The sequence below is a fragment of the Patiria miniata genome, unplaced genomic scaffold, assembly GCF_015706575.1.
Source record: "Patiria miniata isolate m_02_andy unplaced genomic scaffold, ASM1570657v1 HiC_scaffold_5, whole genome shotgun sequence".
NCBI lineage: Eukaryota > Metazoa > Echinodermata > Asteroidea > Valvatida > Asterinidae > Patiria > Patiria miniata.
Genome location: NW_024037072.1, coordinates 33072622 through 33197501, shown reverse-complemented (window position 1 = coordinate 33197501; position 124880 = coordinate 33072622). Strand labels below are relative to the sequence as shown.

The 124880-nt window shown below is 41.4% G+C and overlaps 4 protein-coding genes, 1 non-coding gene and 1 pseudogene across 8 annotated transcripts; 4 read left to right on the top strand and 2 right to left on the bottom strand.

Moving 5' to 3' along the window:
- Window positions 1-1736: 1736 nt before the first annotated feature.
- Window positions 1737-20069, top strand: LOC119741014 (ESF1 homolog). The gene is made up of 11 exons (XM_038216574.1): window positions 1737-1890; window positions 3670-4143; window positions 4767-5137; window positions 5761-5918; window positions 6876-6989; window positions 8684-8931; window positions 9812-10000; window positions 11707-11834; window positions 13957-14077; window positions 17251-17333; window positions 18316-20069. Exons 2-11 carry the CDS (start codon window positions 3690-3692, stop codon window positions 18784-18786), a joined length of 2337 nt encoding a protein of 778 aa, XP_038072502.1. The 5' UTR covers window positions 1737-1890; window positions 3670-3689; the 3' UTR covers window positions 18787-20069.
- A 17145-nt stretch (window positions 20070-37214) lies between these two features.
- Window positions 37215-46876, top strand: LOC119741012. 3 transcript variants are annotated; one of them, XM_038216571.1, is made up of 4 exons: window positions 37215-37349; window positions 44186-44379; window positions 45077-45209; window positions 46017-46876. In XM_038216571.1, exons 2-4 carry the CDS (start codon window positions 44209-44211, stop codon window positions 46100-46102), a joined length of 390 nt encoding a protein of 129 aa, XP_038072499.1. In that variant the 5' UTR covers window positions 37215-37349; window positions 44186-44208; the 3' UTR covers window positions 46103-46876. The 3 variants fall into 3 exon arrangements, with proteins under 3 accessions (XP_038072499.1, XP_038072500.1, XP_038072501.1); XM_038216572.1 differs by having other exon boundaries at window positions 37215-37373; XM_038216573.1 differs by lacking the exon at window positions 37215-37349 and adding an exon at window positions 43895-43957.
- A 662-nt stretch (window positions 46877-47538) lies between these two features.
- Window positions 47539-94709, bottom strand: LOC119740793 (N-terminal kinase-like protein). The gene is made up of 17 exons (XM_038216219.1): window positions 94486-94709; window positions 88075-88215; window positions 85967-86077; window positions 66556-66782; window positions 63990-64080; window positions 63367-63522; window positions 63060-63218; window positions 62778-62885; window positions 62092-62205; window positions 60096-60251; window positions 59430-59694; window positions 58522-58680; window positions 57021-57196; window positions 54439-55014; window positions 52325-52483; window positions 51182-51356; window positions 47539-50575 (listed from the first exon to the last, which is right to left on the bottom strand). The coding sequence occupies exons 1-17, from the start codon at window positions 94597-94599 to the stop codon at window positions 50442-50444; spliced, it is 3021 nt and encodes a 1006-aa protein (XP_038072147.1). The 5' UTR covers window positions 94600-94709; the 3' UTR covers window positions 47539-50441.
- Trnai-aau lies at window positions 54056-54129 on the top strand. Its single transcript has one exon. It is a non-coding gene; the product is annotated as a tRNA-Ile (tRNA).
- A 91-nt stretch (window positions 94710-94800) lies between the features above and the next one.
- Window positions 94801-103357, top strand: LOC119741388 (annotated as a pseudogene).
- Window positions 103358-106534: 3177 nt separating this feature from the next.
- On the bottom strand, window positions 106535-115886 carry LOC119741947 (39S ribosomal protein L11, mitochondrial-like). Of its 2 annotated transcripts, none has more exons than XM_038217913.1 (5): window positions 115833-115886; window positions 113187-113348; window positions 110810-110905; window positions 109712-109805; window positions 106535-106946 (listed from the first exon to the last, which is right to left on the bottom strand). In XM_038217913.1, the coding sequence occupies exons 2-5, from the start codon at window positions 113319-113321 to the stop codon at window positions 106699-106701; spliced, it is 573 nt and encodes a 190-aa protein (XP_038073841.1). In that variant the 5' UTR covers window positions 113322-113348; window positions 115833-115886; the 3' UTR covers window positions 106535-106698. The 2 variants fall into 2 exon arrangements, with proteins under 2 accessions (XP_038073841.1, XP_038073840.1); XM_038217912.1 differs by having other exon boundaries at window positions 115789-115836.
- Between the last annotated feature and the right edge of the window lie 8994 nt (window positions 115887-124880).

Genomic DNA, 124880 nt, shown 5'->3' with positions numbered 1-124880 from the left:
CGTGGCACGTATATGATACATGCAGGGACTTGTAACTTGTCTAGCCTAAACAAAGCACTTCCCAGACTAGTTCCCAGTCCTCCGTTATTACAAAACTTCCCATAGTGGGCAGAAAAAAAGCAATAATAACAGGTTTAATTTGATTCAAATTATCGTAGTTATACGAGTACAGAAGCATAGCACATTTTCTTTCCTCTTTATATGAATTGTTTCCCTTTTAACCGCTATACAATTCATTTAACATAATTATGTCGTGCAATGTTTGTTAAGATTGGGCAAAATTCATAAATTGTGCACGTGATATTCCCACCCAATCTTAAGAATGAGCGCTCATTCTTAAGAACGCGTGCTCGTTCTTAAGAATGGGCGCTCATTCTTTAGAATGCGCGCCCATTCTCGAGAATGTGCATGCCCATTCTCGAGAATGCGTGATTTTCAAGAATGGGCACAACATTACCATTACTTGTTTAATAAGATTAATAAGATGTTTTCAGTGAAAAGAACGTCAGTCATCCCGTCTTTGCGTGTTCTTGCAAAAGCATCTCAAAGAGGATGAGAATATAGAGGCACATTTTTGTCACTGAAAAAAACTCTATAGGAGTATCGATGACAATCGTGAGGATTTTCATAAGGGCGGAGCAGAAAGTCTTGGGATGGGAATGCTACTTCATTTGATCTTCCATCGCCTGTTTTTAGCGCAGTGATTCGGCACCAGCGAAGCCGAAGCAGCAGTCTTGTTTTCGTTAAGATTGTTTTCCAAAGTGGGATGCTGGGGGTGTTGTGAAGTGGAGTCAGATGTTTCAAGCGGTGGGTACCGGGTGGTGCGGAGGTCGGGGATCTTATGAACCAAACTTTTTCAATGCTGATGATGACGTTATTCAGGGGAGTTAAGGAGCTTAGAGATTTTCCCTATTTAACTAGTATGTAAGTAATAATTGGGGCTGTATCAGTCCGACGCCTCAAAGTCGGACGCCTCATAAGTCTGAAATTTCCATAGAGCTATATTAAATTTCGGACTAGTATGAGCTGAGGCGTCAGATTTAGAGGCGTCGGACTTATGGACAGAAATGAAAGTAGATTTAATTGTCGGACCTACGAGGCGTCGGAGCTATGAGGTGTCGGACTTATGAGCGGACCCCGTAATTATTATTGATCGGTCGGTGGAGGGTGTTTGGTGGAGAGGTGAGGGTTAGCCACCACCGTGTTGAACCACCCCCTTGGGGAAGTGCTAATGTATTTTAGGATCGATATTCTCGCGCACATTCCTGCACTGAACCCTCGGTTTGGATACTAGGCCTTTGAAAGCTAGAGTTGAGGTTATGTTTGGCTCAAAAAGTTATGTGACAGCGCAATTGCCTTTTTTTTTTTCATCTTAAGCACTCGGGGCGGGACTGAAGTCACCATAATGCTTGCGTGTATTCTTCGCAAAATGTTCTCATCCCATTCATCAGTCCCCTCCCCCCCCCCCGGACTTCATCTTATTTCTTATTATTGGCAAGAATTAGTGGGGTCTATGGTTTATTCACATGTATGAATTATCGTTTACTTCATAAAAAGGAACAAAAGTTATTATTTAAAATCATAACTACAACTGGATGATGATGCCTAGCGGCGATATCCAGTCAAGTTTCTGAGATTCTGAGAACGTATAAGTTAGAAAACAAAGTTTCAATCCTCATCCACACCGAAGTCCTCTTCCACGTCTTCCTTGGCATATTGAGGGCGCCCTATAAAGGTTAAATCTCCAGATTGCTCGCGTGCACGTGTGTAATCGGACGTCTGGACGTGTCCTGTAAATTTCTGTTAATGAGGGCAGATTTGGAAAACAACGTTAACAGAATTAAATAATTTGATGATGATGGTATTGAAAGAGTTTGAACTTTCTGATTGGTAAGTTGTCAAGCTCGAGCCTCGAGTCGAGGAATCTGGAATATTGCGGAAGCGTTGTGCATGAGTAGACGTTTATTTCCGACACACCCTGACACATTTGGTTTGAAAAGTGAACAGGTCCAAATTGAATGTGCAAAATATTATAGGCCCTAGTGGCATGCGGGAAAGAATGTAGGGACAAAATGTTGCAACCTGATGCCACTTTTGGCTATTGACTATTCGCTGTTGTGAACAACTGGTGAACACGAAAATTAATCACGATGGCGAACACTGCGATGTACCGTGAACGAGCAAGGTGTGCTGCCACAAATGGTAAATCGCGCATGAAAACCGTAATTTCTACCCCAAGAAACTGTTCAAAATTACAAAAAAAGGGGGTCATTAGAATAAGCCATTTGCGAGTTAAATTTGAATAAAATCTGGAACGCTGACTTAATCCAATGCTTTGCACATTTTAACTTTGCATTCTCCCAACTAAAGAGACTGTTACTATATCACGTGATTCGGGGCAACCCCCAGCTCCGGCATGGTCTGGTGTCTTTGTGCCATTCTCACCCATTGTGAACAATGTATTGGTGCTGAGCGTCTCTTACGTAACTATGCAAGAGCTTGCCCCGAATCATGTATCTGTATCTGTGTCTGTATGGCTACGTTGCAGAAACCTATTCAGGCATTATCGCAACGGAGTACTGAGGTACTCAAGGTACTGGGAGTTATGTCTATTATTAGATGAATGAAGTACATGAGAGATATGAGACCCATTATGTGGCACCACGGTTTACAAGGTGCTGCGGCCACTGCCAGAAACACCGGGGCGAACCCCTTCTCTTAGCGACAAGTGTTACTGGGTTCTTTAACGTGCATTACACAACACACGGGACCTACGGCTTTGCGTCCCATCCGAAGGACGAAGCAATAGTGGTAAAGTGCCTTGCTCAAGAGCACAAGCACCATGTTCCCACGGTCAGGATTCGAACCCGTGTACCACGGGTTCGAATCCTGACCGTGGGAACACTGTGATTAGCAACAGTGTCTTTGGTCTGGAGAATTCAAAGTTAAAATGTGCCAAGCATTCTGAGCAAGTGAAGTCAGGGTACCAGATGTTTTTCAAATTTAAATCTGAAAGGGTATGCATGTAGGTCACTCGCAAATGGCTTATTGAGAGAAGTGTGCTTTAGGTTTAAAAGGCCATTTTTTAATGATAAAAAAACCCCATTCTTTACTCGAAATTAAAGAGGGGCACGTAACTACATGATTGCCATTTCCTGGACTACATCCGTCCAGTAAATTTGCCACATTTTGCCACATTTATGGGGCTACAATGTTCATGCATCGGCCACACCAGCTTTCTGTTTGTGAATATTAGGAAAAGAATGTAGTATCCAGACACCACTTTAGCGATTGTGTATAAAGTCTATAGAGAGTCTTCCTAACAAATTTAGAAATGTTTCTCAGTCTCAGATTCATGTTTTTTTTTCAACATTTTTGCAATGACTGACCTTTTGAGATGGTATTTGAAGAAAAAAGTGGCGTCAGGTTGCAACATTCTTTCCAACGTTAGTTTGCCGGTAGACATCTTCGATTCCTCTTGCAATATGGTGATATGGCGTATTAATTATCATAATCAGTCAGAGAAATTCTCAGTGAAAATAGCTTATCCACTGCCTACAAAGATCATGGGAGTCATGATTGTGTAAACTAATGGCATGTATGTTGACAAATGAAGACAGGCCTTGGCCTTTATTTAGTTTTTCTTTTCATTTATCATCTTTCTTTCAGGAAAACTCTTCAGTGACAAGATGGAGGCAGAAGATGACAATCGATTTGCCATCATCAGCCATGACCCCCGCTTCCGGAAAATCTCCCAGCGGGCGCGCAAGGTCAAAATTGACAAGCGCTTCCACGGAATGTTCAAGGATGACAACTTCAAGCTGAAATACACCGTGGACAAGAGAGGGCGCCCCATTAACCTGACATCCAACGAGAACCTGCGGAAGTTTTACGAGTTGTCCAGCTCAGAGGACGATGAGAGCAGTGAAGAAGGTGAAGTTGCCCAGTCTGCTTCTGGTGAGGATGTCGGTAAAGAGGCCTCATCCAAAATAAGGAGACTTTCAGGGAAAGAAAAACTCAAGGATCAACTGAGGAGAAGAAAGGAGAGAAGAGTCGAGAAGCCGAAGACGCTGGCACCAAAAAGTAAAGTTGATGGAGCTGACGAACACCAGAAAAGGCCTGTGCAAGGCACTACCGATGAAGGTATTTTTATATAAGTCACAAAACTCTGTTTTTTTTCCATTACTCGAGCAGCCTGAAACCTGATCTATGTATGTATTGGTTGATCACCAATGAGGCAATCAATTAAGTGAAAACAAAGAGCTGTTTTTGCATTAGATAAATTTTTACACCTGTTTGCAATCAAAAAAAGAAGGTAAAAACTCTCATAGAAATGAAGGCAGACAGTCTTCCAGAATATCTAAGAATAACACGAAAAAATGCCTTAATAGTAAAACCCTAACCCTCCAGGGTATTTTGGGTAGCCAAAAGCAGCAACATGCAACACTTGACTAAGTGACAAGCCTGCCCAGTGTAGCAAGATCCATCAGGTCAAAAGTCTCAAGGCCAAACTGCCTCAGAGTCTGTGGTCACTGAATGCAGCAGGATACAACTGTGGCATTTAATGGGATAAGTTCTCAATTGGCCATTTATGCACTGGTGTTGATAGCTGAATCAAAGTGCACCAGACTTTTCTGCCCAATGCACTGTGTTGCGTCTGGCAGGGTTAGGGTTTGATATACACCAAGATACACTCACTAATATACACCAAGATACACAAAGTGATTGGTAGTAAAACACAAAATGCATTTACCGCAACTTTGCAGATGACACTGATGATGATTCTGATCGGGATTCTGGTGATTCCAAGGACCACAGACCCTCCAGATCCAAACGGGCTGACCTCCCGGCAAAACAGTCCTTACCCCTCAGGGTGGATCTGGCCCGGGGCCAGGGGAACATGGAGAGTTCCTCGGACTCCGACTCCGACTCGGACTCTGATTACGGGAGCAGCGATCGGGAGGAAGCAGGGCCGGAACTCCAGTGGGGGGAGCTGGACCGCGACGCCCCCCGCAGTGGGGACCAGTCGGCCAGGCTGGCACTGTGTAACATGGACTGGGACAGGGTGACAGGAAATGATCTGCTGGTGTTATTCAACTCATTCAAACCAACTGGTGGTGTGATACACTCAGTCAAGGTACGTGTACTCCTGAATCAAAATACCCATGAATCACTGGAGCGACTGTATTGCCAGTGTAGTGTTCTCAGTGACCATGGGTGTGTTCAAGACCGTGTTCTCAAGTGACCCGCAAACTGTGTTTTTGGGTTGCCGATTACGAACGCCCAAGTGCGTGTGGAGTGCAGCTGGGCAAAAATTCAATATGGCAGCCGCCGTGTCAAAATGCCAATTGAAAAGAAGGGGCAATTAATGGATTAATACGAAAATAATCGAAATCCTGAAATGGCTATACAAATTGGCAAAGACAAGGCTGACAAGCCCACACTATAACCACGTACAATGTTATTTTTATCGTTACTGCTCCTGCACTGAATGAATGCTTCAATTTATACACCATTATTAACACAAGTACCGGTAGGGGCCTAAGTCCGCCATCTTGGTAGATGACGTTCTTCATCTACTCCGCCAATAAGTTGGGAGTGAGAATCTTGTTCGGTAATCTGTCTCAGTATGGTGGTCATGATAAGTGCACAATTTCTGTGGTTAGCTGAGCATGAGCCTCGGTTGTGACATTGTTGCAATTTGATCCAGTTTGTGTCGGGACTTTGTCACGCTTAACCCCCATTTCCACCTTTTGGTAGATTTATCCCTCAGAGTACGGTCTGGAGAAGATGCGAGAGGAGGATGCAAGAGGGCCAGCGGAACTCGTGGAGGACGGAGGCAAGAGTGAGGAGATAGGGGACGATCGTCATGACGACAACCTCTTGCAAGAGAAACTCAGGAAGTACCAGCTGCAGAGGTCAGTCAGACGTTTCAGTCTGTTTCAAGTGGTGCTTCTTTGAAAGCACAGTTTCAGTAATTTCTTTGTCAGTGTACCTTCTTAGGGCAGATCCATATTTCACACACATGCAAAACGAATTTGACGTTGAAAAGTGCTCAACTTTTGCAAAGTTGGCAGCAGGAATTTCTTCTACATAACTGCAAGCCAGACCAAATAATGTCACAGGGTGTTTAATACCAATACTTTCTTTAACCCTAACTCCCTAGGCATTTATGCTAGGATGCAACCTCAATCCTGCAAAATCCTCCAACTGCCTCCATGTAAAAATTACATACAGCCTCAAAATCCTCCATTATTTTTTGAATGTGGTCCGTGGAGGGGTGGCCACTGCCTCAATGCCGCAAAATCCTCCAGCAATCACTGTCGGTATGTTCAGGCAGAGCCAGTGACATCCTGGAGCAGTGCAGAGGATTTCAAGTGTAATCAAGGCTTAAATTTATGTACGGCTGAGCATAAACAACACAAGGTCCGGCCCAAGGCCTTAACGCAGTGCATCTTCCAAATTTGCCGCACCTTTTTGCCATATAGCCTTAAATCTTGCAAAATCCTCCATTTTGCAAGGAGGATTTTGGAAGGATGGGGTTAATCTAAGTAAGCTTTTTGAATAAGGTTACTTTTTTGAACAATTGGTCCTCTATAATGCCCTACGTTTGCTGCATGTTCAGTAGTATAGAAAAAAAATGAACAGCCACACACCCCAAGGATCAATTCCAATCTAATCTCCTGATAAACAAATCGTTCCTTTCTTGAGTCGTTGCTGATGGGGACTGTATTGTTCAGTGCACTCTGTGTGAAGAGCATTGAATTTGCTGGCTGAATAGCATATATTACACTTAAGAAAACGGGTTGAAAAAACGCTGAAATATAGCCCAAAAGGGAGAACTGAAATGCTCTGTAAATACTCATCTCTTTCAGGTTGAAATATTACTATGCAGTTGTGGACTGTGACAGCGTTGGCACAGCTGCTGCATTGTATGACCACTGCGATGGCATGGAGTATCAGAGCAGTTCCACTAAACTGGACCTCAGGTAAGACAAAAAAACAAACTCCCCAAAACGGTGGTTCTTGGACTGGGAAATTAGTGATTGTAGAAGGCCATCTTTGGATATGATCACTGTGTCCAAGTTTGACCACGAATTGTTTTAGTAGCATGTCAGTGGCCAACCTCTGCTAACCAAAGAATTGTGCATTTCTGATCACAAGTTTGTGCTGACAATACTAGTACAGATATTCTGTGATTAGCCAGTTAGCACAGAATCCTTAGTCGTGGATTTTTACATGTGCAAACAAGTAAAAAAATTACTAAGACCGGAAAACATTATAGGGCACTAACTACCAACAAGATGACCTGCAATAGTAAGGGCTTGTCTCAATTCATATCAGAGATGAAGTCCAAGTTGTGGGTAGAATCATTCACTTTGTCCGGAAGAAGCTCTGCATTTGTCTCAAACATGTTTAGGGAACTTTTCATTAGCAACTGCTTGACTCAGCAATACTGATAACTTCATTGCGGGAAGATTGCAGGGAAGTTGTTTAGAATCCTGCAACTTATACCCGATACAATGTCAGCAACTTGTCTGGAACTCATCCTGGATATGAATTGAGACCTAAGCAAAGATTCACTCATTACTGATTGTGTAATTCAGTTTTGGGTGTTTCAGTTTCATATTTGCATTGGTTTGAAATACAAATGCAGATATGCAATATCCATACATAATGGCGGGGGACATTTTCTGGCTGCCCATTGGTTTGTGTGCATCAAGGAATCGTCCAGCAGGACTCCGTACACAAGTGCCCCCTCAACGGTTACAAAGGGAGAGTTGGGAGAGACCACTGAGAGGGACATTCAAATGCATTGCTAATGACGCCTGAGGCTCACGCGAAGACAATATGGCGTTGTGCACATTCAGAATAAAATTACCTGTGCGTACTTCACGCTGTGCGCACACAAACCAGTGTGCGCACACAATGTGGTCCGTCCTCAATGGTTAAAAATGGTCATCTGCTGTTCTTGCACAGCATCCAATCAGCTCTATGATTGCAGCTGATATGATCGTGGTAATGGTTACTTTTAGGACACCTATACTTTTTTCTTCCGCACAATTGTGCAACTTCTTTACAGAATGTGTATTTGTTTTCGAAAGTAGGGTTTGCAGCCTTGAGAAACTTCATATTTTACTTTGGCACTGGATTTTTTTATCATTTTGTAACAGACATGGGGAGAACATGTAAAATTCTCACCAGTTTTGGCAGTTTTTTGCACTGTCGCCATCTTGGTTGTCGAGAGTGTTTTCTGGCTGTCGTCGTCTTTTTTAACCCCATAATTTCCCTCATAAATCAAAGCCCTGCCCTGTTTCCACAAAATCAAATCTGCTGAAAGTCAGAAAGTGTCATTACAAGCTGTTCAGATGTGTCAAGAAATATCCGAATGCCACTTTTGAGTGTCATTTAGTCAGCTGTTTTGGCGAGTTTTGGTAACATTATATAGCAGGGGTGTGAAATCTCGGCTTTTTAGCTGATTTCAGCTTTTTTTGTTTTGGATTTCAGCTTTTTCTCCTCACTTGCTGTGTACAAAAGTATAGGAGATTTCCAAAATTCAGCTTTTTTACACCTTTTTCAGCTGTTTTCAGCTATTTTTATCAGTGGTCACTCACACCCCTGTATAGGAATGGAGTCCTAAAGATAACGATTATCCTGATTTCTGCACTGGCCCCCTTGTCAGGTTCATCCCCGACGATGTCGCGTTTGATAATGAGCCCAAGGAAGTGGCGACGGAGCTACCGGACACCTCTCTCTACAAACCCGTGGAGTTCCGCACCTCCGCGCTGCATCAGTCACGCGTGGAGCTGACTTGGGACGAGACAAGCCACCAGCGAGCCATCAAGACCGCCGAGGCCTTCAAGAAGAAGAACGTGGAGGACATGGACGTCAGTGCTTTCCTGGCTTCTTCCAGCGATGAGGACGGTGAAGGTACCGACGGAAACTTTTCTGAATCTGTGGCTATAACAAAGTACTATTGTATCTATGCTATGTCCGAGTTTCACAAGGAAAAATACATTTTGTTTTTCAATTGTTTTTTTTCTAGAAATATAAAAGTTATGCGCTTTTGAATGAGATGTTGGCCGATATATCTACTCACTGCAAAGGGTTAAGGCACACACTTCGTCACCGACACCACGAACTGACACTCAGTTGTTCGTGAGTGCCTGGTGCACCTATTTTACATAACCACTTTATTTCGTTTTCACGAACTGACACCTGTCACTGCATGCGCGCACTCGGTACATTTTATGAACTGAAACTGATCTTAATTTCACCAGTAAAAAGGTTTTTAATTAAATTTTGTGTAAGCCCATACAGGTAAGTATACAGATGGATTAAATTCGTGTCAAATCTTTTGAAGCGTTTTTTTTTCTTCTCTGAATTGTATTCCGGCACTTGCTTGCGTTTCACTTCAGGAAAACCAAAATCATTATATCTTTCGTCAGTGTCAGGTGTGAGTGCTACACGTGCACCATTATTACATGTACAGCGGGGCATACATGTGCAGTGTGTTGGTGCAGTCACACTGTGTGACTGTCAGTGCGTGCTGCATTACACAAGCACTATTTACGGACTGTGTAGTCGTTTCTGACTTACAGTGCAGCAGGATACGACAACTAAGTCACTGGGCAACCACTAGTCGCGGCACAGCGGAGTGACTAGTAACGGCATAACGACTAGTCGTGGCATAATGACTAGTCGACTTTTTAGAAATTGATAGTCTTGACCACCATTGCAATTAAGCATTGGCGATTAGTCGGCACACGCCTATGTCTCATGATATTTTTTTCTCTCATTTTTTTGAAAGAACGATGGGAGCTTGATTTTGACGACAAGGCAGGCGGGAGACGAAAGGAAGAGGAGGCCCAGGAACACAGCGCATCACTGAGCGAGGACCAACAGATTGCCAAGTACCGGGCACTCCTGAGGGAAGCGGACACCGACCGTCAGACAGAGAACGATAAACAGATGGAGATGGAGATCACATGGGAACCAGGTAGGTCATTTGCATATTCAAAACAAAACACGGGGAAAAACCATTTGCATATGCTGACCGTGTTAAAGCCCTATCTTAACTATGCATAGCCGGAGCAGTAAACTATGAAAAAACATATTAATAATGATGTGGCGCCTTATACCAAAGGTCTCAAAGCACAGTGCTTGCTTGAAAATATGCAAAGCTGCCAACTATTAAAAAAATTTCGTAATTATTACAATTTTTTTGTTAAATTATGAAAATACGAATTGCCACTAAAATATTACAAATTTCCCATTTTCTACCTAACAAAAAAATACTTGTTAAGTATTGTTTTTGCCCAAAAACGTCTAGCGAAATGTAGGCCCTAACTTATGATAATGGGTGGACTGGTGACAAGTCTAATAAGCAATGGGGTCAAGCACCTAATAGACATCAATGCGGTGTGCGCAGTGGAGTACTTGAGGACCAGACTAAAAATATTTTTCAATGGTGTACGTGTGTGTGTGTGTGCACCTCGTTTGTGTGGGTGAGCTTGTCTTACATACGCAGTGTGGACTTCAGAACAAAAGACGTCCACATAATGTAGGTAGCAGCGACGAAGTGTGGACTTGCCCACGTCCACACAGTGTTTCCCCATTTCTGGAAAACAGGTTTAGAGGCATTTTTGGGTTAGGTTTATCCGTAGCAGAATGAAGAGAAACACTAAAGGGAATCATTGAAAAAAAATTGGGTTGTAAGAGTTTTCACAGTTTGAGAAAAATGAGTTTTTCCACTGGTGTTCCTTAACTACACGAAAAGAAAGGAAAGTCCACACTAGGTATGTGAAACAAGTCTGGGTGTGTGTACTGAGTACTTTTCAGTGACGATTGCCGGGATGAGACCCATCAGTGCGAGATGTTGATCATGGAAGAGTGTGGTTGGAAGAATTGGTAATAGAGTTGAGTTTTTCACAACGTCCTGAAAAGATAAATCAGCATGCGTTTGCAAGGTATGTTGGCGGGATATTTCTATCGCATACGGTGGCCCTAAATGTGTGTAAAAACATACGAACTTGAAACTCAACATCGATAGCAAAAAATCAGCATGCATCTCAGAAAAATATGCGCACATGTTATTATTGTTATTATTTATTTGACTTTAACAAACATATGCAGACAGTAAAACAAACTTAATTAAAAAAAATAAGAATGTTTTTTTTTTAGGCCCAAAAAAATAAAATATTCGGTCTCTGGTCAGACCAAAGTTCCGTAATTGACACGGCGACGAGGCTTTTTTTTTTTTTTTGCTTTTTTTTTTTTTTCTTCAAGCTTGGATTGTACAGACAAGGTGGGGTACTATTTTGCTTGTTTGGTGTCCTCATGTACATTGGTGTCCTCCATAATTTGCCTTGGTGCTCTTGATCATTTGCCTTGGTGCAATTTCCCATTCCTTGGTGCTCTTTGGTAAAAAAAAATTGAGGAGGTGCGTCAACAGAGGGCGCTGTTGGAGCTACCGCGGAACATTTTGGGAAAAAAAAGAGATTGACGCGCATGATTAAAATCGACGCGCGCGCTGACCAGAGACCGACTTATTATTTTGTTTGGCCTTAAATTAATTATTTAAAAAAAAAATAATTCCATGGCCTACAGTACATGATTAATCACAACAAGATGCATGTATGTGTACGTGTTAATTAATAAGGAGGGCTAATTAATATTGATTACTATTTGTTTGCAACCCAACAGGTTTAAAAGACACAGCAGAGGAACTCGTGAAGAAAAAGTCAGAGAGAACGGCAGAGGCCACACCTTGGGAAAAATTCCTAGAAAAGAAGAAGGAGAAGAAGAAGAAACAAAAAGGAAAGAAGACAGAGGTAAAGAAAACATTTGAAAAGTTCCTGGTAGAAGAACAAATGTACTGCGAAATTAGACAATTTGCATTGGAACAACAATGATTTGTGTGAAACCCTAACTCCTTAGCATTTTTACTAGGAGTCGTACCCATCCTGGCAAATTCCAACGCCCACATGGGAAATTGTACACACACACTGTTGGACTTAGTTTCTGAGGGTAGGCCAAACCTAATGTAAAAGACCATCAGTTTAGGGGTACTGTGTACCCATCCTAACAGATTTCAAGAAAACCTGCTGTTGGGCTTTGATGGGTTGAGTTCAGTTAGGGTGAAGAAACGCAGTGCCTTTAAGCCGCCCACAGGTCCACTTGTGATGGTGATCTCGGCATCAAGCACAAAAGTCATGCTCAGGTCACAAAACTGAGAAATCATGTCATTTTCTTAGAACAAGCATCATCTGGGTACAGAATAATCACAACCATGCTCACGTTACCCGGGACGCGACGACGATTCACAGTATAAGTAGATGAAGCATGACGTTCTAACTGAACACAGGCCAACTGCGATTGGTTCCTTCCCGACTGCCTGTTTGGAAAGCATTCCGTCGCATTGCAGAAGTTGAAATATATCTACTCTTGCGACTGTTGGGTTTTTTTTAGCGCCAACTGATGCCGATCATCTTAATATTGTCACAGTTTCACTCAGGTCGCAAAAAAATCAGCGACTGATTTGTTCCCGACGGTCGTAGCTCAGGCGCAGATCCTGAAAAGCCAGTCGCAGACTGTTCCATTGGGGCAATTCCACGGTTACTCACGTTACATTTTTGATGTACTTTTGAGTTTCCTTGGGCTGTAATTACCTTACTGAAAAGGTCTAATAACTGTTATCCCCATGGTAGATAGAGTAGACCTAGACCTACCTAAGCACCAAAGATGACATCCAGAAAAATGTGTTATGTATGATCAACAAGACGCACAAAATCGGTTACTCATGTTACGAAAATGTAATGTGAGTAACCGTGGAATTGCCCATGTCGTCGCAAGGTCGATCTTAGGGCAGCTTTATATGTCAGAAGATGCTGTTTGCTTGATATGTATACAGTTTTCTTTTTTCCCAAGTGTGGGTCAAAGCAAACCTATATTATCTTTCAAATTGTTTTTTTTTTTTTTTAATTACAGAGAAATGTTTCATAAACCAGAACATTGAGCCTTCATTTTCTTGTATGGCACTCAGTTGCAGTACTTAGTGTTGTAGCCGAGTCCATCACAAGTCCAGTCACAAGTAAATCAAGGGTGGATGAACAATAACAACGGAATGCCTTTGTCAAAGTTCAGTTGAATAGCCTGAGACTTGACTTGGGACTGGAGGACTTGTGATGGACTTGTTAGGACTTGGGGCGCTGTGGTCCAATGGTTACGGTGTTCGACTCGTGTGCCGTGGTACATGGGTTCAAATCCTGACCGTGGGAACATGGTGCTTGTGCTCTTGAGCAAGGCACTTTACCATTATTGCTTCGTCCTTTGGATGGGACGTAAAGCCGTAGGTCCCGTGTGTTGCGTAATGCACGTTAAAGAACCCAGTAACATTTATCGCTAAGAGAAAGGGTTTGCCCTGGTGTTTCTGGCATGGTGGCTGCAATATGCGCCGCAGCACCTTGTCAACCCTTATAAGGTGCTACATAATGGGTCTCATATATCTCATGAACTTTATTTACCTTTCTTTAATAATAGACATACCGGTATCTCCAGCGCCTTGAGTACCTAATAATTGGTAGAAATGTGCGCTATATAAGACTCCGATATTATTATTATTATTATTGTTAAGACTTCTAGGGGCTTGTGATGGATTCGACTGCAACACTGGTACATCAATACATTTGTTGGAAAGAGTTAGAAACCTATTTTAGTGCGATGCCACATGTAGTATGGTCAGTGAACTGACAACTGGCTCTAAAGAACCAGGTACCATTCCCTTGTTCCCTTGTTGGATTGACGCACACTTAAGTACCAGCCCTATGCATTACTGTAAGTATCCGTGTGTAAATATTTGGATGTGTAAATGGTCTCCATTTATGCTTTTATCCCGAAGAAAAACCTTACTTTTCAAACTGAATGCCATTGGCTGTTTTTTCTTTTTCTTTCTAGGAACAGATGGAGGGAACCAATCAGAACACTGATCTCGCCTTCAGTGATGATGAACTTCCCGATGGTGTCGATTTGAACGATCCTTTCTTCAAAGACGCACTGAAGGAGGATGGGGTCAAAGGTCAGATTATATTGTAATTTGCCAATTTGCTTGGGCTGTGTCTGAATTACTTGGCTACAGTGGGAGATAAAACACGGGTCTTTTTTACATTTCTTTTCCACTACGGCCTGTGCCCAGTTCTGTCTCATTTTGCCAGAACGCCTTACAAATGACTAAACCATTTCCTAAATCCTGATTCAAATTTCACACATATATGCAAAATATGCTTTAGTGTGAACGCAAATACAGGGTGAGAAAAAAAAAGCGGAACCCAAACCCCAAAAACTATATTTCCTATTTTAAAAAATATGTAGCACCAAAAATAATAATGAACGGAAGGCCAATTTCATAAGGTACTTTTAGATGAAAAAATGACTGAAATTGGTCAATCCGTTCAGAAAATATCACAGTTTAAACACAATGACCCCCAAACCTGTTTCGTCCAAAAATTTCAAGAATCGTCGTCGCAATTGTCTTCAAACATCACCAGCGATAAAATCTCAGTTTAAACGTTAAAAATATTCAACCGAATCCCTTTGAAGGCCCGTCCTTTAAAAAAGTAGATTTTATAAATCATATTGTTTCACTAATCAGGGTTGTTAATAAATATATGGTGTACTACTGTTGGTGACAGATGTTGAAACAAGTATTCTGTGTCATTTTCTTGTTGTTCCAAACAGTCAAAACACACAATAAATTGCTTTTTATGGACGAGACAGGTTTTAGGGTCAATGTTTCTAAATGGTGATATTCTTTGAACGGATTGAGTAATTTCAGTGGGTTTTTTTTCATCTAAAAGTAGCTTATGAAATTGGCCTTCCAGTCATTATTATTTTTGGTGCTATATATTTTTTTAAATCTGAAATATATTTTATGGGGTTTGGGTTCAGCTTTTTTTGACTCGCCCTGTACTAGTGCTGCGAAGATGATCAGATTGAAAACCTGTCAAAATTTCATTGCATTCCGATTGGCACACAGTATGACTACAATTCATTTTTTTCTGCTTTAGTGGTAACATCAAACCAGCTCACATTCTGAATCTTGTATATTTCGGTAGTTTTTGAGACTCAACTTGGTGGCTAAAACTAACCAGAGGGCTCAGCACTGATGACAATTTTTTTTTTTGGGGGGGGGGGGGAAGGGGGCACCGGGGCAGGGGGTGAGAGGAGATTATATAAAATGCAACTAGATTCTTTTGCACAACAACCATTTAAAATCTTTAAGGAAGTTTTTGGAGGAAGGTGCTGTTGGTCTAGTTTGTCATCTGACTCAATTTTTTAAGCTAGGGTTGCGCTTATGCAAGTCTAGTAAGCCGTTTTGCGGATACCGCCATCTTTGAAATTTGGGGGCATTACAATGAAAATACGTCCCATCATGCAACTTTCATCATCATCATCATCAAGCGGTCACAACCGAGATCTCGTTTACAACGCCACGCCAGGTGTATTTATCCCTCATTATGTACGGAAGGTCTTCCATTTCACATTGGGTGTCTCTACCAATCACATCAATGTAGTTGAAAGGTCTTGGTCCTCTATTAGGGCATGGAAGTCTCCAACATAATACATGAGATATGACCTGGTTTACAGCACGGTAGCAGTGGCCAGCAAAGCGAACTCGTCGTTGAGAAACAATAGCAGAGATAGGTGGAACGTCTCCGTAAATCTGTTCTTTGGTCCTGTGCTCACGCCATGAGATGTTCTGACCCTCATTAAGAACATGGTGTACATGTATGTGCCATGCTCCTTCTTCATGGTCCAGGTGTCGGCTCCATAGAGAAGAATGCTCTCCACACAGGCTCTGAAGAAGGCCAGCTTTGTTGATTGTGCTATACTTGATTGCCGGATGTTATGAAGCTTGTTACAGGCACTCCAAGCTATTTCTTTGCAAGTGAAGAAGTCCTTCTTACTGTCGGCAGCATAGGACCTAAGGTACCTGCAACTGTAGCTGAGCACAGAGTTGTAACGAGTCACTGATTTTTGTGACTCGAGTCGAGTCGAGTCATTTTAAAGAAGTGACTCGAGTCGAGTCGAGTCATTAGGTCAACAAGGTCGAGTCGAGTCGAGTCGAGTCACAGAGTGTGGTCGAGTCGAGTCGAGTCGAGTCGAGTCAAGTATTTAGATCGAGTCAATTCGAGTCACAAATATTTGAACACTAAATTACAATAAAAAGCAACAACACAAGAGAGAAAGAATACAAGGCACCAGTCTATTACGGAAATCCAAAGACATAAAGTATGCTGTATGGTACCCAACCAACAGTTTCCATTGCTAGCTCACGTCACAGAAAAGAAGATGTGAAACTTCGGTCTTATAACTGGTTTGGCTTCGGGTCTAGATTTTGTTGTTCGCTGATCGCTGACAACGTTAAAACCTAATTGCATTATACACAACTGTTTCTGATTATTTAAAGGTGGGCCCGTCCGTATCCATTTTTTTGTGTGAAATCGGGACATGAATTTAGCCAGCGTTCCACCAAGAACTTCAAAATCGCCCGAAACCAATGATGAAACCACGGATTGAGAAATGCGTTTTAAGTCTGGTTCCGGGTTTAGCATTACATGCTATAGAACCACAAGGAGGGAGTCCGCGACACGGTGTATGTTTGTTGTTTCATTATGGAGGAAGGAAACAGACTGCCGCTGTATATAAACGTACATTATTCGCGAACATTAACGTGACGTGAACAAAAACTGGCAACGCGAACGGCGCAGCGTAAGTCATTGCAAATATTTTTCGCAAGTAAGTTTTGCTTTTATTTTGGGACTCGAGTCTTATTAGCCTTCCTCGAGTCGAGTCGAGTCATTCTGATGAGGGACTCGAGTCGAGTCGAGTCATTTGCTCGCAGTGACTCGAGTCGAGTCGAGTCATTTACCCGTCGGGACTCGAGTCGAGTCGAGTCGCCAAAAAACGTGACTCGAGTCGGACTCAAGTCGAGTCATTGACTCGAGTCATTACAACTCTGGCTGAGCATGATGGGATGTCTTTTCATTGTAATGTCCCCCAAATTTCAAAGATGGCGGTATCCGTGAAAAGGCTTATTCACAAGTGACAGTCAGTCGGTCAGTCAGTCTAGTCTGAAGAAGATTGTAGGCGGGATCCAGTCACAGAATGTGCCATAGGATTTCTCCATAGTAGCGCATTTTTAGCAACACGGTATCAAGGGAATCAAATACCTATGTTTTTTCTTCACAGGTTCCAAGAAGAAAAAGAAGACAAAAGGTAGAAAAGAGGAAACTGTCGGGGAGGAAGACAAAGACAAAGTCCAGCAGAACAAGGTAAATAAGATGCAACTTGTAGCTCCCCTTATGTCAGTGAAACAGTGGTAGGAGAGAGGGAAAAGCCGTTTCATTAATATTGTTCTTTTATTACATTTTACTCCAAACACCATTGGGCCTTATTCACGAGTCGGCCATATTGAATTGAAAGTTAGGTAAAATCTTAATTTTTGGATCTTGCGAAGAGAAATGAAAGCAACTTAATTTATAATAAATTCCAGTCTGCTTCAATGAATAATTTAAAATGTGTAATTAAACATTCACTAATGTTTAAAGATAGATTAAAAAAAAATGACAGTAAAATAAGGCTGCATTGTGCCTGCATGAATAGTCTGGCGCCATCCTATTCAACAGTTAACAATTAATGAAATGTATTCAGGGAACTCGACAAAAATGGCCAACTTGTGAATAAGGCCCATGGGCTTCTTTTTGTGAGGAATTAACATGGCTCCTGGTCTTGGTCCTAGACTCCAATTTTGTTTTCCTACTGTAGCTGGTCCCAATCCTTTGCAAATGCGGTCAAGGTGCCGTGGTGGTCAGAGGGCGCTGTCAATACTATGAATCGGACCCAGGACATTCCAAGCATGCCTCATGCGCACTGCATTGAGGTATGCTCAGACTTTCTTGGGTCACCCTGCCAACGTTCCCTAGCCTGGATTGGATTTATGTTGTTGATAGTGCCCACTTCCACCATGGCAGCTTGATAGCACATATCACAATCCAATTTTGGACCAACACTACACGGCACCGAAAGAATTTTGGCCCAAGGGAATTTTTTTGTTTGTTCCCTTCTCTCTTTTTTTTTTGGAAAGAGGTGGGTGGTTGCTGGTCATATCTTTAAGGCTCTGTAGTTACCTGTATTCCATCAATTTAAATAACATTGAATTTACTTGCTTCACTTTAAGTTTTTACTACTCATTTGCAGTACGGTAAAAACCAGCTGAACTATTTTGAAAGTTTCTTTGTATTTTAATCATCACAGTCTGAGCTTGAGTTGCTGTTCATGGACGAGGACAGCGACGGCAAGAAACACTTCAATCTCAAGCAGATCATGGAGAATGAGAAGACCCTGAGCAAGAAGGCCAAGCGAAAGAAGAGGCGACAACAGCAGCAGGAGGAGGCCACAAAATACGAGGATGATTTCCAGATTGACGTGGGCGACAATCGCTTCCAGGCGATGTTCACCTCTCATCTGTACGCCGTGGACCCGTCGGACCCGCACTTCAAGAAGACCAAGGCCACCGAGGCCCTGCTCGCTGAACGACAGAAAAGGAGACTGAAGGAAGAGGAGAGACAGGGCGTGGTGACCACACCCAGAGCCACACCCGAGACCACACCCAAAGCCTCAAAGTTGGTCAAGCGAGATGCCGAACTGTCGATGCTCATCAAATCCGTCAAGAACAAGACAGACCAGTTCAAGGAACGGAAGTTAAAACGGCAGAAAGTGAAATAATCCAAAACTTCATTTTTGTGGATTCAGCCGTGTGTGGAATAATTATTGTACTATTTTTAAAGTTTCCATTAAACAATTGTTGACTGCCGTGATGTGGGATATGGCGTTTTTAACACCCGAGGGTCCCATTGCACCCGAGGCGAATCTTGAGTGCAAAAGCCACAAGATAAGTTTTGTTCCTCTAGAATGTGCATGATGTCAACAACGCGAACTATGCGTGTCACTGCAGATGTGCAAACATTATATTCTAATCAAACACAGAAGCATTAGAATCTTCAATCACTATGCTTCGGGTGTCAAAACAGAAGTAAAAATCCTGCCTTTACGAAAATCACATTTTAGTTATATTGTAACTTCTTAACCAGTTCGCGCCGGATGTTGTTGTGTATACCTGCAATTGTTTTGCGGTATCCGTAACGGATGTTATATAAACACGCAGGGGGCGACCCGCTCACAGCGAGTGAGCGAGGCCTGAAATATGGGTGTGCTGCCCGAGGGTGATAGCTTCAAGGGATGACGGATAACTACACAGGGAGCGAGGCTGGAAATATCTGTCAGCGACCCGCTCGCAGTGAGCGAGGCTAGAAATATCAGTGTGCTGCCTCAGGGTGATGGCTTCAACCCGCCTGGCATTGAGGTCAAGTGAAAAATAATCACGGGCCTCGTTCTATTTTTGTCAAAAAAATCCTGGCGTGAACTGGTTAAAAACTCAAAAATGTTTTGATAAAAAATACAATCATGGTATAACAAAGTAATTGTCGTCTGTTGTGATATGGCCCACTGCACCCTTAAAGGCTTTATGTGATGTTTTTTTTTCTAGGAACACATTTTGTGCAGCTTTCTACTCTTTAATGTATGAAAACTATTGGACATATATTTTGGTTGATTTTATTGAAAAGTGCATTCTTTAAACATTTATAAATTGTCCATGGTTTTGTGGACAACTGAGGGAGCTGTTGGTGTGATGTCATTTCAGGAAGACACTGTTCAGTTTAGGGGTTTTCTGTTCATATTGTGAACCCATAATTTGCTCACTGAATGATTTGTGAGAAAAGTTTGCACTTAAAAACATACATCACAGCAGACAAAAATTGTGTAATGTACGCATACAGAGGAATGCATATGGACACAACTTAACTGTCTTTGTGTGTACTCTTAGATTATATTGAAATATGAACTATGAATGTATTTTATGCCATAAGGTCGAGCCTAGTGATTTATGTCAATAATCAGTAATTGGTCTTATTTTACAAAATTGGTCTTACATACAAACAACATGTAAGAAATCTTTAAATTAATGTGGCCTGACGTTGCGAACTTAGCAAGTTCTTCTTCAGAGGCTAAAACAGAAATGACAGAGGTACATACATTAACATGGGGGTGCACACAAAGATGCAGGGCTGAAAGAAGAAACACAAAAGGAGGATTAGGTGTGAAAGGTGTGGAAAGATGCAGGGGAGGGTGGATGAGAGAACAAAGAAACAAAGGGAGATGCCAAACCACAAGGGGTCTTGTGTAAACAGGGGAGGGACCAGAAAGGGGAAGGATCAAAGGTCACAGGGAGTGGGAACGGACAAAAGAGTGTAAGAAAGGTAGACTCATTATTAATTATCTTGAAAAAAAGTAAAACTGCTGCAAACTGCTTACTGACTGGATGGACCTGAAATATATAAATCTAAAATTAATGTGGCCTGACGTTGCGAACTTAGCAAGTTCTTCTTCAGAGGCTAAAACAGAAATGACAGAGATACATACATTCACATGGGGGTGCACACAAACATGCAGGGCTGAAAGAAGAAACACAAAAGGAGGATTAGGAGGGAAAGGTGTGGAAAGATGCAGGGGAGGGTGGATGAGAGAACAAAGAAACAAAGGGAGATGGCAAACCACAAGGGGTCTGGTGTAAACAGGGGAGGGACCAGAAAGGGGAAGGATCAAAGGTCACAGGGAGTGGGAACGGACAAAAGAGTGTGAGAGTGAAGGGATGATGCGGGGGGGGGGGGGGGGGACAGTATTGAGGTGGAAAGGGATGAAAGATGGCGGGAGATGTGTAAACACAAACAAGGAAGACCAGATGGATTATCTGTAACAGAGGACAATGGAGGAAGAAAAGGATTAATCATTTCCAAGTTGGATGTTGAGACCATGTGGTTGAATAGTTCGAAGACGATTCATCCACACCTTCTCTCTGCTGAGGCGAACTGACTCTTTGCGATGGCCAAGAGATTCAATGCCCTGCAAAATCATATCAGAAATGGAGTGGTTAGGCAGGTTGAAGTGATGACCAACAGGGGTGTCTAGTTTCTTGGTGTTGACCGTTGACCGATGGGCATAGAAACGCTTCTTGAGCGTATTCTTAGTCTCACCTACATACTGCACTCCACAGACCCTGCAAGAAATGAGATATATGACATTAGAGGTGTTACAAGTGATGTTACCAATGGTTCTGTGGGTAGTGACAGAAGAGTGGCCAGAAAAGGAGTCAGACTCCTGGATATGAATCTGGCAGACAACACATCTGGAACTGCACTTGAAAGTACCATGCTGGGTGGGAGGGGATGCATCTAAGGATGGGACTTCAGCTCGAACAATCAAGTCCCGTAGATTTCGAGGACGCCTGTAAGCCAATGTGGGGCCGTTGGGGATGGCGCGGGCAAGGCGATCTGAAGTATGGAGGATATGATGATTGTCATTAGTGATTTTGCGGAGGGGAGGGAGATTGGGGTGAAACGTGGTAACCAAGGGAATCATGGGTTTGGCCATGGCATCAGGGGCCTTTCCCGTGAGAGCTTGATTTCTGGGGATAGATTTAGTAGTAAGGGAGGCGGGGGTGCTGGACTTTGTCATAGGTCTGTGGGTAGTACAGGGCCATTAATGAGAAGTCTGGGTACCAGACTTTGTCATAGGTCTGTGGGTAGTACAGGGCCAATGGGAAATCCCCCGATCTCAAGAAAAAAAAAAAAAATAAAAAAAATAAATCTAACGGAGAGAGAGTGAGAGAAAGAAAAAAATTAGCTCCTTACCCTGTAAAAGGTGAGGAGCTGTTTTTTAATATAAAAATGGAGAGTAATATGTTTAGACCGACGAGTATTTGAAAAATGAATAAAAAATAATATCGGTTTTTATTAAATAGATGGAATACTTTGTGACGTCACAACTTGGAGATCAGTGCGATCATCATATAATCATCGAGAATGGTTTTTTAATTTGTGAAACGTGCGGTGAAATAGTTTCACGTTATTTTGATTTTTCGGCAGAAAATGTGCAAGAAGATCGTATCAATTGGTCAACTTTAAAGAGAAACAAAAGAAAAACTGTGGAGAAACTTATTTTGTCTGTTTGTCCAGAGCAAGACTCAGAAGATGTCCAAGAAACAATCAATAAATATAACGAGCTCGTTAATTACAAAACATTGAGGGGAAATGGTTGCGTCAAACGGTCATTAATAGCGGCGTGTTATCATCACGTCGTTGGATTAGACAAAGAACGAGTTAGAGATTTATTTAAAGTGACTCAAAATCAATTTAATAAAGCACTAAAAATATACGATGACCACTACAATAAAGGCGGGGCCGAGGGCGTAGCCCTAAGAGGTGAAATAGAGGTATAACTCGGTGGTTCGCTTTCATAATGTTTATTTACCGAGAATTTGAACTTGTAAGTTTTTCGATAAGAGATTTTTTTTCTTTTGCCAGCCGTTCGTCTACCCGTTTTTTAACTTCTTTTTCAAAGTCTGTATCGTTTTTAATTTTTTGAAGCTTTGTGCTGGTTTTTGTTCTAATTTTCTGCTTAAGCTCGTTAAATTTGGCGAGCTCTCTCGTAATCAATAAGAACTCTTCGTGTGATATATCTCCGTCGTTGATGGCTTGAGACACGTATTCTTCAATCGTGTTAAGTTTGGAGTCTGCTAATATTTTAATCTGGTCGTGCTTTTTCAGCTTGGCGGATAATCGCCTAGACGCGATTCTAAGCAAAATATCTACACCAAAAGCGCCTATAAACGTTCCTTCTAACACCAATCCAACGGGGGTTGATATAACACCCAAGAGAGCGGGAATACCGACAGCCCCCGCTATAGCCCCCAATCCTTCTAATCCTATCTCTACGTAATTAATAGTGTCGATCACTCTCTTTATTTTTTTATAAGTGTGCTCTCGGTGGTCTCTCTCTTTTAAGATTAAAGATCGAATCTCTTCAATCTTTTTAAGTCTGTACACTTTTGTTTCTTCGTTACTATTTAATCGGAGTACATCTCCAGAAATATCAGGGTATAACGCCTTACCATCTACACTCATGTTTTTAATATAAAAAGATTTTAAAATTAAAAGATCTCCAACTCGATCATGATACTCACACCCTTGTTGTTGATGATCTGTCCTTTTTCACCTATGATTGAAAATGTCAGTTTGTCGATTATACCGTTTTTAAGTTTCTTGAAATCCTCGACTCTATCAGGCTCGGGTTTGCGCGTACCCACGGGTACGATTTTTAAGATGTCAGACGGACGGCCATCAAAAAAGTTTTCACTCGTACTTAATTGCGGGCAGCGAATAAACAAAAATTTAAACGGATTAACGTCGTAAGACCCCGTATATACCACTTTGGGTATCAGTCTTCCCTTGGGTAAATTGAGTAATCGAGAGACTTCTCTGTTTAAGCGCAATTTGAGATTGACGTCGGTTACCACCAACGTCACCTTTTTAGATTCTCTAAATATTCGAAAACTTACCCCGGGTATATAATTTAAAATGAAATCGAACCAATCGACGTCGTACCACCCTGGTGGTATGGTGACCGAACCGGTGACTCCAGCTGGTAACGGCGCTAAAAGACTCGGAGAAATAAAATCTAAATTATCACCAGACACGACAAGACTCCCACGTATTGTCACACCAGTTTGTCTAATAATTCTTACCCTAGGTTCGCTTATTATACCTTGGATATATTCTAGCGCTATCTTTTTACCTTCAAAGATGAAGCCTCTTCTTTCTGCTATAAGTGTTATTAAAAATTTAAGCGTATTGCTTTGTTCTTCGGTTAGTGTTTTGTCTTGTCTTTTAAAGCTTAACATTCTTATACCACCTACAATTTGATCCATTTCTTCTCGGATCGATTCTAAAGCAGAGTCTAGTCTATCTTCTTCGTACGCTTCTATAAGATCGTTTATAACTCTATTGAAAGTATTTTCGTCGTTAATTAAAAAGTCGTAGGGGTACTCGGGTACCAATTGCACAATAAAATCTCTATCTGTTCTTACTTCTACATCTGGGTTAACCAGTTCGGGTCTTATACCATCATCAGGTCTTTCAGCGGGTCTCCCATCTATTTGCGTATACCAATCAATCTCCGTGGCGCTGGAAATATTAAAATATCCGGGGTTAAACATCACCCTTTTTACGCGTACAGATTTTTGACCGTTTAAATTATCTACGACGTCTTCTAATTTAAACGTCTGCTCATTTTGAAACAAGTGAAACGAATGCATTTATTTTAAAGTCTTTTTATATTAAAACTGAAACTAAAATAATGGCTGCTTTTATGTTGTTAAAAAAGCAGATACAATCGATAGCTGATCAGGTAGCGAAACAAGTAAATCAAAATGTAGCCAAGGCAACCGAGCCAAAGCATCAAGCTGCGTCCCAAGCAAAGTTTTTAAACAGCACTAAACCCAGTGAACTGGAAGTTATAGTTAATAATACCAACGGGTTTTTAAGCTCGTTTCCCGACTTAACCTCAGACTATAAATTGCCTCACGTTGAGACGGATGAGGATGTAGATCGTTGGAAATCACACCCCATGTCGTTTTATCAAAATCAGTTAAATTTTGCGATCTATTGCGCTACTACGGGCTGCGGTGTTGGATTTGATCTTTTAAACGCGAGCAACCGTTACGTTTGGGCCATCTTTAACTTTCATTTATATTTTACGGTTAGAAAGATCCTGTATGACCTTGCCGCTCCTTTACCGGGAGATGACACATTTAACGTTCTAGACAACAGTTATAATCATAGAGCATTTAACGATATCTGTTTGTTGTTTGGCATAGATCAAAACAAGTCTTTTAAACAGACGAGAGACACAATATCTAACGGTTTGGGTAACTCGTATAGCTTTAATAAGGGCAAGTTTTTGGCGGTTGGCGATTATTATAGAGCACTACCCAACAGCCCCAAGGTTCTTTACGGCAGCGGCGGCTACGGGGGTCTAGATAGTCCTAAAAAGAGAGGAAACAGTTACCTTCCTTACACGATTATTTATATCGAACAAAATGAATCGGTACAAAATGCTTGGTTAGATTTTATACCCGCCAAGAGTTCGTTTACCCCCGCGGGAATCATAAAGATCAACGAATCAATCAGATCTTACGTGTACGCTTTACTCGGTGCGCAGGCTCAAACAAAAACGAGCGTATTATCACCGGGCACCGGATTAGACGCTCAGAGACAATTTAACGTCATCGTTGAAGATATCATCAATGCAGCAGACGACATGGAAACGAGTATCAATCAATTTCAAGACTCGCTGCAGTATGCCAGAACACCTCTAAATTTTGTCGTGAAACCGGGGTTGTATCTGATCCCATCGGATATGAACTTGAGGGTTGGAACACACGACGGTTATAACAACAATCTTCAAATCGCTACCCAGATTATGAAAACTGGGTTGGTGCCAGATTTAAACGCACAACCTCAGCCGGACGACTCTTTTGATGACACCGATGACGTCGCGCCACCAACACCCCTAGAGCCTATGACCGATGTTGTATCACCAGCACCAACACCAACACCAACACCAACACCAACACTAACACCAACACCAGCACCTACACCAACACCAGCACCAACAGTTTTAACCCAACCCACAAAACTACAAACTCACCAAGACGAAAAATTATCGTTGACGGTAGGAATATTAGCTATCGTTGGCATGGGTATTTTAGCTTACGAGGCAACGCGATAAGTCACACTCTAATCTCACCAAAAAAAAATAGCCTTACCAACTTTGTGCTGGTAAGGCTTTTTTTTTTGTTTAAACTTGATTACAACTAGGTACACAATACCGTCGGCGCCAGAGGCGCCTTTACTACCATCGTTTTTGCAGGTACGCAAACACCAAGGCTCCCACACCCAAAAACAAAGCCCACACGTGTTCGGCCAACCACGATACGGACTTACTCAGCGCGTTAAATAGCCAACTTAGTATGCTACCTATGATGCCCGGCAGAGCACCCAACGCGCTCACTCCGATTTTTTGAAGAGCAGATGCAAAATTAGCGAGTTGTTTTGAAATCCACTCTTTAATACCGCCTTTTGGTGGTGTTGGTGTTGGTGTTGGCGTGGGTGGGGCACCCGCGCCTCTCACGCTAGCGACGATGCTACTCACTATCGTGCTGATGGCTAAACTCAAAGCGGCTAAAATGCTCACTACAGTCACACCTTGTTCTCTAAACAGAGTTCTAATCTTTTCTCCTAGAGTCGTGTCTTTATCTAATATTTTATTAATCGTTTCTTTGATTCTATTGATCTGACTTTTAAGTCCCTCTGAGTCGGTTTTTGCGGCTTCTAATCTGGCAGATCTTTCATCATCTAGCTCTCTTAATTTAATCCTTAAATCTAGTCGTTCTTCTTCGCTTATCCTAGGATCATCCAATTCATGTTCGGCATCAAATATCTCTTGGTCTACCTCTGCGAGACGCGCCACATTAAGTTCTAGGCTACCTCTCAACGTCTGAAGACTTTTGTCTAAACCCTGGAGTTCTCTGTAATTTAACCCCTCCGTTTGAGCGCCGGTGTCGCGTTGTAAATCGTCTATAATCTCGGTTACCTCATCGGTGGCTCTGGGTAGTTCTGTCAAGGGGATACTCTCGGGTTGTACTTTTTCGAGTTTATCTTTTAGTTTGGCAAGTAGTGTTGGTTTATAGTCAGCGATTTTGAGGGTGTCGCGAATAAATGCGGTACCATATTTATTTTGTAAGGTACTTAATTTGTAATATATTCTTTGACCACCTCGTCTATAAGATAATGGTTCTCGACCTTTATATGTTTTAACGTATAGATTTCTGTCTTTACCAATTTCAAAATCGTTGGGGTCGATAAACGCGGGGTCTATATTATTTTGTTTGTAAAATGAATCAACATCTTCTTTTATTACTTTTATAGATAATCTGCTTATTGTTCCCGTGCCGAAGACGCTTTCTGTGTCTACCGGTGGTGTAGTAGTATCAAAGTCGTCATCTACATTGGTCTCTGCTACATCATCATCGTCATAATCATCATCGTCGTAATCATCTGTTCTTTCGTAGTCTGGATCATAAAATCCTCCCTCATCCATTTATTTAATAAACCTATTTAAATTATGCCGTTTTCATTATACTGCCCGGTAGTATACCCTGGGTCACCAACCAATTTTGCGTGGCCAGAGCTCCACTTATAATGCCCGTCAATTTACCCGCATCTTCCACGCTTAGTTTGCTTAAATCCGGCGCTTTCATTTTGAGTAGTTTATTTCCTACCATGGCGTATCCCATCACCAGACCCGATATGACGGCTCCGTGATAAATCGTATTAGCTATTCCGTTGGTGTCAAAGTTACTCATCGTTTTTAATATAACAAATTTTAAATTGCTGGTTTAGCTACAGACCTAAAAGGTCCGATCTATTCCATGTCTAGCGTTTTGGGGGCGATGGGTGTAGTGGGTTGCGTGACTACCGGCACTGGCTGTACTACCGGCGCAGTTGCCTTTCTTGTTAGTACCAGCAACCCCACTCCTATTATAGACGCTATAGCCCCCCACATCGCCCAAGAGTTGTAGTCCGGTGAGCTCGTATTATCGTCCGATGTTACGTTCATTTTTGCTAATTTTAATTTCATCTGTCTATTGTGCTCGGCTAAAGCTTTACCCTGCTGTATTCGTTTAGGATTTTTAGTCTTGGTCACTCTCGTTACCGTCGGTGACGACGTTGTTTTTATCGGTTGGGGCGTCTCTGTCTCTGCTGGTTGAGCTGTGATCGGTGCTGTCGTTGCTTGTTGATCTTCCATTTATTATATTAGGTTTATTAAATTTCAAATGTTTTGTTGTGATTATCGTAGCAACAAGGGGTGATATTAAAGTTCCGTACTTGTAACAAACGTCGCTCAACATACCAGCCATACTCGCGCTTATAATAGGATCGGAACTCAAGTCGTTGGTGAGTTCTTCTTCAGAATCTATAGTGACGTTATAGCCTAAAACTTGTACGGGTGTAACCACAGCTAACACTCTCGAAAATAGACTTAAAGTGTATTTACCAACAGTTTGAACAATTTCATTTCCAAATTTAGTTTCGTACAGATGATATAATTTGTCGAGTTCTTTACTGTCAAGAGCTTCGATATGTTTAACGGTGTATTCCTTTCCCAAGTACTTTCTAGAGTTTCCGGCTGCTACGACACCACACAAACGATCTTTATGTTCTGCGTTGTGATCTTGTTCGTTCGTTAAAGTCAGTTTTAGGTCCTCCATTTAATTAGAAACGAATTTAATTTTGTTGTAGCTGTTGCAACTTTGTTACAAAGGCAAAGGTACTCGTAGGTGTAAAACGATAAATTAATCGATATGACGATAATAGCCAAAAACTGCAAATACTCGAATATTGCTATCATTTACTAACAGCAAAATATAATTTTGTTGATGTTTGTTGATCAGCAAATTGTAATGCTTGTGTAGCTTGTTGAGTAGGTTGTTACTCACCTAGTTATTAATTGTTACTCACCTAGTTATTAATTGTTACTCACCTAGTTATTAATTGTTACTCACCTAGTTATTAATTGTTACTCACCTAGTTATTAATTGTTACTCACCTAGTTATTAATTGTTACTCACCTAGCTACTCAAGTAGCTCGTAACTAACCGGAGGTTCGGTGTACACGACCAATTTACTATATTTCACATCTCTCAAACGTCGTTTTATATAATCTCGTTCTTCAATGGGTACGACGTCGTTTTCATCTAACGCTTGATCAAACGATGTTTTATCTTTACAGTAAAATAACGCTAACCATGCCGTGTTTTCTCTATAATCTTTTAAAACGCTGTTGTACTTTTGGGTCAGTAACCAACAGCTGTGATTTACGTGTCTTCCGCTAAACGCCATCTTGCTTAGCGCGCACGTCTTTTTACGATATTTAATCTCTTGATCCGAAGAGCAATCGTCCACGATAAACAGCGTGGCAACACCTTCGAATATTTTACTGTAAAAATCGATCGCTTCGTTGAGCGTCATCTTGTACAATTCCGGATCGCAGAGGTATACCTCGGGATCTGCTTGAATCCACTTTCTTTCGATGTACGTTTTGTTTTTAAATATGGTAGGGCAAATGATGACTATCGCTTCAAATGTATTTTTATAGTCTGACTCTAACAGATCCAAAATCCATTTGGTTTTACCCGAATTTGTTTTGCCGACGATTAAAGCGCAATGCGGTTGTGTCATTTTAACTTAACAGAGATTTAAAATTCCCGTCTTCCAAGTTCAATTGAGCATCCATGACTAAAAAGACGTACATCGTGAGGTCACCTTGACTTTCGGCTTCTCTGTTAAATTGAATGTTGATGCCTCCTCCGTCTCCGAGTTTCCTACCGGATCCGTGAGCGGAGTTGTCGTCGTTACTTCTAAAATCGAGCCACAGACCGTACTTGTCTTTTAGGTAGTCTCCGAGGTCAAAACCCGTCAAATTTAAGTCTTTAGCTACTCCGCGCCCGCTTTCGGTATCGCTGTCTCCAAAGAACTTGCTAATTTCGTTCCAGTGTTGATACTGAAACATGCCTTGACTGTAGAGTTGATTGGGTTTACCTTCTACGGTCACCGATGTTTTGGTTAGTTTTGGATTGTAAAATCGCTGCGGATTTTTGACCGCGGGATCTTTAAACAAAAACAAAATACCCTTGAGACTCCTGATGGGTTGATTGACGCTGACGTTCCAAAGCGTGTCCGATTTGTTGACGGATCTAACTTCTAGCGAGTGGATTTTATCAAACAGATATTGCATTAACCCCTTGTGTTTATTCCTGATGGTGATAGCTAGGTCTCTGTTGGTCACCACTTCGTATTCGAGAGACAAGTCTGAGATAGAATACATCGCCGCCGTATCTGAACTGTTGACTACTTTTTCGTGATCGTTAAACTTTATCTCATACGTCAGAGGTTGTTTTAAACCGCTGGGGTAAAAAGGGTGATGCGAAGTCAGTATGTCAATGTCTAGGGGAATACAATATCTGTTACCATAGGCATCCGCGATAGCCTGATCTTTACCGCTGTTGGCGCCCGCGTTAGCATCTCCAGCCCCAATTCTTAGTTTAGACACGTTTTCTTTTTCTATGCCCGAGTACGCCATGTTTCGAGTTGCCGAGCTGTTGATCCAATTGTCTTTAAAGTTGTGATACACGTCGGCGTTACGATAACTTATAATTTCGTGACCTTGAAGCCTGACGCTGATTTCACTGACTAAATTTCTGGCTAAATTGCCAAAAATGGTTCTATTGTCGTCGCTTCCACCGTCGAGTTCTAAACTAAAAGCTAATTTACAAGTGCCGGGTACGATCACGTCGTCTACGCCCAATTGAGGAAACTTGACCCTCAGCGTTTGTCCCGCCGATATACTACTAGGATTGTGGGTAATGACCACCTCTTTTCTCTCACCCTTGATAGATCTGGGTATTTTTAATAGCCTGCTGGGATTGAGCTTTTTTCCATACGCATTCATTTTATTTATACGAGTTTTAAATTTAAAGATATCTGTAAGCCAATAGGCCCACTAATAGCGTTCCCCCCGCGATAAACACCAGTTCTTTTTCTATTTGTTGGTCGCTAGGCTCGTAAAAATCTTCGAGTTTGGGTTCGCGTTGCAGTCCTACGGGTAGTTCGGTAGATTGTCCACTCACCTCGTTGTAGTAACGCAACGCTCGGTCTACGTTGGAAAATGTTTCTTTAGAGGCATTTTGTTTTCTGATACGTTCGTTGAGAAAATCTAGATATTTCGTTCGTTCTCGTTGCCACTTATCTTTGGCGGCTGCGAGTTGTTCTGTCGCTAAATCGTGTCTCTTACGCTCTTCGCTGCCACCACTTAGACTTGAAAATAAATAGTTTGAACCCGAAAAAGCTAAGGCGTTGACGACCGCACCTCCAACCATCATAAACAAAGCTGACGCCATCTATTTAATGTATAAAGCCTTTTAAATTATTATTATAATAAATGATGGATAAACTTCAAAAACTGTATTATAGCCCGAGCGGTTATTGGAAAGGTGAAAGCGCCGTCGACCATTTACACGATAAAACCAAATTCGATAAAAAGGTAATCAGGGATTGGCTTAAAAAACAAGCGATCTGGCAAATTTATCTGCCGGGTCCTGCGTATGTACCCAGGCCTACGAGTACTTCGCGAGAGTTTGAAACACCAAACGACTTTCACCAAATGGATGTGCTATACCTACCCTGGGATAAAGTAAAACGCAAGACTTATAAATACGCTTTGACGGTTGTCGACGTAGCGAGTCGATACCACGAAGCAGAACCTTTGGTTTCTAAAACGGCAGATTCCACCCAGGATGCTATCGTCAAGATTTACGCGAGATCTCCTTTGAGTTACCCTAAAACGTTGAGAGTAGATGCCGGTACCGAATTTAAAGGTGCATTTAAAAAATGGATGGCTTCAAAAAACGTCGAGATTATCGTAGGCAAACCCGGAAACCACCGGTCGCAGGGTATCGTAGAAAGATTTAATCGAACGCTAGCCGAGAGACTGTTTGGTCATCAGTACGCTCAAGAAATGTTAAATCCCGAGAGTAGAAACACGCAATGGGTCGAGCGATTACCCAGCGTGATCAAAGCTATAAACGATGAAACGACGAGATTAATAGCTAAAGCACCGTCAGAGGCGGTTAAACTTGAACAGGTCCGGCAATCGCCGGCTAACCCCGTTAAAACAAAAGAGCAACAATTACCGCAAGATGCCATGGTTAGATATTTATATTACCCGGGCGAGCAAGAGGGCGGAACCTCGAGAAGAGCCACGGATCCCATTTGGAGCGTAGACATTTTTAACGTGGAAAAAAGAACGAGTCAATTTAAAATGATTAACGGTAAAAAAGTCACGACGGGTCCTACTCTTTATTACCTTCAAAACGGTCCAAAAAGGAGTTTTGTGAGACAAGAGCTTCAAGTCGTACCCGAGGACACGCAATTACCGCCTAATTAATATCTAGATTACGGTGACCATAAGCGAGCGTGTGTATTCCATCCGGTAAAATGTACCTCTTGGTATCCAACGGACTCAACGATAGTTTATTTTGAGATATTGTGTAAAGGATGTGATTTTCCGACCTAATGTGAGTCATCGTTTCTGTTTTAGATTTATTGTTAAAGATGCAGTCGTAGTAGTGCCGGTGTTTTAATTGTTTGTCAGTGACCGATTTTGTGACCCCCTTGGCTTTTTTAAGAGTGATGTTGTTGTCATCCGCTAAAATCGAATACATCTTAGGTCTTACGCAAACTGCTTCTTGAATGACCTTACCTCCAAATTCGTCTTTAAATTTACCAATCACTTTCTTATTGGTTGGATTGTACAAAGGATGATCTGTTGGGTAATTTGAAAAGTCGTAGTGTTGCCCGTGAGATTGTATGTCTTCGTATATGTCATCCGTGTAAACGACAATCAACAGACTGTCCGTATCAGTATACATCAACCTGATTTGATCTCCGTACTTGTCTTTCAATCGGTTGTAATAAAAATCGTACATCAGCGTCTTTGAGAGATCTAAGATGCTCACTCCGCAGTAGATTGGTTTGTTTAACAAGGTTTTAGTCTTGTACGTTTCGACAAACGACAGGTCACATTCTGGAAACGGCGTTGTTGTTTTATAGCTCGGTTTTTGAATTATTTTTTTGTATTTTTCTTGATCGCTCTCGTTATTATCTCTCAGTAGGTAACCATCTATTCGGTTTCTAACGTTTTCCATCGTCTTACCAAACACGCTGTTATTCATCAGTTTAAAAAAGTCTTTCTCAAAATCAGAGGACGCTTTGGTTCGGAGTTGCGTGTTTTTGTCGATGTAAGATTTCATCCAAGGCGCTTGTTTAAATTTTAACACGCGATGTACCTTTTTTAGTTTCAAACCTAGATTGAGATATGACTGCAACGTGACGTAGTGCAACACGTATTTTTGTTTTGGATTGAGGGTACACGTTAATTTTTGTACGTCGCTACTAGGTTCGGTATCTAATAATTCGTTTTGATAATCAGACATCCACTCTTGGGGTATGATGATGTTTTCTGGTGCTAGGGGAAAATCGTTATGCTTGGTGTGTAGATCGTTCGGGTAATCGAGGTCTACTTCAAAGCAATAACCGGTGTTTGACGTTTTCTTCAGCGTTAATATTCTTTCTTCGGTAAACGGTTTCGAGGGTGTCCATTTAAAATCGCTGTACGGTAGATATTGACTCATAGCCCAACCGTACAGATTGTTGGCATCCAGATAAGCGATATAACTCGAGGGTTTGTTTGAATCGTAGTCATCAAGATATTGATTATTGGCTTTGTGATGTCTCATTCCACCCACGCTAGATATGCCTCCTCGTTTTGCTTTTTCAAAAAATAAATGTTTGTCTACGTCTTGCAATAGTTCGAGTTTAACTTCCGAGTGTTTCAATAGAGCATCCCACGACAATCCGGGTGCGGTGTAATAATTGGCTGGATCTAACCCGTAGTTTGTAATGCACGTTCTTCTAAAGTTTTCAAATACGCCTGCAAGTAATAACGTATCGGTCGTCACGTATAAATCGTGATATTCTCCTAGATTGTGTATATTAAACTCATACCACACGCGTTGAGCTCTGTCGTAGTCTTGTTGCGATATATGTTCGTCTTTTAGTCTGCTATAAAACTTACCGATGGGTGGTAGGCTGGTCTCTTGAAACTTATCAAACGAGTTCATATATTCGTAGGGATAAATTCCTTTTTGTAATAGCAAGTCAGAATGTTTAAAATGCTTTTTGAGTAGCTGAAACGACTCTTTTGGGCAAGCTTTCACTAATTTATCCAACGACGATGCCATAAAACTAAACGAGTCTAAAAATCGTAGATTTCCTATCGAGAACGAAATATACTTTTCTGAATTTTTAGCGATCACTTGTATTTCTGTTTGACTATCGTATTCTGTCATTCCCTGCATGATTAAATGCGCGTCGTAATTTTGTAAATTGTGAAAAAAGACCGGTATCGGTGTACAACCGGGTTTAATTTGTAGTTTGAGGTTACAATAGGCGTGTGCGGCACCTCTATATTTACCAGTGACGTGGCAGTGATCTCTCACCTTTCTAAATTTATTGATTCTCTTTTTACAGTCGAGACATTTAGACTCGGTAAATCCCTTACTGTTTTTGCACTGATATTCTTTTATTTGTTTTATCGTCTTGGGTTCCCTGGGTTTCTGGCACTGACAGTTGCTCGAGTAATTGGGATAAATTGGTTTTTCGCAAATCCAACACGCGTTTGTTTTATCGTGATGTTCTTTAGCTCGCTCGTTAAATTTCATGGTTTGGGGTTTTTCAAATAGACAATTAATATCGCTTTGTAATTGTAACAACGTCGTTATAAATCTAGTTGAAGCGTCTTTACCTCTATAAGTCTCTTGATATACATTTTTACCGTCACATCGGACGACAACTAGCGAATAACCGCTAGCTTTGTGAACGTTAATCTTTTTTGTGTTTGTCTCTTTATCTGTGGATGTTGTTGTTTGTAATATGGATTCAAAGTCGGCATAAATGACAAATGGTGCTTTTTGTTTGTGCCTATAGTTTTTAAATTCTAATATCGGTACGTCTCTCTCTTCACTTGGTTGCCCGTCTATGTATTTTGGTTTACCCAGAGGAAATACAATCTTTGATGGATGTGTATCTATACCCTTACAATCGGTGATATGTCTGTCTAATTTGTTTTGATTGGTAAAATGACAAAGACATCTTCGACAAAAATATTTCTTACATTTATGTTTCGTAACGTCGTATATCAACCTCGTAAAATCTTTTATCCAACAATAGTGATGCTTGTCACCTTTAGAAATCAAAAGCAGATCGATCTCTTTCCCCTTGTAGTTTTTAGACACGTATAATGGATATATCTCACCCTCATAACCATATACGTTTATCGATAAATTATTTTGTCTTTCTATCTTGGGTATCTGATCGACCGGTGTCGGAAAGTCAACGCCTTTAAAACTGAGTCCGTCGTCTTTGGTGTATACAACGGGTTCTTCTTTATGAATTTTATAATTAGGATTATTTCTTATTTGATTTTTTACTTTATCCGTATACAACTCAAGAGCAGCTCTCAAACACCATCTCAAACACTCATCGTCTTTGTTTTTGATGTTGATCATCGCCTTCTTAATTTTAAGATATTCGGGTAGGTCTATGTAGGAACTACCTCTCGCTGGATTATATCTGTTGATGTTGATGTATAACGCCATTATCTTTTTTAAAACCCAACCCGATCCTTGATTCGTATACCTTTCATCCTTTTTGAATAGCTCTTCGATCTCTTCTTTTAAAGCCTGTTTTATTTGACTTTGATTTAAAACGGCTTTTTGCTTGCTATAATGAATAGCTTCGATCGTTTCGATCGTACCATCCGGTTTGGTTTTTTCGTATTTTATTTTGATTGTGAGCTCCATTTTAAAACCTCTCAGCTCTCTCAATTCAGACTTGATTTTATTGACTATTTGTTCCTTGTGCGAATCAAAAAACTTGATTAAATCGTGGTTATAAAGTCTAGGGTTTAATTCCCAGTTTCTGTAGTAATTTCTAAACCTTCTCGTTTCTCTAAAAGCTGACTCTGTAAAGTATTCGGGTTGTCTGTATGTTTTAATCGCCGAGATTAAATCTTTTTTCAAAACTCGTCCTTTATAACCCGTCGGTACGTATTCTAGATTTTGTTCGTCTACAATCTGTTTGAGCTCATAAAGTTTCTTTTTCCTCAAGTTTTTAAATTTACTTTCATAATGTTTTATCCCCTCGATGTAGACTTTACGAGTAAGAGAAACATTTTCATTGTGCGGTATATTATACCGCTGTACGTAATCACGCAGCGTGGCTTTGTTCCATTTAGAATATCCTTTGACGGTCGGTCTAAACATATTACCCTCCATTTTATTATAGGAAATATAATATTTTTTTCTTCATTTTTTTTTGAGGTTAGACTTTTAGATTTATAAATAAATAGACTCCCCTCATTTTAGCGACGACAGATTTTTCTCTCTCACTCTCTCTCCGTTAGATTTTTTTTTTTTATTTTTTTTTTTCCTTGAGATCGGGGGATTTCCCATTGGCCCTGTACTACCCACAGACCTATGACAAAGTCTGGTACCCTGACTTCTCATTAATGGCCCTGTACTACCCACAGACCTATGACAAAGTCCAGCACCCCCGCCTCCCTTACTACTGATTTAGCTCTGGCAATGGCACGATGAACTTGGCGAGAGCTGTGACCCCTGGCCACCAAGTTGTTCTTCAGTATCTGTGTATGGCGGGAGAAATCGGAATCATTAGAACAAATTCTTCTGAGTCTGAGTGCCTGGCTAAACGCTATGCCAGTTTTGCAGTGCCTGGGGTGACAGCTGGAGGAGTGGAGGTACTGGTGGGTGTCTGTGGGTTTGGAATACAGGTCAGTGGTTAGTGAGTTGCCTTGCTTGCGGACGGTGACATCCAGAAAGTGGGTTTGGTGAGCCGAGAACTCCGATGTGAATTTGATGGTTCTGTGGAAGGAATTGATGTGGTTAGTGAAGGTCAAGAGACTGTCCTCATCACTGGTCCAGATGAAGAAAACATCATCAATATATCTCCACCAGATCCAAGGGCGACATGGGGCCGAGGTAAAAATGCGTTCTTCGAGGTCACCCATGAAGAGGCAAGCCATCGACGGGGCCATGCGAGTGCCCATTGCAGTGCCGTGTACCTGTAGATAGTGTTCACCAAGGAAGGAAAAATTGTTCTTCGTTAGTATAAGTCTCATGAGGCTCATGAGTATTAATTATCTTTTCATTTTTTATTCCAAAACTGCTTTTTGAGGGCACAAATCTGATTTCAGTGTATTGAAACAAAAAACCCTCAAATTATATCCTCATTTGTAATTGTTTGAATAAATGAGTTATTCTCTTTCATTGACAGTAGAAATCGGCTATGTCGTTTATTTCACATTTCGGTCATTTTTGCTGGACAGTTACTGACAGTGATTGTGTGGTTAATGATCAATCCTTACCCGGGACTCAAATCCAGGATTCAAACCCTGTTAAGTATCTAGGTGGACAAGGTATTGCACGGGAGGGGTTGGTTGGTTAGGGAACATCTAATCTTGGCTCCCCACAGCACCTGGTCCCGTTTGGTCTATAGAGGGCGCTAGGCAAACAAAACAGTTGAGCACGTGGGTACTTGGCCAGCGCCAGTGCAGTGCGAGTGTGCATAAATATAAAGTCTGCTGAATGTTTGGAACGGTGTTGACGCAAGAATAGTCCTGAAATGACGATGATGGTTTGTATAATGTTAAATTCCCAGGTAAAATGGGAATGGTCTGTCATTGTGAAAACTGTAGTAATATCCAGACAGACGCCACTTCAGCGGTTGTGTACAAAGTCTACTATGGAGAGTCAAGTAGCCTAAGTAGGCCTATTTCTTTTGGAAATGTTTCTCACATGGAGGAATAAGAACAGTCAAAGATTCATGTCTTTTCAACATTTTTGCAATGACTGACCTTTATTGAGATGATGTATGGAAAGAATGTTGCAACCTGACGCTGCTTATTTCTTCATATATCATCTCAATAAAGATCAGTCATTGCAAAAATGGGAAAAAATGTTGCAACCTGACGCCAATTCCGTGATTGTGTACAAAGTCTATGCCTATGGAGAGTCCAATTTTTTTAAAAGTATTTCTTAAAGGGAATATACATCATTTGCTTTTGCTGTAATTTTCAGAAATGGATGGAATTGGGGGGTTGGAAATTTATAGCAAATATAGTTACACTGACTTTTTTGAGGTTTTTGGTTCAAAAATGCTATAAAAACCAAGAAAAACAACCATTTTCCTGTAGTCTGGTTCCCTGACTCCATTTAAGAAGAAACAGAGCAATTTACGTACATTGGGGAATTGTAAGGTCAGGGAACCAGTCTAGCTGGCTTGTACCCGTTCATAGGTGTGTAATCGATTGCAAACAAGTGCGATGGTCAATTGGGGCCAGTATTTGAAAAAAAGCCAGTTTTTTCCAACGCTGGTCGGCTGATCAGCGTTGGAAATTGATACAAAAATACCACTTTTCTTGAAAATGACAGTATACCAGGTGCCATGATTTTACAGGATGCTTTACACTGTCATTCACTAACAGTCCAGCAAGGTCTTTCAAAATGATTTGGTAGTTTTATTTTTTGATGTTTGCAAATGTTGTATTTTCCCTTTAACAAAATTGCAAAAGTTTCTCAGTCCCAGATTCATGTCTTATCATCAGTTTTGCAATGAATTACCTTCATTGAGATGATATACATGTATGAAGAAAAAAGTGGCGTCAGGTTGCAACATTTTTTTCCCCAAAATGATGATAAGACATGGGTCCGGGACTGAGAAACACTTCCAATTTTGTTTAAAAATACTTTAAAAAAATTCTTGACTCTCCATAGACTTGATACACAACCGCTGATGGCATTGTAACAGTCCGAAGACCATTACCAGGTTCGGATGGAAGAGAGAAAGGGATTAATTCTTCACTGCAGACTCTCAATTACATCTTGATTGGTTTATTTATGACTATGTACAACGGCAAGACAGAAGCTTGGTAGCATAAAATGGCACGACAGTAGAGCGCGTAATGAATATGCATGACGTCACTAGAAGCTCATGAGTAATATATCACGCACGGTACTGATAGATATACATGTAGATGCACACTGTATGTGCTGCATCCCACTTACCGATGATATCACATTTAACAAGTCCTCTTTCTACTGTCGCGCCGCCTCCCTCTAGTGTCGTCCCACTTACCGATGATATCACATTTAACAAGTCCTCTTTCTACTGTCGTGCCGCCACCCTCTAGTGTCGTCCCACTTACCGATGATATCACATTTAACAAGTCCTCTTTCTACTGTCGCGCCGCCACCCTCTAGTGTCGCCCCACTTACCGATGATATCACATTTAACAAGTCCTCTTTCTACTGTCGCGCCGCCACCCTCTAGTGTCGCCCCACTTGATGATCATCGGTGGGTGGGACGACACTAGAGGGTGGCGGCACGACAGTAGAAAGAGGACTTGTTAAATGTGATATCATCGGTAAGTGGGGCGACACTAGAGGGTGGCGGCACGACAGTAGAAAGAGGACTTGTTAAATGTGATATCATCGGTAAGTGGGGCGACACTAGAGGGTGGCGGCGCGACAGTAGAAAGAGGACTTGTTAAATGTGATAACATCGGTTAGTGGGGCGACACTAGAGGGTGGCGGTGCGACAGTAGAAAGAGGACTTGTTAAATGTGATATCATCGATAAGTGGGACGACACTAGAGGGTGGCGGCGCGACAGTAGAAAGAGGACTTGTTAAATGTGATATCATCGGTAAGTGGGACGACACTAGAGGGTGGCGGCGCGACAGTAGAAAGAGGACTTGTTAAATGTGATATCATCGGTTAGTGGGGCGACACTAGAGGGTGGCGGCGCGACAGTAGAAAGAGGACTTGTTAAATGTGATAACATCGGTAAGTGGGGCGACACTAGAGGGTGGCGGTGCGACAGTAGAAAGGGGACTTGTTAAATGTGATAACATCGGTAAGTGGGGCGACACTAGAGGGTGGCGGTGCGACAGTAGAAAGAGGACTTGTTAAATGTGATAACATCGGTAAGTGGGGCGACACTAGAGGGTGGCGGTGCGACAGTAGAAAGAGGACTTGTTAAATGTGATAACATCGGTAAGTGGGGCGACACTAGAGGGTGGCGGTGCGACAGTAGAAAGGGGACTTGTTAAATGTGATAACATCGGTAAGTGGGGCGACACTAGAGGGTGGCGGTGCGACAGTAGAAAGAGGACTTGTTAAATGTGATAACATCGGTAAGTGGGGCGACACTAGAGGGTGGCGGTGCGACAGTAGAAAGAGGACTTGTTAAATGTGATAACATCGGTAAGTGGGACGACACTAGAGGGTGGCGGCGCGACAGTAGAAAGAGGACTTGTTAAATGTGATATCATCGGTAAGTGGGGCGACACTAGAGGGTGGCGGTGCGACAGTAGAAAGAGGACTTGTTAAATGTGATAACATCGGTAAGTGGGGCGACACTAGAGGGTGGCGGCGCGACAGTAGAAAGAGGACTTGTTAAATGTGATAACATCGGTAAGTGGGACGACACTAGAGGGTGGCGGCGCGAAAGTAGAAAGAGGACTTGTTAAATGTGATAACATCGGTAAGTGGGGCGACACTAGAGGGTGGCGGCACGACAGTAGAAAGAGGACTTGTTAAATGTGATATCATCGGTAAGTGGGAGACACTAGAGGGTGGCGGCGCGACAGTAGAAAGAGGACTTGTTAAATGTGATAACATCGGTAAGTGGGGCGACACTAGAGGGTGGCGGTGCGACAGTAGAAAGAGGACTTGTTAAATGTGATAACATCGGTAAGTGGGACGACACTAGAGGGTGGCGGTGCGACAGTAGAAAGAGGACTTGTTAAATGTGATAACATCGGTAAGTGGGGCGACACTAGAGGGTGGCGGTGCGACAGTAGAAAGAGGACTTGTTAAATGTGATAACATCGGTAAGTGGGGCGACACTAGAGGGTGGCGGTGCGACAGTAGAAAGAGGACTTGTTAAATGTGATAACATCGGTAAGTGGGGCGACACTAGAGGGTGGCGGTGCGACAGTAGAAAGAGGACTTGTTAAATGTGATATCATCGGTAAGTGGGGCGACACTAGAGGGTGGCGGTGCGACAGTAGAGAAAGAGGACATGTTAAATGTGATATCATCGGTAAGTGGGACGACACTAGAGGGTGGCGGTGCGACAGTAGAAAGAGGACTTGTTAAATGTGATAACATCGGTAAGTGGGGCGACACTAGAGGGTGGCGGTGCGACAGTAGAGAAAGAGGACATGTTAAATGTGATATCATCGGTAAGTGGGACGACACTAGAGGGTGGCGGCGCGAAAGTAGAAAGAGGACTTGTTAAATGTGATAACATCGGTAAGTGGGAGACACTAGAGGGTGGCGGCGCGACAGTAGAAAGAGGACTTGTGATATCATCGGTAAGTGGGAGACACTAGAGGGTGGCGGCGCGACAGTAGAAAGAGGACTTGTGATATCATCGGTAAGTGGGAGACACTAGAGGGTGGCGGCGCGACAGTAGAAAGAGGACTTGTTAAATGTGATAACATCGGTAAGTGGGACGACACTAGAGGGTGGCGGCGCGAAAGTAGAAAGAGGACTTGTTAAATGTGATAACATCGGTAAGTGGGGCGACACTAGAGGGTGGCGGCACGACAGTAGAAAGAGGACTTGTTAAATGTGATAACATCGGTAAGTGGGGCGACACTAGAGGGTGGCGGCGCGACAGTAGAAAGAGGACTTGTTAAATGTGATAACATCGGTAAGTGGGGCGACACTAGAGGGTGGCGGTGCGACAGTAGAAAGAGGACTTGTTAAATGTGATAACATCGGTAAGTGGGGCGACACTAGAGGGTGGCGGTGCGACAGTAGAAAGAGGACTTGTTAAATGTGATAACATCGGTAAGTGGGGCGACACTAGAGGGTGGCGGCGCGACAGTAGAAAGAGGACTTGTTAAATGTGATAACATCGGTAAGTGGGGCGACACTAGAGGGTGGCGGTGCGACAGTAGAAAGAGGACTTGTTAAATGTGATAACATCGGTAAGTGGGGCGACACTAGAGGGTGGCGGTGCGACAGTAGAAAGAGGACTTGTTAAATGTGATAACATCGGTAAGTGGGACGACACTAGAGGGTGGCGGTGCGACAGTAGAAAGAGGACTTGTTAAATGTGATATCATCGGTAAGTGGGGCGACACTAGAGGGTGGCGGTGCGACAGTAGAAAGAGGACTTGTTAAATGTGATAACATCGGTAAGTGGGGCGACACTAGAGGGTGGCGGTGCGACAGTAGAGAAAGAGGACATGTTAAATGTGATATCATCGGTAAGTGGGAGACACTAGAGGGTGGCGGCGCGACAGTAGAAAGAGGACTTGTTAAATGTGATAACATCGGTAAGTGGGACGACACTAGAGGGTGGCGGTGCGACAGTAGAAAGAGGACTTGTTAAATGTGATATCATCGGTAAGTGGGGCGACACTAGAGGGTGGCGGTGCGACAGTAGAAAGAGGACTTGTTAAATGTGATAACATCGGTAAGTGGGGCGACACTAGAGGGTGGCGGCACGACAGTAGAAAGAGGACTTGTTAAATGTGATAACATCGGTAAGTGGGACGACACTAGAGGGTGGCGGTGCGACAGTAGAAAGAGGACTTGTTAAATGTGATATCATCGGTAAGTGGGGCGACACTAGAGGGTGGCGGTGCGACAGTAGAAAGAGGACTTGTTAAATGTGATAACATCGGTAAGTGGGGCGACACTAGAGGGTGGCGGTGCGACAGTAGAGAAAGAGGACATGTTAAATGTGATATCATCGGTAAGTGGGACGACACTAGAGGGTGGCGGCGCGAAAGTAGAAAGAGGACTTGTTAAATGTGATATCATCGGTAAGTGGGGCGACACTAGAGGGTGGCGGTGCGACAGTAGAAAGAGGACTTGTTAAATGTGATAACATCGGTAAGTGGGACGACACTAGAGGGTGGCGGTGCGACAGTAGAAAGAGGACTTGTTAAATGTGATAACATCGGTAAGTGGGAGACACTAGAGGGTGGCGGCGCGACAGTAGAAAGAGGACTTGTTAAATGTGATAACATCGGTAAGTGGGGCGACACTAGAGGGTGGCGGCGCGACAGTAGAAAGAGGACTTGTTAAATGTGATAACATCGGTAAGTGGGACGACACTAGAGGGTGGCGGTGCGACAGTAGAAAGAGGACTTGTTAAATGTGATATCATCGGTAAGTGGGAGACACTAGAGGGTGGCGGCGCGACAGTAGAAAGAGGACTTGTTAAATGTGATAACATCGGTAAGTGGGACGACACTAGAGGGTGGCGGTGCGACAGTAGAAAGAGGACTTGTTAAATGTGATATCATCGGTAAGTGGGAGACACTAGAGGGTGGCGGCGCGACAGTAGAAAGAGGACTTGTTAAATGTGATAACATCGGTAAGTGGGGCGACACTAGAGGGTGGCGGTGCGACAGTAGAGAAAGAGGACATGTTAAATGTGATATCATCGGTAAGTGGGACGACACTAGAGGGTGGCGGCGCGAAAGTAGACTTGTCACATACAGTGTGCATCTACATGTATATCTATCAGTACCGTGCGTGATATATTACTCATGAGCTTCTAGTGACGTCATAGTCATGCATATTCATTACGCGCTCTACTGTCGTGCCATTTTATGCTACCAAGAAGCATCTATAAATTGGTGACCCACAATGCACCTCTCAATCTATGGTGAACTCAACACGACATGTAGTGACATGGAATATCCCGCTACAGCATCAGTGGCCGCTGAAGTGTCGTCTGGATACTACATCCTTTCCCCCTTCTATCTCTGGAATAGCCCTAGCTGGAGTTACCTCAGCCCTATGTTTTATCATTGGGTTGTCCTATAGGGCTGGAGGAAATTGTTATCAAGGATTAGCATCTCTTAAAATTGAATTCCAAAATGTGCCATTTTGTCCCCGTGGCACACTAATTCCCCTTGGGACTCGCCCAAACCTTGTCGGGCATAACCACTACACAGGTCCTTGAAGAAAATAACGGTCCACGATGAAGATTGAGCCTATACAGTTGCAGTGAAAAATGAGGCATGTAATACTGACAGCCGATCAAGTTGTGATCGCTGGCCAGAGGTCTCGTAGGGGTTTTGTGTACAAAGGAATGGCAATGTGCGGTCGATTACCATGCACAGCGCGCACCAGTCAAACTTGCTGGGCGCTGAAGCGCACACCTGACGACTTGGTCGGCCAACTTCGGCTGCCATTCTACCGCAGCCGTGATGTGAGTGACATAAGCCTCATAGTTAGTGCAGCAGTAGAGCATCAAATGTTCGTCATCAAACTTCAGCGCCCAGTTGGCCAACACTGCTCTGTCTTTGGTCAGAGTACAAGCTTCGGCTTTCTGCCAGATTCCGCCATTCATCACGTTTGTCTTGTAAAGTCCTTTAATTAAAATGCTCATTATTAGAATTATGATGAATTAATCAAATATAATCAAATCTTTACGTAGGTGCTGTAAATATGAATTCATAAATGAACTCCACCATGTCCGAGATGGCATCCAAGTCCGTCACTCCATCCGACGAAGGCTGCATTGAGGATTACAACAAAGAGATGCTACGACAGGCCGAATTGCAGTCTGAACTGACTCTCAGACAGTCAAATGTCAAGAAACTGACGCAAGACGTTCATGTCTTGGCAGAGGTATGTTGATTTTGTGTTTTTGTTTTTTTACCCCCATAATTACATCATTGACTTTCTTGGTCAAAATTTCCTTGAACTTGTAATCTGCATGTTGACAGAAATGCACCAAACAATTGTGACAAGTTATAAACCATTATTGTCAGCAACCTTTTGTGGTTGCATGCTTACTGGCACATGAGGTTTTTTTTTTGGGGGGGGGGAGCTGGGGGCAGTGTTTTTCTTGGAAAGATTTTATTATTGTACCCACGCCATAAAAGGTCTGGAGTGGAAAAATCTTGGAAAACAAAATTGTTTCCTTGATCAGAACTATCTCAACAGATGGCACAACATCATTTTTCAAGTTTCATGTATTAAAGTAAAGTTTAATGAAATACGAACCAGAAATTGGCTTGTGTTTCTCAGACTTTTCTGTTCCTGAACTGGCTATGGTGGGGGTACAGGTATGAAAGAAAAATCTTTCCGGATTTTTTTTCGCTGATAAAGTGGTCCTGAATTTTTATGACATTATTGTTTTGACCCCTTTAAAGAGTGCATGTGTGCTAGTACAAGTCATAGAGTGGTGTCACTTTCAATCCCTTAATTGATCCTCAAGAAATATGAACTGAAGTATAAAATAAATAACATCAACTGGCAAACATCACCTGGGGCCAAGTTGGTTAACCCCATCCGCTTTTTGTCTTGACTCTCTTACGTGAAGGAAGTAAAGAGGGAATGCTTAGCTGAAAAGTGGGGTAGTTGTCCGCGGAGTGATGGTACACAGCGAGCCAGGCCAGAAGTGCAGGCCGCAGCACTCTGCAGCGAGGTTGCAGAAAACCCGGATATACTCGACGGTATGTGAGCTTTAACCCCAACCCTTCAGTGATTTACTCGGAACCTTCCTCACTCTTGCAAAATACAACACCATTATTGTAACGCAACACCCAAACTGTTGTTGGACTCTGATTCACATCCTGCTTCAGGACCCAATCCGCTGAAATCCACCACAAGACCACCACTACTATAGGTGGATTTTAATGGACATGGTACTCGGGGCTTGCCTACCAAAGTCCCCAAAATGGGGGAATGGATTTTGATGGATTTGGGAAGGTTATGGTTAATACTGTAAATGCATTTTCTTCTTCTGAACAATGACATCATCACTATTCTTTATTCAAATGCATTGTGTAAGGCACGGCAGAGTTAACAATTCAATATATTAGTTTGCCCTTCACTGACATAATTTCATGAACACTCTATACTCGGTGTTGTCCGAGGGCTAGCGAGAACAAAATTGACCAGCTGACTTGGGTGGGATTCGAACCAACGACCTGCTTACTAGTGCAGACGTCTTACCACTCGACCACCGAGCTTGCTGGGTCGGCCGGCTGGTTCGAATCTGATGTATCAGCGGGTAATGCAAAAACTCACTACATAAATAATGGAATTTTTTGGAGTTGAGAGATGTAAATTCAAATTGTTTTTTTCTTGTCAATGAAGGACGAAATTCAGTGTTGAATTTACATCTCCCCGATGCAAAAAAGAAATGAAAAGAATTCTATCCAAAAAATAGTGGGAGAGTAAATAATATGTTTAAAGATCTGTCCATGCTTCACTGGAAATGTGAAGCAAATTTCATTTCTTGTTTTTGTGAGTGATAGATATCCTGATGAAGCTTCAATACCAGAAGGCCAAGCTGCAGTCAGAGGTCGCGCAGGTCATGTCAAAGTTGAAGGACTATGACTGAAGTCACAGCTTCAGCCCAACAGTACCTGGAAATGCTGAATTGCAAACTTGTCGCCGCCCTCATTTGGCAGACCATGGACTCTGTGCACAAGTACCCCCTCAACAGTTACAAAGGGAGAGTATGGGGAGACCACTAGGAGCGACAGTTGAACGTATTGCTCATTGTGCTGACGCTCAGGCGAATACGCTATAGGTTTGCGCACATTTAGAATAAAATAAGACGTGCACACTTCGCTACATACACACACAAGTGTGTAATTTGCCTGCAATCGGGGACACCCTATTGTCCCTCTTTTGTTTGTACTCTTAAACTTTTTAGGAAGACCTCCCATATGTTTTGTACACGAATCCAAATTGGGGACCTCTCGGGAATTGGGGGACCCTATTGTCTTCTATTGTTCAACGTCCCCTATTGAATGCAGAAACAAACTCACACAAACTGGTACGGGCATGTGGTGTGTTCCACTCCCTGCTGCTAATTTTTTTCCCAAGCGGAACGGATTTTCCAGCTTCTGATTGGTCCATTCCGTGCATATCTAATGCCTTGTTCTCGACAACACAATCTCAACATAGGCTTTACCTCTTGTGAGAACGTCTTGTGATTTAAACGTCTTGTGATTTAAACACCCTTATTCCTTATAATTAATTCTCAAAAGCCCAGGACATTCTATGAATACTCATAACTCAGAGAGAGCGCCCTCTTTCGATATTTTTGGCTCCTGCTTGGGGAAAAAAACAAATGACGTCCCTCTCAGGCGTGGTTGTAGAACCAATATTTTTTGGGGGGCTAGCAGGGTGGATCCATTTTTTTTTTTCAGGGAGGCGTGCTGAGTAGATCATTTGTCATTTGTGTATATTTTTTCGTTTGAAACAACAAAAATGCTCAAAATCTAAAGACGGGTGCTTAATAACTAACCTGATGAAATTTTAACTCTGTGAATGATGTACCTTCTGAGAAAACATTCTAGGATCTGGGTTTCAATTCAAAAGTTACTGAGTCATGTTTTGAATTGCACCCGAAATCAGTGTCAGGGACACGTTCTCATTCAGCCGATTGCAACTATGCGATGCCACACACTGAACAGACGAATTATAGCAACTGCCCATGCGTGTGTATCCTGTCAACGCTTGAGCGCACCCATTCACAGATTCACCCAATTACAAACCAACTGCTAAGGAAATTTCCAAAAATGCGTCACTTGACTCATCCTTAGAAATGACCTCCTTATATTGTTTTCTTCAAAATGACAGCATGCCAGAAAGAATAATTTCACAGGGAGTTTAGTGCCATTACTATCTTTTAACCAACTTCGTCTTCTGGATAGTATTCATTCTCAAGTGTACAACTAAAAAGCATTAGAAGGCCATCATATTAAAAATGGTCACTTACGTTGACAGTTTACTTCCATGACAACACGACCTGACATAAAACTGAAGCATCATATCAAGACTCATATTTTATTGAAGACCTTCGAGTTAAAAATAAATGGATTACTGTACATTGCCTGTTTTACAATTCATGTACATCGAAAACAAGTTTAGTGTTAACTTATTTTAATAAAAGAACTATTTCTAGTGAGTACTTTTCATTTTCATTCCTGTTCAGTTATAAATATTAAATTTTGTGAAATAATTACAACTTGGTTACAATAATTGTAAAGCACTTTGAGACCGTTGGTATAAAGCGCTATACTGTATAAGCATATTATTATTATTATTATTATTATTATTATTGCATGAAAAAAGCCTTTCATGATTTGTATGCTTGTTTCCATGCACAGAAACATTCGGTCTTTGTTTGTGTGTCTGCTTTTTTACTTTCAGATACATGTTACTTTTTTGTAAAATGCAACTGACGTCGGAAACTTTCAAAATGAAAGTTCGTTAGAAGCATATTCATTAAAGGGGCACTGCGTCCTGAAATCAACGAAAATTTCATGTTTTGGATTGTTTACTTATCCTATTTCAATTATCTGGTTGAAAGGAAACAAACCTACCCGTTCCCGAGAAAAGACGGAAAAAAACCTGATTGTTTACATCGGACACGACGGCGTATGATACGTGTTTCCTGTCATTTTCATACAATGTACGATACATGTTGTGTGTGTCTAGTATTACATACGTACACAGCACCGTGCTCACTAACTGCGGTGACCAATCACAAATGCACAAAATGTGATTTTTTACACGTCTGCAAAAGGTGAACCCTTACGGCTGGAATCACAACTAGCACGACAGCCCGACTTTTTTGGGTCGCAAAAGTGGACCCCAACAGTTGTTCTCGCACGAATAACACAAGAATACTACAAAAGCGCCAAGTTTATAGCTTATAGGATAGTTGTGTGGATGTTTATATCCTACTTTTAAATGTTCTTTCCGATTAACAGTTCGTTCAAAACGTGTTTTGTTGTCCAATTGGGCGTATTCCAAGACGCAGTGTCCCTTTAAAACAAGACCTTTACATTGACATGCGGTAAACTGCTTAAGTGTTGATACATGTAGTTTCATTCATTTTTTTTTCCATTTAGAATGAATTTTTGTTTTAAAAGCTTTTAAAGAAACTACCTAAAAATGAGATGTACAACTGATTTAATTCAAACTTGAAAACTATTTGCCAAGTAAATTAATGTCTTAATTGACACAATTAAAAATGCACTGTCATTTGAGTAGATACATCGGCTGATATTTCAGCTCGCTAAACACAAAGAATTGAAATAAACAATCATTAGTAATAAAAGAAATAATAATTAAAATGAATAATCTCATTTTGATTCTGTAAAATAGCACAGGGAGCAGCTTCCCAAAATATGGATAATTTTCAGGCGTACACATCAATTTCTATTATTTTGTTTTGCTAGTTCGAGCCTTTTATGTCGTCTGTGTATCTGACTGTCTCACAAACTAACTGACTGTCTTGCTGAAGTCTCGCCTTGGCCCATAACTTTGAAATGGGATTACCCCGTCGTGCCAATAATTGGCTAAATCTGCATCGAGTAGGCCACATGCATGAAAAGACGTCCAGTGAAAAGTCTTTCTGCATTAGCCCTTCCCCTGTCTGGCTGTCAAATTCAACACAGCTATCCCAGCAGTCAAAATCAATCAAGTGACTTGATACAAAAAAAGATACAAATTAAAGCACGTATAAATGTTACAAGTGATGTGTGTTGCCAAGCGGGCCTGTTAACTTACTTGCAGGATTAAGCCGCCTTTCCATATGCGCGTTTTAGTCCATTTTTTGTCCGTTGCGTATTTATGCCCATTATTACCTATAGGCCCGAATACGCAACGGACACACAAACGGACTAAAAACGCACATATGAAAAGGCGGCTTTACGACAACGATATTAAAAAAAACATGGACTCTAAGAAAACTTTCATGCTGACCAGTTGGAAACACATTTCGCAGAGAAAATTCTAACCACAAACCCCCTTATTTATTTAATTTAAACCTAATATTAAATTTGTTTTAAAGTCGCTGATTTCTGTAACATTTGTTGTCAATGCAGTGCACTCCTTTTGTACTTCAATAATGGCAGAATGCTAGCAATACATGGGGTGAGAACAGAGGGGATTGACTACTGGGATTGAGGGAGGGGGGAGGAGGGTTAGGGGAAGGGAGTGGTGGGTTTTTTGTGGTGGCAGCAATGTTGGCTTATTCAGAGTTTTGAAAGACTTGAATCTGAGAAATTCTGGCCATACCTCACCTCAAATGTACATGTAGCCTGAAAGGAATGCAGTGTCTCGGGTCTCGGCGCCTAAATTCCTAAGAGTGGATTTGATTCAATATGTCAATAGTGCCCTCTCTATCTTTGAGGCAGCTGGGCTGCGCTTAAAAGGGAGGGACAAGTTGGCTTAAAGGCATATAAGATCATTTGCTTTTCATGCATTTTGTTCATTTCCAAAAATGCCACCACTCAAAATCCAAAGACTGTTCAAAACTTAAGCTGTTGAAGATTCAGCTCGTTGGATATTACACCCGTCAATTGACTGATCATAGGAAATTACGTACATTTCTGGATTTCTTAAACTACAAGCCGGACGGAATAATTTCACGGGGTGGGGGTGTTTAGTTCCAAAATGATCTTTAATCCAAGTAAACTTTTTGATGATAATTTGGTAGGCTACTTTTTGGATAAATGCAAATTATCCTATATGCTTTTATAAAGGGAACATAATATAAAAAACTGTGTCTGGAGCAAAGAGATTAAATTGATTGTGCCAAACAAAAGTCGATGTGTTCATGATAAGAAATTTGCTCTGAAAATTGCACATTGTTCGCCTTCTCCCCAAGAACTTTATACTTCACAACGAATGCCTAACATGATTTGTGCACGTTCATTCTACTCCTTCTTGGCCCCTAGTCTCATGGCTCCCATGCCCGGTTTCTTGGCGGCTCTTTTCTCCTTCATTTCTCTCTCCCGTTGCAACCTCTTCTCCTCTCGTTTCCTCTTGGCTTCCTCTGCTTTACTCATGCCTGGAAACCAGACGAGAACAAAAGAAAACATTTAAAAGATTTTTCCAATTTGGAGGATCGGTCAACTACTTGATACTGATCAAAATCGGGTGCATACCTATGTTCCCTAATACCTATGTTCCCCAATATCTATGCTCCCCAACCCTTACCCTAACCCTAACCATCTAACCCTAACCCTAACCTTAACCCTAATGATTTTGGGGAACATACATGTAGGTATTGGGGAACATAGGTATAGACCATTATCATGTTGCGTCTATCTTGATTTTGTTCCCATTCAAATCAACGTAACCAAAGCGAGGCTGGAAGGAAAAATAGTCTGGTTCCTTTTTGCACAAAAACATTATCATTCAGTACTGTTATTGGATACAGGGAACGTGACTGAAATGGTGGCAGCACGATAAAGGTCTATTGGGGAACATCGGGGAGACCCCATTAAAATCTTCATTTATAGGTCTTGTTTGCTGTCGAGAAATGCGTATGAGCAGTTTCTTAAAACTTTGCATGCATCCTCCCATGTGTAGCTTGATGTGACATAGTGAAGGCATCCCAACCCAAAATATCCCCTTTTCACTAAAAAAAAAAAAGACATAAGGAAGAACTCACCCGAGTCATTTCCAAAAGACCCCCAGTCATCGCCAGTCTCGCCCCATCCATCGTCCCCCTCCCAGCCTGATGAGACAGTCGCAGGCTGTGACGACGCCTGGCCCTTCCTGGCCGCCATCGCTGGCTTCTTGGAATGTGCGGCTGATGCGGTGGACTTTGGTTTCTGAGTTGAAGGCTGTAAGGTAAAGACGTATCTAATGATACATATCGTATTATGCATGTATTTGGGGAGGGGGGAGCGGGCAAATGTTCATTTCAAATCTGGAAGGGGCTTAACCTCGTGCCATTGGCGTCCAGCAGTACGCTACCACCAGCTGCTCTCTCACCCCAGTCCTGGATCATAATATCCAAAAAACTTGGATATAAAAAGATTTAGAATAGTCGGATGCCTTTTTAACAACAGGAGACAATTTCTTTGGCGGGGGCACATTGTGGTGTCTAGATTACGCAAACTGAAGCAATTTGTCAGGGTGTTGGATCGAGAAATAAAACATGATATTTTACGATTTCAAATGTGATGATCTTACCGTCCAAAAACATGATTACAATGAATATGATAATAAGCATAATGCAAAAAATGGGAGAACAGATTGGCAATAATAATTCTCAATGAACGTCAAAACAATTAATACGCATCAGAAATATAAGCAAACACCGTTGTTCAGTTCTGTCCACGGATCACAAAAAAAGGTAAGTGTTCTTCAGCAAGACGAAAACAATTCACATGCATCCCTATGTGAATTGTTTTCGTTTTGCTGAACAACACTTAACTTTTTTTGTGATCCGTGGACAGAACTGTAAAACGCTGTTTGTGTTCAAAATTCAAAGTACATGAGTGATTTGAATGATTCTTGTAAAAGAAAGCCTTTTAAATTCTTGTTTAATATGATAAATAAGAAAAGAATCAGAAACTGAAGATGAGATGGTGTCAATGTCACCATAGAGGGGGCACTTGTGCATCATAGGAAACATGAATAGTTTGAAGTCAAAAGCAATTGTAAAAATTGATGCAATTCAGCCATTGGCTACAAGTTCAATTTGAAATAAACCAATAATAATAATAATAATAATAGTCAATACTTGGTACTTGTGAACACAAGATATCTCTGGAAGGAAAAAGAAAAGGGGGAAAAAATCAAGTACCTTTTTTAAGGCACTGCTGAAGAAGTCGCCAGTGTCTGGTTCATCTCCCCAATTGTAGCTACTGGCTGGGGCATGGCTGGTGTCCTTGGCAAAGTCTAGACTGTCTCCCCACCCTGGGGGAGCAGGCGTGGTCTTGGCCCCTTGGGGTTTGTTATCAGCCTATATACACAAAAGACAAAAAGAACGACAAACTTTTTATAAAAGGGCAAAAACTGTCTAAAAGTGATGGTTGCTACCACGTCGGCAATTTCATTCAGTATGCTTTTCCTTATTTAAAACTGGTTGCATTTAAATAGGCCAAATAAATGGCAGTGTTTTTTATCCCAGTGACCCCATGATGACCTTTGACCCCAGTTTGGTCATGTGACATGTTGGGGCTGGGCTACTGATACTTTTGACAAAGTTTGGTTGAAATCGGTCAAAATACACAGGAGCACTAGACAATGTCAACATTTGTTACTAACTAATGGTGAGACGTGATGATTTGTTGGGCTGCTATCCCGCAGCTAAAAATAGGATTTTTTGTTTTTAATCAGACTTAATTGCCCAAACAAATGCCAGTGTGTTTCTTTCCTGTTGTTCAAGCAGAGCTTTTACATCAGACTCTGAAGGTCACCAAGAAATGTCACAGCACCTGGAGACATTTTCACAGCAGATAACTTCAAATAATGAAGTGCAAATGGCTGAATGACATTATACATCGTATGGTAAAGCCTACAAATTGAATATTCATAATATGCAAATGTTTTCTGTATAAACATCATGGTTTCACACAAACTGTTGACACTAATTGTACTGTATTGTGTCCATTTTCATGTCCCAGTATTTTCTCATCTATGAATCTGAATTGCTATCAGATAAACATCTATGAACCTTGGGATTCTGCATGCACTGATTTACATAAATTTACATAATTTATGCACAAATCATTTAGCATGCCTGTCTGTCTGGGTGTTCAGGCAGAACACAACAAATTATATATTTTCCAAACCAGAATTTTCCTCTCAATAAACTGATCTGGTTTCCATCCATATCATGCACTGAATTTAATAACTTGAAAAAATTTCTACCAAGCTGTGATAGTAAAATTGTCTAAGTTGAGGCATTTAAATAGCAACTGTTCTTACTTTCCTCATCAAGAGGGACCAGGAAGACCTGTATACCAAGCAACACACTGAGAAGGTTTCTTTCTCTCTGAAAGCTTGGGGGAAAGTCCCCGGACACTGGGCAGAGAGTGCTGGGCCATGATTGGCCTCTGCTCTCCCTATGCGACATTGATTGGCCAAGACGCTCTCTAGGGCTGAGCTTTAGTCAAGGGAAGGCGATAGTCGCAGCACAGATTTATACAGGTGGCAGGCCAGTCTCTGATTGGTCGGCTAACACAATGGGGCTCACTCTCTTGGTACCTCTATTTCTTTTGGAATCCCAAAAAGAGATATTTTAAAACCACAAGCCCATTTTCAACAAAAAGTTTGATGTGTGTGAAAGCACTTTGAAAAAAATCCTCTCGCAATTGCCTAACCAACTTTAGTTCAAAAGGCAAGTTTGTTTCCCCAGGCGATTTTATATTTCAATTCAAAATTTTATTTCAGGCATTTCTGCATGGAAATGCTGGTCTGTGTGATTTCACACAATCTTTTTTCATGGTTGCATGGTTGCATACTGGTTTATGGCTTTCGACTAGCGCCCCTTAAACAAAGATATTGACTAATTGGGGAACCACCAACATAGGGCTGGATAGCTCAGTTGGTAAGAGCAACGGAACAATTATCCGGAGGTTGCAGGTTCAAGCCCCGCTCCAGTCAAATTCTTTGTTCAACTTTTCAACAATCTGTTTCTGTTCACAAATACATTAGGTACGTACATGCTTAGCGCCCAAAGGCAGTGTTCAAAATGAGGAACAATTCAAACTTTTCAATTGTTCCTTATTCTGTAATCACAAAATTGGCAGTGCGCTCTCTCAAATATTTTTTATCAGCACTGAGAATTTAGGTCACAACACTTCCTTTATCTACCAAAATCCATCACTGTCCAAAAAAAATCATAGGTACATTTGTTTGCACTTATACTTGGACTTCCACATCCGAGTAAAGATATAAGGTTAAAACACAAACCTGTAATCTGGATGCTGGAGCCGGCGTAGAGTCCTCCAAGGAACCCCAGTCATCATCCCCTCCCCACTCCTCTGTGGCTCCTCCCCACCCCTCCATGGCCCCGCCTTGTTCCTCCTTCGCATCCATCTTCGCCCCTCCCCCGTCCATCGTCCCCCAGTCCCCGTCATCCCACCCACCCGCGGCGGGCTCAGTTCTGAGATGTGACTTGTCTTTCTTCGGAGAGCTCTTCGTTGTCCTAGGATTGGCGGACGTTCTAACAGGCTTGGAGGAAACTGAGGAGGAACTGTTGATTGACCCCCATTCATCGTCCTCCATCACACCCCAATCATCAAACGAGGGACTGGTCTGCTTCTTGGCAGCCAGCTTCATGCCGCCGCCCGTCCTGGATTGGCCTGGTTTGGCCTGGCCGTGCTTTTTACTAGCTCCCGGTGGTCGCTGTGGTGGGTCTGCAACGTCGTCACTGTCGCCCCAGCTTCCCGTGTCCCAGCCAAGTTCCTGGGTCTCTGCTCTCGTGGAGGACGGATCCTGGTAAGAATCTCGAGAGGCAGCAGTTTTGGAGGAGGACGTCGAGAAACTCTGAAACCGACAGAGTCAAAGGATGTGAACAGATTTGATTAAAAGCAATAGGTTTTTAGGTATTTGTAGTAATTCAGCTACTTTGGGCAGTGCTGTATTGAACTCCAACACAATCCAAAGCTGCATCGGAGGTGGTTAAAGGCAAAACAGAGTGAGTAAAAAAAAACGAAATCCAAATGTTGGGACCATTGTTTTATTGAAATTCTGCATGTAGCATTTTCAAAATCTAGGATATGAAAGCCCAATTCATAAGAATCATTCAAATTACTCATGTACTTTTCAAGTTACGGAATTTTTAACACAACCACCGTTTTAAGGTTCTGTCCACGGATCACCAAAAAATCAGTGTTCTTCAGCAAAACGAAAACAAATCACATAGCAATGTGTGTAAATTGTTTTCGTTTTGCTGAAAGAACGCACACTTCTTTTGTGATCCGTGGACAGAACCTTAAAACGGTGGTTGTGTTAAAAATTCCGTAACTTGAAAAGTACATGAGTGATTCAAATGATTCCTGTACTAAGAGAAAGCTTATGAATGGGGCTTTCTTATCCTAGATTTTGAAAGTGTTACATGCAGAACTTCAATTAAACAATAGTCCCGACAATTAGGTTTCATTTTTTTTTACTCACCCTTTACTCATGGGTTCAAATGTATACTACACCATATTTCAGCAAATGCTGCAAAAATAGCACCTTTAAACTGTACTTATTTGTGCCAGTCACTGGACAAACCACTAACCGCCACATAGAGTGCATCTAAAGATGCAAATTGGTCACATTTGTATTTTAATAGATAAGCTTGGAGTCTGTGGTTGCTGATCCGTTTGGTACTTAATGCCCATGCAGTAACAATGAGGACCATTCTCAAGGCAAATTATGAAGTGTTTTTTTTTGTGGTATAGTAATTCTACTGTAGGGTTAAACAAATGTAAGCAAATGCAAGGCTGAAAGTCATGCAATAGAACAAGCCAATAAGCTCTGCCAACTGTGCAAGTCGGCAACAGCTCGTGTGCCTTTAAATTTACCAATGCCATACTGCATGTTCTGGATGCGCACGTCATTCGACTGCATGCATGTAAGACATTTGTGCACGCATGACGGACATTAAAGCTGGTATATGTATGCTTTTTTCAAAATGTCAAATTTCTTTTCCAAACGAATTTTAAAGGAACATAATGGCCAGTAACAAATATATTTGCTTGTTTGCACTTGTAGGCCTTTATACAGTTTTAAAAAGTGGTTTTACACAGTGCACTCCACTTCAGAAAGTTTTGAGCAACATGTTACAAATATTCATATCTAGAAACGTAGCCATGTAATGCAAGTATGTTATTGAAGAATCAAACGTTTTTTTTCGCCTGGTGCTACAGGATGATTGCAGCCGGTCCGAGACACTGCTCCGCTATCATGGTAGACTACGTGCCTGGCTGCACCACAGATCCTAAGTCCTATCAGAATCTCTGCTACTTGTGTGTCTTTTCCTTTCACAGGATTGCAAAACCTGTGGTTGAGTCTTGTTTTACATGGTTGCACTGCATACCGTGTATACACATAATGTAGGTGTACGTGTACATTATGTGTATGAACAGTTATTCTGTACATGGACGTACATGTGTGGTTTTCATTGTTATTCATAAACTGTACTGTCACAAAAGGGCATGCGTAACTAGGGCCCGCTGGCTTCAGAAATGATTTAGGAGCGTCCCGCTCCTAATTCAAAATTTGAAATTAATAAATTGGTTGTACATCATGGGCCAATTTTTACGTTCGATGTCTCATTGAAAAGGTCATTATTAATGTAATGCTGGAAAATTATCAATTCAATTTGAAATCTATTTTTCAAGGTGCAACACCCAAAAGGCAAGTATATACCAACTTGAATTATGGTTGTGATTGGTCAACACGTCACGGGGCCGGGCTAAGTGGATGCGTCTATTCCATTTAAATTGCTTAAAAGCAGTTTCAAGAGGTGGAAAAACAAACTGTTACAAGGAATGTCAACTCACGTCAATGTCCCCCCACTCTTCATTCTCATCCCATCCGTCACCCCCTCCCTCACCCCCTGTGTCCTCGTAGTCGGACGCCGAGTCCCGGGCAGCTTCTTCCGCGTCCTGCCTTGTGTCGTGGGGTTTGACAGGATCGGCTGCTTTTGCTGCTGTCACTGGAGGCTTTTGTGCTGCAGCTAAAAAATATGGAATCATTTGGAGGGGAGTTGATATTGGTCTATTTTAAAAAAAAGTTGGGGTTTCCATGTCAGGATACCTAACTCAAATTAAAATATAATCAATAAACATACATGTCTACTCACACAAATAAAATTATGCAGTCATTTACGGTTGGCAAAAGGTAGAGATTTGAAATTGAAAATGGAAGGCGTTAATAACTAACCATAATAAGCACGGGTCATTTGGGACAATTGAACCCTCATCGAAGGCGCATGAACGTGCCTGGAGACAGGCGCACGACGCTCGCGTGTTAATTACAAGCAGAATGATCGTCCGCGTAACATCGCGTATCATCACGTAAGTGATTTTATCCCGAATGACCTTTGACTTGGACTACTTTATCGAGATACCGAACTGGTTTATTGTCCTAAAGCCTGCCACTGTGCAAATTTGAAAGTAGGGCTGTTCATTTCTGAATAATTTAGTATAAGATTACTTGAAACTGCATTTGACCGAATATTCTGATATTCGAAAGTGCCACCTGCAGCTCCGCGCTCTGCCGATCAAAAGTTGCACGCAGAGCGCGCCAGTTAACTTTTGCACGCAGCGATCAATAAGGGAGTGTTGTGCAGTAAGGATTTTATAACTGTCAAGGATTTAAAACCTGCTAAAAGGATGGGAACATTGAACCGCTGCAAAAAAAGTTACCGTCGACAAAAAAGTGGCACTCGACAATAAAGCACCAAACTTTACGATAACATAACATCACAGTCTTGTGAGTACATGCGTAATTTTGGGGTTTTCGAATACTCCAACCGTTTAAAAGCTATTCAAATATTCGGTGGTTAATCAAATTTTTGAATATATTTTGGAACAGCCCTATTTGAAAGGCTAATATAAGAAATAATTCACAGCTTTTTTTTTTTTTTAACCCTCACGTCCTGAGGGCTCTTTGGGGGTTAAGGACCAAATACTACAGAATACTACATGTGTTGTGCACACTTGTATGGAAAGAAATGTATACTACAGGTTACTACTGAGTAGTATTTTGTAGCTTTAGGTGAGGTTCGGGTTAAGGTAATGAAATGTCATTTAACCTCTGAGGGAATTTTGAAACTTGCCACCCAATGCTATACAAATAAAGCTATCGTAAAATGTGCAATTTTACTTGTTTAAGATATCTAAAACATTTTACAACATTGCGCAGTCACACCAAGTTTTGTAATCGCACATACACTGTGTAGCTATGCCACACATTTGTAGCTTGAATACTATTCATGCGTAATTTACACATAATTTCATCTAATCAGCTGCCAGAACTTCACTCTGCAAATCTCCCCACCTGTTGGTGCTGTGGTGGATGGACCTCCAGCCTTAGCTCCCGTCTGGTTGGCCGTGGCCCCCGGCCGGTAGAACCTTGATGTGAGGGAGGTGACGGCCCAGCCAGTCCAACTGGAGCTGGCACCCTGAGCCGTGCTGGCGGCCGCGTTCACTTCAGCCTCTGTCAAATATGAGAGGTGTTTGAAAATATTACCCCTCATGCATAGACTCCCGTTACGTGGCGCATTTGACATTTTCCCTGATTTTCCTCACACAGTGTTAACAAACCTCCTTGTTGACAATCTTCAATTTCATTTTCAGTTAAATACTGGTACTATAGCCTTTAATTCTTGTTGCTGAACGCACATGACATTTAGTCAAAAATGCAAAATCACTGGCATCCGGAAATTGGGCACCAAATCGCCGAGTGTTCCCTAACATGGCGAACTTGAACAAATCTCAGAAATTCCCAAGTGAACATTACAGATTTTTTTTTTAAATTGACAAGTTCTTATAAACCCTTCTTATCTCCAATCACAGATCCACTAGCGCTTTCTCAGAAAATTATTTCTGATTTTGGGTTGAATTTTATAGGTTCAATGCACATTTCAAAATAAAATCGGAAAATCAAACCAAAGAGAACTACCTCTCTTAACTTCGTAAAGGATAGGTTTAACTCAAGGTTTATGAACGGGAATGTATAGAGCTTGACGAAATTTCAATAGCTGTGAGGAAAAACCTTTGCTCTAGGAAGGCACTAGTGGTGAAAAATCAAAGTGCGCCACGTAAGTGGATGTGCCGCAGTAGGGGTCCTCAACATTTGTGCCCTTTTTTTTATCAAAAACTCCCCCCCCCCCAAAAAAAAGGATAAAATAAAAATAAAAAAATGACTCCAAAATATACAAAACAAAGCAAAAATAGACTGCTTACCCATCTCAGCAGCTTTCTCAGGATTGTCCGAAACAGTCTGGAGCCGCTGCAGGAACACACCAATGGCCTTGAATGTCTGGTCCCGGACCCCCTTGTCCGGGTCAACGGTCAGGGTGCAGAGCACAGGAAGCACTTTGAACGCCGTGTCGCGGATGGAGTAGTAGTTTTTGGTCGCCAGCATGGACATGATGCCTGCCGTGCGCGCAGGTGGGAAAGGATCCTTCATGGCTCGCACAAAGGCGGAGGATAGAACCTTCTGCCTCGTCTGCTTAAACGAAAGAAGGATGAAGTTTGGACAGTTAGACGTCATTAAAAGGACAAATATAACCAACTTTCACTCGGGAGGTAACACACTGAGTTTACAATGTTTATACATCGGTGAAGGGCAAAAAAACCTTATATTGATCTACATCATCCTAACTTCTTATGAATAGTTTAATTGTGGTACCCGCTGCTACATGTACATCAGATTCGAACCGGCCAACCGATCCCGCAAGCTCGGTTGTCGAGTGGTACAACATCTGCACTAGAAAGCAGGACTTCATGGCAAAATCTGACTAAATGCTCATTTCGTGGGCACAGGTCACTAATTGTAAATGGCCCTAAAATGTCCGATGGTAAAATATATTTTCACTCCCCGGCAAAATAACATGGATAATTGCTCACCGCTGGGTTGAGGTAACAGGCAATCTTGCCCAGGCAGATGGTGGTGTTGGTTCGAATCCCTCCTTGCTCATCCTTGGCCTGCGTCTTGGCAAAGTGCTTGAGTAGTTCCCCGTTCAGGTTCTTGTCATTCAGTTTGGAGGCCAGCAAGAGCATCGCCTGTCATGAAAACGAGAAATGATAAGGTGGTGTGTATGGACTCTGGGCTTGATCGTAGCAGATGATTTTTCACCACCACTGAGAGCTCTGTAGGAGCGATACAACACGTCTGCCCAAGTTTGCGTTTGTGTGCAAGACTGACAGACTGATCCATTAATTAACCCTAACCCTCCGGGATTTTTTGGCTAGAAACCCTGCCGAATGCAGCAACATGCAACACTTGTCCAAATGACAAGCCTGCCCAGTGTAGCAAGATCCATCATGTCAAAAGTCCCAAGGCCACACTGCCTCAGAGTCTGTGGTCACCGAATGCAGCAGGATACAACTGTGGCATTGTTCAATGGGACTAGCTCTCTATTGTTTCAGAGCTGGCCATTCATGCACTGGTGTTGGTAGCTGAATGCATCAAAGTGCACCAGACTTTTCCGCCTGATGCACTGTGCTGCTTCTGGTAGGGGTTAGGATTCAAGATGGTTTTGACCAATCATGGTCGTGATTAACGTCCAACGCGTGTGTGCACAAGTCTGGCATGCACACACAGTCTTGTTCCGTAGTTGCAGGGACATACACTCGTCTGTACGAGGTATTTGAGGGGACCGAAAATGCTGTGGGGACAGCAGAAAGTCCCCATAACTCGGTCCTAATTTGCCTAACAATAAAAAACTTCCCCATAACGCGGTGTAGGCCAGGGCACGCATGTCGGCACGCATGTCAGCGGCACGCATGTTGGACGCACATGCACACATGTTGGACGCACATGCACACATGTTGGACGCACATGCACACATGTTGGACGCACATGCACACATGTTGGACGCACATGCACACATGTTGGACGCACATACACACATGTTGGACGCACATGCACACATGTTGGACGCACATGCACACATGTTGGACGCACATGCACACATGTTGGACGCACATGCACACATGTTGGACGCACATGCACACATGTTGGACGCACACGCACACATGTTGGACGCACACGCACACATGTTGGACGCACACGCACACATGTTGGACGCACACGCACACATGTTGGATGCACACGCACATATGTTGGACGCACATGCACACATGTTGGACGCACATGCACACATGTTAGACGCACACACACACATGTTGGACGCACACGCACACATGTTGGACGCACATGCACACATGTTGGACGCACATGCACACATGTTGGACGCACACGCACACATGTTGGACGCACATGCACACATGTTGGACGCACATGCACACATGTTGGACGCACATGCACACATGTTAGACGCACACGCACACATGTTAGACGCACACGCACACATGTTGGACGCACATGCACACATGTTGGACGCACATGCACACATATTGGATGCGCGTGGCTGGAACATGCACTGTGGAGAGGTGTACTTGTGTCCACACCCCTGGGCATATTAATCAAACAGTCCAATGCTTCAGTCTTTGATAAAATGCAGAACAGCCTTTCCTAATCAAGGACGTCCTCAATTTGACTCCCGTCCTCAATTACACAAGGAAGTTTCACATGTGTGTCCTCAATTTACACCATAAACAAACCCCTGGTACCATCACCTACCTTGTCCCCAGGGTCTATTTAAACTTTGCTGTACGAGGCAGCAGGGACAACAATTTTCAAAAGTCTTTGAGAACAAGGAAAGTTAAGGTACCTGGGACAAAACACGTGATGTACTCTGCGAACTCCATCATGTCGTCACACATAAACTTCTGTAGTACGTCATGTGAGCAGTTCTCAACCAATGAAATTTCGCAATCCAACACCATGACATAACAAAAACTGATGTTTCTGTGTCACTGCGAGACAGCTAGTGTTTACCTTGACTGTGTGCTCTCTAATAACTGGGTTGGTATCGCTGAAGCCATGACAGATATGTGGGAATATCTGGTCGTTCACCACCGGTGGTTGTAGATGCTCCACAAAATACTCCATCTACAATTTAAAAACAAATCAAAGACAGTAGCATGATTTGAATTTGAGTGATTAAGTCTTTTAACCATTTCGCCTTGGAGGACACGATAACACGCACTGGCTGATTTTATACACAGGCCAGGCTGACGGGTTAAGATGTCAAGATTGCCTCGACTCGCCTCCAGTGACGTCTAAACACGCTTATCTCTTGTGTCTTTTGTACACACACATAAAGTTTGTGACGTTTGTGGAGGTGGACTGTCTGTTGATCTAGAATTGGCCGTTGTGCACGGACTACTGTTGTACAATTTACACTCCAGTGCAACCCCTGGAGTATTAACTCATATGAGGTTTCAGCAAGAAATATCGTACAAAGACTGTTGAAATTCACTTGCGAATCAGTATTTGTGGCATTTGGCTGTATATCAGAAGTTGGCTGGAAAATTTTGCCTATTGCAATAATCAAAATTTTTGGCAAAATTAATCCCGGCGCGAAGTGGTGAAATCCACAAATGTTTCCTGTTCAGTGTAAGTAACAGCGACCATGGACAAACTATTCCCTGAAATAAATGAAGAAGCAAACCTCTTTTTACCTGCTGCAGTAGCTTGACTCTGGTTGCTCTGTCCGTAGAGGAAAACATTTTGACCACACAAGGGACAATCTTCTTCTGGTACTCATCAGGTTCAAGTAGTTTACCCAGCTAAGGAGCAGAAAAAAATACATCAACAGATTCACAGGCACTGTCTAGAGAAAGTCTTTAACTGAAATGACGTTAGAGGATCAGACATTGACTGCTTTATGTCATATCTCTTACATATGACATATCCCTAGTTTTCGTTGTACTGTTTTTCAAGAACGGCTGCTTTCATCTCACCTTGAGGAGGGGGGTCAGCACGGCAGAGCCCGCCCCGCCAAACTGGAAGGCCTCCAAGAGGAGTGGAAGTATCCGATATCGACAGAACTCTTGGGGAAATTCATCAATAGTAGTGCTCAGACTGGCAAAGAACTTGTTCTTCTCAAGTTGCTCCTTGATCTGAAAAAAAAAAAGATTGAAACGGTCACGCTCTGCCAAACAATGTTTGGATCAATCAAATCCCTGCTTAAAACCTTACCCTCCACCCGCCCCTCCCATCCCCCGCTTCTTCCCCTACTCCTTCCCTCGTCCTGCCTGCTTCCTTCACCTGTATTTCCTCCAGGAATAGGTTAGTGTCTACGAAGCTGTTATGGAGGAATCCACCGTCCGCCCGGCAGCTGTCGATGAACTTGGCGGGGTTGGGTCTGGAGAGGGGATTGGCACCCACCAGCTCACAGTAATTGGCAACCAGAGATTTGGGAATCTGTTGGACAAGACAATGTCAGAGGGTCAGAATCGAGAAAGTTATGACTAGCAATAAATAAATATGGTGGCTAATCGTCCTTACTCGCAGCAGAAGCTGAATTGCGAAGGACGCAGCTGCAACGTGGTCGAGCCGAAGGCATGTAAAGGTGCCTTAGACAGCTGCTATACAACCCATGTCGAACAGCCAGATGAATATACTTTTGAAAGACGTGCTTTTTCCATTAAAAAAGGGCAACCATCTTTATCAGTGTTCTCTTTCATTCTGTGAAAGACAACTTTTTCCAGCCACAAAAACATCCACTTTTGTCCTCATTTGCAAGAAAGCAAAAAAGTCCATTGGTAATCACCCTGGGATACTGAATGTGCCCCAGACTACATTCTGATCTAGACTTTGAGAGAATTCTAAAAAGAAATTCTGGGAATAGAGCTGCAACTGCGTAGACAGGTTTTGATTCGGAAAGTTACCTTTCCCAAGGCTTTGAGAGACGATGTCCTGGGCAGAGAACCGTTGAAGATTTCCCATATTAGGCAACCCAAGCCCCACATGTCTGCTGACCTGTGAACATCAGAAACAAAGGTAGAATTGTAAAACAAAACAAAAATAAAGGCAACAAAATATTCAAAAGTTTAGAAGTGTTGTAAAATTATTTTTTCTCAGAACCAACAATTCTTCATGGATAAGATTGACAGTCATTTGCTGTAAACCACAAATTTCAAAGGAGCTTCTAATCAATCATGTCAATAGATCTCTCTCAAATGACGTCACTGCCTACAGATTGACACGTGCATCGGCATTTTGGGCGTCAATTTTTTGTGACGCGCATTGTTGCGCCTGTATTACAAAGACACTTTGAGCAACACGCGTGCGAGTTTAGAACATTTTGCACACTGCGCGCACATGTACCTAACGACATTGAACACGCAGTTGTAATTTTCCTACAAAGATCTATATTGAGAGAGATCTATATGTGTATTTTTGGGGTGTGAGTGAATTGCTCTGTTCCTCACAATGCCTCAATGGCAACTTTCAGAAGACAACTCTGGTATCAAAAAAAGGTGGATTAATTTTCTCATTTTCTATTTAATTTAACTTCATTTCTGTCTTTTGAAGTGCCTCTGAGGGTTTTGGGTGGAGGCCGCTCTGAATCTCCAAACCTCCAAAAAGCCTAGATATTTGAAGAATGAATATTCAGACGGGCCTCAACCCAAATCCTGGGAGATTCTTCACAATAATTAATCCAACAGGTTTGGGAGACTCTGCAGGATTGAGGCAGGCACAGCCAATCCGCAAATACTTAATACATCGGGCTTGATGCCTTAGTAGAACCATAAAGCACAGATAATGAGCGATTGGCCGTCATCACTGCGGAGGATTTCACAAGTTTCAGGAATGTTCCTTCCGTCAACTGATTACCCAGGGAGTTCGGATTAAACCAGCCGCACATTTCAATATGTGAACATTCAGCACAGCCTTAACCCCAGCCTGCTAGATGTTTAGCTAGAAACCTTTCCGAGTCCTTCAAAACCATCCACTATAGACCTTGAGGCCTAAAAACAAAATAGTTCTGCTTCTGGTTACCCTACTTACCAGATTTTGACAGCCCATACCCTATTTTCTTTTTGGGAAAAATGAAGAACCCCCCCCCCCCCCGAAAACCATCTATTTTTACCTTTTTTTTCTGACTACACACAGACACCTCAAAATGTTGGTACACAAACAAAAATTTTGGCAAAAAAAAAAATCCCCTTCCTACCGGTACCTACCATATTTTTAAATGCCATGTAATCAGAAGCAGAAATGTGTTTCTTGCCCTTATTCATGAGGAAGCCATTTTGGTCGTGTTCCCTGAATGTATTTTATAAATTGTGAACTGTTGATTGGGATGGTGCCAGACTACTGATATACGTTCCAAGCCTCACCTTCAATTTTGTTTGTAAATGTGGCAAGAAACAGAAGGATATGTTTCGTCGGTTGCACCACGAACTAACGTATCGCATTTTTTTGTGGTTCGAGAAAAAACGATTTAGAGTTGGTCATTATTTTGTAGGCTCATTCCATATACTCCCTGTGTAAGAATTCAAATTGTTTCGTTTTTGCTATTAAATTATAGATTGAACTTTATTGTATGCAATCCGTGTGCATCTGAGTTGCTTAGTTTTTGAGAAATTTAGTTCCAAAGTTATTCGTCACTTCGTGAAACAGATTTTTATCACGTTTATTGTATGTCATACAACGCGTGTAATAGTGGCCGTGTGCCAGATACGGAGATACGTGGGTTCGTGAAACGCTAAATTCCAATTTTTCATGTCGACGCTCCTTTGTGACGTCATAGCACTATGGGAATTAGCGTGTAAAGTGGCGTATCGGGATACGCCACTTCGTGGTGCAGCATTTTTCATTTTTTAGAGATGTGCCACACAGTCTAATTAGCGTTTTTAGTTAATAGAACTCCGATCGGAATAAAACTTTCTGTGAATGAGCACTTTGATGAAATAATAACGTTAATGACAAAAACTCAATTTGGCAAAAAATTGAGATATGCTGGTTCGTGGTGCGACCGACAGTTTAATCACAACTTTTTATTTATTTGATACCACATTTGAGGTTGTGATGCTTGTACCTCTGAAGATTGCCCACATGTTTATCTTTTAAGGGGCAATAAGCCCCATGTTATGCGCCTATCAAATGCCCCCCCACCCCCCTGCCCCAAGTCCGATGTCGAATTTTGGTCACGTTTTTCATGCCCCAGCGTGGGGAAATTTCGTCACTCAAAAACAGTGTTACCAGTGGCGAACCACATGGAAAGGCAATCACTAGTGCGCCCTACATATGTATGTCGGGGATTGTCTATTAAATTTTGCCCGAGGGGTGAGGATTAAGTCACTTCAAAAGTGCCAATCCCCACGTCTTGGGTGGGGCAGCCCGGGGAGGGGTGGGGTATAGGCGTATTAATCAATGGTAGCTAGGCTCTACATTCCCAAATCCTCAAAAAACTTCTCGGAGGATTTTGAAGAGTCTGCTCCTTCTTACCATGTGTGTGTCTTCTTCCGAGTCCGTGCATCCGACATCTCAGGGGGGTTGTACTTCTCCAAGGCCTGCATGCCTTTGTTGGGTGGCTCGCTCCCCTCCCCCTCAGCTGGGCCCACGTAAGCCACGCCCCCTACTTTCCACTCGCCAGCCTTGCTGACAAACACCGAGCTCATGTTGACGTTGTTGTGCTTGAGTTTGCAGTCGTTGTGCAGGAAGCTCAGCCCTTTCTTCAGACGACACAGACAACAAAGTTTGGCTTTAAGAAACATCTGGTTTAATAATGCTAAAATATTTTATCTGGAATTAATTGACATTCATAAATACCCAAGACAGTTTACCCATTCCTATTAGTCAAGAGCCTGTCACATATCCGGTTATTAACGGTTAATAAAAACCGGCTGGCTGGTCTTGAAGCTATAGTCCATCATTTGCAGCCATCCGAAAAGTAACTGGCGTAATTATTGTTGAAAAACATACTTGGTTGAAAGATAGTAAGGGGACTAAACTCCCTGTGAAATTATTCTTTCTGGCAAGCTGTCATTTTGAAGTAATCAACGAAAGAAGGCCTTTTCAACGGTGTGTCTTAAGACGCACCGTAGGAAAATTTAAATTAGTAGTTCGTTTTGTTATTCGGCGAAGCGCGCACAAGCATTGGCACGACGCACACGCGCGCGGTTTTTATAATTCGTCAGATCAGTGCGCGACATCGCGTATAGCTGCAATCGGCTCAGTGAGAACGCGTCTCGGACGCTGAATTCAAAACATGATTCAGCAACTTTTGATTTGAAATTGAGATCCTAGAATGCTGTTTTTCTCGGAATATACAGCTGAAGCAGAGCTGAAACTCTATCAGGTTAGTTGTTCAGTATCCTTCATTAGATTTTGAACACTTTTGTTGCTTCAAACGAACAAAATGCACAAATTACAAATGATGGAATATATCTTTAAACACTTTTCCAGTGTCACATGAAATATTGACTCCTTTGAAATCCGGTGCATTTTTGTTACCATTTTATTAGTTGAACGTTCACAATGCACATGTAGGCATGCACAATACTACCAGTAAGTCAGTATTTTATAGTCCTATAACTTCACACTGCAACGGCACCTGATAGCTGCGTTCTGCACGACATCGCACATTATGCTAAACACGCGCGCTATTCTCCATACAAGGAGTTGTTTAGCTACACGGGTGTTTCGAAAACATGAACTAAAATTGTTGACAAAAAATAATCCTTGGAAATTTACACATTTCAATATTGCCTGGCCTTTAAAGGGAATATACAATCATTTGCTTTTGCTGTAATTTTCAGAAATGGATGGAATTGGGGGGTTGGAAATATATAGCAAATATAGTTACACTGACTTTTTTGAGGTTTTGGGTTCGAAAATGCTATAAAAACCAAGAAAAACAATCATTTTCCTGTAGTCTGGTTCCCTGACTCCATATAAGAAGAAACAGAGCAGTTTACATACATGGGGAATTGTAAGGTCAGGGAACCAGTCTAGCTGGCTTGTACCCGTTCATAGGTGTGTAATCGATTGCAAACAAGTGCGATGGTCAATTGGGGCCAGTATCCAACGCTGCTCAGCCGACCAGCGTTGGAAATTGATACAAAAATACCACTTTTCTTGAAAATGACAGTATACAAGGTGCCATGATTTTACAGGATGCTTTACACTGTCATTCACTAACAGTCCAGCAAGGTATTTCAAAATGATTTGGTAGTTTTATTTTTTGATGTTTGCAAATGTTGTATGTTCCCCTTTAAGCTAATACTGTGCTGTCCACAGCGGTGTAAGAATTACATGTACATGTATGGAAGAGCTAAATGTACATACAATGTAACTGTGGGACATAACATGTGACATAAAATAAGTAGTGAAAAACAACTACCAGTATTGTTATACATGTATCTCGGTAATAGATGGTGATGTTTTATTGGTGGAGAACTGAGCACGTGGTGTGCCACAAACACGCATGTATGCTGACAGGGTACACCCCGTGGTACATGAGTGATATACCCCACGGGGGACATTACCTTGATCGTCCCCACTGTTAAAAGCGTTACATGTATTTCTGTATTGGGCCTAATAGAAATAGCCCGGGTAAGAGGCTTCAGACAGCGCGCACACGTGCGTACGCACCAAAGTGGACATGACACCAAAAAATTCAAATACATGTGACTTAAACAAATTTGGCATCAAATGAAAGCTAAAGGTCTATATTTTCAAGATTTGAAGTCGGAATTTTTTTTTTTATACATTTCGGTACAAAAAAATAGGATTATGTAATAATCCTGTTTTAATCCTAAAAATGTGATTAATAGTGATATGAAAGTATTCTACCAAAACACACACAAAAATATGTACTAATGCCATCAGTTTCTGTCATGAGAAAGTATTGGTCTTGAAAAACCGACTAAAACTTGTTTTTAACATTTTGCGTAATTTGCTTCGCTTCAGTGACTTCTAATATTTCAGCCTTCCAAAATGTCCTTCCGTTACCGAAAAAATACATATTTTTAATTTATTTTTAAAACTTGCAGTATGAATGCATTGAAAGTTATTGTGCAAAGCAAGTTTAGGTTGGCCTTCAATATGACATTATAACTGACACTGCTGTACTTCTCGTTTTTTTATTACAATTAATTAAATCACGTCCTTCCGTTACCAAATTGGTAACGGAAGGACGGTAACGGAAGGACAAATCGTATTTTTATCAAATTTTACGACATTTGCGCTCATGTTTGAAAAATGAAAATCACTGCAAATGCATGCAGGTATAATGAGCATTGAAAGGACATTCATGTGACCCACCTTCACAAAAGCGGGATAAGCAGGGCAAGGTGTTTATTACAAAGGAAGGCACAGGCATGTACAACATGTACAATGTACATGTGCATATATGCCGATGTACCAGTACTTGTACATGTATGGAGTTGTTGCAGAAAATCAAACATGTGTCAAATCATAAAGTTGCTGCCATCAGCATTCATGGACAATAGAGAAAGATACAAATTCTGTGAAGCCATTCCAGAAGCACATTAAGTCAAAAATGAGATGGCAGAAAGTACCAGTACTTTGGGGCACTTTCATTCAATTTACATGGGTGAGACATGTGAGGTGCAATCTTTGACAAATTATGCCCAAGTTAACAATTTCAGTTTGGATGTTTATAAATTAATTGTTACTACTCTAAATCATTGTAATTTGATTTCAAACATTGATTTTAGAGTTCAATTAAAAGCAACACCTAACTGAAGCCATCAGTTCTACCAGTAGATGTTTTTACCTTAAATGTACATGTAGGCTGGTCGTCCCCCCCCCCCCCCACCCACCCTTTAGGTAAACCACTGAACCTACCGGTATTATTATTAAAAGTTGTTGGTGAACATGTAACCAATATACTCAAGTGCTCAAAACCTGTGTATTTTATACTTTTAAGGATTGAGGTAATGGGTTTGAAGTCCATTTCTGTAGTTGTCTTGTGTTCGTGAATTATGTGTTTTGGGTGGTTTTCGTTTTTCTTTTGTTATCATTAATTAGCACGCTTCTATCTTTATCTCAATAGTTTCTTGGGTATAATTATTTATGCCAGGTCTGCATATTGTTGATTTCACATTCAGTTACACATTTCAGCAATTTGTTTCACTTGTATAATTAGTGTAAATTCACATTTTGTTCATGCTATAATTGAGTAAACATGAACAGCAATTTTGTTTCACTTGTATAATGAACAGCAATTTTGTTTCACTTGTATAATTAGTGTAAATTCACATTTTGTTCATGCTATAATTGAGTAAACCTTTTGTCCTTCCGTTTTATGGGGTGCTATGGTCCATGGGGTGCTATGGTCCAGCGGTTACGGTGTTCGACTCTTGTGCCGTGGTACATGGGTTCGAATCCTGACCGTGGAAACATGGTGCTTGTGCTCTTGAGCAAGGCACTTCACCATTATTGCTTCGTCCTTCGGATGGGACGTAAAGCCGTAGGTCCCGTGTGTTGTGTAATGCACGTTAAAGAACCCAGTAACACTTATCGCTAAGAGAAGGGGTTTGCCCCGGTGTTTCTGGCAGTGGCTGCAATATGCGCCAAAGCACCTTGTAAACCATTACAAGGTGCTACATAATGGGTCTCATATCTCTCATTAACTTTATTTACCTTTCTTTAATAATAGACATAATCTCCAGCGCCTTGAGTACCTAATTGATGGTAGATACGTGCGCTATATAAGACTCCATTATTATTATTATTACCGTCCTTCCGTTACCAAATTATAATCTGCTTAAAACGTTGTAATTATATTACCGAAACACTTAAAGTCAAATGAAAGGCAGTATAGTATAGATAAAGCTTCTGGGATTCCATTTCCTACCTTTAAAATATAATTGCCCCATAAAATTCACAGAGTTTACGCAAAATGCGAGTAAGTTGGAAAACCCTTGTCCATTTTACCGTCCTTCCGTTACCGACCTCATTAATATTCATAATTCATAAACGGGAGGCATTCATGCCCCCCACAAGTGTGGAAAATGAAAGTAGCATTATAGCAATACAATTGTGACATTTGTTTGCTGTAACTATGAACAGTGTCTGTGATACACACATTTGAAATTTTGTTTAATGAGTGAAAACGTCCTTCCGTTACCGTGGAATTGCCCCATACATATTTACAATGGAAGAGTCTTGAAGGGTTACATGGGTACAAGTACATGTAACTGCCTTTGCTTTTCTCACAAAAAGGGTCATCACATTATACACTGTGTAGAAGTGTAACACTAACTCATTGATTAGGACAAACCAAAACCTTATACCGGTATAAGTAAAATACATATTCTGTTTCAAATTGTGACAATCTTAAAATGCACATTCTGTTTCAAATTGTGATGAAGAGTTCTCTAAAAATAAATCTACATGTGTATGATATTCGTAACTGTTCTCTTCCGCTGGTGCATGTACACGTACTGGTAGCTGGTTTCCAGTAAAGTTGCTGTTTTAGTTTCTTTGCGTGAAAATTACTTGGCATTCCATTTTCACAAACAATGAACAAGCTTTTAGACTGTTTTACGGGTTTAAAACTGTTCATCTACATGAATTAATCAGTGATTTTCCACACTGCTCCCCTTACATGGATGGCTGGCACTCATCAGTTACCAGAGAACATTGTCCTGGGCAACTCTCAAATGATTGACTCCCATCTGGTTCTGGATGTGCATACTGCTGCCCTTGTGCTGATGTCTCGGTGCCAGTCAGCCCAGGACATTCTACAAGTGACTTCTGGCTCTCTGTTGGTTCTGGATGTACACACTGTTCCTCTTGCATGGATGGCTTGCACTCATCAGTCACCAGAGAACATTGTTCTTGACAACTGTCAAACGATTGACTCCCTCCTGGTTCTGGATGTGCATACTGTTCCCCTTGTGGTGATGGCTCGGTGCTGGTCAGCCCAAGTCATTCTACAAGTGACTGCTGGTTCTCTGTTGGTTCGGGATGTACAAACTGTTCCCCTTGCATGGATGGCCTGCACTCATCAGTCACCAGAGAATATTGTTCTTGACAACTTTCAAATGATTGACTCCCTTCTGGTTCTGGATGTGCATACTGCTGCCCTTGTGCTGATGGCTCGGTGCCAGTCAGCCCAGGACATTGTTCCTGAATACTTGCAAGTGACTGCTGGCTCTCTGCTGGTTTTGGATGTGCATACTGTTCCCCTTGTGCTGATGGCTCCGTGCCAGTCAGCCCAGGACATTCTTCCTGAATACTTGCAAGTGACTGCTGGCTCTCTGCTGGTTCTGGATGTGCATATTGTTCCACTTGTGCTGATGGCTCCGTGCCAGTCAGCCCAGGACATTGTTCCTGAGTTTCAGGTTACTGCTGGCTCTCTGCTGGTTCTGGATGTACACACTGTTCCTCTTGCATGGATGGCTTGCACTCAGTCAGACTACAGCTTTGTTCCACATGAGAACTTGCAAGCACTGGGGTCCCCACTGGTTCTGCATGCACCTCTACACGCACTTGAACATGCTGCTGGCTTGGTGGCTTGCTGCTGCTTGGCCTGGCAGCATGGTGCTCTTGGTCATTTTCTGCCTTTGGAATCACACGAAGCTCAATCTGCTTCCCTGGCTGCGATGGTCGGCTGGAATTCCGTCTTGGGCAGCAACGACAGCACAGTTTTAGGAATGAGAAAGCCTTGACTACAGCTTCACGATAGTCAGCAGCTGTGACACTGTAGACTAGGGAATTGATTGAGCTATTGATGAGTCGAAAGATCTCTGCACATAGCACTACGATACAAAGTTTTTTCCTTAGTTCTGCATTTGCAACAGCATGGGCAGGCAAAGAATAATATGTTGAATGTACCTGTATTGCAGCCATGATTTCACATGCAATGTCCAGTGAGTTCAGAATAAAGAAAACTGAAGTATTGGTTACAATCATTCGGAGGACCTTGCCTGCTTGCTTGGGACGGTTTGGCAACAGGGCTGATTGCTTGCGTACTTTCACCACTACATAGATGTACAAAACAATGGTTGCTATTAAACAGACAGGGTGGCTAATGAAAGGAATCCAAAAGATGATGTACCTGAAGACAGGCTTTGGTATGGATACTAGAATCACACAAGCAATAATTGTTGGCACCCAGAGTCCTGCTGATATCTTTGCTGCTCGAGATGTAGAGGCCTTTTCTTTGAATTTCAGAGGATTGCGTACTGCAGAGAATCTCTCAGCTGCTATGGTAACCACAAAGAAATTAGAAACTGCTAGGAACGTGTACCGCACACTGATGAAAGCTGCTTGGACTAGTGTGTTGTACTCTATAATAGGTGCGAAAAATACAAATATAAAGCCAGTCATAAGGTAGAGCGAGTCAGCCACAGCCAGATTGGATAAGTAGATGTTGATGATCGTACGCATGGACTTCACTCGAATGACTGTGAAGAGAAAGACTAAGTTCAAGAAGAGGCCGATTGGTGCAATGATTTCTGTAATGAGGTCCACTATTTGATCAATATTATCTGAATAGCTCAATAAATCACTCCGGACCCTCCCTGCCGATGAAGAGGAGCTGTCTTGGAAAACAAAAATGTAGTCATCCCCCATAGTTCATGTACATATCGTAGAATTTACATGTATTTCCATGTGTTAACATTGTGCTCAGCACATCAAAGAGTGGTCTGCCCTATCACAAGATCACTCCAGTTTTATACTGGTGTGTTACATCAACAAGGAGTGTAAGACATTAAGAAATCTGTAGTTGAAACCAAAAAAGGTCTTCATGTTTCCATCTAATATTTTCCTTGTTTCTGTAAGACCAAGTAAAAAGAAAACCTATTTCTTGTGCCTGCCCGCTTGCTTTTTTGCTTAGCAAAAGTGTAGCACTGTGTATGCAAAGTCACTATCTGGTAGAAAGGGTGATGGCTCCTTTGAACAAAAATATCAGCAAAAGAGTTGAGAAAATGGAAGAATCCATCCGCCATCTTGGAAAATCTGCCGTCTTGGAAAATCTGCCGTCTTGGAAAATCTACCATCTTGAGGGGGGCAAAAAGGCCCATCTTCTTTTCTTTCAAGAAATCTGAGCGAGAAACATTTTTACTTGCCCTAAGCTACCGAAGTGCAACTTTTGCTTCTATTGTTTTGACAGCACTGTAATAAAATCATACAACAGAGTTTCACAATTGACGTTGGATTTGAGAAATATTTTCGTAGGGTTTTGATTTTTGTTTCGTTTATCAACTGGTCACATTCACACAAGTAAGATTGTTGCATTTGGGGTCAAATGCAACAACTCCTCTAACCCCCTAATGGTTCCTCAGGACTACCCTGCTAAATCCAACAGAGTCCAACAGTTACCTTCTGCTCAATCCAACAGAATCCAACTGTGCCTAATTTTTAGTTGTCTGCTGGATCCAACAGAGTCCAACTCGACGTTATTTATCAGTACCCAACAGAATCTGACTCTGACTATGTACATTTGTACAAGGGGTTTACTGCTCAATCCAACAGACTCCAACAGGTTTATGATATACAATGTAGTTGGATCCTGTTGGATTTAGCAGGGTTAGGGATAAAATTGATTGTGACCGAGAAGATCTTTTAAAATTTCATTCTTGCTAGCAGGTTCAGACTCTGGCTGAATATCACTTCCAAATACACTGTGATTACGATTTATTTTTTTTTCATTTTAATTGACAATTTGAGGGTTTTTCATTTACCCTTCCACAATGTCCACAGTAAATTCATATTTTTCATGTTAATTTCATTCATTTACAATATTTACAATGGACTAATTGTTGCAGTGGTTTTGACTTTGTCGTCTACCCCTTTGAGGCAGTTCCAATTCAACATAGTCCAAACTATGGAGGGAGTTTAAGTTACATTCCCCGATCCAATTTTCAAGTTTTCATCCTTAAAAATAGATTCCTTTTCCAAATTGCTCTTTTTCTAGCAATTAAGTTATTCACTTTTGAATAAAATATTGAATTATTACTTTACATTAAAAATATATCACATAAAAAAAAAAGTTTTTTTCTCCCAAACTTTTTATTTTAGTTTCAATTTCTGAAGAATCCCCCTGATATTTTGTCTGGAATTAATTGATAATCACACAAGGATGATGGTATCAGCCCTGTTGTTAAAGAGCCCATGAAATGTATTTTTTTAAATGTAATTCTTAAAAACGCACCTTTGTGTCCCATTTAACCTTATTTTCAATTTTCATTTTGCCGTTTTCAAGGGTAGTTTGGTGCCTTTTTGGTTTTTATGCTAATCCAAATTTCCATATTCATGAGGAAAAGCGTGATGTCATATCAGGCAGAAATCTCAATGTTGCAATTGGTTTGTGCACAAAAAGTTGGCAAAATTTTGGATATTTCACTGTTGAAAGTTTTTTTTCCTTCGGTGATTTGTTGTTGTGTTAGTACATGGCAGTAAGCCAATGAGCAAACCTTTCTCATAAATGTTATCAATGAGCAGATTTTTGAGTTCACATTTGTACACAAAACCCTTAAACTGAACAGTGTCTCCCTGAACTGACAGCACGGCAACAGCGCCCTCAGTTGTCCAAAAAAGCATAGAAAATTTTAAATGTTTGAAGAAGTGCACTTTTGAATAAAAAAAACCAAAAAGGGATGTCAAATAGTTTTCATACATTTAAGAAGAGTAGAAAGTAGCACAAAATGTGTTTCTCAGAAAAATTCATTTCATATGAATGGACCCTTTAACTCTACCACCTGATGAGGATGTATGGTCACAGTTTCAGAAGTGAGGACATAGTATTAGTGGTGCATTGGAACAAAAGAGAAATCAAATTAGCCATCTGGGAAAGAAGAAAGAACAACCATCACTTAACAAAAAGGGGGGCTACATGTACGTTTAATTCTAACTCACACATGACATAGGAACTGGCCTTTCAGGATAAACCTTTATCATGCTGCCACCATTTCAGTCATGTTCCCTGTATCCAATAACAGTACTGAATGATAATGTTTTTGTGCAAAAAGGAACCAGACTATTTCTCCTTCCAGCCTCGCTTTGGTTACGTTGATTTGAGTGGAACTCCAAATCAAGATGGCCGCAACATGATAATGATCTATTCCTGACAAAGTCTGACAGTGTGGGATGCAATGTAGCAAGTCCAGTGCTTAGTTGCCTGGCCTACAATCTATTACTGTGCTGTCCACAGCAGTGTGAGAATTATGGAAGAGTTAAACGTACATGTCTGTGGGACATAAAATTGTTACATAAAATAAGTAGTCAACAACTGCTAATCCTCAGAGAGTGGGTGGCTAGTTATTGAACAATGTCTTTGCTGCTTCCTATGTGGCTAACACGGAGGTGAAATTACAGTTATCAATAAAAAGCAATGTTCAAGTTTACTATAGGCCTACCGGTATGTGTCTTCAGGTTTCTCTTCATGTGTTTTTCAGCATATTCGATTGTGTTCTCTTAACAGCTCAATTTTGGATGTTTTCAACCCAATGAAAATACGCATTTATTTGGGGTTGCTTTTACACTGTTAACATACAAAAGATACACATGAATTATTCTTGAACCACAAACAATTCGAAATTTGTTAAGGAATTATTCCATAAGTAAGCGTGAGTTGATTTTTTTCCGCTTAATGTCTCATTTAAAAAAGTGAATAACTTTTGTAATTTTTGCTTTAAACAAGTCAGGTGTGTTTACAAACACAAATGCCCCGCAACCGTGACTGTTCCCATGACATAACACCACTCTTTTAACATCAACTTACATGTACCTTGGTCACATGGAACATTTATTGACAGCATTAGTGTCTTCTGCAGATTTTATATGAATTAATCGCTAATCCCAATAATCTCAGAATAAATACAAGATTTCTATTGTTTTAGCCACTGTGAACTTGACCCTTGACCTTTTGGCCCCAAATGCAATAGGCTTCTTAGGATTGCCAAGAACAATCCACAAACCAAATTTGAAGTTCACATGTTAAGTATTTCTCAAGTTATCGCGCTGACAAGGTTTCTATTGTTTTAGCCACTGTGAACTTGACCTTTGGCCTTTTGGCCCCAAATGCAAAAGGCTTCTTAGGATTACCAAGAACAATCCACAAACCAAGTTCATATGTTAAGTATTTCTCAAGTTATCGCGCTGACAAGATTTATCCGGACACACACACACACCCACATACCCACACACCCACCCACACACCCACCCACACACCCACCCACGGAAGGACAAGGCGGAAACAGTATGCCCCTTCGGCTTCACCACGGGGCATAAAAATAGCTATACATTGGTGAAGGGCAAAACCTCATACTGTATTTACATGTACATCTTATGAATAGTTTCAATGCGGTACCTAATGCTACATCAGATTCGAACCAGCCAGCCAATTCTGGCAATTCTAAGACATACCGGTAAGCCGTCTGCACTAGAAAGCAGGAGGTCATGGGTTCGAGTCCCACCCGAGTGATTTTTCTTCTCACTTTCACTCGGGGTAACACACTGAGTATACAACGGTACAGTGTTTATGTGTCGGTGAAGGGCAAAACATTGTATTGAATTTACATCACCCCGACGCTAATTCCATGATCTGATGAACACATGTATTTCACCCCCACCAATTTACATTTATGTTTTGGACCACAAGCAGTAGACCTATCAACGTCTGCGAATTAGCCATGCCCCTTAGACAACCCTATGGAATTGTGTATGTTAAGTTTTGTTTGTCTCAAATTTTGCGCATTCTGCGTCCATTTGTATATCATGTAAATGGACAACATTTCACAAGCTGCGTTGGCACGATTCTACCGCAATAGGTTAATCGATCTAGCCTAAATGTTGTGACCTTAAGGGGGACATTTAAATGTCTTCTTAATCTACTTTGCCCCCATTAGGTTTAACTTTAAAAAATGTCCCTGTAAAGGAACATTTATATGTACATGTATATACATTTTACATGTGTCTTTTTACAATGGAAGAGTCTTGACGGGTTACATGGGTACATGTAACTGCCTTTGCTTTTCTCACAAAAAGGGTCTTCACATTAAACACTGTGTAGAAGTGTAACACTAACTTATTGATAAAGACGAACCAAAACCTAATTCAAGTAAAATGCACATTCTGCTTCAAATTGTTACAAGGAGTTCTTTTAAAATAAATGTACATGTGTATGACTGTTCTCTTCCGCTGGTGCATGTACACGTACTGGTAGCCGGTTTCCAGTAAAGTTGCTGTTTTAGTTTCTTCGCGTGAAAATTACTTGGCATTCCATTTGCACGAATAATGAACAACCTTTTAGACTATTTTACAGGTTTAAAACTGTTCATCTACATGAATTGATCAGTGATTTTCCACATTGCTCCCCTTACATGGATGGCTGGCACTCATCAGTTACCAGAGAACATTGTTCTGGACAACTCTCAAATCTTTGACTCCCATCTGGTTCTGAATGTGCATACTGCTGCCCTTGTGCTGATGGCTCGGTGCCAGTCAGTCCAGGACATTCTACGAGTGACTGCTGGCTCTCTGTTTGTTCGGGATGTACACACTGCTCCCCTTGCATGGATGGCTTACACTCATCAGTCACCACAGAACATTGTTCTTGACAACTTTCAAACGATTGACTCCCTTCTGGTTCTGGATGTGCATACTGTTCCCCTTGTGCTGATTGCTCCGTGCCAGTCAGCCCAGGACATTGTTCCTGAGTTGCAGGTTGCTGCTGGCTCTCTGCTGGTTCTGGATGTACACACTGTTCCCCTTGCATGGATGGCTTGCAGTCAGTCAGACTACAGCAATGTTCCACATGAGAACTTGCAAGCGCTGGGGTCCCTGATGGTTCTGCATGCACCTCTACACACACTTGAACATGCTGCTGACTGTGCCTTACTGTTGCCTTGCTGCTGCTTTGTCTGGAACAGTGTCCTCGACAGCTGTCCAGTGACTGCTGACTCTCTGTGTGTTGGGCATGCCCTTGGCTTGGTGGCTTGCGGCTGCTTGGCCTGGCAGCACGGTGCTCTTGGTCACTTTCTACCTTTGGAATCACACGAAGCTCAATCTGCTTTCCTGGCTGCGACGGTCGGCTGGGTTTCCATCTTGGGCAGCAACGACAGCACAGTTTGAGGAATGAAAAAGCCTGGACGACAGCTTCACGATAGTCAGCACCTGTGGCACTGTAGACTAGGGAATTGATTGAGCTATTGATGAGTCGCAAGATCTCTGCACATACCACTATGATATGAACTTTTTTCCCTAGTTCTGCACTTGCAACAGCATCGGCAGGCCAAGAATAATTTGTTGCAGGAAACTCTACGGTACCAATAATATGAGCAGCAATGTCCAGTGAGTTCAGAATGAAGAAAAGTGCAGTATTGATAACAATCATTCGGAGGACCTTGCCTGCTCGCTTTGGACTGTTTGGCATGGAGGTTGATTGCTTGCGCACTTTCACCACTACATAGATGTACAAAACAATGGTTACTATTGAACAGACAGGGCGGCTAATGAAATGATACCAAAAGATGATGTCAGTGGAGATAGGCTCTGGTATGAATACTAGAATCACACCAACAATAATTGTTGGCACCCAGAGTCCTGCTGATATCTTTGCTGCTCGAGATTTAGAGGCCTTTTCTTTGAATTTCAGAGGATTGCGTACTGCAGAGAATCTCTCAGCTGCTATGGTAACCACAAAGAAATTAGAAACTGATAGGAACGTGTGCCGCACACTGACGAAAGCTGCTTGGCCTAGTACCGGTATGTTGTACTCTATAGGTGAAAACAATGCAAATATAAAGTCAGTCAGAAGGTAGAGCGAGTCAGCCACAGCCAGATTGGATAAGTAGATGTTGATGATCGTACGCATGGACTTCACTCGAATGACTGTGTAGAGAAAGACCAAGTTCAAGAAGAGGCCGATTGGTGCAATAATTTCTGTAATGAGAGCCTTTATGTGGTCAGTTTTATCTGTACTGCTTATAAAGTCCCTCCAGACCCTCCCTGTTGATGAAGAGGAGCTGTCTTGGAAAACGAAAATGAAGTCATCACCCATAGTTCATGTACATATTGTAGAATTCACATGTATTTCCATGTGTTAACATTGTGCTCAGGTGCATCAAAGAGTGGTCTGCCCTATCACAAGATCACTCCAGTTTTATACTGCAGTGTTACATCAACAAGGAGTGTAAGACCTTGAGAAATCTGTAGTTGAAACTAAAACCTTCTTCACTTTTCCATCTAATTGTGTCCTTGTTTCTGTAAGACCAAGTAAAAAGAAAAACCTATTTTTTGTGTCCGCCCACTTGTTTTTTTTCGCACCCGCCTCCTTTTAAAATAAAGATCATACATTTGCACCATTTTTTTTTTTTGGTTCTAGCAAAAGTGTAGCACTGTGTATGCAAGGTCACTATCTGGTAGAAAGGGTGATGGCTCCTTTGAACAAAAATATCAGCGAAAGAGTTGGGAAAATGGAAGAATCCATCCGCCATTTTGGAAAATTCGCCATCTTGAGGGGAAAAAAAAAGGGCCACCTTTGAACGAGAAACATTTTTACTTGCCCTAAGCTACTGAAGTGCAACTTTTCCTTCTATTGTTTTGATAAAATAAAATAAAATCACGCAACAGGGTTTCACAATTGACATTGGATTTGAGAAATGTTTTCGTGGGGTTTTGATTTTTGTTTCATTTATCAAATGTCCACATTCACACAAGTAAGATTGTTGGATTGTTCTCTGTATGTTGTGTTGTCCTTCAGTGTGTTTTGTTTATACTCGAGGGTGCTTTCGGTATTTCATTTCAAAAAGTACAAGTGTCTTGGAAGGCACAACGTAGTTACTGAAAGTGCATTTGGGGTCAAATGCAACAACTCCTCTAACCCCTAAGGGTTCCTCAGGACTACCCTGCTAAATCCAACAGAGTCCAACAGTTACTTCCTGCTCAATCCAACCGAATCCAACTGTGCCTAATTTTCAGTTGTCTGCTGGATCCAACAGAGTCCACCTTGACGTTATTTATCAGTACCCAACAGAATCTGACTCTGACTATGTACATTTGTACAAGGGGTTTACTGCTCAATCCAACAGACTCCAACAGGTTTATGATATAGTTGGATCCTGTTGGATTTAGCAGGGTTAGGGATAAAATTGATTGTGACCGACAATTTTTGACCAAGAAGATCTTTTAAAATTTCATTCTTGCTGCCAGGTTCAGACTCTGGCTGATTAAATGAATAGCCTATCACTTCAAACTACTCAATGATTAAGATTCTTTTTTCATTTTAATTGTAAATTTGAGGGTTTTTTTTTATTTACCCTTCCACCATGTCCACAGTAAATTCATATTTTTCATGTTAATTTCATTCATTTACAATATTTACATGTACAATGGACTAATTGTTGCAGTGGTTTTTCTCTTTGTCGTCTACCCCTTTGAGGCAATTCCAATTCAACATAGTCCAAACTACGGAGGGAGTTTAAGTTGCATTCCCAATTCTATTTGAGTTTTCATCCTTAAAAATAGATTCCTTTTCCAAATTGCTCCTTTTTTTTAGCAATTAAGTTATTCACTTTTGAATAAAATATCGCCAAACAACATTAGCTCATGTTTAGTTATCAAATTATTACTTTACATTAAAATACATCACATAAAAAAAACGTTTTTTTCTCCCCAAATTTTTATTTTAGTTTCAATTGCTGAAGAATCCCCCTGATATTTTGACTGGAATTAATTGATAATCACACACGGATGATGGCATCAGCCCTTTTGTGAAAGGGCCCATGAAATGTAATTTTTTTAATGTAATTCTTGAAAATGCACCTTTGTGTCCCATTTTACCTTATTTGCAATTTTCATTTTGCCGTTTTCAAGGGTATTTTGGTGCCTTTTTGGTTTTTATGCTAATGTAAATTTCCATATTCATGAGCAAAAGCGTGATGTCATATCAGGCAGAAACCTCAATGTTGCAATTGGTTTGTGCACAAAAAGTTGCCAGAATTTTGGATATTTCGCTGTTGAAAATTATCTTTTCTTCGGTGATTCCTTGTTGTGTTAGTACATGGCAGTAAGCCATTGATCAAACCTTTCTCATAAATGTTATCAATGAGCAGATTTTTGAGTTCACATTTGTACACAAAACCCTTAAACTGAACAGTATCTCCCTGAAATGACAGCACGGCAACAGCGCCCTCAGTTGTCCAAAAAAGCATAGAAAAAATTAAATGTTTGAAGAAGTGCACTTTTGAAAATAAAATAAACCAAAAAGGGATGTCAAATAGTTTTCGTACATTTAAGAAGAGTAGAAAGTAGCGCAAAATGTGTTTCTCAGACAAATTCATTTCATATGAATGGACCCTTTAACTCTACCACCTGATGAGGATGTATGGTCACAGTTTCAGAAGTGAGGACATAGTATTAGTGGAGCATTGGAACAAAAAAGAGAAATCATAGAAGCCATCTGGGAAAAAAGAAGAACAACCACTGCTTAACAAAAAGGGGGGGCTACATGAACATGTACGCTTAATTCTAACTCACACATGACATAGGACCTGGCCTTTCAGGATAAACCTTTATCATGCTGCCACCATTTCAGTCATGTTCCCTGTATCCAATAACAGTACTGAATGATAATGTTTTTTGTGCAAAAAGGAACCAGACTATTTTTCCTTCCAGCCTCGCTTTGGTTACGTTGATTTGAATGGGAACAAATCAAGATGGCCGCAACATGATAATGGTCTATTCCCGACAAAGTCTGACAGTGTGGGATGCAATGTAGCAAGTCCAGTGCTTAGTTGCCTGGCCTACAATCTATTACTGTGCTGTCCACAGCAGTGTGAGAATTATGGAAGAGTTAAACGTACATGTCTGTGGGACATAAAATTGTTACATAAAATAAGCAGTCAACAACTGCTAATCCTGAGAGAATGGGTGGCTAGTTATTGAACAATGTCTTTGCTGCTTCCTATGTGGCTAACACAGGGGGTGAAATTACAGTTATCAATAAAAAACAATGTTAAAGTTTACTATAGGCCTACCGGTATGTGTCTTCAGGTTTCTCTTCAGTGTTTTTCAGCATATTCAATTGTGTTCTCTTAACAGCTCAATTTTGGATGTTTTCAACCCAATGAAAATACACATTTATTTGGGGTTGCTTTTACACTGTTAACATACAAAAGATACACATGAATTATTCTTGAACCACAAATAATTCGAAATTTGTTAAGGAATTATTCCATAAGTAAGCGTGAGTTGATTTTTTTCCGCTTAATGTCTCATTAATAAAAGTGAATAACTTGTGTAATTTTTGCTTTAAAAAATAGCTATACATTGGTGAAGGGCAAAACCTCATACTGTTACATGTACATCTTATGAATAGTTTCAATGCGGTACCGAATGCTACATCAGATTCGAACCAGCCAGCCAATTCTGGCAATTCTAAGACATACCGGTAAGCCGTCTGCACTAGAAAGCAGGAGGTCGTGGGTTCGAGTCCCACCCGAGTGATTTTTTTTTCTCACTTTCACTCGGGGGTAACACACTAAGTATACAACTGTACAGTGTTTATGCGTCGGTGAAGGAAAAAACCTTGTATTGAATTTACATCATCCCGACGCTAATTCCATGATCTGATGAATTCACCCCCACCAATTTACATTTTTGTTTTGGACCACAACTAGAAGAATATAACATTATTGTAGCAATAATTTCACATGCCATGTCCAGTGAGTTCAGAATGAAGAAAAATGCAGTATTGGTTATAATCATTCGGAGGACTTTGCCTGCTCGCTTGGGATGGTTTGGCAACAGGACTGATTGCTTGCGTACTTTCACCACTACATAGATGTAAAAAACAATGGTTGCTATTAAACAGACAATGTTGCCAATGGAAGGAATCCAAAAGATGATGTGGGTGTAGACAGGCCTTGGTATGAATACTAGAATCACACCAACAATAATTGTTGGCACCCAGAGTCCTGCTGATATCTTTGCTGCTCGAGATTTAGAGGCTTTTTCTTTGAATTTCAGAGGATTGCGTACTGCGGAGAATCTCTCAGCTGCTATGGTAACCACAAAGAAATTAGAAACTGATAGGAATGTGTTCCGCACACTTAGGATGGCTGTTTGTGCTAGTAACGGTGTGTTGTACTCTGTAATAGGTAAAAACAATACAAATATCAAGTCAGTCATAAGGAAGAGCGAGTCAGCCACAGCCAGATTGGATAAGTAGATGTTGATGATCGTACGCATGGACTTCACTCGAATGATTGTGAAGAGAAAGACTAAGTTCAAGAAGAGGCCGATTGGTGCAATGATTTTTGTAATGAGGTGCAGTATTTGTTCAGTTTCATCTATACTGCTCATAAAGTCACTCCAGACCCTCCCTGCCGATGAAGAAGAGCTGTTTTGGAAAACAAAAATGTAGTCATCACCCATAGTTCATGTACATATCGTAGAATTCACATGTATTTCCATGTGTTAACATTGTGCTCAGCACATCAAAGCGTGGTCTGCCCTATCACAAGATCACTCCAGTTTTATACTCCCGTGTTACATCAACAAGGAGTGTAAGACCTTGAGAAATCTGTAGTTGAAACCAAAAAAGGTCTTCACATTTCCATCTCATATTTTCCTTGTTTCTGTAAGACCAAGTAAAAAGAAAACCTATTTCTTGTGCCCGCCCGCTTGCTTTTTTGCTTAGCAAAAGTGTAGCATTGTACGCAAAGTCACTATTTGGTAGAAAGGGTGATGGCTCCTTTGAACAAAAATATCAGCGAAAGAGTTGAGAAAATGGAAGAATCCATCCGCCATCTTGGAAAATCCGCTGTCTTGGAAAATCCTCCATCTTGAGGGGGAAAAAAGAGCCACCTTCTTTTCTTTCAATAAGTCTGAGCGAACACATTTTCACTTGCCCTAAGCTACCGAAGTGCAACTTTTGCTTCTATTGTTTTGACAGCACTGTAATAAAATCATACAACAGAGTTTCACAATTGACGTTGGATTTGAGAAATATTTTCATGGGGTTTTGATTTTTGTTTCATTTATCAAATGTCCACATTCACACAAATAAGATTGTTGGATTGTTCTCTGTGTGTTGTGTTATTGTTTTGACAGCACTGTAATAAAATCATACAACACAGTTTCACAATTGACTTTGGATTTGAGAAATATTTTCGTAGGGTTTTGTTTTCTGTTGAGCACGATAGTACTGGGAAACTATTGAGAGGTTAGGTGGCTTCCCTTTCTCCGTTATTTTCTTTCACCTTCAAATTGAAAATGTTTGGACTGCCTTCTCTCTTCGAGCTTACCAGTTAATGAACAAACATGTATATAAATACCTAAGACAGTTTACCCATTCCTATTGGTCGAGAACCCGTCACATGGCTGGTCTTAAACAGATGATAAAGACATGGCTAGCTGGTCTAAAACACTTTCCAGTGTCACATGAAATTTGGACTCCTAAAAATCCAGTGCCTCTTACCGTTTTATTGGTTGAACGTTCACAATCGTCACGTAGGCATGCGCAATACTACCAGTAAAGTCAATATTTTTTAGTCCTAAATTCACAATGCAGCGGCCCAGGTGCATCCCGCGCGACATCGCGCAGTACGCACGACGCGCGCACCAATCTCCATAAGAGGCTCGGGTAATTGTCAGCACCCAGACTCCGAACGGTCTTTAACAGAGTGATTAAAACCTCTGAAGCACTCATTTATTCCCTTATTAATGGACTTATTAACCCTAACCGCCCTGAATCCTCCAAAATCCTTTTTGCAAATTGGAGGAATTTGCAGGATTGAGGTTACATGCTATTTTTCCATGAGGCCAATTGGAGGATTTTTGCAGGATTGAGGCTACTTCCTAGCAAAAAAAGGCCTAGGGAGTTAATAGTTTGGTGACCAAAAAATAATGGAAACAAATTGAAGCATGGACCTACCACTACTTGGTGCAGACCCCACGAGATGGCCTGCTCGTTTGGTGAGGAGTCATTCAGGTAAGTCTGTAGTGGAATGACCTGCTCCGTCACAGCGTATATGATAGTGTCCGTCTGCAGATAATAAGGATGTATAGAACATTACAGATGATGATGGACTCAGTGCACAAGTACATGGGCAGTTCCCCGCCAAATTGACAAAACCATCAACATTTCAAATTTGTTTTTCACTTTTATTGGTGAGGCAGATACCTAAAGTTCATGAATATGTATTGATACCATCTGAATTAACCCTAACCTTCCCAAATCCTCCAAAATCCTCTTTGCAAAATGGAGGATTTTGCAGGATTGAGGCTATATGGCAAAAAATGTGTGGCTGATTTTGGAGGATGCACTGTGTCAAGGTCTTGGGCCGGACCTTGTGTTGTTTATGCTCAGCCACACATGAATTTAGGCCTAGATTATACTTGGAATCCTCCGCACTGCTCCAGGATGTCACTGGCTCTGCCTCAACATGTTGACAGTGATCGCTGGAGAATTTTCCAGGATGTAGGCTGTATGCAATTTTTTATTGGATGATTTTGCAGGATTGATGCTGCATCTTAGCAAAATGGCCAGGGGTTAGGATTCATTCTTTTTCAAGCTTTTAAATAAATATGTGCTATTAAATGAAAATAAAGAATATTTGAATATTTAAACATCCACCGAATATCCAAACAGCATTTGTTCCATTCAAACATTAAAAAAATTGGAGCGATATTGAGGGGATGATAAAAAAGTCCAGGAAGTTGCGTGGTTTTAGTATGTTTAGTCCAATGCCACACTTTTGTCGAAAGCCATTTATTACACACATGATTGAGGAGCTTCTGTGGGGATTATTAGCTGAAATTTCTTCGTGAAATCGGACAAAACCTACCATTCTGGTACTTTAGAAAAATATGAACGGATGATGTACAGTTCTGTATCTTATTTTTAATTAGCTCGTTGTCAATTGTTTACAAAGTCTGGTACGCGCAGTTTTATCCTGTTCGGCAGCTTATTTAGGTTCAGGCCCGTCGCCAAGAGGGCCGCCCCCCCCCCTCCCTGACGAGCAACTGGCCCCCCTATCTGCAAAAACCTTAAGCGTAAACACTATATATATATTTTTTCTTGTGGTGTGCCCCCCCCCCCCCCCCCCCCGCTAGTTTGTAATGTGCCCCCCCCCCCCCCCCCCCCCATGCCCAGAGCTGGCGACGGGGCTGTTTAGGCTGGGTAATAACCTACATGTATATGAGACAAGTTGATTTACCCGATCATAGATCAGGTAGGGCGTAGTGTTGGGGATGGAAATGTGGGGAGTTAAATGTAAATGGGGGATATAGTTGGGAGACATGCAGTTATAGAAAAGCAATTTCTGTGGTGTGATCTGAGGCAATTTCTGACCACTAAAACCAATTTGAGCAAAAGATCATCTTTTAAAGTTTTGAGTTTGGAGTAATTGAATCAGCTACATGTATTCTGAGCAATAGAATCATTATTGCAGGCTACAATATTTTTATTCGGGGAAGAAAAAGTGGGGGGGGGGGGACCAAACAATGCCCCCCGCCTCAAAATGTGTGTGTTGGGGGGTGGTCCGTACGGGAAAATCAGGACGACCCGAAGTGTCCGACCCTGCGGAAGACACCCTCCGCATTTTTCCACGGACGTGGAGCAATTTTGGCGCCGCGGGAGCCCGCGGTCTCGGATCCTTTCATGAGCAAACATCGTCTCGGAGGCCGAGTTAAACTCTCTCTTATATATATAGATATGGCACAATACAGGGCGCTGTTTGATTTGGGTAAAGTATTTTTGTAATTTACCCAAACTAAATAGCGCCCTCCTATTGTGTCGGCCATATCTCAAATAGGCTAATGTAAAACTTGATCGGCCCATTTCAAAAATTGGACTATTCGATCAAGTCTAACTTACTTACTAAAATATTGGAAAATGCTCAGCACTACGTACAGTGCACTCCACTAGCAGCCCATTTTCACCACATGAGGTCTCTGAGGCTGAGGGTAAAAGATCTGACCCATTTGAAGAACTACGAAGAGTAATCTTCTAACGTCCCTGAAAAATGCTACGTATATTACCTCCAAGCCGTCCAAATATTGCAGGAAATTTGGGTGCCTGATGGTCTTCAGTCTCTTGTGCGCTGTCTTGCCTCGCTCGATTGCCGCACTGGAGCTGTTCTTGGCATCCAGGACAAATATCGACACTGGATGTCCATCCGCCTAAAAGAAAACACAATAAATGTTGGTGGTGTGGTCCCCATAACCCAATAGACCCCTCTCAAATGACATCACTGCCTACAGATTATCAAGTGCATCGGCATTTTGGGAGTCAAATTTTCATGATGCTCATTGGCTGTGCCGTACATGCTTTTCAAACAATACGCACGCGTGTTTAGAAGATTTTTGCACACACGTACATGTACATGTACCTGATGGCGTTGAATAAGCATTTGTAATTTGCGTAGGCAAGGTAGCTGTCTGTGAGAGAGGTCAATTACATGACTCATATGTGCTGGGGGCAATCAATGAATCTGCGCTAATGTCCAGTGGTGCCCGTTCTGTCAATCATTTCAAAGATGTTTTGTATGCTTCAACTTTTTACTGAACGGCGACTGTTTCCTGAACGCGTGCAGCCAGCACATATCGCATACATGTGCAGGCTGTGCCGTTCAGGAAACAGTCGCCGGTGTACGCGTGCACACACGATGTGCCCGATTGTGAATGCGGGCGTGCGCTTGGCTGGCGCGTCGTACGTCATCAGTTTAACCTCACAATTTGAATGAATCGTACGCAACAACATTCAAGATGGCTTTTACCGGCACGGCAGTTTGGCGAGGCTCGGTTTCCGAATTGAAAGTGAAAGTTCTCTTTTCTTCTCTAAGGTACATGTATGTGAAATTACCTACCACCATTTGTATTTCAAATTCCCACTGAAGCCTACAGGGGCACATAAGGCAGTTTGAAGACTGTTTTTGTAGTGAAATATAACGATTTTGATTGGGGGTACGAGTGAAAATGGTCAAAACACGTTAACCATTAATGGTAACCATATACGGCCACGTACCTAGGACTCTACTATCGCCCGACCATGTCCAAATGTTAAAAAAGCGATCCGTAGAGTCCTAGTTACTCGGACTAGCACATTACGTGAGTATGTCATGAGGTAGGCCTACTGAGTTCAGGGGCAAACTGTGCAGTGGCTCTGCGGGAAATGTCTGTGTTTTGATGGACGTTTTTGTACTTAAATTAGTGGTTTGTGCTGCAAACAATTTTGTGGGGTTCTGTGTCTATGAGGCTCCGCTCAAGCGGAGCATCATACATGTACATGTAGTTCTAGGAGTGTTACGGAGGTAGTCCAGTAAATTGGCCACACTTACCGTACACACATGTACATGTATGTTACTTGTTAGGCCTATGGGGCTAAGTCACTCCCAGATTCATGTCTTATCATCATTTTTGCAATGACTGACCTTCATTGAGATGATGTAGCTTGAGTAACTCCAGCTTTAATGCCTATCGCATTAGCGCTGGAGTCACAACTACATTAAAAGTACCGGGTCGTAAGAGTCCCGAAATCCCGGACTCTGTATCCCCAGTGCATTACAAAAACGGTCCATTTTCCCTATATTATCCCGACCAAGATTCAATAATTCATACCTCATACGATGCAATAGACATTCACGAAGCTAGTAATCGACTTCAAACAGAACAATGAAGAATAAAATATGAAATTTTGCGATGATTTTGGTGGCGATTCTCAAGAAACCATGTGAAAACGTCGCGCGACACTATTCTGCCGACTGCCGTTGACCCAAAAAAACAAAACATTGGCAAATAAAAACATCAGATTTACCTCAAAACAGCCTCCAAATTACTAGATACGCCACCTGAGGTACAAGGAGAGATCGATGATTAAAATCAAGGTACTAAAGTTTGCTAACGAGTCGGATGAAAAGTGAAATTTCCCGTTCAATTCCGAGAGCTCCTCTCGTGAGCGATCGTTCAATTTCCGACTCGTGTTTGAAAGACGCGATGTAACCATACGTCCCCAGCGTTCATTCAGTGGTCTCAGCGCAATTCCGGTAACGAGCGCGATGCATCTATTATGATAATGGTAGACTGGATCTCGTTTGTACAGGCAAGTGCATTCGAACTGTGATACGGAGTCGGGAACTAGGGCAGCTATCAGCGGAAACATCGAAAACCAATTCAAGCTAGTTCCTGACTCCGTATCATCGTTTGAAATGCACTTGTACAAACGAGATCCAGTCTACTCATTATCATATTCGATGCATCACGCTCGTTACCAGAATTGCACTGAGACCACTGAATGAACGCTGGGCACGTACGGTTACATCGCGTCGTTCAAACACGAGTCGGAATTTAACGATCGATCGCGAGGGGAGCTCTCGGAATTGAACGGGAAATTTCACTTTTCATCCGACTCGTAAGCAAACTTTAGTACCTCGATTTTAATCATCTATCTCTCCTTGTACCTCAGGCAGGGTTGGCGATTTTTTTGATTTTTTTTTAAAAATCAAAAAAATCGGATTTATTTGATTTAAATCAGATTTTTTGGATTTAAATCAGATTTTTTTTATTTTTTTTAACTTTCAAAATATTGATACGTCTAAACATGTGTCTAAATCTCCCCATGCACCCTCACACCCATCACAAAGAAGTTTACAGGTTCCTATAATACCCATCATCCACAAAACTCAATAAAATGATAAATGCTTTTGAAAAAAAATTGTATTGAATCAGTGATTTAAAAATATCACATGATTTTTTCTGTACATTAGCCCTAACTCCCTAGGGGGTTTACAAAATCGTATTGAAATTGGAGGATTCAGGACTCGATGGTACATTAATCAATACTGAAGACAATTTAAAGGTTCGTTGCTTGATTGATACAGCTGAGATACGCTGTGTGTGGATACGAATGAAAACTTGATTTATGGTACCTGTACATGGTATACAAAAAATATACACAAATGTACGACAGTTCTCCATGGGCATGTTGATTTCATTAAGATGCTTCTAATTTCAAAACCAGCGGCACTGATCCTTGTGTAACCTATAGTGTTTGATTGATGGTCCATGGTGGAGAACAGAAATCAGGCCTTGCACCTTTAAAGCTATAGTCCATCATTTGCAGCCATCCGAAAAGTCACTGGCGTAATTACTGTTGAAAAACAAACTTGGTTGAAAGATAGTAAGGGAACTAAACTTCCTGTGAAATTATTTTTTTCTGGGAAGCTGTCATTTTGAAGTAATCAACGAAAGAAGGCATTTCCAACGGTGATTCTTAAGAAGCACCGTAGGAAAATTTAAATTAGTAGTTCGTTTTGTTATTTGGCGCAGCGCACACAAGTATTGGAACGCACACACGCGCACGCGGTTGTTATAATTCGTCGGATCAGTGCGCTACGTCGCGTATAGCTGCAATTCAAAACAATTCAAAACATGATTCAGTAACTTTTGATTTGAAATTGAGATCTTAGAATGTTGTTTTTCTCGGAATGTACAGCTGAAGCTTAGCTGAAACTTCATCAGGTTAGTTGCTCAGTATCCTTCATTAGATTTTGAACACTTTTGTTGCTTCAAACGAACAAAATGCACAAATTACAAATGATGGACTATAGCTTTAAAAGGTTTGATATAAATCTCAATCTAAATTTTGTAGGGAGAAACGTTAGGCTATCAATTGGGACTTTTAATATACCTTATGATGGTTCATATAAGCCTAAACCAGCACAGTTAATTCACAATATTACTGTAAACAGATCAAGGAATGATTAAAGGTAGAGTCCATCATTTGTAATTTGTGCATTTTGTTCGTTTGAAGCAACAAAAGAGTTCAAAATCTAATGAAGGATACTGAGCAACTAACCTGATGAAGTTTCAGCTAAGCTTCAGCTGTACATTCCGAGAAAAACAGCATTCTAAGATCTCAATTTCAAATCAAAAGTTGCTGAATCATGTTTTGAATTGCAACTATACGCGACGTCGCGCACTGATCCGACGAATTATAACAACCGCACGCGCGTGTGCGTCGTTCGAATACTTGTGCGCGCTGCGCTGAATAACAAAACGAACTACTAATTTAAATTTTCCTACGGTGCTTCTTAAGAATCACCGTTGGAAATGCCTTCTTTCGTTGATTACTTCAAAATGACAGCTTCCCAGAAAGAATAATTTCACAGGGAGTTTAGTCTCCTTACTATCTTTCAACCAAGTTAGTTTTTCAACAATAATTACGCCAGTTACTTTTCGGATGGCTGCAAATGATGGACTCTACCTTTAAAGCAAAAGTGAGTGTGCTCTTTTTAAACTTTTAAACTCAGATCTTGACTTAAATCAAAACAACGTTTTTGTGTAATTATGCAAAACCTAAATTGAGTCGATGGTGATGATGTAGGGGTGTTTGAATGTGTTAACAACATCTTACACTTTGTCATTAAGTGGAATCAGTTGATTTAAATGATTAAAATGACCCTCAATCAATTGATTTTGCCAAAAATAAGACTTTTACAAAAAAGTGATTTAAATCAGTGATTTTTATTAATCATTTGATTTTAAATCGCGATTTAAATCTGTGATTTAAATCAACGTGATTTAAATCAGCCAACCCTGAGTGGCGTATCTAGTAATTTGGAGGCTGTTTTGAGGTAAATCTGATGTTTTTATTTGCCAATGTGTTATTTTATTGGTCAACGGATGTCAGCAGGATAGTGTCGCGCGACGTTTTCTCATGGTTTCTTGAGAATCGCCACCAAACTCATCGAAAAATTTCATATTTTAGTCTTCATTGCTCTGTTTGAAGTTGATTACTAGCTTCGTGAATGTCTGTTGCATCGTACGAGGTATGAATTATTGAATCTGAATCGGGATAATATAGGGAAAATGGACCGTTTTTGTAATGCACTGGGGATACAGAGTCCGGGATTTCGGGACTCTTACGACCCGGTACTTTTAACGTAGTTGTGACTCCAGCTCTAATGCTATAGCCATTAGAGCTGGAGTTACTCAAGCTAGAGATGATATATGAAAAAAAAAGTGGCGTCAGGTTGCAACATTTTTTTCATATACTGGCCTGCAACAGGCTAAGGAGTAAGGTTGAACTTGAATATTATTAATATTAAATTACGCAGTGGCTATCGTTACGGCAGCCGTAACGCATTTCCCATTTTCTATTGTTACGGTAGTAAGGCCACGAGAATGAAAGTTATAGATTTGTGTCCGGACTTTTTTGAAAACACACGAGGCTTTTTTCATTATTCATTATTCATTATTTTTTATTGACCATGGTGTTTTACATAATACAAGCAGCGGCATAGCCAGAGTTTTCACATATACCCATATACTATATGTATATTGATGATACACCCATGCTGCACCCATGTAATGTAGTATATTTACACAACCATAGTAGGCCTATAGTATATTGTACTATGTGAACAGGTGTTTACACACAGGTTTTTTTTAAAGAAAAAATGTGAATCTAAAAATGAATTATCCAGGAATGTCAACAAATGAAACAGCTCAGAGCCTCATGTAGATCGTGGTACCATATCACTGATTTCGTGACTAGGCCTAATGCCTCTTCTGTATCTGCGGCTCAAGGCAGTCCTCGCATTGCGGGTAGGTATCACCGTCATCCAGACGAGAACAATGCATGGTATCAACGCACGCGCACGCGTGCGTGTGGAGACATTGCGAGAATCCGATGTGCCCATTGGTTACTCCTAGAACTATGATGCTCCGCATGATGCTCCGCTCACGCGGAGCATCATAGTTCTAGGAGTACCCATTGGTCGGTGCGGTTGGAGCGATTTGACCTGTGACCCCGACGACGCCGCGACACTGGCAAAGCGATGATACTGTTTTCATAGCTGCATTTACGTGATAAATAGATCGTCTTTCCGCTGTGCGCGATTTGGAAAGTTTATATTTTTTTATAATGAAATTTTTTGTAATAATGAAATTTTTTGTAATAATGAAATTTTTTGAAATAATGAAAATGTTCGTGCGGTAGCTTTTCAGGCATGCGGGCGGTGGACGCAAATCTATAACTTTCATTCTCGTGGCCTAATACTAGTATTCAACTTTAATAAAAACATATAAAAGAAGAATATATAAAATTAGAAGGAAAAATGTTAAATTTGAACGTTATGAAATTCGGACTTTATTTCCCTTTTAAAAAAATCCTCCAAAGCCTCAGGTTAGAAAAGGAAAAAAATTCGAGTGCAAAACCATGAAAACCGAAATGCAAACCCGCAACCTCGCGATGCAAAATCCTACCTTCTATCGACTGAGCTGTCGCACTGCTTGCTAAAACGCGGGGAAACAAATAATTATATACCTGCGTGCGTATCAAAAAAGTATCGAAGAGGGCGCTAAACAACGGCTGCCGTAACGATAGCCACTTCGATTAAATTAACGTCTGACGTGTACTTGTCCGGAATATGGGCAACCAAGAACTCTAACCTTTTTCTTCCCGTGGTGCACACTCCATACAGACTTATCTTCAAGTCCTTCGATTTTTTCCCCGATCTCATAAGGGAAGCTGCTTGCTGGATCTCTTGAGAAAAATGACCACATTTTATCTTAATAAAAGCATTAAACCATTTTATGTCAATCGCCAACGTGTAAAAACTTCAAACTCCAACCAAGTGCAACTTTCAGAAATGGTAACCGGGCGCATATGTTATCGCGTACAAAATTATTTGTTTCGAACCCAGACGTCACTTATTGTTGTAAACATCATTTGTTTATGAAATAAACTCATCGATGTAGGCCAGGATGCTGTCGATTCAGAAGTACCGGGAGCCAGTGAAGATTCAAGAGGGGCGTGGTTTTCCGGAAAAGGGGGGGGGTTCATTTAGTATTTATTCCTAAGAAAAGGCTAACAACTAACATAACATACTATTCAAATTTTCTCATGCGACTTTTTTTTATTATTAGAAACCCTTTCAATACAGCAAAATATCGGACTAGGGCCTATATTGGGTCCCAAAATTTGGCACAATACAGCCCCTTTGACCCATGATACAATTTCATTAGGAGTTCAAACAGGCGTTTTACTCATTCTACAAAAGATGTGTTTTTAATGGAGTGGTGATATTAGCTTCTTAGCTTTTTGTTAATAATAAGATATGGCATGACTCAACTATCACGAACGGATCGTGGTAATTTGGCACAATTCACCATATAACTAATCCACATGCTTCCTCTGCATTCTTTGCATCAAAGTCAATAACTAAAACCTCACCACATTCATCTCAGTCATGTTTTCATTTCTTCTAAATTGTATACACATGATTATTTTAATTGTATAAAAGTTGTAAGATTAGCCATAGAGGCGGCGGAACAGCCCCCCCCCCCAGATTTTCCCAGGCCGACAACTTGAAGTCTCGCGGTTATTAATGTGTCCCCCAGAGATGAAAACAAAACTGCCGTCTTGAAATAAAATTGTCTCCTCTCTGGCAGGGGACATTGCCCTCGAATTAACAAGATTGTGCACCTTCTCGAGATGAAAAACTACCCCTCGAAAGCACAAATACCCCTCTCACAATAACAACATTGTGCCCTTCTCGAGATAGAAAATTGGCCATTAAAAACATTAGTGCTCCTCTTACGATAATTTCTCGAGATTTAAAACTGTCCCTCGAAAGCACCATGATTAGTGCCCCGCTCGCAACATTAAATTTTGTGCGCACCTCATCGGAAACTGTCCTTTAATAGTGCTCCTCCTCACGCGAATAAAATAATTAATGGGCGGACCCAGAGAGGTTACTACCGGGGGCGGAGGGTGTGCATGTGCGGTGTGCCGAAGGCCCAAGGGCGGGTGCAAGGGGAGGGGAGCAACGGGGCCATGCCTCCCCTCCCCCAACAAAAAAAGAAACCCATTTTTTTCCCCTAAAAAAAAAAAAGTAGTCAGAAATTGCCTCAGATCGCACCACAGAGCATCTAGAACCCATTTTGTTTTTCGGGGCCCTTAATTAAGCGGGCCCGAACCCCACGCCGTGAATTTGTGGACCCACTTTTTGTGGTATCCCTGAATCCCTGAATTATTTTACTTATTTAATTTTTTCTGCTGTTCTTTTTGTTGTGGGGGGAGTGTTTGTTAGTCATAATATAAATATATTTTCTCATCAATATGAAGCATTTCCTTTTCTATTCCTTTTTCAGGTTTCAGATTTGAAAAAGACATTGACTGAGCCTTCCAAGCAACATCCATCAGCCTATCTGACATCGACAAGTGTATCTTCAAGAACGCAGGGAATGCTCCAATGGCAAATCCTCCTGGTCAAAAAGGGGGGATATATCCCCCTACCCCCGCAGGATGTACGCCCTGCCCCGGGGGGGGGGGGGGGGCGGAAGGGGTCTGGGTTCCAGACCAAAAAATCGCGGACTATTCTCTTTGGATACATTCCATTTTTAAAAGAGGTGAGCGTTGTTTAAAAAAAAAGGAAACCATTTTTAATGTTGAAATGCTCTCTCTATCAGCATTGAAAACATGACAGCATAGGTTCAACGAGTAATTCCAATTGATACGATTGCTTAATTTATATAAAAATGCGTAAAAACATTAGCGAACATTTGTGATTGATTAATGCCAGGATCAACGTGCTTAACTGCTTTGAATGTGTCTAGGTGGGAAATTCATTACAGAATGTCTCCCCTGAAACGGGTACAAATATCGACATAATTTGAAAAATTGTATCGTTCATCCTCTGATTTTTTTCTCTGATCGTAAGTTTTAAGGATTGATCTTTTGTTCCTGGAAGTTTCACAAAAATCGCTCCGTACATCCTCTAGATTTTTGACAGTTTTTTCCAGGGTTTGTTTGAGAAAATGGTTTCTGCCATTTGATCAGCGCTGCACCGGCACGCGCACCAGATGCTGATGTATACGTACGTGACCCCTCGCGAGCACCCGGTTCCGTGTAAATACATGTGCACGGACCTACGTGCGTTAACGACGGAGCTTCGAACTGCCCACGTCGCGAGGGGGAAATGAGATCAATTTCAACGTAGAGGGCGTTACCCCCTGGCCCTGCCCGTGGTTTAAGTTCATCTCAGCTCCCTGGGGGGGGGGGGGGGGCGACGATTTTTCATAAGGGGCGTCCCCTCCCCCAACGTAGCTGGAATGGGAAAACAAAATCATACCCATAAAGCCTAAATGATTTTTTTTAAAACAAAAATAACGTGATTTATTGACTCATTATAAAGCGAAGCCAAATCCAGGCAGATTATTCTCCGCGAATTGAGAGCGACTGGCATCTTGGACTGGCGTGCCTCGATCTGCGTCCGGTGCCGTCTCATTCACCGTGGCGCTGGCTGACCCGGCCAAGCCCGGGGCGCGCCGGCCACGCAGATCCCATCCCGCCCGCTGGCACGTCTGGCTATTCTGGTCAAGAAGCAACACTCAGAGTCGGAACAGACGGGAGCAGACAAATTGAAGAAATTAAGGAAGGCGGGCAGCTGCCGAAAAACTACGAAAGGCACGACCTGTTATTAAAGTTCATATTAGAGCGTGGCCATGATTTTCAACTTTCTGACATTGTAACTTTTAAAAGTTGAACAAAGAAATTGAATAGAGCGGGGTTTGAACCTGCCGGACTGCCAAATTCCGTTGCGCAGCTCTACCTACTGAGCTATCCAGCCCTACCCTGTGTTGGCGGCTCCCTATTCTGTCAAAGTCAGAAGCCATAAAGTCAGGGATAAACGCCTGAGTCACGAATGCTGCAAACCCGGAAAATAGCAAACGGGGATCACTCAGAGAGGATGCGGCTTTTTACTACAATTTTTCGTATAATTTTTCTGATGTCTTAAGCTTTTTGTATTAAATTCGGTTGGCGGCAATACCCAGGTGGGTCATGGAAAGTTTTCTCCTTATAATACATGTCATTATTGTTAACTTGTTCGTTGCCACCGCCACATCTAATGTCCCGCGCGCCGGTATGGTGACCTCTCATTTGACTTGGATATGCACACATATAAAAATTGCACATTGCACGTAAAGTTGCTCTTTGACGCCTGTGTTTCTTTCAACGGATAAGCGGTCACCAACGCCTTGATGACTGGGGTGGGGTAGAGGGTGGGGCTCAGGTTGGGTAGGAACGAACCACGAATCTTGCTAAAAAGTATTTGCCTCTCGGCTCAAACAAGACATCAAGGACTAGAAGGAGCGGTTATGGGCTCAGTCACGGCTGTACTGGGGCTCCAACATCGCGAGCTGGCGGCCCTTGCCGAGCGCACCCTGCAACAGCCGGTTGCGGATAAGATCATTGAGAAAGAACCGGCCTACAACAAGCGAGTGGAAGAGTTGAACCAAGGGAGGAAGGAGCGAGTCTTGGCGATTTCACGCAAAGCCTTGGAAACCACGCCAAACACGTACGCCTTTACAGAAACGTGTTTGTTTGTTTTTTAGCGGCGGGGGATGTTGGGTCAGTGGAGTAACTGGGGTCCAATTTGCCGGGGAGGGTGTGGGGGAAAATTGTGAGGGGGGGGGGAGGATTGGGGTCTCATTTTCTGTGGGTGGACACTCAGTGGCTCATTTTTGCTTCCGCAAAATTCTGAGCGGGATGTGATTGGAACACAAGGAAAAGGCACAGGCCTGGCCGGGGGGGGGGGGGTCTGCCCCATTCCCTCTCCCTAGCTCTCTTCAGTAACGCCACTGGTTAATGCGCAGTTTTAATGATTTAGTCGGTTAAACGGAATTTGGTCGAGAATTACATTGGAACAATTCCCATCGATGATGTTCAAGAAATTCGAGGCAACTATTAACTTATTAGGAGAGGCCTAGAAGTATGGCAGTACATTTCTATTCGGACATACAGGGTGAGTTAAAAAAAAAGCGGCAACCAAACCCCCAAAATTATATTTCACATTTAAAAAAATATGTAGCGCCACAAATAATATTGACTGGAAAGCCAATTTCATAAGCTACTTTTAGATGATAAAATGACTGAATTTGGTAAATCCGTTCAAAAAATGTCACCATTTAGACACAAGAACCCTAGAAGCTGTCTCGTCCAAAAAAATGCAATTTCAAGAATCGTCGTCACAATTGTCTTCAAACATCAACAGCGATAAAACCTCAGTTTAAACATTAAACATATTCAACAAAGTCCTTTTGAAGAGCGGACTTTTAAAAAAATACATTTTATAAATCATATTGTCTGCTTAAGGCCAAAAAAAAAGGTCTCCGGTTTCTGGTATGCGCGCGTTCGCCGTAGCCATGCGCGTCGGCAAAATGAAAGAGTTTTTTTCAATAAAAGATGATGTCTCAAAACCGCCAAACTCATTGGTTTGACTGGTATCCTGCTGCTGCACAATTTTAACGTGTTTTTAGATGGGGTTATGATCGAGAATAAGCTTTATGTGGCCTCTCTGGACTTCCATATATTTGCACTAAGTTTAGTCGGGCACCATTTGCAGTCATCAGCCGACATTTGAAGCAAAAAACACCAGGTAAACAAAACAAAAAAGCCGCGTCGCCGCACCACTTTTTGGGCAAGCTCCATACCAGAAACCGGAGACTTTTTTGTGTGGCCTAACCAGGGTTGTCAATAAAGATATTGTGTTCTACAGTTGGTGACAGTCGTTGAAACAAGTATTCTGTGTCATTTTCTTTGTTGTTCCAAACAGTCAAAACACGCAATAAATTGCTTTTTTTTTGGACGAGACAGGTTTTAAGGTCATGGTGTTCAAATGGTGATATTCTTTGACGGATTGAGCAATTTCAGTACTTTTTGTCATATAAAAGTAGCTAGTGAAATTGGCTTTCCAGTCATTATTATTTTTGGTGCTACATATTTTTTTTTAAATATGAAATATATTTGTTGGGGTTCGAGTCCCGCTTTTTTGACTTACCCTGTATTAGGAAACGGGCAGAATATGAATTTTGTTTTGTAATAAAATACAGGTACTTTTATACATGAACGTATACGTACCATATGAAACTGAATATAAAATATGAACAGCACCGAGCGTCATTTCCGCAACCACTTTCGATTTATTCAACGGACGGTGTATTTTCCCTTCTAGAAAAAAAATCCACGCGAAAATAATGATATTGGTGCTCCTCTTTTCGGTTTCTTTTTCTGTTTTCCTTCTCAAAAAAAAATCTTCAGGCTACGCTCATTAGACGATTAAAAAAGGAGAGGGGGGGGGGGTGATTTTAACAACCTTTAATATTCTGTACTCTCTATTTTGTAATAATTGGGGGGGGGGGCATTGCAGAAGGATAAAAATAACCAAGACAAGGAAACAAGCAAACACAAAACAAACATACTTCCTGTGCTTCCTCAATCCTGAATTAAACTTGCGGTATTCCAAACTCTACTTTTTAATTAGGTTGTGAAGATCTTGGACAGGGAATACCAAAAACGTTGTTGCCAAGAAACAGAAGACCTTCTGACAAATACCAAACGTCTGGAACGCCTCCGTGCAAGCAGGTTTTGCAATCAACGCTAGTTAGGCGAAGTAAAAAAACAAAACAAGTTTCTCGTCCCCGCCCGCTTCCTTTTTGGAGGCCGCCTGGATTTTTTTATTATTTTTTATTTTTGAAAAATATAGTAAAAAAAACACCGAAAAAGTCCACAAATTCATCGGAAAATAAATACCAATACCAATACAACTCTAAATGACACTGTGGGAAAAATTCCATACTGGGCCACGACTTTACCTGCCGCTAAACACATCAATTTTCACCTCACCTTGTGATTTCACCCAAGAGGAATCCAGGAAGCTGTGTTAATGCGAAAAAAAATTAGGCAAAATGTGTTTTTAGAGCCCATTTTGGATGCACACGTCGTGCGGAACTAAGTTGAAGCAGCCGGTCAAAACTGATTGAAGTGTGGCTGACAGACAGCGGTACGCATGACGCATGACATCGACAACCATGACGTCGCATGAGCCGGCCAATGATAGTGCAATACGTCATTATGAATATTTATTTCTCATGAATATTTAGTTTATTTCAATGGCTACTTCAAATACGTCCAAAGATTGATTATTGCAACAGCGATCGTGCGCGGCCTAGCGGTTAAGAGTCTCGTGTTTCAAGTAAGAGTCCGAGGGTCGAATCTCGATGAAGTAAGTCAAAGGATACAACTTTTGGCGCTTGAAAATTGATTGAAAAAAAGTTGTGGCCCAGTACCGAATTTTTTCCGACACTGTAAATAATGTTCAGTTCTCTTGTCCAACTTGTCTTTCATTTTAAAAGTCTCTTTGAACAGTTGTCACAACCAACGGTTGCAGGAAATTTTAAAATGGCGGCCATCTTGAAAAAGATAAAAAATAAAAAATAAAAGGCCCCGCTTCCTCCCTTTTTTCAAAAACCCCGGACGAGAAACTTTTTTTGTTTACTTCGCCTTATGAGTTATGTTTTTTTTGTAAAAACACATTTTATCTATACTCCTCGATAATGAAAGGTTTGCGGAAACACCATGTGCGAATAATTTCTCAACTAAGAGAATGGTTCTGAAAAGAACTAGAGGTATAAACTCGACGTCCCGGTCGGTATGCTCTGACCGTCTTCAGGAGAGTGCCCAAACTCTAAGAAAGGAAATAGCAAAAGCGAAATAATACTGACTGGAAAGCCAATTTCATAAGCTACTTTTAGATGAAAAAATGACCGAATTTGGTAAATGCATTCAAAAAATATCACCATTTAAGCACAATGACCCTAAAACATATCTCGTCCAAAAAAATGCGATTTCAAGAATCGTCGTCACTGTCTTCAAACATCACCAGCGATAAAACCTCAGTTTAAACGTTACAAATATTCAACAATGTCCTTTTGAAGGCCCGTCTTTTAACAAATACATTTTTGATATCATATTGTTTGCTTAACCAGGGTTGTCAATAAAGATATTGTGTTCGGGGCGTATCATAAGTCCGACGCCTCATAAGTCCGACAAATTAAACACCTCGTTTTTCCGTTGTCGGACTTATGAGGCGTCGGACTTATGAGGCGTTGGACCTACGAGGCGTCGGACTTCTGAGCAGACCCCTTGTGTTCTACAGTTGGTGACAGTTGTTGAAACAAGTATTCTGTGTCAGTCATTTTCTTTGTTGTTCCAAACAGTCAAAACACACAATAAATTGCTTTTTGTTTGGACGAGACAGGTTTTAAGGTCATTGTGTTCAAATTGTGATATTCTTTGAACGGATGAGAAATTTCAGTAATTTTTTTCATATAAAAGTAGCTTATGAAATTGGCTTTCCAGTCATTAATATTTTTAGTGCTACATATTTTTTTAAGTATGAAATATATTTGTTGGGGTTTGATGAGTTCTGCTTTTTTTTTTACTCACCCTGTATTAGGAAACGAGCAGGATATGAGGTTTGTTTTTGTAACAAAATACAGGTTTTTTTTTTTTTAATACATGACCGTACTACGTACGATATGAAACTGAATATGAAATGTGAACAGCACCGAGCGTCATGTCCGCAACCACTTTCTATTTATTCAACGGACGGTGTATTTTCCCTTCTAGAAAAAAAAATCCACGCGAAAATAATGATATTGGTGCTCCTCCTTTCGGTTTCTTTTTCTTTTTTCCCTCTCAAAACAATTCTTCAGGCTATGCTCATTATACGATTAAAAAAGGAGGGGGGGGGGGGTGATTTTAACAACCTTTAATATTCTGTACTCTCTATTTTGTAATAATTGGGGGGGGGGGGCGTTGCAGAAGGATAAAAATAACCAAGACAAGGAAACAAGCAAACACAAAACAGACATACTTCCTGTGCTTCCTCTATCCTGAATTAAAATTGCCGTATTCCAAACTCTACTTTCTAATTAGGTTGTGGAGATCTTGGATAGGGAGTGCCATAAACGAGCAGAAAACACTGTTGCCAAGAAACAGAAGACCTTCTGACAAATACCAAACGTCTGGAACGCCTCCGTGCAAGCAGGTTTTGCAATCAACGCTAGTTAGGAGTTATTTTATTTTGTAAAAACACAATTTATCTATACTCTTTGAGTCGAGGCCAAACGGGCAAAAGAGGTTACATAAAAAGCCTTATTAGGTACAGACCGTGCGCAATATGATTGCGATTCCAACAACCATTAATTCCTGGGGAAAAAATGAAATCAAACGTGTGGAGCGCCTCTGCGCAAACAGGTTTTGTAATCAACAGTAGTTTGTGGTGTTTTTAATTTTTTTTACACATTTCATATAAAATATCAATGTTTCTAATTAAAAAATGCGATTGCGATTCCCAATAGGCGTGTGTTTATTACACTATAAATTGCTTCTGATGAGAACCAGGCGTACCAGTAGATTATTAACTAGCTGACAGACAGGACAATATATAATTACCAAGTCAGCTATCGATAGGTCGGGGAAGAATTCTCTAAAAACATCAAAGCTTGGGGTTTTTTGGTTGGATCTACTCGCTCAGGGCTCGGCTGAACCAAAAACATCGCGAGAACGTCCGGCAAGCCGTGGCGCGCCGTCTGGCCGGGCAAGAGGATCAAGCCCAAGTCGAGATGGAATGGGAGATCGAGACTGCCAAGGACAGCAGGGAGGGGGTGGGGTGGGGGGGGGGGGGTGGGGTGGGGGGGGGGGGGGGTTGACGACTTCGAACCAGAGAGGCAGAGGATTATGTAGAGAAAGACTTCATATACCGAACTAAAACGAATACATATATTATGGTGTAAATCGGGAACATCTCATTGTTCTTCTGCTTTTCATCATTAAAACTGTTTTGCCGCACATAATTGGTTTTGTGTGTTTTCCAACCGAGGACTGTTCTGTCATAGCCTCATTCAGAAAAGGGCGAGTGAGAGGTGGGGGGGGGGGGGAGGAGGGGAGGGGATGTGGATACGTGCCTCCTTCCCTAAGTATGCCACTGGCACTAAATCCAAAACCTTTGTTCAAGATGTTCCCCTCGGTCTTGCCAACAGAATGCTTGGTATCCCCCCCCCCGACAACTATGTTGCAATATCCATAAGGAGAATAAGCTCCATCAGAGGCGATTTTTTTTAACAGTAACATTAAGCCATTTATGGAAGTTACAAGATAACACAAAACGGGTATCAAAATTCATGTAGGTTATTACCAGGGCATTGGAACTTTAAAGGACGGACATTTCAATTCCATGTTATAGATCCATGCTTTTTTATTTATACACTCGAAAAAGTTAAGTTCCAGATTATTTGACACCCGTCAACAATAATGCTCGTCTTTCTTTCAAAATTTTATTTGGCTCTAAAACACGCGATGACTTTCATCCACAATTTAGAATTACTCATCACAGCACGAAGTCAACCTACTCCATCATCTTCATTTCTAAATTTCATGTTTAAAAACAGATATCAAGATGGCCCATTGATACGAGTATATCCCCACATAATGCCCGTCATTTTATATACTGAACAGAGCAAGTTGAAACAAGGTTGAAACATCACATGAATGTTGCCATGGAGACCTGGACATTATGAGGTATCCAGGTAATTCATAAAAAAAATATGCAACAAACGTAGGGCTGAGTCTTGCAAAAGACACACCTCTGGTACTGTGCTGAAGTCATGTGATTAAAGAAATACTTTCAAATAAAGAAAAAAAATATAGCTTGCATTCCCGTGTAACTTTCATCTGTGATTTTGTAGATAATAATAATAATTTTGGAGGCTAATCATCCTTACTCGCAGCTGGTATGCTGAATTGCGAAGGACGCGGCTACAACGTGGTCGGGCCGCTGGCATGTAAAGGCGCCTATGGCTGCCGGCCACATCGACCCATACATGACCACGGAGCAAAGCCTGAGATCGAAAGTGTTTGATTTTTCCGGAGGTAGGAAAACCGGAGGGCCCGGAGAAAAATCCTTGTGGCACAGGAGAGAACCAACGCACAACTCTACTCACATGCGATCCGCGGCCAGGATTCGAACCGTGGTCACCTTGGTGAGAGGCGAGCGCTTTACGCACAAGCCACCCATGATAGGCAGTGATCTCACAAACCTCTGTGCGAACAGGTCATCTCTCCATCTTGGGTATGACTTCAAGTGTTTGTGAAAAGAAAATGCACTTCTCACACATTTCTGAGAGGTACAGGAAATGACATTGAAAGAACTTTCCAAGCAGGGTTTTCTAAACTTGGGCTTTGTCTACGGCTTTGGCTCCGGAAGATATTTGAAAACACAACCTCAAATGCTCAAGACGGGTCAATATCCTGCTTTCGGGACAACAAATCCTTAATTTTGAGGACAAGAGTTTTGAAGTATATCCATTTGGACATTAACCCTACCCCTTAGGGTACTTGCGAAATCATTAACAAATTGGAGGATTCAGGACCGTTCGGGTTAACCCTCCTAGTTGGATGTCAATATTCACAGCAATATATGTAAAACCCTTTCAAACCCTGCAGGCAAACTTTCAGGCGAAGGGTTATGAGGTGTTTAAGTAACTGTGGCACACAGAGAGTCACTGCACACACAAAAAAAACAGCACCGTGAAGAGTAGTGAAGCATGACCTAATCTGTCTGCTTGCCTTATATTAATAATCGGCATTTAAGAACGCTCTTATTAGTAAACTAAATCACAGCGCTTACAGTTACAGTATTATTATTACCTCTGATCATTGGGCCAATTAAACATTCCAAATACCATCTCAGCTCCCTGGGGTGTATACAGCTTGATGCTGCCCGTTAGGCCAAAACAAATAGTCTCCGGTTTCTGGTATGCGCGCTCCTCGCCGTATCCATGCGCGTCGGCAAAATGAAAAGGTTTTTTTTTTCAATGAAAGATGATGTCTTAAAACCGCCAAACTCACTGGTTTGACTGGAATCCTGCTGCTGCACAATTTTAACGTGTTTTTAGATGGGGTTTTGATCGAGAATAAGCTTTATGTGGCCTCTCCGGACTCCCATATATTTGCACTAGGTTTAGTCGGGCACCATTTGCAGTCACCAGCCAACATTTGAAGCAAAAAAAAACAGGTAAAAAAAAAAAAAAAAGCCGCGTCGCCGCACCACTTTTTGGGCAAGCTCCATACCAGAAACCGGAAACTTTTTTTTTTGGCCTTATGCGCAAGCAAGCTTATTCAACCACAATAACCATCTCTGCCCTCACAGGTACCTATTTACTCCTGGGTGGAGAGAAGCAATGAGTGACAGAGTGCCTTGCTCAAGGGCACACACACCATGACCCCGGCTGGACTCGAACCCACAACCTGCAGCTTTACCCACAGACCACGAATCCAGTGCCCTTAACCACGAAGCCACAGCACTCCACAGTAATTGTGCAGGTATTGAAAGTGTTATCCATTCTCCACAGAAAACTAACTCACAGGAATTTGAAGTGTACTGGGTTTTAACTCTATGGGCAAAGTGGGTTTGCAAAACTTGAAGGGTTGTGAAGTAAGACTAGGAGGGTTTAAGGCATTCAAACTGTGGCGTAACTGTGGTCCCATTTGCAGCCGAGAGGGGTACTTAAGGGGGACCAATTTTCTGAAGGGGGTACTCATTAATTAATTTTTAACACTGACAAGATAACTTTTGCCTTCCGTCAATTTCTGATCTGGGGGGAGGGGCAGAAGCCATGAACAGGGGCCCTTTGCCTCATAGCAGCATCTCTTAGTTATACTTCTGCCTTAAAATGATTTCAGAGCCAGACTTGAAGTAGGAGCCAGAGATGAGGCCGAATCCCAAGCACACAGTTTGAACAAGAGTCAGTGTGTCATCAGGACACTCTATCCAAAGCCCTCTGTGCATCCAGCGCCTTCCGAGTCTCCGCGACCTCTTCCAGAAATTCCCCATAATCCTCTGAGTCAAGCGTCCTGACGACCTGGACACCCATTGAGCGGCAGGATCCAATGATCTGCTTGCAAACGTCCTGCAGACTCAGGTCCCGCAGTGGAGCATCTTCGTGCTTGATTTTGGCAATCTCGTAGACGTGTTTCAGAGATATTTTCCCAAATATTTGTTTCCCTTGAAAGAAATAAGAAAACAAAAAAGGCGTTATTTATTGCATAAAATCAAATCGATGTCATATATTTCTTAAAACTAACATAAGTTATCCTCAAAAGGGGACAGGAAGTGCAAATGCAGGCATCGTTTTGGACTAGCCAATTTTCAGGAGATATATTCATATGGAAATCTGGGAAATGTTTGTGAAAATGGGCCAATGTTTCATTAGCTAATTTCACTTCCCATAGAGACACGTTGATAGGAAACAAGCTCGAGTGCAAAATAAGCTCTGGCCCAGTTCTGGAATGTCTCACTTCATACACAAAATAGTATACAAATATTGAGTGGCTCAGCATGGAATGGGAGGAATATTATCGCCAGGTAAAATCTGGACTTTTCCATTTTACGAGGCGAAGCCGAGTGAACTGGAAAAGTTCACAGATTTTACCGAGCGATAATACTCCTCCCATTTCACAATATAAAGCCACTCAATATTTGTTTTATATAACTGACATAGATCCTTGTCATTTGATATATTTGAAATTGTAAAAAATGTATTTCTCTCTTAATATCCACCCCTTAACGAAAATGTTTGAACCCAACGCAGTAGCGCTGGCTCCTTGGAAAAATATGCGCTACGCACAATGCTGACTGCGCACACCAGCATGCATTTGCACACAAATACCGCGTCATGGAACAAGAATGATCCTAACTGTTGAATAGTATTTCCCATTCCCCATGGGCGGAAGTTACTTTCTTAGCCCCGGCATGAAGGGCAGTAATAACAAATATCACGTGATGTGAGTTCCACCAATCAAATGACAAGGATCTGTATGTCGGTTATATAAACACGCATGCGCATCGATCAGAAAAAGGGCGTGTTCCAAAAATGTCTGATGTCCAAGAGTGCATTTACTGATGATGGCATTACATTTGGCTAATTTTTGGTCAATTGGTAGTTATATTTTATGGACAACTTAGGGGGCCCATTTTTGGTCAATTTTCCGAGGACAGGCCTTCCGACCAACCATGAAATGACATTTAGGAGCTCCTACCAGAGCTTAAGTACATCTTTGCTGGTTTCTGGGCAAACGAAATCAAACAGAGTTTGAGTTCTGCCAGCACTCTCGACAGAAATTTTCACAAGGGTGGTAGGTTAAAGATTTTGGATTTATAAGTTAGAGTTTGAACAATTTGCCATTTTAAATGATGTGACAAAAAAGTTTGTGCACGATGCAAAGTGCTTCCCAAAGTGGCTGGAACACTATACTAGTGATTTTACTAGTGATTTAAAAAAAATTGTATTACAGTGGAACATCGCTATACCGAACACCACTACACCAATAATTTGGCTACACCGAACACCATGCTTGGCTCCCGAATTTTGTTTACTGAACATTGTTGTTGAAAAATGTCAACAGAAGAGCGGCAAGTTGCTATCATTTCCCCAAAAAATAGAATGGGAAAGCCACCCATTGCTGTAGGTAGTAAGCTCAAAACCTGCGTAATTACATAATTCAATAGTTGGCATGTGTTCAAAGTCGTCTTTCAGTAACTACCAGGGCGTGCAGGGTGAAGTTCTGAAGGGCGCTATTTGAAAAGTGAGTACCGGAGTACGGGCAGCAAATGAAAATCGTAATACCGAACGATCGCTATTATGAACAATTTCTGTGGATCCCGCAATGTTCGTTAGAGTGGTGTTCCACAGTACCTTTACTGGCCTCAAGAGGGATACTGCAATTTCTGCACTGATTTTTATCATGAAAAGAAGACATCGAGCAAAGACACCAAGGCAAAGCAAAAATTTAAATTTACCTTGGGCTAAAACAAAATGAGCTAAACTTTTTAGGCTCAGTGCCATACACCATGTTAGGAACTCAAAAGTTTCAACAAATGATAGATGTATTTTCTTAAAATACAATGTATGTGTAAAACAAAGAGGAGGGGAAATTATGAGAAAAAAAATGGATTGCTAAAGGATATGAAAAAATGAGATGTATGCCAATGGACCTTATTCACGTGCCAGCCATATTAAACTTAAAGTGAGGTAAATCTTTGTTTTTGGAACTTGCGAAGAGAAATGAAAGCAATGACATGAGGTTAATTACACATTATATCAGTCTGCTCTGATGAATAATTTTGAATTTGTGATTAAAGATATCCTAATGTTTTAACCCTAACCCACCTCACTCCTCCAAAATCCTCCTGGCGGTTTTGGAGGATTCTAGAGGATTGAGGATGAATGGTGATTGAATCAAATGAGGATTCTGGAGGATTGAGGATGAATGGTGATTGAAGCACATGAGGATTTTGGAGGATTGAGGATGAATGGTGATTGAAGCACAAGAGGATTTTGGAGGATTGAGGATGAATGCATTTTGAGGCAGGACTGTCTGATGATTTTGAAGGATTTGGCGTTGGTTATCTTTCATTAAAACACGAGTGCAAAGTTTTGGGATGAGGAGGATTTTGGAGGATTGAGGATGAATGCATTTTGAGGCAGGACTGTCTGACAATTTTGAAAAATTTAGGCAGAGTTGCAAAATTTTTGAAAATTTTGGAGGATTTTGGAGGATTGAGGATGGTTGTAAGCAACAAGGGCCTAGGGGGTTAGGGTTAAGCCACAAAAAAAATGAAAGTGAGGCTAGAATGTAGAAATAGTCTGGCACCATCCCATTCAACAGTTCACAATTAAAAAAATACATTCAGGGAACACGACCAAAATGGCTTTCTCGTGAAAAAGGTCCATGAGCAAGATTGTTTACCAAGCAATAAGTTGATCCTACCTGCTTCATGTACACCTCTGTTCATTCCAGCAGCCTGCTTGACTAGGTATGAAACTGGTGGAGTTCGAATCTCAATGTCATACGATCTGTCAGGCTGGTGGTCAGAAAAATAAGCACGATATAGAATCCAGACCAGGTATTGTACGTGTAGATCATTTGCAGCTATCCGAAAAGTAACTGATGAAATTAGTGTTGAAAAACTTACTGGGTTTAAAGATAGTAATGGCACTAAACTCCCTGTGAAATTATTCCTTCTGGCATGCTGTCAGTTTGAAGAAAACAATAATAGAAGGCCATTTTCAAAGATGCGTCAAGTGACGTTTTTTTGGAAATTTTGGTTAGTATTTGGTTTGTAATTTGGCAAATCCGTGAATGGGCACGCGCAAGTATTCACACGACGCACACGCGGTTGCTATTATTCATCGGTTCAGTGTGTGAAATAGCGTAGCTGTAATCGGCTGCATGAGAATGTGTCCCGGACACTGATTTTGGGCGCAACTCAAAACATCTCAGCAACTTTTGAATTGAAATCAAAATCCTAGAATATTGTTTTCTCAGAATATAGGGCCTACAGCACTCGCCGAGCTAAAAAAAATCATCAGGTTAGTTGTTAAGCACCCGTCTTTAGATTTTGAGCACTTTTGTAGCCTCAAAAGGAAAAAAAAATATGCACAAATGATCTACCCTAGCTTTAAAATGAAATGCTTTTTTTATGATTTAGCAGAGGAACACAGATACCAAAGGGGGGGGGGGGTGTATTGATCAGTGCAGCGTATTTTATGCTTTTCCTAGAGGGGCTAGCCTAGTAGTGCATTGCCTCACTGACCGACCGACTCACTGACCAAATAACTCATTGACCAATCTTGACTGCCACTTGTGACTTCGTACTTACACTGGTTTGAGGCCAGTTTCACAAGGCCTGCCTATTCTTACTTTTTTCACTTCTTCAAGCTGTCATGTAATTACAGCTAGGTTTTTGTCAAACTAAAGTCATTTTGAAAGTGACTCCCTAATTCAATTTATATCTCCCCCTTCCCCCCCAAAAAATAAATTTAATGTAGATAATCCACACCCATTTGTGATAATGTAGATACTTACATTGATATGAATGTAGCACGGGAGTGGTACACCATCCTTAATGTGTTTGGTCTTTTCATTGAAGTCTTTGCAAAACTGGCCGATTGCAATTCCTCTCTGTAGAAAGGCGAAAAAGGAATGGGTACACAAACAATGGAAATTAAGTTGGTACTTTCAGTGCTTTTCAACAAATTCAATTTTATTTCTCCTGACAAATTTTCAACCTGAACGTCACCTTTTACCAAAACAACTTCCTTTTCCTGTTTTGAGGCATCTGCAACACTCTGTTATTTTGGGTTACTTTTGCACGCAAACAAAATCCACACTGCCCATAGACTGGTTCCCAGAACCTACTTCATCAATTCTGATGGGAGGGGAACCAGTTTATCCTGCAAGAACTGGATCATTGTCAGTTTGCAAATAATTCAAAATTTGTAATTATTCTGTAACTCAGAATAATTATATATAATTGTAATTCAAAGGGCAGATTGTTGGGTTTATATTTTTTTAATTTGAAGTCACATCAAAATTATGAAAGGATCATACTTAAAAATAAAAAAAAGTTAGGATAATTAGGGAATAAATATGTGCTTGATAACACGCACTGGCTGTTTTTATACACAGGCACGGCTGACGGGTTAAAGGAAATATACATCATTTGCTTTTGCTGTAATTTTCAGAAATGGATGGAATTGGGGGTTGGAAATATATAGCAAATATAGTTACACTGACTTTTTTGAGGTTTTGGGTTCGAAAATGCTATAAAAACCAAGAAAAACAATCATTTTTCTGTAGTCTGGTTCCCTGACTCCATATAAGAAGAAACAGAGCAGTTTACATACATTGGGGAATTGTAAGGTCAGGGAACCAGCCTAGCTGGCTTGTATCCATTCATAGGTGTGTAATCGATTGCAAACAAGTGCGATGGTCAATTGGGGCCAGTATTTGAAAAAAAGCCAGTTTTTTCTAACGCTGGTCGGCCAAAAATACCACTTTTCTTGAAAATGACAGTATACCAGGTGCCATGATTTTACAGGATGCTTTACACTCTCATTCGCTAACAGTCCAGCAAGGTATTTCAAAATGATCTGGTAGTTTTATTTTTTGATGCTTGCAAATGTTGTATTTTCCCTTGAAGATGTCAAGATTGCCTTGACTCGCCTATGGGTGATGTCTAAACACGCTAATCTCTTGTGACGGTTGTACACACACACAAAGTCCATGAAGTCTGTGGAGGCGGACCGTGTGTTGATCTAGAATTGGCCGTTGCGCACGGCCTATTGTTGTACAATTTACGCTCCAGTGCATACCCCAGAGTATTGAAACATATGAGATTTCGGCAAGAAATATCGTACAAATACTGTTGAAATGACTCTTGCGAATCAGTATTTGTGGCGTTTGGCTGGAAATTGTGCCTTTTGCAAAAATCAAAATTTTCGGCAAAAAAATAATCCCCCCCCCCCCCTGGAGAATGGATGCCGATAATAGCCTTAGCCAAAGGCGAGGGATATTATTGGCGACCAGGCTTAGGAACACCAGGGCGAGTGACAAAGATGCGATAATTTGGTGAATTTAAAACAATAAAGGGTATTTTTTTAAAATACAAATTAGCCAATATATTTATTATTATTATTTGTTTCTAGTAATGACAAGGATTCCTCAAAAGCGCCCTAGGCACTGTAGCTCGCAAGCGTTCAATCCCTACCCTCCCTTTCTGACCCTTGGGGGGGGGGGGGGGGGGAAGGGTAGTTGTGTGCGGGGCCCATGAACACGTACATCACAACCAGTGTGCCTTTGCCAGAATAGAGCAGTCATCACTTTATTACATGTGTAAGTTACTGAAGAGCATCCCTTAAAGCTATAGTCCATCATTTGTAATTTGTGCATTTTGTTCGTTTGAAGCAACAAAAGAGTTCAAAATCTAATAAAGGATACTAAGCAACTAACTTGATAAAGTTTCAGCTAAGCTTCAGCTGTACATTCCGAGAAAAACAGCATTCTAAGATCTCAATTTCAAATCAAAGTTACTGAATCATGTTTTGAATTGCAGCTATACGCGACGTCTCGCACTGATCCGACGAATTATAACAACCGCGCGCGCGTGTGCGTCGTTCCAATACTTGCGCGCGCTGCGCTGAATAACAAAACGAACTACTAATTTAAATTTTCCTACGGTGCTTCTTAAGAATCACCATTGGAAATGCCTTCTTTCGTTGACTACTTCAAAATGACAGCTTCCCAGAAAGAATAATTTCACAGGGAGTTTAGTTCCCTTACTATCTTTCAACTAAGTTTGTTTTTCAACAATAATTACGCCAGTTACTTTTCCGATGGCTGCAAATGATGGACTATAGCTTTAAATCCAATGCCTGAGGAGTGAAAGTTTGAACAGACTGACCTGGCCAAGCACCGGTCCAAGAGGCGGTCCTGGTGCGGCCCTCCCAGCCTTGATGTAGCTCCGGATCTTGTTGCCATGTTCAACCTTCTTGGCTGCATCTTTAGCTGATTTGATGGCACGGGCAGCCTTGGACATTTTGTCAGATGTCACAGCTAGTTGATTCTGGCGTGGGGATATTATCACATTTAAATGGATGGAAGAATGCACAGTTTTTGGAATTGATAGGAGCATTAGCAGGGATTAGCTTGAGTAACTCGGAAAAAAATCCGTACTGGATCACAGCTTTTTTCCAATTAATTTTCAAGCGCCAAAAGTTGCATCCTTTATGGTTAATATTCCCTCCTCTACTCTCACCCTCTTCTTTCCTTTATTTCTATTCATCAATCAGTCACTTACTTCGAGATTCGAACCTCGGACTCTTGCTTGAAACACGAGACTCTTAACCCCGTGGCCGCGCACGATCGCTGTTGCAATAATCAATCTTTGGACGTATTTGAAGTATCCATTGAAATAAACTAAATACATTCGTATGAGAAAATAAATATTCATAATGACGTATTGCACTATCATTGGCCGGCTCATGCGTTGTCATGGTTGTTGATGTCATGCATATAACGTACCGCTGCCTTCCAGCCACTTCAATCAGTTTTGACCGGCTGCTTCAACTTAGTTCTGCACGAAGTGTGCATCCAAAACGTGCTCTAAAAACACATTTTGCCTAATTTTTTTTTCCACATTTACACAGCTTCCTGGAATCCTCTTGGGTGAAATCACAAGGTGAGGTGAAAATTGATGTATTTGGCAGCAGGTAAAGTGGTGATCCAGTACGGATTTTTTCCCCAATTTTGATTGGGGGTATGAGTGAAAATGGTCAAAAAAAGTTATTAGTAACGCAATAAGGCTATGTATCTTGGACTCTACCAACCGAACATGTCCAAATATTAAAAAGGCAGTGGATATTTTGCCGGAGACGGCAAACCTTCAGTAAACGTTAGTTTGCCGGATATGCACTGAACATGCGAAGTTACTGTTTTTTTTGTACTTAAACATTTTCCGGTGACAAATTTTGGTCTGGCTCCATGCCAATATTATCGTTGTATTTTTGTATTTACAAGATAGGAATCAGACCATTTTATAATTTCGGACTTTATTTCCCTTTAAAAAAAAATCCTCCAGAGCCACAAATCTGAAAAAGAAAAAGTAATACTCTGCAATAAAATGTTTGAGACGTATTAAAATAATAAAAGAAGAATATTCTTATTTATTTGGGGATGGGAAAAAAAACCCTTAAAATTGTGGCGGGGATCATGATTCGAACTCGGGACAACCCACTCACTAGAGCCATTGGTTCACCACTGCACCGACTGTGCTGCACAACTTGGGTGGGAATTTAATACATGTTATAATTCAGCCCTATCTTAAAGAGTACAGCGCCCTCTGTTGATATGGATTGCCGCCGGCAAACCTTTAGTAAACGTTAGTTTGCCGGCGTTACCTCCGGCAAAATATCCACTACCTATTAAAAAAAGGCGATCTGTAGAGTCCTAGTACTTGGTCTTGGACTAGCTTTACTGAGTGGAGCGTTGAATTACGGGTACCCCTCCATACAAACAACGCTCCACTCAGTAGAGCTAGTCTTGGACTAGTAAATTAGCTACAAAATTATCGATTTGACATAAGTTGCCGGCAAAGCCTTGACTTTTCACATTTTTACGTGAGTGCTCATTCAGGTGTAACTTTCAAGATTGCAAGTGAGTGCTTGCCGCGTCGGCACACGCGCGCCGCGCTTTTCAAAGTGAAAGGTGAGTGCGTCATTATAGTCGTGTTCCCTAACGTGGCGCACTTCGAAGCTTACCCAACTTTCCTCGTGTAGTGTTGCCAAACCTCTTTGTTGACAAACCTCAAATTCATGCAGTGAAATACTGGTACTTTTACCTTTCTAATGTTTGCTTTTTAACCTCTGTGAACAATTTCGGTTTCATAAAATTTAATCCGAAATGCAAAAACGGTCGCGTCCGGAAATTGGGCACAGATTGGCGGAGTGTTCCCTAACGTGGCGCACTTGAATAAATCTCAGAAAATTCCATATGAACATTTAAGAATTTCTGTAAACTTGATAAATTCTGATAAATCATTATTATCTTTACTTACAAACCCAGCCAGATGTTTGTCAGAACATTATTTTCTTATTTTCCGGGGCATTTTCAAAGGGTTCACTTTGCACTTGAAAATAAAATCGGAAAATCACGCCAAAATATTTTTTTCTTTTAACTTTGTAACGGGTAAATAAACTCGCGATTTATGAACGGGAGTGTTTAGAACTTGATAAAATTTCACTTTCTGTGAAATTTCAGTTAAAACTTTTGCTCTAGCTAGGCGCTACAGGCGAAAAATAAAAGTGCGCCACGTTAGGGGCCGCGCCACGTTAGGGTACATCAACAATACATAAGTGCGTCATTACATAACCCATAAGTGCGTCATTTTAGCTGCCTGGACGATATCGGACTTGTCGGATGTGCACGGTCACCGAAAAGTGACCGGGTGAAGAACAATTGAAAACGAAGACAAGGACAGTAAGAAGCAACTCTAGCAAGCACTCAACTGTAGAAGTTTTCGAAGATAAATGCCCACCGTCCATATATTCACCTGCTTTCGCTGCTTAGTGCAAGGCTCATCCACAGTTTCACTGCGTGCTGTGACCACATGTGTTCTGATTATGGTGCATGGGACCATCTTCTGCAGTATCCACTCTATACGCGCGCAGAAGACAGGGGACTATTCTGCGATAGCGCCCTCTAAAGTGGAAATCTGCTTTTTTTGCTGTCGATAGCAGAAATACTGAACGTCGAATGGTTCAAAGTTTCAGCGTTTACCAGAAAAGTAGATTAGAACTTGGAAGTAGTTTTTTCTGCTTTCGAAACACAAAGCGGACATTGTCGAACGTTTTCAGGTTATCATTTCTGCTTTTTGCCTCCCGGAAAGTAGATTTAAATTAATGCAAAGCTGAAATAGCTCAACACTATAGGCCGTCGAAAAGTGGCAATCATTTTTTGTGTGAAATCTTTTAACGAACCATATAAGCAAAAAAGATTAAACCCAATTGCGGGGACAGAAAATGAACTTCTAGGCAAAAAAAATGTTCAAAATGACTGAAAAATAAACCCAACAACCTTATTTCAAGAGAAAAAAAGAGTAAGTACACACAAAACCCCACAAGAAATGCAACATCACACCGAGAGGGACTCGAACCCGTGACCTATGGATGGACAGTATATCCACTTGACTGCATGTGACTCGAAACGCAATGTTGTTTTACGTAACCCTTCTACAAATCGGCCTTCGCAAACATAAGGCTGTTCCCACCTCTATGAAAGAATGAAACTTACATGCAAAGGAAAACAGACAAACATCGCCATCAACATTTGCTCATATTCAAAACACAAAATCTGACAGTAAAAATAATTATTCAGTCCTATCAAATGATTAATCTCACTGATTTTGTACTTGAACGGCCTGTGTGTAATCTGTAATTCTCAGGCTCAACTCAATATAGCTTAAGGGCATTCCAATTCCATGGATCCAACTTATAAACTCAGGTATTTTTCTTTTTACGTAAAACATGCATAAAGTCTGATACTGCATAGCATGAATCAATTTCGGTAATTCTTTGTATTTTTCGGGGTCTACCCGATGTTCCCCAATACCGATGTTCCCCGTAATCCTTATAGGATTAGGGTTATAGGGCTAGGGTTAGGGTTAGGGTTGTAATGGTAAGGATTTCGGGGAACATCGGTATTGGGGAACATATTTGGGAACGCCTCACCCGTATTTTTCAGATGAGTGAAAGAACATGCTCTTTTTTAAGACATACTTCATTGGTGTATCAAATTTATTGCTTTTATAAGAAAATAGAGATCGTTAATCCAGGTCACTTTCTTTTTTAGTCATCCTGTACATTTATGTGCACAGCATGAATAAAGAGTAACTTAAAAGATTAATCAAGTTTTCACTTGACAACAAAGGCAAATATTACAGGCCTAGGAGACAAGAGACTTATAACATTTTCAAATAACTGGCTGCATTCTTCTATGGTACCTGATGGCATTTTATTTGTATTCGTTTAATTTGATGTGATTGATAATTATATGTGCGAGAGCTTGACCACACTGGAGATGCATACCTCAAATACAAGTCTCACAGTCTCAAGAAATGGGAACATTGTATCTTTTAAAAATACAGTCATTGTGTATAATTAATATCGTATTTAGCATCCAGATCAGTTGTGTTCAACATACGTTGACCATCTCGAGTCAATTGCTTGATGATTTTTGAAGACCTGTCAAATTTTTGAGACTGGCTCTTTGGTGTAAGTTTATATCATAAACCGGACATAAAGTGACGTATTTAGGATGGGGGGGGGGGGGGCAGTGGCGCACCCCGGATTTGACTGGGGGGGGGGGGGCTCACAATTTTTTTAGTAGTTTGAATTTTTGTTCACTAAATGTGTTGTCCAAAATTTTTGGCCACAGAATTTTGGGGGTGGGGGTGGGGAAAGAGACTATTTGGACTTTGGTGGCGCAGTTTACACCCCTATTATACTACTCGAAAAGGCCACATGCATGTCACCACGGTCAAATCGTGGGACTAAAAAACATAATTGAACCCCCCCCCCCGAAGGTGTTTCGCGGCTTTGCCACTGGCTATATACAAAGTCATGTCCCAAAAAAAGCACGAACGTTTTTATAGGTTTCACTTTCCAGCGGAAATAGCCGGCAGATGATTGGAAGTTTAGTTCAATCTTTTATGCTTCTATATACTTTTCCTTTACCAGCTGAAAAGCAGATTTTACTTTTCCTCCTTTTTCTGGCGGCAATGTCACAGATGGAACTGGATTTTAAATTATACAGTCATCGAAACTAGACAACACTCAATGACAAAATTGAATTTGGAAACTAAAGATTTCAGAGCAAATAATATCACAAATTAATTAAGCATTCTTCTATAGCCCTAACAGTCCTGAATCCTCCAATTTTCATATGATTTTGCACATCCCCTAGGGAGTTAGGGTTAAATTAAAATGTCAACTGATCGGAAAATAACTCCCGCAAAGCAGTGAATTGGCTTTAAATTAATAAATGGTTATTGGCGCACGATGAAACGAAAGCAAAGTATTAACAGGCAAATCAGGGGCGGCGGAACGCTTTTCAAATGGGGGCACATTTCATTTATAATCGCGAGAGGGGCACTTTTGTTGGCCTGGGAAAATCTCAGGGGCAAGTGCCCCTGCCCCCCCCCCCCCCCCCCCCCCCCCGGTTCCGCCGCCCCTGCCTGGCAAATTGAAAGAATAGTTTTCGAGGCGGAATGGAAATCATACTCACAATTGGCGTTAAACGCGTAATATTAAAAAAAATACGTCGGAAAATACTTATTACGAGGTACAAATATATACCATTGGGGGCTAGTGCAACTTGCTATCACGGGATCGCAGCAGAAATTCAGCTATAACAGCGCAGCTAGACATTCAACGAGTTTTTTTTACGCCAGTTAATTGGGGTTGCAAGTGAGACCGAGGTTGTTGAAATGAAATAGACTCTGGGAATGAGTCGCACTTTACCAGTGATCGTCAGAGCCCCTTGATAGCTGTGGTTAAAGCGAGCTACTAAGTGCACATTCGTCTGGGTACTAGGCGCCATAGTAGAACGCTTTCTGAACGTTAGTTTCTGAAAGTATGAACGAAAATCTCAGTTTTTAGTCTCCGATCAGCGCCCCTTCGCCATGATTCCTTCACTAACGGAGCTAAGAAAGCTCCGAGTTGTTGATCTTAGAGAAAGATTACAGCAGTTCGGTCTAACCACCTCAGGTTGGTACTTTTTTGTCATTGTTTGTAAGTGTAACCCCTTTTGTCGATCATGTCGATGCATGTGCGCTTTCTTGAAAATCACGCAATCTTAAGAATGCGCGCGCATTCTTAAGAATGAGCGCGCATTCTTAAGAATGAGCGCGCATTCTTAAGAATGAGCACGCATTCTTAAGAATGAGCGCTTATTCTTAAGATTGCGTGGGAATATCACGTGCGCAATTAATGAATTTTACGCAATTTTAACAAACATTGCACGACATAATTATGTTAAATCATGAAATGTATAGCAGTTAAAAATAAAAGGGAAATAATTCATATAAAGAGGAAAGAAAATGTTCTATGCTTCTGTACTCTTATAACTACGATAATTTGAATCAAATTAAACCTGTTGTTATTATTGCTTTTTTCTGCCCACTATGGGAAGTTTTGTAATAACGGAGGACTGGGAACTAGTCTGGGAAGTGCTTTGTTTAGGCTAGACAAGTTACAAGTTCCTGTATGTATCATATGCATGCCACGAAAAAAAAAACAAAAACATGATGTCCAGAAGCTGCCAAAATTGCTCTTCTGACTAGATAGAATCCAGCTGTGTGATGTAATGGTGGGGGAGTGAACAATTAATTGGTGGCAATTTAAATGGGAAATAGCATTAGAACTATGGGATATCACAGTATTCATTCTCATTCTTCACATTCTTCATTCTTACGTCCCCCCCCCCCCCCCCCGCTTTTATTATCCCAAAAATCAGAATTCTTTCCAATACACTTTTATTATGTCTCTTATTTTTTCCCCGTCCCCCCCCCCAATACGCGTATACTTCCATATCCACTCTACTTTTCAGCATTAAGTAAGTGACCTTGCGTTGCAACAGTATAATTATTAAGAATCAGTGAACGAGGATGCAGCTAGACTTGCCAAGCGCAGCCGGTGCTTGGCATCGACAAGACCGTTATCTTGTCCCGCATTCTTAAGAATGTGCGCTCAATCTGGAAGAGTTATTTTTTGCGAAGATTGCGCAAGGATCCAGTTGCGCAATCATAAGAATGTGCATGCACATTCTTAAGAATGCGTGATTTTCAAGAAAGCGCACAACATCGACATGGTCGGTATTCAGTCACTCGAGCCAAGCACCAACTCGGTCCGAAACCAACTCAAGTCAACTCGGTCCCTATTGAAAAATGTACGCAAAAAGGTCTCGTAAGTTTCTTGCTACCTGAAGATCTGGGCGATGGGATTTGTGTACCGTACGTGTGCCAGCCCCAGTGGTCGCCGGCTAACGCTCACTTACTCCTAGAACTATGAGGCTCCGCGTGCAACCCCGCAAAATTGTTTGCAGCACAAAATACTAATTAAGTACAAAAACGTCCGTCAAAACACAGACATTTCCCACAGAACCGCTGCACAGTTTGCCCCTAAACTCTGTACTATAGGCCTACCTCATGACATACTCACGTCATGCACGTAATATGCGCAGAACAAACATTGCTGGATTCGTTCGTTTTTTTTTGGCCAAAATGATGAAAAATATGCCCTTTCCGCACTGAGCCAACCTGACACTTGAAACGTGCACGCATATGATCGATCGATGATTTTGGGTTCGCTCCGAGCGCGCCGCGGGGGGTACGGTACTTGCACTGGTACGCATGCGCATACAATCATTTCGCTTGTACCGTACCCCCCGCGGCGCACTCCGAGCGAACCGAAAATCATCGCTCGATCATATGCGTGCACGTTTCAAGTGTCAGGTTGGCTCAGTGCGGAAAGGGCATATTTTTCATCATTTTGGTAAAAAAAATCGACAGAATCCAGCGATGTTTGTTCTGCGCATATTACAATGTACGTGAGTATGTCATGAGGTATAGTACGGAGTTTAGGGGCAAACTGCGCAGCGGTTCTGTGGGAAATGTCTGTGTTTTGATGGACGTTTTTGTACTTAATTAGTGTTTTGTGCTGCAAACAATTTTGCGGGGTTCTTTACATGTATCTATGAGTCTAGGAGTAATGCGTTGCTGAAAAAAATGTTGCAATCTGACAGCACCAATTCCTCAGTGGTTGTGTGCAAAGTCTATGGAGAGTCAAGGACATTTTTGAAGTATTTCCTAACAAAATTGGAAATGTTTCTCAGTCCCAGATTCATGTCTTATCATCCTTTTTGCAATGACTGACCTTCATTGAGATAATTGATATATATGAAGAAAAAAGTGGCGTCAGCATGGTCAGGTTGCAACATCTTTTCCTTCACGATTCCTGTTTCTTTTACGTGGATTTCTAGGCTGTGTGGCCGGCCTAGCCTGCAGGGAATTAATATTAATCATGTTAATAGGCCTCTTGAACAATTAAATGATAATTTATGCAAAAATGGCACCACTAAATTACAGGCTGAAGCGCGGGCTGAAGCGCGGGCAGAAGCGCGGGCTGAATCAGAGGCTGCGCCAGCGTTAATGATGTCACCAAGCAAGGATCAGTCAACGGCAAAAAGCGGCAACATTTCGATCTCGATTTTTTTTTTTATCTTTCTTTCTTGTTTTTATATTAAACGAAGCAATGCCCATTAAATTAAATACAAAAAGTCACAAGGGCATGAAAGAATTTCAAAAAAAATTTCCCAAGTTTAATTGTCAAATACTTGGACTTCCAATTTGTATCTCAAAAGTGAATGATGTACATTGCTGGAAGTTAACTGAACTTGGAAAGTTCAAACAACATTTGGAAGGAATTCTGGTACATTTACAAAAGTACAAGATTATAGCTATCATTTTAAAAATGCCAGACCTGAAAGCCCCTGAAATGTTTTCCAAATTCAGAGGTAACGATCGATTGACGACAATGTTGCAACTTTTATAATAAACTTAGAACATCCAGAAACCAGTCCTGTGTGTCTATGGTGAAGTTGCACTACACTAGAACGAGTTCAACATATTAAAATGCAACATAAATCTGCAGTCACTTCAGGTGCTACAATGTAAACATCGCAGTTTTGGGTCTTTTATTGTTATGCTTCAGTGATATAATACCCATACCAAATCAAATCTGTGCCAAACAATGTTTTGATGTTGATATCAAATTGCCCTGATTTTGTTCTGCTCAGAATTATTTCATACGTGCACCAAAAATTATAACTTTTGAAATGCATATTTGTGGTACAAGTTATTCGGAATTATGCAATATCACCCTAACAACTTGTGTTTGTAATCACTGGGGGGTCTTATTGTTGCCTCAACTTTACAAAAAAAAAAAAAAAAAAATTAGCCAAAATGTGTTTTTCATTCCAAAAAAAAGGTAAGCAGTAAAACATATTAGCGAAAGCTAAACTTTCCAAGATGTGCATCTATCAAGCGAATCAACCTCGATGTAAAGTTCTAATTGTAGCTAGGCTCTGCATTCCTCATTACTGTTGCATCCTCAGAAATCTTGAAGGATCTCACAGGCTAGGGCCGAACCTTTTCCAAGATTTACCCGAATGCCCATCACCTTTATTTTTAAATTGTGTTTCAGGTCTGAAGAATGACTTGGTGGAAAGGTTGCAGAGGTACTACAAGGATCAGGAAACACCAGGGCAAAGTAAGTTTGATAATTGTTGCCCCCCCCCCTGCACCCAGGCCCCCCTGCCTCCCAGGCCTTCCCCCTCCCAGGCCCCCTCCCCCTGCATCTCGGGGTCCCCCTGCACTCCAGCCCCCCCCCCCACCCCAGGCCCAATTCCTGGCGCTGTTCAGGAACTTAAGTTTCTGCTTACAGAACCTTCGTCTTTTTCATGGAGACCATAAGCATTAGGCCCCGTGGATTAATTCCGATTTGCGTGCGCCCCCGTGCGCACGCGTGCGCACGCGTGCTCATGCGTGCTACCCCGTGCTGCACGGGTCTGCCCGCAATTGCGTGCCGTTGCGTGCCGTTGCGTGCCGTTGCGTGCCACTGCGTGCCATTGCGTGCTTATGCGGGCTATTGAGCACAGGCAAGGGTTGCTACACTAATCCCTAGATTAACGCTGACAAAAGAAATTGGGTAGCTGGCCAAGGCGGCACCAGACAAAGAGGTTGTGATAAATAATGAAAGGTTTGCGATGAAAGGGCTGGAGTAGTAGGGGAGGTGGGGGAACCGGAGCAAAATGGAAAAAATCTGCGGCAAGCCTGAGCACGCCGCTCTCGATTCTAAAAATAGTTGGGGAAAAATATAGGGGAATCCCCCGATCTCAAAAAAAAAATCTGACGCCGGGTGTGGGGGAGAAAAAAAAAAAAAAAAAAAAAAAAACTGACGCCGGGTGTGAGAGAAAAAAAAAAAAAAAAAAAAAATCTGACGCCGGGAGAGAGAGAGAGAGAGCAAAAAAAAAAAAAAAAAAAAAAAAAAAAAAAAATCTGACGTCGGGAGAGAGAGAGAGAGAGAGAAAAAAAAAAAAAAAATATCTGACGCTGGGAGAAAAAAAAAAAAAAAAAAAAAAAAAAAAAAAAAAAAATTCTGACGCCGAGAGAGAGAGAGAAAAAAAAAAAAATCTGTCATCGCTAAAATGAGGTGATGTCACCACCACGTGATCTTGAAAAATATGTGAGTCACCACAACGTGACCTTGAAACGTGTTGAGGCACGATAGAAATTTGGCGTAAACAACGCGACCTTGAAAAATATGTGAGTCACCACAACGTGACCTTGAAACGTGTGTGAGTCACCACAACGTGACCTTGAAACTCGAGACAAAAAAAATTAGCTCCTTACCCTGTAAAAGGTGAGGAGCTGTTTTTTAATATAAAAATGGAGAGTAATATGTTTAGACCGACGAGTATTTGAAAAATGAATAAAAAATAATATCGGTTTTTATTAAATAGATGGAATACTTTGGGACGTCACAACTTGGGGATAAGTGCGATCATCATATAATCATCGAGAATGGTTTTTTAATTTGTGAAACGTGCGGTGAAATAGTTTCACGTTATTTTGATTTTTCGGCAGAAAATGTGCAAGAAGATCGTATCAATTGGTCAACTTTAAAGAGAAACAAAAGAAAAACTGTGGAGAAACTTATTTTGTCTGTTTGTCTAGAGCAAGACTCAGAAGATGTCCAAGAAACAATCAATAAATATAACGAGCTCGTTAATTACAAAACATTGAGGGGAAATGGTTGCGTCAAACGGTCATTAATAGCGGCGTGTTATCATCACGTCGTTGGATTAGACAAAGAACGAGTTAGAGATTTATTTAAAGTGACTCAAAATCAATTTAATAAAGCACTAAAAAGATACGATGACCACTACAATAAAGGCGGGGCCGAGGGTAACACCCCAAGAGGTAAAATAGAGGTATAACTCGGCGGATCGCTTTCATAATGTTTATTTACCGTGAATTTGAACTTGTAAGTTTTTCGATAAGAGATTTTTTTTCTTTTGCCAGCCGTTCGTCTACCCGTTTTTTAACTTCTTTTTCAAAGTCTGTATCGTTTTTAATTTTTTGAAGCTTTGTGCTGGTCTTTGTTCTAATTTTTTGCTTAAGCTCGTTAAATTTGGCGAGCTCTCTCGTAATCAATATAAACTCTTCGTGCGATATATCTCCGTCGTTGATGGCTTGAGACACGTATTCTTCAATCGTGTTAAGTTTGGAGTCTGCTAATATCTTAATCTGGTCGTGCTTTTTTAGCTTGGCGGATAATCGCCTAGACGCGATTCTAAGCAGAATATCTACACCAAAAGCGCCTATAAACGTTCCTTCTAGCACCAATCCAACGGGGGCTGATATAACACCCAAGAGAGCGGGAATACTGACAGCCCCCGCTACAACCCCCAATCCTTCTAATCCTATCTCTACGTAATTAATAGTGTCGATCACTCTCTTTATTTTTTATAAGTGCGCTCT

What these genes read in the sequence shown, in the direction of transcription:
- LOC119741014 (XM_038216574.1), top strand. Translation starts at nt 3,690, where the DNA reads ATGGAGGCAGAAGATGACAATCGATTTGCCATCATCAGCCATGACCCC. An exon ending in CAGCGATGAGGACGGTGAAG is followed by an intron (nt 8,932 to 9,811) that starts GTACCGACGGAA and finishes TTTTTTTGAAAG; the next exon opens with AACGATGGGAGCTTGATTTT. An exon ending in GAAGGAGGATGGGGTCAAAG is followed by an intron (nt 14,078 to 17,250) that starts GTCAGATTATAT and finishes TTTTCTTCACAG; the next exon opens with GTTCCAAGAAGAAAAAGAAG.
- LOC119741012 (XM_038216571.1), top strand. Translation starts at nt 44,209, where the DNA reads ATGAACTCCACCATGTCCGAGATGGCATCCAAGTCCGTCACTCCATCC. An exon ending in ACGTTCATGTCTTGGCAGAG is followed by an intron (nt 44,380 to 45,076) that starts GTATGTTGATTT and finishes TCTTACGTGAAG; the next exon opens with GAAGTAAAGAGGGAATGCTT. An exon ending in AAACCCGGATATACTCGACG is followed by an intron (nt 45,210 to 46,016) that starts GTATGTGAGCTT and finishes TGTGAGTGATAG; the next exon opens with ATATCCTGATGAAGCTTCAA.
- LOC119740793 (XM_038216219.1), bottom strand. Translation starts at nt 94,599, where the DNA reads ATGTGGTCATTTTTCTCAAGAGATCCAGCAAGCAGCTTCCCTTATGAG. An exon ending in AATATTTGGACGGCTTGGAG is followed by an intron (nt 86,078 to 88,074) that starts GTAATATACGTA and finishes TATTATCTGCAG; the next exon opens with ACGGACACTATCATATACGC. An exon ending in CTCCAGCATCCAGATTACAG is followed by an intron (nt 52,484 to 54,438) that starts GTTTGTGTTTTA and finishes TTGTGTATATAG; the next exon opens with GCTGATAACAAACCCCAAGG.
- LOC119741947 (XM_038217912.1), bottom strand. Translation starts at nt 115,824, where the DNA reads ATGGACGGTGGGCATTTATCTTCGAAAACTTCTACA. An exon ending in TTGGACCGGTGCTTGGCCAG is followed by an intron (nt 110,906 to 113,186) that starts GTCAGTCTGTTC and finishes GCCTTTCTACAG; the next exon opens with AGAGGAATTGCAATCGGCCA. An exon ending in CAGAGGTGTACATGAAGCAG is followed by an intron (nt 106,947 to 109,711) that starts GTAGGATCAACT and finishes ATTTCTTTCAAG; the next exon opens with GGAAACAAATATTTGGGAAA.